Here is a 144179-nt window from a genome sequence, read left to right on the forward strand (position 1 = left end):
CATCCTCATCCTCATCCTCACCTTCACCTTCATCCTCACGGAAATGGTTCATTTGTTCTTATATAAGAACTAGCTAATCCATACTTGGATGACGTTTTTGTTGCCTTGATGTGGGGATTTGTTCACCTTCCCGTTGGAGTTCTTGAAGTAAAAGTAGCTCATCCTCTTCAATTTGCATCTCGTCCCCTATTCCATTCACTAACAACCAGAACTCAAATGCTTCATCCATTAAATTGTGAAGTGTGTGCAAGTGTACTAATTTTCTAATGTGAACTATAAGCTAATGGTAGTGAATAGTATAATAGAACTTATATTGGAATTTTTGTGAAAATGTGAAATTCTAATGGTTCACTAGTAGAATAAATGCTATTTGCTGCGCTGATATTGCTGCGGTTTGACCTATACGCAGCAATATAACACGCAAAAAGAAAAAAAAAATTGAAAATGACAATATTGCTGCGGTTTCCCGCCAAAAACCGCAGCAATATTATTCAACGGACAAATTTTGAAAAACATGTGGGGGCCCATAGCAGCAAATATTGCTGCGGTTTCCACGTGGAAACCGCAGCAATATATTAAAAAATAATTTTTTAATATATTGCTGGCAAGCAAAAAAAAAAAAAGGAGGCGGGTTTTGTTAAATTAGGGTTTCACTTTTCCTCTACCCAATATCACGCCTCTCTTACCCAACATCTTCTCTCTCTCCTCTTCCAGTATTACGCCTCTCCATCTTCTCTCTTCCTCTCTCTCCTCTCGCTTCCTCTCTCTTCCTCTCTCTTTTTTCTCCTCGTTTTCGCCCAGCAGTATCACGCCTCTCGTTTTCCTTCTCTCTCTCCTCTCGTTTTCGATCACATTTTGCCGGAAAAACCGACGTCCAAAAACCCTCCATAAGTTACGATTTCTCCGTCGTTCGTCTGGAGTCTATCGTCGGCGTCGTTAGTCTGCACCAGATCGTTCGTCGTCGTTCGTCTCTCCACCGCCAGCGTTCGTCTCCACCACCGGCCCGTCGTTCGAATCATTCCTCTCGTGATTTCTCCGTCGTTCAAGATCTACTGATTTTTTCGGTTTCTTCTTTAATTTTTAATTTTTTTTTAATTCTCTGTATTTTCGTTCAAGATCTAATTTTGTATTCTAGTTCAAGATCTTTGTATATCTATTTTTTCCTTTTAGTTTTTAAATTTTTCCTTATTAATATTCTGTTTTCATTTTTTATATATTTTGTACCTTAGGGTTTGTAAAATTATTATTTTTGTTAAATATATGACAGTTTAGATTAATTAATTTTGTGTTGTTATTGTACTATAATAGTCTTCTTAGATTTAAAAATGTTTATAGTATAACTACCAAAAATTTAACTTTGAGTAATGAAAAAAAATTTTTTTTTACCTGCCTGGTATATTGCTGCGGTTTTGAGAAAAAACCGCAGCAATATACCTGTATTTTAATATTAAAAAAAACCTGTTGTACAAAAAAAATTAAAATATTGCTGCGGTTTGGCCTAAAAAACCGCAGCAATATTGGTATATATTGTTGCGGTTTAAAACCGCAGCAATATAATTAATACATATTGCTGCGCCCTTAATTGCTGCGCGCCCCAAACTGCAGCAATAGGGCACTTTTTAACCGCAGCAAGTAGCATTTATTCTACTAGTGGTTCTCTCAAGTCCCTTTTGCTTAAATAGTGGCTTGAAAAAAAGGGAGCCACATGTTTGGATGATTTTTTTTCTAAAGTGTGTGGTTGTGTGCTAATGGTAGCGAAAAGTATACTATTGATACTAGTTTAAAATATTAAATTATCAATTATATAATTTTAAAAAACTAATATGAACCCGGTGCACACTAATTAGTGTGCACCCGATCCATATCACGTGAGTTTATTATAGTGTATATTGATATGATATAGTGTATGTTAAAATGATATAGTGTATGTTAAAATGATATAGTGTATATTAAAATGATATAGTGTATGTTACAGTGATATAGTGTATGTTAAAATGATATAGTGTATATTAAAATGATATAGTGTATGTTACCGTGATATAGTGTATGTTAAAGTGATATAGTGTATGTTAAAGTGATATAGTGTATGTTATAATGATATAGTGTATGTTAAAATGATGTAGTGTATGTTAAAGTGATATAATGTGTGTTAAAATGATATAGTGTATGTTACAATGATATAGTGTATGTTAAAGTGATATAGTGTATATTAAAGTGATATAGGGTGTGTCAAAGTGATATAGTGTGTGTTAAAATGATATAGTGTATGTTACAATGATATAGTGTATGTTAAAATGATATAGTGTATGTTAAAGTGATATAGGGTGTGTTAAAGTGATATAGTGTATGTTATAATGATATACTGTTTGTTAAAATGATATAGTGTATGTTAAAGTGATATAACGGGTCACGTGCCTGGGCCTGGTCCACACTATTTTTAGTGTGAACCGGGTCCACGCAAGTCGGATTGTATATAATTTTATTTAACTCAGTATTTACTGTTTAAATTATTAATTTTTCATAATATAATGTTATTTAAAACTTTAAAAAAATAAAAAAGAATGCATAAAATAATATTAAAGTAATATGGAGTGAGTTTAGAGATAAACTAAGTAATATAGTATAAAATTGAAATAAGTACGAGGTGGATGTGTAGAATTAAAAAGTAGTGAAAAGTTGATGTTGCATAATTTTGGAACTTAGAGAATGAAGGAACACACCCTAAACTCATATCAAACTTGAAACTTTTTTTTTTTTTGCGAGCTATTTTATATTAGAAATGCCTCCTCTCTCCTTCTTTTTCTCTCTTCTCTCTCCTCTTCCACAAAATCATAATTTTCAACCTAGGGGCTACCACCACCCTTTTAGGCGATGGTAAGCCCCCTTTCTCCTTTTACTAGTTTCTTATGTTTATATTTCTAATAAACTTCAGTCTCTATTTAATTGAGAGTTTTTCTGTAATACTCCGTATTTTAGGAGTTATTTCGTATTAATTAAGAAAATATAAAGAGGTTAAAAAAAAGGTATTTGAGTATCATTTACGAAATAATAGGAATAAAAAAATGATAATATGAGTTGGTTTAGTAAATTTCAGAGTTTCTAAAAGGTTAAACCGAATTTACATGACCTAAGGTTGAAGGGGTGTATAAAAGGGAAAAGAAGAAGGGGAAAAAATCAGAAAAACAAAATAAACCCTAACTTTCACTCTCTTCCCTTCTCAGCCGTCATCTTCTCTATCTCAATTTCTCTCTCCTCTCTCAATCTCTCGCTGTTCTTCCTCTCCCAGCTTTTCTCTCTCTCTCGTCGCCTCCCCTGAACTCCTTCAACGGTTCGAGGCTGTGCGAGCCACGAGAGTGTCGTGTGCGAAGGAGTTGGTGCGAGCAAGGGTGATTTTGGGCGTGAGTGTTCGAGGGTTGTGCGAGACGGTGCTGCGAACGAGGGTGTCGAAGGTTCGTGCGAGCAGTTTAGAGTTATGCGAGAGGGCTGGTGCGAGTGTATACGGTGGTGCGAAGCAGCGACGCGAGTGCTGGGTGTCGGTGTAGGCGCGAGGCTGCTGTTGTTGCGCGACGAATCGGGGGTCGTGCGAGTGTGGTTGCACGACGAATCTGGGTCGTGCGAGTGGGGTTGTGCGACGAAACTCAAAAGGGTGAACGAGGGAGTCGAGCGTGCGAAGTCGCGAGGTTGGTGCGACGAATTCGGTACTGCGCGCGGGAGTGGTGCGCGTCTGTGGTGTGGTGTTTCGGTTCCGGAGGTCGGTCGCCGGAGTTCTTTTGCCGGCGAGATTTAGCGTTATAACCTATTATGTACTTAACATATTATATCAGTTTTATTAGTTTAGTATTATATTTACTGTTTTCGTAATTACATTAAGTTGTAATTAGTTAATTAGTAAGTAAAGTTGTTTAGTACTTAATTAGGCTGTTTAATTAGTTAATTTAGTATTCTGTTTTTAAGTTAAGAATCTGGTTTAGGCTTGTAATTGAATAAGATGGGACGTAGAAAAAGTGTAATACTGTTATTGGTTAAAGTTACTATCTTATTATGCGTGATCTGATTTGTGGGACATACAACTTTTGGACATAAGACCTAACTTTTGGACATAAGACCTAACTTTTGGACGTAAGACTTGACTTTTTGGACTAAGACGTGGTTGGACTTATGACTTAATCGGTTTGGTAAAATAGTGGACTAATGACACTAACTAAGTTTAGTTTGCTCACTATCTTTGACTCTTAAAAGACGCTAAATCCACTAGAATAGAAAAGTAACGAAAGTTCATGAACAAGGTGTTAGCTATCGTTCAATTCGAATCATTAGATCGTTATAGTCTTAGTACGTAGTAGTTGTTAGTGTTATCAAGGACGTAGCACTAAACCTTTTATTTAACGCTTTAGGTCCCAATTTCATAAGCGGCACGTTCAATTAAGGCAGCGAAAATTCTCCGCTACAAGGTACGTACGCCTACCAGTTTAATTCCAAGTTTTAGTATCATGATTAGGTTGCAATTCATTTTATTGGAACCTAGAAGCATGATAGGGAACATTTGATTGTGATTGTTTGGTTAGACTTTGTAACGTGAAATCGATTATGTTGCATTGAGATGCGAAGTTCTATCGTAGTGTAAATATAGCATTATTAATCTGATCATAGTGTAACAAGAGTGTTACAAGAGATAAGATTGACATTGTAATTAAGAGAACTGTAAATGACTCTTTGGGTTATGAAAAGAATAACAGTAGTAAAAGGAATTATGGCAATAACTTGTAGTGGACTCCCTACAAGTGATGAACAATGGGGGGAGTGTGGGACTTGTCCTACACTCCTACGCAGGCCTACTGTGACGACAGTAGTGTCCTTATATTTTGATAACTCAAGTAGGCGGAAGGTTCCGTTCGATCTTGGGGGTATGCATACTAAGGTGATGGGTGTGAGACGGAACAAAACCGTATTTGCATTTCATCTAATAGACCAAGTTGTCTATTAAGGATTCAGTAGCCCGTATGATTCTAGTAAGATGACGGTGCCCGTTCGATGCCAAATAAATAAAGAAAGTTAAAGGATGTAATAATGTAGTATCATGCTAAGATTGTTAATGTGTGCATCATTTATGTTCATATATTCAATGGTTCATTACGTACTCAGCATAGCTGATCTGTGTGTTATTATGTGTTTGTTGACCTGTGATGAACCATTGACTTCAATGGGGAGCAGACTAGGTGCTGGTGCTGCTGCATGATATCAAGCATACGGGGGCTAGTCTGTAGTTTGAAGTTAAGCATTTTGGATTAAGTATTATGAATTTTATAGAACTTTTAATGGTTTGAGTTTGAATAAAAGGGGTCATCTATGATTCCCGAGTTGTATTTACATTTTCTATTCCGCTGCAATTTGTTTTGAGACAATAATTTGAGTTACCTTTTCTAATTATGCCTTGCGTTCCATCGCGGCGGTAACACTCCCAAAGTCGATGCGACGTAGCTGTAGACGTGTATGGATTTTGGCGGTGTTACAAAACTGGTATCAGAGCCAGAAGCTCCTATTTTCAAAGACGTTTTAAAACGATTTCAAAACGGGTAGTATGGTATAGGAGCATATAGATCATGTTCATGTGCATTAAGTCATAGGAATGATTTCAGTTGCAATTTCGTTTAGTGTCTTGAACTCGTATGTGTTGTTATGTAATTGAAATTGTGAAAGATTCTTGAAATCTTCAAATATGACTAGATTAAGAGAGTGTACAAGGATAGGTCTAAATTGATGTTAGACTCAAAACTTATTTTAGTATAAAATTATTTTATTGATCGAAAGATCTTGATCTTACATGTGAATTTCAAAGTTAAAAATAGCTCCTAAACATGTTATATAAATATTTTAAACCCTATTATATACAAAAGCTTAGACTATTTATTTTTTTATTTTCGCAGATGGTTCACGACATAGGTTGTAGAGATTATTTGATGAAACAACAGTAGGCGAGGATTGGGATGTTTAGGTTTTTAAGATGAAGGCTGCCATGGATTATAGAATCATGCAAGGGGAGCAGTGGTTACGGTCTGAGTGCTCTATGATACACTGCTTCGATATGTCCCAGACATAGAGCCTTATAGATTCGTTCATCGTAGGTATGGAGATATGTGGACGCAGAGGGGAATTTCAATAGGAGAAAGCATACCTACGGATACCAAAACCTTCCTTCTAAAAAACATTTCCTAACTGACCTCAAATACTGCGAGAATGAGTGAAGGATTCGTGAAACGAGAGGTCAAAACCCTTCTACTTCATCTGTGGGGGAAGGTTCGGGAACTAGGGCCGTAGATGGGAGTTCTGAGAACCCAAGGGTCAAACCTGAACCACCATCGTCACCTGTTGCAAAGAGGCCAAGATACCAACCGTTTGAGGACGAGTTAGTACCTGATGCCTATCAAAACCTTAGAACCGTCACCTACGTCTCTGATGATGAGAGGAACAATAGGACCTTTATTGTAGTAGTTGACGGGGATCAGGCTGCACCAGTGTTAGGTGGGGAAAATGAGGATGATGAACCACCCCCACTAGAAGATATACCTGTTGAGGAAGAAGAACCTGCTGAGAACGAAGACCCTGTTGAGGAAAAGGAACCTGTTGAGGAAGAAGAACCTGTTGAGGAAGAAAATCCTGTTGAGGAAGAGGATCCCATTGAGGAAGAGGGTCCTATCGAGGAAGAAGACCCCATGGAAGACCAAGGACCCCTACTGGATGATATACCCATTGAGGACGACGAGCCTAATGCAGAAGAGATTGACATTGATGAGGTGATAGAGGATTCTGAATCAGAGGATGAAGCTCGCCGCCATAGTCCATTTCCTTTGTCATATATTTAGGATTAGGATTTTGTTTTATTTCGTCTTTATTCATTTGTTTATTCAGTTTAATAAGGCTTGCATGCCGATTAGTGAGTAGCATTACTTGGTATTTATTATATATATGGTATTTCTTTACAAACATTACATTTCCATTTTCAATAATAGTACATGTGTTATCTTTTTTTGATTGTGGCATCTTATTTAAGATGATTGTAGTGCAAGTCAGTACAGACTTAGTAAGTGTTCGCAATAAATGGTTATATGACAATGTGTAATCGTTAAATGAGTTAAAAATTATGTGTAAGTCACTGAAATAGCTATTATGTTAATTTCAGCGCAGAATGGTTCGATCGGGAGGCACCTCTGAAACCTCTCTCAATATCGAGCAATCGATACGTGACTTGGTACAAATCACTGCCAACCTAGCCCAAGGTCACAACCGTGATGGGGATCTATCTGAGAAGTTCCCGTAGAAACCCGCATGTACTGAACAGGAAAGGGGGACCTGAGGAATTAGAGAACTGGATTGGGGAATTCGACAAACTTTTCTTCACCCTATCCTTCCCTGATGAGAAAATCGTGCCCTTTGCTAGCTACTACTGCAGGGAGATGCTCATTTCTGGTGGACCCAAGCTAAGGACAACCTCCTGAGTCAACCTGGTTTTGGGTGGGAGACCTTCAAAAAGGCCTGAGAGACAAATATTACCCTCCATATCTTAAGAAACAAAAGCTCAGGAATTTATGATGCTAGAGCGGGACCATGTCTGTGGAGGAGTATTACCGGAAGTTCATTGAGTGATGAGATTTGCCCGGAGATTTCCCCTACTGAGGAGCCTAAAGCCTCACGTTTCGAGCTAGGACTTACCCTTGACCTGCAAGGAAGACTGGGGGAGATACATTTACCTCTCTAGATCACGTGTTTGGCAAAGCTGCTCATCTTTATGCCATCAGGAAGAGGGAGGAAGGGGGTAAGCTTGGTGAGAAACGCAAAGATAATCCAAACCCCGAGGGCCAGAAGTTCGAGAAAAAGCATAATGGGAACCAAAACCATCAAAACCCTCAAAGGAATTTTGGTAAGGGACCCAATAACAACTCTAATCCCAACAACAATAACCGCAATAACAACACCAATAACCGCAGACCTGAGCGTGTGTATAGGTGTAGAAAGTGCCCTAACAACCATCCTGGTAAAGACTGTGAGGGTAACAAGGTCGAATGTCGAGAATGCGGGAAAATGGGACATAGAGCATATGAGTGCTATTCAAAGAACAAACTGAACCCCAATGGCCAAAAGAAGGGGAATTATGGGGACAAGCCCCGAAATGGGAACGGAAACGGGAATGGAAATGGGGGAAGTGCTTACAATGGGAATTCTAACTATTCCAAGCCTGCGACCAACACCAACAATCAGATCTCTAATGGGAACAATGCAACCAATTCCCAAGATAAGGGTAAAGGGAAGCTGTACATGATGACGACTAGAGAAGAAGAGGCTCGTAGAGATGTTGTCACGGGTACATTTTCTATCAACTCCACTCCTGTTAAAGTATTATTTGATTCTGGAGCATCATTGTCATTTATTGCCCATGCAACTGTTAGAACTTTAGCATTGGTCGAGTCTGAGTCGATTTCTATGCCTATAGTCATTCCATCCGGGGAGACTGTTAACTGCTCTAAAAGATTTCTAAAAGTGCCATTGAAAATAGGTGAGGGTTTCTTTCCTTCTGATCTGATAGAGTTTAACTTATCGAACCTAGACATTATTTTGGGGATGGATTGGCTTGGGAAGTACATGGCTAAGATAGATTGCGATGCGCAGAAAGTGGAATTGAGGGACCCTTCGGGAAAAAGAGTGTCATATAGGAGAATACCTCGAGAACCCGGGATTAAGGTGATCAATGATTTACAACTTAAAAACTATGTAGAGGATGGCCCCTATTTATGTGTTCGGTGAGAAGAGTTGAGGATGATCCGTTGAGGCCTGAAGATGTGCCCATAGTCCGAGAGTTCCAGGATGTTTTTCCTGAAGAAATACCTGGTATGCCTCCAAGGAGAGATGTAGAGTTCACCTTGACCTAGTACCTGGGACTGGACCAATTTCGAAAGCCCATATCGAATGGCTCCAGCAGAAATGAATGAGTTGAAGAACCAGTTGGAGGAACTATCGACAAAGGGTATATTAGACCTAGCATGTCACCATGGGGAGCACCCTCTTGTTTGTGAAAAAGAAGGATGGTAGTTTGAGGTTGTGTATAGACTATCGAGAGTTGAACAATGTCACTGTGAAAAACAAGTACCCATTACCTAGGATTGATGACTTGTTTGACCAACTTCAGGGTGCGGGGATGTTCTCCAAAATAGACTTAAGGTCTGGTTACCATCAGTTGAGGATTGTTGATCATGATATACCTAAGACTGCCTTTCGGACCAGATATGGTCACTATGAGTTTACGGTCATGCCTTTTGGGTTAACTAATGCACCAAATATGGCCATTATGAGTTTAAGGTAATGCCTTTCGGGTTGTCTAATGCACCTGCAGTTTTCATAGATCTTATGAATAGGATTTTCCGACCCTACCTCGATAAATTCGTCGTTGTGTTCATAGACGATATACTGATCTATTCTAAGAATAAGGAGGAACATGAGGGTCATTTGAGAGTCATTTTACAGGCACTCAGGGACAACCAACTCTATGCGAAGTTTTCGAAGTGTGAATTTTGGTTGGAAAGGGTGTCATTTTTGGGTCACTTTGTCTCCAAGGACAGTGTGTCAGTAGATCCTGCAAAGATCAAGGCCGTGAATGAATGGCCTATAGCTACCCCAAAGAATGTCACGGATATAAGAAGTTTCTTAGGTTTAGCCGGTTACTATAGGAGATTTGTGAAAGACTTCTCCAAAATAGCAAAGCCTATGACCAACTTGATGAAGAAGGATTATAGGTTTAACTGGAATGAGGACAGTGAGAAGGCCTTTCAAACGCTCAAAGAGAGGTTAACATCAGCCCCTGTCCTAACCTTGCCTAACGGGAATGAAGGATATGATGTGTATAGTGATGCGTCCAAAAATGGGTTGGGTTGTGTTTTGATGCAAAATGGGAAGGTCATAGCTTATGCGTCCCGGCAGTTGAAGCCATATTAAGTCAATTACCCAACACACGACCTAGAATTGGCCGCCATAGTATTTGCCCTCAAAATCTGGAGACACTACTTTTACGGGGTGACTTGTCGAATCTTCACTGATCACAAAAGCCTCAAATACATCTTCACCCAGAAAGACCTTAATATGAGACAGCGCAGATGGTTAGAGCTCATCAAGAACTATGACTTACACATCCAATACCATGAGGGTAAAGCCAACGTCGTTGCTGTTGCGTTAAGTCGCAAGTCTAGCCATAGCCTGAATACATTAGTCGTTGCCGACAAACTTTGTGAGGAATTTTCTAGACTCCAGATAGAAGTTGTTCATGAAGGGGAGGTAGAAAGATTGCTAAGTGCCCTCACCATTGAGCCCAACTTTCTAGACGAGATAAAAGAGAGTCAACCTGGGGATGTGAAGCTTGAGCGAGTCAAAGCAAAGCTTAAGGAAGGCAAAGCAGAGGGGTTTGCGATCTATGAGGATGGAAGCATATGATATAAGGGTAGGTGGTGTGTACCACAAAAGTGTGAAGAGTTGAAACAGAAGCTAATGAGTGAGGGTCATAGCACGACTTATTCCATCCACCCAGGGGGAGGTAAGTTGTATAAGGACCTCAAGAAGATGTTCTGGTGGCCTGGGATGAAGAGAGCAGTAGCTGAGTTTGTTTCCCAATGCCTAACATGCCAGAAAGTCAAAAGTGAAAACAAGAGACCTCAAGGAATGTAATCCCCCACAATTTTAAAGAATTTTCATAAATATATTAAAGTATTTATGTAGTTATATTTAAATCCAAATGAATTTGGAAAATGATTTGACTTTTAAAAAGGGTTGACTATTTTAAAAGTCAACTGAAATGATTTTTCATAGCTTAATAAAATTTGAAATATTTTAATTAAGCATGTTTTAAAAAGAGTTTTAAATATTAAAACTATATTGAATAAGGTAGTTAATGGAATCGAAAGCCCAAAAGTGATAAAAAGGAAAAGAGTCATTTGATGACTAAAGTTTTAAATAGCCCATCTTATTAGTCATCAAGTTTCATTAATTAAAATCTCTTTTCCTAAGCCCACAAGTACAAGCCTTTATATAAATGTCCTAAAAACCCAAAATAATTTTACCCTACACTTATTTCTCTCCTCTTCTCACGTCATTCTCTCTCTCACTCGGCATTCCATCTCTCTCCTCCTTGTGCGTCGTTTTCATCAAGTTTTCTCTCAAAGATTTGTTTCTTCTTCTCCAAGTAACGTTTCTTGTTGAACAAGAAACGTCACGTTTGCTTCTAGAGAACCGAATCTTGACCGCCGGCTTTTCTCCTCCGTGGCTGCTGCTGTCCGGTTTCTTCCTCATCATTGTTGTGGTTGTTTTTTCTTTCTTCCTCTCTAAGATTCCATTAAAGTACTAGTTTTTATGTTATTTTATTAATAATTAGCATGTTTATGATTTAAATTACTGTTTTATATGCATATATATATTTCGGCTATTATGTTTATTATTATAATAAATTTTAGATTTTATATGTTAAGTTTATTTTAGTTTTTATCATGAAATTTATAGTTTTTAGGGTTTTTAATTACTAGAAACTATATATATAAAGTATAAATCATGAGATTTGATTAGTATATAATTTTATATGTATCGAATATATTTTCAGAAGATTTATGAAATATTATAAGTGCTGTAATTTCGAAAAATAAGTATTTTAAGAGTTTTAAATGATTTTTAATCACTAGAATAGTTGTACTATATATACTAGGGATTAAAAATAACGAAAGTTTGGTACGTAAAAACGATTTTAAAACACGTTTAAGGGGGGTTTTGATCGTTTTAAAGTTGCTGTAAATTTTTAGTTCGAGATATTTATTTCATTACTTTATTTTCTAGGCGGAGATTTCGTAGTAGGAGACTTTTAGCGAGTAAAAGTGGCCTACCGGTTTGTTTATACAAGGTACGTACATCGTCTACGTGCTATGTGATTTAGAAGCATGCTCTAAGAGTATTTTATTTATTAGTATCATATATAGGACTATATTTGTTCATATATATGATTACTAGAATTGTTTTTACATGTTATTTGCCTGTGTGCTACATGTAAACTAGAAGTGATTATGATTACAAATGTTTGTATGGAAGATTGATGTAAGCAGGATAAGTCAAGTTTATTTATTAATTCGTGAGTGAATTAATATAAGTTAGAGTGAATCATGTCTTACATGTATTCTTTGAGTATTATTTATTATCTTATAAGGATCGTGGACCTCATTTGATAAGTTACAAGTTCTACCTATATAAAGGTAAAGTTTATTGTTGGCTAGGTTCAACAAGCAAGTTAGTAAAGCATAAAAAGGAGTTAAAGGAGTCTTGATTGATGAGTTGTGATCAGTTGTTAATCCAAAGATAAAAAGAGTTTCTGTTATGACTGTTTGAGTATTAGTTATGTGTTGCTTGTTTGTTGTGTCAACACAAGTAATAAAATATATTCAACGTAAAGTGAAACGAGAATAGGTTATAGACTTTAGACTGGTGCACGTCTAGAGTTGGACACTAAGGGTTGGAATGCATGATGAGCGTGCCATGGGTTCTTCTAGGAATGGTTTGATCACCATCCCTCTTTCAGTTCAAAGGTTCCTCGATATCGCAGGTCATTTTGGAATACGTGGTAGCTCCCGTATTTCCTATTTTAGCTAGTCAACTCGTCCAATAACTATTCCATTTAAAGAAAGAAATAAAGTTTAGAGTCTAGTTCAGTAGAAGTTGTCTGCAGATTATTATATGTTTATATTATTATTTATCCCTGCAAGTTATCTTTGTAGTATCATGTTTAGGATTATTTATGCCTGATATGTAGTACTCAGCTTTGCTGATTACGTGCTTGTTGTGTGTGTGATCATGGCTTTGCTTATTGATCCTGTGGTGATCCTTCGGGGGAGCAGAGTCAAGAAAGCATTGGCATTACAGGTTCGCAGATGCATCTCTCTGGGAATCTGGAATGGAGAGACTCTTTGTATCACTAGTACCATTTAAGCTGTTTTCGTAGGAACTTATGTTTTCAGACAATAGTTTTAAGTTGGTGTGTTTTAGTTTCTGACATTGTTATTGGTTTCATAAGTTTTAATAAAGTTGTTTTTAGTAAGTTGTTTTCCGCTGCAAAATTCTGAGTAAGCTGAAACGTTATCACACGGGCGATAATGCCCGGGTAATTCTCTAAGGTTTATTATAAAAGTATTTTCTAGAAAAGAGAATTATCGGGGTGTTACAAAGTGGTATCAGAGCTTTAGGTTAGTTTAAGAGTTATAGGGGCCTAACTAACTAGCTTATTAAGTTACCTAACTTATTGGTTATTTGAAGGAAACCTTAGTATAGCTCCTACGTTTTCATTTCGAAAGTTGGACATAAAATTTTTTTTTTAGAACCATAAATTTTTTTTTAGACACCAAAATTTTTTTTTTCCGAGAAAAATTTGAGTGTTCGAAAATTTTTTTTTTTCGGAAAACCCGAGCTTCGAAATTTTTTTTCGAATAAATACTGAGTCCGAAATTTTTTTTTTTTGAATTGACCAAGTCGAATTTATTTTTTTTTCGGAAATTGATAGGTTCGAAAAATTTTATTATTCAAAATTTTTTTTTTAGACACTTAAGTAATGTTATTTATAAAAGTGTCTGCATTATTTTTCATGCCTTTAAGATTTATAGTATTGCGTTGTGAGAATGGGTAGTATAGGAAGGGCATACAGGATAGAAATATTATATGCCTGCATCAGGAAGTTAGTTCAGCATCATTATTATTTTTCTTCCCTACAACTATGAATATTATCATTTCTTTCTGTAATGATGCATTATATTATTAGACTCTCCTGCTAATGATGCATGAATATTTTTCTTCCCTGCTAACTGTTATATCCTTCTTGCCTGCTAAGGTGTTAATATTTTTCATGCCTTTGTCTTTGTTTACCCTTATGATTTCTTGTGGGAACACGTTAGAGAGAGTGCTAAACCATTATGGTATTTGTTGTAGATCCCTAACCATGTCTGCCAGACAAGTTAATAGAATTGTCAGGCAAGTTAATAGAGTAGGAAGCCATCATAACCCAATTATATTGAGTGATGATGAGAATGTTCGATGTCATGAGCCTCGAAGTTATTGTTACATTAGCCTGGAGATTATTATGCATTATGGGTTAAAAGTAGGTATCCCTGTTAGCGATATATGAAGTAATTCAAGAGTTTGATTGTACTAGAGTGCAAACCTGAAAGGACATCTATAATATTATTTGGAGACCTATTGAGCGATGTGAATGTTTTAGAGATGGATGAAAATGGACATCAACCAAAAGGATTTGAAGATACTAGATCTAGGATTCGAGTTATTATTACTATTACTAATTATTATAGTGAAGACTTTGGAGACTTTGAAGATGAAATGTTTACTCCATAAAGTATAAAGGAAATAAGGATGAGAATGATGGTGTAATTCCATAGAGTATTTATTTATGCTTTAAGATTAGTTGTTGGAAAGTAGTCAAGCTATAATGGTTTAAATTTCCTTCTTTAGCATCTTATTATTGTTGAGGAATAAGTTGGTTATTTTAGATTGGGAAAATATTCTTATTATCGATTGAGGAATAAAAGCTATTATTTATTTATATGAGAGAGTAGAATTTATTCTGGGCACGTGATGGGAATATTTTTTTTTTATTATTCTTTTCATCATGTGATTATATTCTTGCTTGCTTGTTTCTACTTGCACGTTGATGTGAATATATTTTACATGAACGATTATGTGATTATTAGAGAACATTTCATGTTGGAACTTAGTGAAATTTGTTGTTGACGATCTTTATGATCAAATCAAAGTTGCCTTCTAGAAATGGCAAGTAAGCTGATCGAAACCAAAGTAGAGTTACGTTAAGTTTCAGTTGCGAAGTAGAGTGTCATCAACAATGATGCCTTAGCTTCTGCTATTCGCCTATTGGTAGAGAATTTGACTCAAGAAAGACCTGAGAGTCCCGATTTCAATAGGGACATGTTTGAGAGACTAGCTAAGATTAAACCGTCGTACCTTAAGGGGTAAGCTGACCCTATCCTCTTAAAGAGTCGGATTAGGGGTTTGAAAAGATTTTTGGGGCTGTGAACTGTCCTGAGAGTGTGAAAGTAGGTCAAGTTATACTGTATCTGAAAGATGAGACTGACTTATAGTAGAAAGAGAATGAGACTAGACTCAGTATTATGAAAGAGTTTATTTGGGAATCCTTTATTGCTGCTTTAAGAGAAAATTTTACCCTGCTTTTATGAGGAAACTAAAGCCAAGAGTTTATCAACTTAGGATGGAGAGCATGACATCTCTAAGTATTATAGAAAGTTCATAGCTTAGTTTGCCATTTGAGGTAATAGCCACTGAGGAGTTAAAGGCTCAATGATTTGAGCAAGCTTTGATTGAGGAAATTCAATTGGGTTTAGTAGATTTTGAAGTGTTTGAGTTTCCTATTAGCATACCTATTGGAGAAATCATAAGGTATACCAAGCTGTTTAAAAACCTGCCTTTGAAGATAGGAGGCTGTGTCTTTCCGTCTGACTTAATAGAATTTAATTTGGGAGACCTAGATGTGATTCTTGGGATGAACTGGTTGAGTCTTTACAAGGCTAACATTGATTGTGAAGTTCAAAAGGTAGTGTTGAGAAACCCTTCGGGAAAATTGACCTCATATAGACGATTTGGGAAACCCAAGAAGTTTGGAGTGATCTCTGCTATGCAAGTGCAGAAGTTGATGAGAAAGGGGTGTGAGCTTATTTTCTGTAGCGTGCAAGATGTAGTAAGGAAGCTGAGTTAAAACTTGAGGATGTTCCAATAGTGAATGAGTTTATGGAGTATTTCCGAGTGAAATTTCAGGTATGCCGCCTGCAAGAGCGTTGAGTTTACCATAGACTTAGTTCCTGGAACTGCACCTATATCTAAGGCACCTTATAGAATGGCACCTCCTGAGATGAGTGAGTTAAAGACGCAATTGCAAGAACTTTTGGTAAGGGTTATATCAGACCTAGTGCATCGCCTTGGGGAGCTCCTGTTTGTTCGTGAAGAAAAAGGATGGGAGTATGAGGTTATGTATGACTATAGGGAGTTGAACAATGTTACCATCAGAACAAGTACCCTTTGCCTAGAATAGATGACCTATTCGATCAACTGAATGGAGCGAGTGTGTTCTCGAAGATTGACTTACGTTCAGGATATCATCAATTGAGGGTAGCGATAAGGATGTACCTAAGACTGCCTTTAGAACGCGTTATGGTCACTACGAGTTCACTGTAATGCCATTTGGGTTAACCAATGCTCCTGCTATATTTATGGACTTGATGAATAGATCTTTCATGAGTTTTTGGATAAGTTCGTAGTGGTTTTCATTGATGACATTTTGATATATTCGAGGAATGAAACCGAGCATGATGAACATTTGAGGATTATTTTGGAGACTTTGAGAAAGAACCAATTATATGCCAAGTTCTCTAAGTGTGAGTTTCGTTTGGAGAAAGTAGCATTTTTGGGTCATTTTGTGTCTAAGGAAGGAGTCTCAGTAGATCCTGCTAAGATTCAAGCTGTGAGTGAGTGGCCAACTCCAAAGAGTGTGTCAATTAGGAGTTTCTTGGGTTTAGCTGGCTATTATAGGAGATTTGTGAGAGATTTCTCGAAGATAGCAAACCTATGACAATTTGATGAAAAAGGAGTCCAAGTTTGAGTGGAATGAGAAGTGTGAGGAAGCTTTCAGATCTTGAAGGATCGTTTAACCACTGCACCTGTTTAACCCTACCTGATGGAATGAGGGTTTGAGGTCTATAGTGATGCTTCGAAAAATGGTTTGGGTTTGTGTTACAACAGAATGGTAAGGTAATAGCTTATGCATCGCGTCAATTGAAACCTTATGAGGCTAATTACCCTACCCATGATCTAGAGTTAGCTGCCATAGTGTTTGCATTGAAAATTTGGAGACATTATCTTTATGGAGCAACTTGTAAGATATTTACAGACCATAAGAGTTTGAAGTACATTTTCACCCAAAAAGACCTGAAATGAGGCAAGAAGATGGCTAGAGTTGATTAAGGATTATGACTAGACATCCAGTATCATGAGGGGAAAGCAAATGTGGTGGCTGAGCCTAAGTAGAAAATCGAGTCATAGTTTGAGTACTTTGATAGTCCCTGAGGAGTTGTGTCGAGATATGCAAAGGTTGAGCCTAGAAATTTTAAATCCTGGGGAAAGTGAGGCTAGACTTAGTAATCTTTCTTTGGGAGTGTCAGTTTTCGACGAGATTATTAGGGTCAAGTCGGGGATGAGCACCTAGACAAGATCAAGGAGAAAATGAAGCAAGGAAAGGAAGTAGACTTCAAGATTCATGATGATGGGAGTCTAAGGTTTAAAGGGAGGTGGTGTGTACCACAAAAGTGCAATGACCTTAAGAAACGTTTTATGGACGAAGGGCATAATACTCCATATTCTGTGCACCCTGGAGGTGACAAGTTGTATAAAGACTTTAAGGTGATCTATTGGTGGCCAAACATGAAGCGAGAGGTAGCCGAATATGTGTCTAAGTGCCTAACTTGTAAGAAGGTGAAGATAGACCATAAGAGACCCATGGGGAAAGTTTGATGATTCATATTAATATAGGTATTTCATGATGCATTTAGGTTGCATTTTAGGATCATTTAGTTGCATTCTTAGCCAATAATTGCATATAGTTACTTAAGTTGAGAAGATATCACTCTTGTGTGTGTTTTCGGTGTTTTTGATAGTTTTCAGGTATTGAGAACACAATTGGAGTATTATTGGACAAGGTTAAGCATGAGAAGCATCTAGGAAGGAGCTAAGTCAAATGAGAAGTCCAAAGGGCATCTTCGAGTCAGATTGAACCCAAACATAGCGGAAACATATTAAAAGAAGTATGGAAATTGAGTCATGTGCACTCTTTTGATCATAACTCATTATACAGAGATCGGAATTTAGTGATTTCAGTGGGGTTGAAAACTAGACTTGAAGAGCTTTCCAACGGTGTATCACACGCCCCGATACGACTTCTAGTTTGCGAGATATGGTCTTTACAAGTTGACGCTGTTTTGCAGGACGAAAACCCGCGCCCGCGGGTTATTCCGTGTTGCCTAGTCGAATAGGGCTTTATCTTTTGACGAATTAGACTCTATTTTTCTAGTTGTTTTAGGAAATAGAAAGGTATAAAGACTCAAGGGAATATTATTATTTCCTATCTTATTTTCTATTTTTTTTTCCATCATTAATTCATTGGAGATGAGGACTCTTTTTTTCTCTCAGTTAGTGAAGAACCCTAGTTTTGCTTTTTTCCCAATTACATTAAATTTTCAATAGAAGTTTTGATTTTTGCAAGATTGGTTCTACAATTGGTATTATTTCTTTCCTCTTCTCATTCCTATTCAATCCTTGATTATTAATTCATGTTTGCTTATTTAATTATGAATATGTTTTCCCCAATTATGATTAAGTAGTCTATTTCTAGGATTTAAGGGGATCCATGATCAATTAGGAAGGGATGTTTATTAAAGTATTGATTTTTATTGATGCATGTTGATTCCTATTGAATGTTTTTATGTCTATTCAATCCAATTTGGCCAGATTTGATTATTATAGTGTTGCAATATTAGGTTATGCGCTGAGAGGTATAAACTTGATATTAGGGCTAGTTTCAATAGGTAGAGTTGGTATTAATAAATTGCGAGAGCCTGTTAATACCGTTCTATGGTTGATTTAGACTTGAGAGAGCGAATCAACCTATTTAACTGCATATATAATTATTGATTTTTGTGTTTCATCTCGAAATATTGATCATTGGTGAACCTATGCCCTAGACTTTTCATTATTGATAATTCTTGATATAGTTATAGTCTAGTTTAGTATAATTATTCACAAACACTCGTTTCTATACTCTAGATTTGACTGATAATTAGGAAAAGAACACTATTTCTCTGTGGATTCGACCCTACTTCCCTGACTACTATTTGTCAGAGGACTTTAGGATTATTTTTGATAAGGTGATACGACTTTAGCCTGTCAAAGTTCAATCGTTAGAGGTCCCTGGATGGAAGTGGGATTCTATTTCTATGGATTTTGTGACTGCCTTACCCAAAACGAGGAGTGGAAATGATACCATTTGGGTTATTGTGGATAGACTGACCAAGTCCGCCGTGTTCGTACCTATTAAGGAGACATGGAAAAAGAAGCAACTCGCTAAGACCTATATCAAGCATGTAGTGAGATTGCATGGAGTTCCAAAGGACATTATCTCGGATCGTAACTCTAGATTTCTATCTAAGTTCTGGGAAAAGGTCCAATTAAACCTTGAGACAACATTGAAAATGAGTACTGCCTTTCACCCTGCGACCGATGGTCAGACTGAGAGGACTAATCAGACTATGGAAGATATGTTGAGAGCTTGTGCAATCGATTTTCAAGGAAGTTGGGAGGACCAATGAGATTTGATTGAGTTTTCTTACAACAATAGTTACCATGCAAGTATAAAGATGGCACCATTTGAGGCATTATATGGACGGAAATGTAGAAATCCCATTTGCTGGAGTGACTTTAGCGAAAATATAGTCTTGGGGACTAAATTTATTGAGGATACCGTCAAGAATGTCAAATTGATTCAGGCTCGAATTCAAGCTGCGCAAGATAGGCAGAAAAGTTATGCAGATTTAAAACGTCGCGAAGATGAGTTTGCTGTAGGTGATAAAGTATTCCTAAAAGTATCACCCACTAAAGGCGTTATGAGATTTGGGAAAAAGGGCAAGCTAAGTGCTAAATATGTAGGCCCATATGAGATTTTGGAGCGCATTGGGAAAGTAACTTATAGATTGGCATTGCCAATGGAGTTTGAAAAGATGCATGATATATTCCACATCTCCCAACTTAAGCGTTATATCCTGGATGAGCGTCATGTGTTAGAGCCTGAAAGAGTTCAGATAGATAGTAGCCTCACATATGAGGAAAGACCCGTCAAGATTCTCGACAAGAAAGTGCGTATTACTCGCAACAAGGATGTTCATATTGTCAAAGTTCTTTGGTCTAACCACGAGTCAGAAGAGGCCACGTGGGAAGCCGAAAACGATATGAGGAAAAAGTATCCAGATCTATTCCTTGAGGTGAGTTACGAGGGCGTAACTCGTTTTCTTTAAGGGGGGTAGAATGCGATAAATTTCGCGCTTTTGTCTATTTTTATGACATTTTCATGCATATGTATGCCTATGTCGGGCAATTTGCACATGTTAGTGCAAAAGAAGTAGAGTCTCCGCATAAGAAAAGTGTTCATAAGTAACACAAGTGTTTTAAAAATGGAAAGGAAGTTTTCAAAATGTTGAGTTCAAACTTTTGAAAGTACGAGGATTTTGTGTCAAGTTTCGGGACGAAACTTCTTTTAAGGGGGATAGACTGTAATCCCCCACAATTTTAAAGAATTTTCATAAATATATTAAAGTATTTATGTAGTTATATTTAAATCCAAATGAATTTGGAAAATGATTTGACTTTTAAAAAGGGTTGACTATTTTAAAAGTCAACTGAAATTATTTTTCATAGCTTAATAAAATTTGAAATATTTTAATTAAGCATGCATGTTTTAATAAGAGTTTTAAATATTAAAACTATATTGAAAAAGGTAGTTAATGGAATCGAAAGCCCAAAAGTGATACAAAGGGAAAGAGTCATTTGATGACTAAAGTTTTAAATAGCCCATCTTATTAGTCATCAAGTTTCATTAATTAAAATCTCTTTTCCTAAGCCCACAAGTACAAGCCTTTATATAAATATCCTAAAAACCCAAAATAATTTTACCCTACACTTATTTCTCTCCTCTTCTCATGTCATTCTCTCTCTCACTCGGCATTCCCTCTCTCTCCTCCTTATGCGTCGTTTTCATCAAGTTTTCTCTCAAAGATTTGTTTCTTCTTCTCCAAGTAACAACAAGAAACGTCACGTTTGCTTCTTGAGAACCGAATCTTGACCGCCGGCTTTTCTCCTCCGTGGCTGCTGTTGTCCGGTTTCTTCCTCATCATTGTTGTGGTTGTTTTTTCTTTCTTCCTGTCTAAGATTCCATTAAAGTACTAGTTTTTATGTTATTTTATTAATAATTAGCATGTTTATGATTTAAATTACTGTTTTATATGCATATATATATTTCGGTTATTATGTTTATTATTATAATAAATTTTAGATTTTATATGTTAAGTTTATTTTAGTTTTCATCATGAAATTTATAGTTTTTAGGGTTTTTAATTACTAGAAACTATATATAAAAAGTATAAATCATGAGATTTGGTTAGTATATAATTTTATATGTATCGAATATATTTTCAGAAGATTTATGAAATTTTATAAGTGCTGTAATTTTAAAAAAATTAGTATTTTAAGAGTTTTAAATGATTTTTAATCACTAGAATAGCTGTACTATATATACTAGGGATTAAAAATAACGAAAGTTTGGTACGTAAAAACGATTTTAAAACACGTTTAAGGGGGATTTTGATCGTTTTAAAGTTGTTGTAAATTTTTAGTTCGAGATATTTATTTCATTACTTTATTTTCTAGGCGGAGATTTCGTAGTAGGAGACTTTTAGCGAGTAAAAGTGGCCTACCGGTTTGTTTATACAAGCTACGTACATCGTCTACGTGCTATGTGATTTAGAAGCATGCTCTAAGAGTATTTTATTTATTAGTATCATATATAGGACTCTATTTGTTCATATATATGATTACTAGAATTGTTTTTACATGTTATTTGCCTGTGTGCTACATGTAAACTAGAAGTGATTATGATTATAAATGTTTGTATGGAAGATTGATGCAAGCAGGATAAGTCAAGTTTATTTATTAATTTGTGAGCAATGTTATCAGGATCAGGATCCTACTTTGGATCGTAGGGGTTGGTAGAATCGAATCGGTGGGATCGAATCGTAGGATCGTAAGATCCTACAATTTGGTGAAATAGAGATAATTATAATAAAATATGGTGAGAACCTTATGTTAAAAATTTACACATATTAATAATGAATTTTTTAATTAGCAAATGATATTAATAATGAATTTTTTAATTAGCAAATGATGATAGTTTTTCAATACTATAAGATTAAAGCAACATGCGACCAAAATCTAATAAGAGAAATATTATATGTGAAATTACTTTATAATATTTACACGGTAGAATCGGATCGTAGAATCGTAGGATCGTAGAATCGTGTTAAGATCCTACCACGTGATTTTTTGTGGGTGGGTAGGATCGAAAGATCCTACAAAATTAAGATCCTACGTAGGATCAGGATCGGTGAGGTCCTCCAGGATCGTAAAATCGTAGAATCGTAAGATCCGGATCGGGATTTTAACAACAATGTTTGTGAGTGAATTAATATAAGTTAGAGTGAATCATGTCTTACATGTATTCTTTGAGTATTATTTATTATCTTATAAGGACCGTGGACCTCATTTCGTAAGTTACAAGTTCTACCTATATAAAGGTAAAGTTTATTGTTGGCTAGGTTCAACAAGCAAGTTAGTAAAGCATAAAAATGAGTTAAAGGAGTCTTGATTGATGAGTTGTGATCACTTGTTAATCCAAAGATAAAAAGAGTTTCTGTTATGACTGTTTGAGTATTAGTTATGTGTTGCTTGTTTGTTGTGTCAACACAAGTAATAAAATATATTCAACGTAAAGTGAAACGAGAATAGGTTATAGACTTTAGACTGGTGCACGTCTAGAGTTGGACACTAAGGGTTGGAATGCATGGTGAGCGTGCCATGGGTTCTTCTAGGAATGGGTTGATCACCATCCCTCTTTCAGTTCAAAGGTTCCTCGATATCGCAGGTCATTTTGGAATACGTGGTAGCTCCCGTATTTCCTATTTTAGCTAGTCAACTCATCCAATAACTATTCCATTTAAAGAAAGAAATAAAGTTTAGAGTCTAGTTCAGTAGAAGTTGACTGCAGATTATTATATGTTTATATTATTATTTATCCCTGCAAGTTATCTTTGTAGTATCATGTTTAGGATTATTTATGCCTGATATGTAGTACTCAGCTTTGCTGATTACGTGCTTGTTGTGTGTGTGATCATGGCTTTGCTTATTGATCCTGTGGTGATCCTTCGGGGGAGCAGAGTCAAGAAAGCATTGGCATTACAGGTTCGCAGATGCATCTCATTGGGAATCTGGAATGGAGAGACTCTTTGTATTACTAGTACCATTTAAGCTGTTTTCGTAGGAACTTATGTTTTCAGACAATAGTTTTAAGTTGGTGTGTTTTAGTTTCTGACATTGTTATTGGTATCATAAGTTTTAATGAAGTTGTTTTTATTAAGTTGTTTTCCGCTGCGAAATTCTTAGTAAGTCGAAACGTTATCACACGGGCGATAAATCCCGGGTAATTCTCTAAGGTTTATTATAAAAGTATTTTCTAGAAAAGAGAATTATCGGGGTGTTACAAGGAAAGATTCAACCCTTAGACATTCCGACATGGAAATGGGATTCGATATCCATGGACTTCGTTGTCGCCTTACCTAGGAGTCGGGGAGGCAATATTACCATATGGGTGATTGTGGACAGACTAACCAAGATAGCAAGGTTTATACCTATGAAGGATACGTGGAGTATGGAAGCCTTAGCCAAGGCTTATGTGAAAAATGTCATTCGATTGCATGGAGTACCCACGAGTATAGTATCAGATAGAGATTCGCGATTTCTTTCGAATTTCTAGAAAAAGGTCCAGGAAGCATTTGGAAGTGAGCTATTGATGAGTACATCCTTTCACCTAGCTACCGACGGTCAAACTGAAAGAACTATTCAAACCTTAGAGGATATGTTGCGAGCATGTGCCTTAGAATACCAAGGATCATGGGAAGACCATTTGGACCTCATAGAATTCTCATGCAACAACAGCTACCATGCTAGTATTAAGATGGCACCATTCGAAGCACTGTATGGGAGAAAGTGTTGTAGCCCTTTGTGTTGGAACGACATTATTGTGGTGTTAGGACCTGAGATGATTCAGGAGACAGTGGATTAAGTGCCAGTCATTCAAGAAAAGATTAAGGCTGCACAGGATAGGCAAAAATCCTATGCGGATCAGAAGCGAAGGGATGAGAATTACGAAGTCGGGGAAAAAGTATTGCTTAAGGTGTCCCCAATGAAAGGAGTGATGCGATTTGGGAAAAAGGGGAAGTTAAGCCCTAAGTTCATAGGACCATATGAGATACTGGCGAGAGTAGGGAAAGTCGCTTATCGCCTACTGTAACACCCCAAAAACTTTGGTTCTAAAACTTTATAAAACATTCACTTTTCATTAAAATAGCTGACCAAACCTTTAGGGTGTTACCGCCGCATCTATTGTTAAAAATAAATGCAAGGCTAATTATTACGAATAAAAAATTTAACTCACAAACCAAAGTATCAAAATAAACCAAACTAAGTTGTCTAATTTATACCAAATCAAAACTAAACAATCTCAAATGACAGTACTGTAGTGTTTATTAAACTAGGTGAACTTAAAAACTATAAATTCACTCATTCCTGCAACATAGTCCCTTTCACCAACCTGCACAATGTAAATATGGAACAGAACAAAGAAAACAAAAATACAAAAATTAGCGAAAGCTAAGTAATTACAATTCCATCCCGTAAAATAATAATAATAATAATAATAGTTATATTTTGAAAATAATTTTTATAGCATAATACAGACAAATATAACGTAATACAGACAAGTATAACATAATACAAACAAGTATATAATATGATTAACCATTTCAATTATCCAAGTTTATATGAGTCATACACAACAATTTTAATTGTTAGAAGGGAATTGAACGTCAGTAGGCCGGGACTAATCCCAGTAACCACCTACTTCAACATGGGTCGTCACCCAGATAAATTAAGAGTAATGGCCAATATCGTTTTGCAGAACGTCCCTAGTGTGCACACCCCTCACTAATCTAATGGGTATCCGCAATGCGCACAATAGTATTAGGAGGAAGACAATAAAGAGTTGTAACATAATAAAATCAAGTACTGTTCATCACCTATGGAGGATCCAAATCCACGGGATAATTCCCTCAATAATGTTTCCACTTTACGTGATTAATAGATTTTTAAAAGTTGCGACACATCAAACATCACATTAACATTAGCAGGAACATCTTCAGTTCAATAAATAATTTTCACAACTTAACCACTTAATATAATTATGATAATAACGTCCATAATTCGTAGTAACCAATACATCCATCATTAGAGCCTCAAAGAGTCACCATATCAACTTATACCGTTCGAAACATCATTAACTCACTAATTTTACCCATTAAGTTACATTACCAACGTTAATATAATTTTCTTAAACATGGTGATTACATATGTACACTATATCCCAAAAGTAATAATAACAAAACACTTGTAGATACATATGTGTATTATACGTAGGAATAATAGGTACTATAAATATAATAATAATAATTTTAGTCATAACACATACTAATACTATTTATGCCACATATATACCTCTAATATAAACATAGAATCATATAATCACATGTATTACGCATACCACATACAATTTCTAACGGGATTCTAGTTATTGATGGACATTGTGAATTACCTCAAACGCGTCACAAATATAGCAATATCAACTAAAAGTCACCTTCTACGAAGATTCCGTCTACAACAAATAATATCACCTCAAGTTAGTCACTTAATATAATATCCCGAAAAAATAATTATTCAAAATTACAAAATTAATAGTAACTGACAAAGTCAAATAACCAAGGTTGCAAAGAACAAATTTAAAAGCTTTGAAAAAAACGTGACAGCACCGTCACAATTTGAAAGGAAATTTTTTTTTTCTTGAAAATTGTTTCAACTCTCATGTGACAGCAAGTCACAAATCTCTCGTGGACTTTGCTGCACATGTAATCTTTTCCTTTTTCTCTTTTTTTTTTGTATTAAAACTTTTAAAGCTTGACAAACAAATTTTCAAAGAACTGGTGCACGCTGCACGCAGCACGCAGCAGCGAGAAGCAGGAGGAAGAAAGGAAAGAAGAAAGAAGAAGAAGACCGACGTCGGACTCCGGCCAAGTCGTCGGAGTCGCGATGTCTGGTAAAAAATATATTATTATTTTTTTTTCTGGTTGAAACCTTCGAAATTTAACAATGGTGATTCTAAATCTGAAATTTAGAACTTACCAAAAGATGAAGAAAGTGAATTACGTGAGCATTTTTGGGTGTTTGGGGATATATATATGTATGTAACTCTAGGTTTCACTAAAAGATAAGTATTTGAAAAAATTTCAGAATTTTCTTTTCTCTCTATCTTTCTTTTTTTGAACGGAAAAAAAATCTGACTTTTCCTAAAAATTTCAAAACTTTATTTTTATTTTATTTATTTATTTTTAAATGATAAAAAAAATCTGGTATTATAAAAAATAATTTCTAAAAAAATCTGATTTACTATATTTATAATTTATTTTTCAGAATTTTATATTTATAAAATCTTATTTAACAAAATAAATTTTATAAAATAGTTACAAAAATTTGGGATATTACACCTAGATTTTCCCAACGACTTAGAAAGGGTCCATAACGTGTTTCACGTATCCCAACTCCGGAAATACGTACCTGATGTATAACATGTCCTTGAACCGGAAAACGTCGAGATAGACGAAACCTTGTCCTATGAGGAGAAACCTGTCGAGATCCTAGATCGCAAAGTGCGGAGTACAAGGAATAAGGACGTCAAAATTGTCAAAGTGTTGTGGAGAAATTAAAATACCGAGGAAGCCACATGGGAAGCCGAAGATGCAATGCGTCTGAAGTACCCTGAGCTTTTCAAGAGGTACGTGAGTTACGGGGACGTAACTTTTCTTTTAAGGGGGGAAGAATGCGATAGAATTTCGCGCTTTCACCCTAAAGTATGTTAATTATGTTAGTTATGTGTAAACACTGCTTATCTGCTTATCTGTTGTGCGAACGTTAGCAAACGCTTGTGAAATTTTGGGACTTAGAAGTGAAAAAGATCGTCGTTAAGTCGGGCTACCTCCGTATTTTTGGAGTTATTTCGTATTAATTAAGAAAATATAAAGAGGTTAATCAAAAGGTATTTGAGTATTATTTACAAAATAATAGGAATAAAATAATGATAATATGAGTTGGTTTAGTAAATTTCGGAGTTTATAAAAGGTTAAACCGAATTTACATGACCTAGGGTTGAAGAGGAGTATAAAAGGGAAACGAAGAAGGGAAAAAAAATCAGAAAAACAAAATAAACCTTAACTTTCACTCTCTTCCCTTCTCAACCGTCATCTTCTCTGTCTCAATTTCTCTCTCCTCTCTCAATCTCTCGATGTTCTTCCTCTCTCAGCTTTTCTCTCTCTCTCATTGCCTCCCCTGAACTCCTTCGATGGTTCGAGGCTGTGCGAGCGACGAGAGTGTCGTGTGCGAAGGAGTTGGTGCGAGCGAGGGTGATTTTGTGTGTGAGTGTTCGAGGGTTGTGCGAGACGGTGCTGCGAACGAGGGTGTCGAAGGTTCGTGCGAGCTGTTTAGAGTTGTGCGAGAGGGCTGGTGCGAGTGTGTGCGGTGGTGCGAAGTAGCGACGCGAGTGCTGGGCGTCGGTGTAAGCGCGAGGCTGCTGTTGTTGCGCGACGAATTGGGGTCGTGCGAGTGTGGTTGCGCGCGACGAATCTGGGTCGTGCGAGTGGGGTTGTGCGACGAAACTCAAAAGGGTGAGCGAGGGAGTCGAGCGTGCAAAGTCGCGAGGTTGGTGCGGCGGATTCGGTTGTGCGCGCGGGAGTGGTGCGCGTGTGTGGTGTGGTGTTTCGGTTCCGGAGGTCGGTCGTCGGAATTCTTTTGCCGGCGAGATTTAGCGGTATAACCTATTATGTACTTAACATATTATATCAGTTTTATTAGTTTGATATTATATTTACTGTTTTCGTAATTACGTTAAGTTGTAATTAGTTAATTAGTAAGTAAAGTTGTTTAGTAATTAATTAGGCTGTTTAATTAGTTAATTTAGTATTTGATAAGGGCGTTCCTAACGCACTTTATGACTTTCTTTTGGCTTGTTTTGGCTCTCCTTTTCCCCTTTTCTTCCCTCTTTCCCCATACTTTTCCCTTCTATTTCATTCACTTGATCATGCTCGATCATAGTGACATTTTGCTAGATTTTCGATCTATTTTGATCGAATTTCTAGCACATATGCTTTCACCATGTTTGCTCGTGTTTTTATTGCAGGTATGACCCTTTTCAGGGTCGAGTAATGCGAGACATGGCACAAGGGAACGAGCTAGAGGATGAGAGGGAGCATGAGGTGCGCCTATAGCTCCCCCGCACACGATGTTGCGCCCGCACATTCTGCTGGTGCGCCCGCACCATCGACTTATTATGAGACACATTACAGACGACTTCGGTGCGCCCGCACCAAACACAAGGTGCGCCATCACCAACCAATGGTACGCCCGCACCTGAGGTATGGTGCGCCCGCACCTCTTTATGGTGCGCCCGCACCATGCGTTCCGGAATGAAAAATTCGATCATTAAACCCTTTTTCTTTTAGTTTTAGACTTACGCTTTATTCTAGTTTTACACAATATTTTAGGGTTTTGTATTAGAGAGAAAAACTTAGTTTCATTGATAATTGAGATTAGTGATCATAGTTTGTGATTCGATTTACATTCAAGGTACTTTTCATTCAATTCAATTCAAAGTTTTAGTTTTTATTTCATTCTCTTTGTTTGTTTATGTTATTATTTAGATCTTTATTCTCTTAGTTTATAATTGCGATTTTACATTAGTTTAATCATTATTAATCATGTTTAGCCTTAGAATAGTCATAGATTCATTGTTTAATTGCTTTAACTCCATGATTAGTGAGTAGTTTCATAATCTAGGGTTAGGGTGAAAGTATGAATTAGGGTTTTAAATATGATGTTGATGTGATTGTGATGTATGGAGAAGTTTATGCATTGATCTTGGTGTTTTGAGACCTTAGGATAGATATTGATCACATTTATACTTTGGTATTTTGATTTCAAAGTTCTTAAATCGGATTTTGAACTCTTTTATCATCCCCAAGAATCAACTTAATTTCTAACCAAGATATTGGATGGAAATTAAGGGGATCCTTCATTAGGGGTTTTCCAAACTTATTGAATCTCTTAATCAATTAACTAAAGACCATTCGAGAGAGGATTTAGTTGATTGATTAAGTGATTACTCTTGAGGACCATTCGAGAGAGGACTCAAGTAATTTAGAGGAGAACTAAACCTTGCATAATCGTCTTTGTTCTTCACAATCGCATTAACAATCATCATCCGTTCTTATTCATACTAGTAACCTTAACTCTAGTGTCTTTTATTTGATATTTAAACTCGTGATATTTGCTTGTTCTAGTTGTTAGTTAGTCTTAATTGTTACCAAAATCTTTCAAACCCCAAATACCTTTCAATTAGGTAGTCATGACTTGATAGACTTTAATCAATCCCATTTTCCCTGTGGATCGACCCTTGACTTGCCCTTACTATTCTCTTAGTAATTGCTTGTTAGGACTTATAAATATTGTTTGGAAAGCGGTTCTTAGTGCCTTAACGACACACTAAAAACCTCTTATCAAAATGGCGCCGTTGCCGGGGAATTGTGCTATTGATTGAAGTATATTTTAGTTTAGTTTGCTTAGTTGATTTTTCTTTTATTTTCTTTTTAACTGTGGTTGTTATTTGCTAATCCTCTGCTTAGCTTTGTTGTGTTACATGAGAAGAAGAACTCACGGTTCACCCACATTGCCTCTAGATCTGAAATCGACCGTACTTGCGAAAGCTTCGGAAGAATTTGGAAAATTTGACTTTGGGTTCCGAGCCTTCTTCACCAATCTCAAGTACATCAAGTGAAGTTGAATCAGAAATGGGTGAAGCAAATCCACAACTGTTTAGGGATTTCGGAAATCCGGGTTCCTATGTTCTTCAAGGTGGAATTCGACTCCCACCACCACTACAAATTTCAGCATTCACCCTCAGTATACTCGGATGGTGAAAGCAGAGCAGTTTTGTGGGGGGTCAGATGAAGATCCTCTAGACCATCTCGACAGGTTTCTTGAGATCTGTGCCATGATAACAACTAATGATGTCTCTCCTGACTACATCAAGATGCACTTGTTCCGGTCCTCTCTTACCGGAAAAGCAAAGTCATGGCTCAAGAGCTTGCCTGCTAATTCCCTCACTACATGGGAAGAAGTCACAATGGCCTTCTTGAAGAAATACTTCCCGGAGTGGAAGACTGCGGACATAAGGAGGAAGATCTCCTCTTTGAGCAAGAGAACGATGAGACACTTGCCGAAGCTTGGGAGCGGTTCAAGGAGATGATCCGTTCATGCCCACACCATGAGTTCAACAAGAATCTACTCATGCGATTTTTCTATGATGGTCTTGATCCGATTTCACGGGCCAACCTTGATGCTGGAGCGGGAGGTCAACTATCTAAGATCCCGCAAGAACAACTTGAGTCCACAATTGAGGAAGTGATCAAGAACTACTCATGGGGTGGAAGACGAAGAGGTGCTCAACCTAAGAAGAGCGGAAAGTTTGAAATTGACCCCATGGATCAAATTCAAGCCAAGATGGACCAACTCGACAAGAAGCTCTCCAAGATCAATCTTGCATCGTCTACTCCTTCACAGGTAAACTCTTTTTCTTGTGATATTTGTGGTGGTACTAACCATGATACTTCTTATTGTGGAGGTACCCATTCGGAGCATGTGGCGGCAATAATTCAAGAGGAGATGGATATCAAGGAAACCAAGGGTATAGGAACAATCAACAAGGAGGTTGGAGACAACCTCAACAAAACTACACCCAAGGATTCAACCAACCTCAACAAGGATGGAATCAACCTCAACAAGGGTACAACCAAGCTCACAACCAAGGGTTTGCGCAAGGGTATAACCAAAACCAAAACTATAACCAAGGTGGTTCCTCCTCACAAGGGTCCAACACTTACCAAGCTCCACATCAAAGGACCAACAACCCAAAACCTCCCTCCAATCTTCCATTCCCCAAACAAAATCCCGAACCTACACCATCTCCGATCCAACCTCTCTCCAAATTCTCCAACAACTCCAATCCATGAACCAAATTCTCCAAAACCATGAGCAAAGGTTTCAAGAGCTACAAGCCCACAACAAAATGCTTGAAACCCAAATTGCCCAAGTAGCTGAGAAAACCCTCACCCCCACAAATCAACTTCCAGGCCAACCCATCCTAACCCCAACCTCCATCAAGCCAAAGCCATTCATTTGAGGTCGGCAACAAGCTATGCGGGTCCTAAGATGCCAATGGGGAGTTAGAGACGGATAAAGAAGTTGAGGTTGTTGAGAAGGAGGATGAAGCTGAGGAAACTGAGAAAGAGGAGTTGAGGAGAAAGATGAGTCACATGTTCAAGTTGGTGACAAAAACCATTGCCATCACCTCCACCAACCAAATCTTATGTGCCTCCGGTTCCCTATCCTCATAGGTTGGTAGAGAGAAAGTTGAGTGACAAGTTCACTAAATTTCTCAATGTGATGAAGAGCCTGCAAATCAACATCCCATTCCTTGAGGCTATGTCTCAAATGCCAGCTTATGCTAAGTTCTTGAAAGAGATCCTCTCCAATAAGCGAAAACTTGAAGATGAGCTTATCTCCCTACCTTACCAAGTGAGTGCTCTTGTGCAACGAACTATGCCCAAGAAGCAAAGAGATCCCGGGAGTTTCACCTTGCCGGTGAAGATAGGTGACTTAGAGCCTAAGGGTGCACTGGCCGATCTGGAGCAAGTGTCAATTTGATGCCCTTTCTATTGCAAAGACCTGAAATTTCCTCTTCATCCTACGCGCAAAACGATTCAATTGGCGGACCGCACTGTGAGAGTTCCCTGTGGTGAGTTGGAGGATATACCGATTCAAGTTGGGCATGTGTTTGTACCATGCGACTTTGTGGTGATGGATATGGAGGAAGATCCTGAGACTCCTCTTATTCTGGGAAGAGAAGCTCTAAAGACTTTGGGTGCCGTGATAAACTGCAAAAACGACACAATCACGGTTGAGGTAGCTAATGAGCGGGTGGTGTTTGAGTTCTCTAAGACATTTAAGAGACCTATGATGGAGAGAATTTGCCGGGTAAGCCTAGTGGAAGATGAGGTAGAGGACGCCATGAGTGTGGATAATTCTGGGGACGAGTTGTATGCTACTCTTCCCGACACCCTTAGCTTGGACATGGAAGAGGAAACACAAGATGAGGCGTTTGAGGTTCTAGCTACATCATCCACTGATAAAGAGGAGTGTTCTAAGCCTCCTCCCAAGGTAGAGTTCAAACCCCTTCCCTCCTCTCTTAGATATGTTTTTCTTGATGATGCATGTACTTATCCTGTTATTGTCAATTCGAGTCTTGATGACATTTCTATATCAAACTGATTGGAATTTTGCAAAAATATAAAGATGTCATTGGGTATTCGATTGATGACCTTAAGGGGATAAGCCCTTCTCTTGCTATGCATCGTATCCATCTCATCGATAGTAATGCCTCCTCCATCGAGCATCAGAGAAGGCTCAATCCCAACCTCAAAGAGGTTGTGAAAAAGGAGATCTTGAAACTACGTGACGCGGGAATCATCTATGCTATCTCAGATAGCAAGTGGGTGAGCCCGATTCACGTGGTTCCAAAAAAGGAGGCATGACTATAGTTGAGAATGAGAAAGGAGAAACAATCTCAACTAGGACTGTCACTGGGTGGAGAGTCTGTATTGATTACAGAAAACTGAACAAATCCACCCGGAAAGATCATTTCCCCCTTCCCTTCATTGACCAAATGTTGGAGAGGCTTGCTCGTCATTCACACTTCTGTTTTCTCGATGGTTATTCCGGATTCTTTCAAATCCCCATTCATCCGGATGACCAAGAGAAAACCACCTTTACTTGTCCGTATGGGACATTTGCATATCGAAGGATGCCCTTTGGTTTGTGTAATGCCCCATCCACTTTTCAAAGGTGTATGACAGCAATCTTCTCTGACATGCTAGAAGATTCCATTGAAGTGTTCATGGACGACTTTAGTGTGTGTGGTTCGTCTTTTGACACATGTCTGGTTAATCTTGAATGTGTGTTAAAAAGGTGTCAAGAGACGAACCTCGTCCTGAATTGGGAGAAGTGTCACTTTATGGTCGAGGAAGGCATTGTCTTGGGCATAAAGTGTCGAAAAAGGGTATTGAGTAGATCCGGCAAAGGTTTCGGTTATTGAGAAGCTTCCGCCACCGAACTCGGTGACGGGAGTTCGTGCTTTCCTTGGACATGCTGGTTTTTACCGGCGTTTCATCAAGGATTTCTCTCAAATAGCCAAACCATTGACGAATCTACTTCAAAAAGATGTTGATTTTGAGTTTGATGAGTCTTGTACTAAGGCTTTTGAAACTCTTAAAAAGCCCTTACTTCTGCCCCCATTGTGCAAGCTCCGGATTGGAGCTTGCCTTTTGAACTAATGTGCGATGCTAGTGACTTTTCAGTGGGAGTTGTTCTTGGGCAACGCAAGGAAGGGAGGCTTCATGTGATAGCCTATGCAAGTAGGACTCTGGATGATGCTCAACGGAACTATGCAACTACGGAGAAGGAAATGTTGGCCGTGGTCTTTGCTTTTGACAAGTTCCGTTCCTACTTGACATGTAATAAGGCGGTGGTGTATACGGATCATTCTGCGGTCCGGTATTTGATGAGTAAGAAGGATGCCAAGCCTAGGCTCATTAGGTGGGTGTTGCTTCTTCAGGAGTTTGATTTTGAGATGAAAGAGAAGAAGGGGACGGAGAATGTGGTAGCTGACCATCTTTCTCGCCTCCCTCTTGAAATCTGGAGGAGATTCCTATCGAGGAAGATTTGAGAGAAGAAGCATTGTTCGCCATTCTGAAAATGAGGTTCCATGGTTCGCGATTATGCAATTATTTGGCTTGTGGGATTGAGCCTCATGGTTTTACTTCCCAACAAAGGAAGCGGTTCAAAGAAGTTTCAGGTTCTACTGGGATGACCCGCTCCTTTTTAAGAAGTGTGTGATGGAGTGTTTAGGGGTGTGTTCCTAATCATGAGATGACCTCTGTTTTGATCATTGCCATACTTTGGCATGTGGAGGAACGGTGGAGCAAGCAAAATGTTGCTAAGGTGCTCCAATGTGGTATGTTCTGGCCAACATTGCAAAAGGATGCCCGGGAATTTGTGGTGGCTTGTGATAGATGTCAAAGGAGTGGTGGCATCACAAAGCGACACGAGATGCCTCAACAGAACATTCTTGAGGTTGAGCCGTTTGATGTCTGGGGAGTCGACTTTATGGGTCCATTCGTTCCTTCCTGTGGGAATGTTACATTCTTGTTGCGGTCGACTACGTGACAAATGGGTTGAAGCCATTGCCTCTCCTACCAATGACCATAAGGTAGTCACCAAGCTTTGAAGAAGATCATCTTCCCTCGATTTGGGGTGCCCCGTGTGTTGATCAGTGATGGCGGTTCACACTTCGCCAAAAAGCAATTAGAAGCACTATTGAAGAAATACGGGGTGAATCACAAAGTAGGTCTTCCTTATCACCCCCAAAACCAAGGCCAAGTTGAGGTCTCGAATCGAGAGGTTAAGAATCCTTGAGAGAGTGGTCAATAGGACACGAAAGGATTGGTCTTTGAAGCTTGATGAGCTCTTTGGGCTCTTCGCACGGCTTTCAAGACCCATAGGCACCACTCCCTATCGCCTTGTGTATGGCAGGCATGTCATTTGCCGGTTGAGCTAGAGCACAAGGCTTGGTGGGCAGTTAAGGAGCTCAACATGGATCTTCACTTGGCGGGAGAAGCTCGAAAAGAAAGGCTAGTAGAGCTGGAAGAACTTCGTTTTGACGCTTATGAGAGTTCTAGACTATACAAAGAGCAAACGAAGAAATGGCACGATCACCGGATTCAACAACGAGAATTCCGGGTTGGGGACAAGTCTTGTTGTTCAACTCAAGACTAAAGCTTTTCCCCGGAAAGTTAAAGTCCAAGTGGTCGGGTCCTTTCTCGTGTTGAAGACTACTCCATATGGAGCTTATGAAGTTATGGGTGAGAAGGTCCATTTTGGGTAACGGTCAAAGGTTGAAGTTCTATCATGATTCTCATGCGTTGGTTCAATTGGTTGCTTGATTCTTCGCTCACCTGAGCGACTCTTATGATGGGATATCCTTTTTAGTCAAGCTAAGACTTAAAACAAGCGCTACACGGGAGGCAACCCGTTTCTTTTCTTCCTTTTTATTTTAGTTTATTTTTCTTTTGTTTGTTAGTTAGAATTTTGATTTATCAGTTAGCCATGAGAGCTACATTGGGACATCTGAGTTATTGTGAAAAGTTAAGTGAAATGAGTGATTCGAAAAAGAAAGAGTGAGAAAACAGAAGGTTAGGTTCTCCCGCACCGAGTGGACGTGCGCCCGCACCATTCTAAATTTTTTCGAAAGTTTAGTTTGGTGCGCCCGCACATCTCGTAGGTGCGCCCGCACCTTTCTCTAAAACGTTTTTCAAAACAAAACAGAAGATTTTGTGCTCCCGCACCAAGAAAAAAAAAATTCGAAAAAAAACTCTGGTGGGGCCGCACATTTACATGGTGCGCCCGCACCAAATTCTCCGGAGTTTTTGAGAAAAAAACAGAAGGTTTGGTGCGCCCGCACCAAAAAAAAAAAATTTCGAAAAAAAAACTCTGGTGCGCACATCTACATGGTGCACCCGCACCTAATTCTCCGGAGCTTTTGAGAAAAAAACAGAAGGTTTGGTGCGCCCGTACCTCTAGATGGTGCGCCCGCACCAAACGTTTCTGAAATTTTTTTTTCGATCGGTGCGCCCGCACCAACTCGGCTGGGCAACAAAAATCGCGGGTTTAAACTATTTTCTCGGCCCTCATTCCTCTTCTCCTCATAATTTTCGAAACTTTCTTTCACACTCACTCACTTTCTCTCTCTTGCCCCTCTCTAGATCCGGCCACCACCATCTTTTCCGGCGACTTTCAACGGCAAATCTCACCGGAATTTTCATCATCTTCCTCTCTACACCATTCAAGAGCACAAAAATTGGGATTTTGCAAGGATTTGATTTCTAGGGTTTCGAAATTGGGGATTTTCATCTCCATGCATGTTGGTAACTCTCTTCTAATCCTTGATTTTTCATCAATAATCTAGTAATTTGGAGTTCTAGTGTGTTTTCTTTTAGATTGCATGCTTGTTTTCCATAAATTTTTGATTATTCATGAACTTTGCTCCTATTTGTGTTTGATGTGGTGGTGAACAAGTGTATTTCATGTTGTTTGTGGTATTTTTCATGATTCTCTGAATTTTTGTGAACTACATTGCATGAATTTCTAGTGTTGTTGATTCTTGTGTACCAATTGTGGTTGATTTGGTGAATTTGTCTTGAAAGTATCTTGTAAGTGGTGATACTCTTGATTGTTAGCAACTTGGTTGCTACTAATTGTGGATTGACTAGCTGGTAGATCTTAGAATTAGTTTTTGATTTTCTTTCTTTTTGTGTGTTTCTTTGTGTGGTTTGATTTTTCTTTTGTGTGTTTCTTTGTGTCGAGAGTCCGTTTTGTGGTGTGTCATTGCAGCAGATCATCACTTCTCCTTCCCCTTTTTGCAAAACAAAAATTTTTACCACCATGGGAAGAAGTAGTGGTGAAGGCTCCTCTAGGTCTAAGAGAGCAAAGACCGGGTCCTCTTCACAAGGACCCTCGTCCAGCTCTAATCCCCCTCCCCTCTATGATGTGAAACTTCCCAATGCCGCTCTTAAACAAATTTTTCAACAACTTTCTGAGCGCACGTTTCGTCCCACAAAGTTCTATGACTACACTACCTGCAACTACCTTAACATTGAATCGATGATAAGGGAGATGGCAGGTAATGTCAGGTTATCGGACTTTCTTGACGTCCATGCACCTACTTATGAAACAACCCGAATCTACAACCAACCTAATTAGGAACTAAACACAGCAGAAATCCTAATCCGGGTCATTACCATCACACTCACCACGAGTATGGACCTCAAAAACCTTGGCTTATTAAAACTTTCAGACGGTAATAAATATATTGAAACCTTTAACCTCTAATAAACTATTTAGTGATCCTCAAATATTTTAAAGAACTAGATATGTTACTAAGATTCTACAGAAAATTCGGCAGAGTTCCGTTTGTAATACGGACCGCCTAAAACTTAATTTAGGACTCGCGTCCGATTCGTAATCCTGTATCCTCAAAATCCAGCAACCCAAACAAGTCTAGACTTTACAAACTCAAACCTTTTTAATTCAATTACAAATTAACTATTAACTATAATATTACAAAGTTGATCGTCCTCGCCGCGATACAAATAGTATAAAGCATATAACAAACTTCCAACATCGAACCTTCTTCATTATACATTACCTTCATGTACCTGCATATATCGGGCATGTAGTATCAGCCAAACTGGCTGAGCAAGATTTCATACTAAAAAGCCAAACATATATGCAAGTAAGATAATATTAATCATATCCTACAAATCATTTTTCTTTCAAAACATATAAGTAAAATAACCAACTTTATAAAATCATTTCTTTCTTTCTTTTCCAAAACAAATCCTTTCTTTTCTATTTCTAAATCAAATCCTTTCTATTTCCTTCTTTAAATCAAATCCTTTTTTTTTCTTTTTCTTTTTCTTTCACGAAGAAAGAATCATAAACATAGGGAATGGAACGAACTTTTCTTGCCTTTGGGCTAGCTAGGCCCTCCGGATAACTATAGACAAAGACCCTAGTGTGCACACCCTACATACGGCCAAACCGCAGCAGAAGATCTAAGTCTGAGGTACTGATCAACGTACCCCCCAACTATTCTGTATCTGTAAAGTCGAGACAAACCCGACGAAGTTCCAATTCCTTGAGATACCACTTAAGGTAATCCCCACAACTTTGAAAAACTATTCTTAGAGATACCACATAGGCAATCCAATAACTTTGCAAACATAAAAAGACTATTCGAAATATCTTTCTATAATCTTTCCTTCATTTACGGTTCGGAAACCAAACTTTCTATCTTTGGAGGAGCATCCTCCCATTCAAACCAATCTCAACAAATATTAGATAAAAACCCTTTTAAAACTCTTTTTGTAAACTATAAAAGATACTTTTAAAACTAACCTCCCATCTTTTAAAAGGAACTCAATCAAAATGAGTTTAAAACTTTTATAAAACTCTTCTCGTAACTATAAACGTCTTAATAAGAAATATTACCTTTTAACCTTACCAAACGTATAGGTAAGAAATCGTACCTCTTTGGACTTATAATGTAAACTATAAAAGTTCTGAATATGAAACCTTACCTTTTCGAATCACAGTTAAACAACTATCTCGGTCTAAACGACTCTTTAGTGTAACCGAAAGCTACAATATAAATATATGTACTTCGTAAGTAATAAAAGACTTGGATACAACTAACTTAGTTCACAAAGCAATCAACCTTTCCTAAATTCATATAAAACATCCAACAAACATATCATGTTCTAAAGTCTAACTAAAACCGTCTAACTAAAACCCTTACCAAATTAATTGAAATCATCTTACTTTATATAAAATCAACATTACATAATCATATGTACATATGGTAACTCAAAAGTTCATTATGAAGCAATTATATGAAAAGTAGAGTTTTTAAATCAACTATATAAAATATGAAATTTGGGCAGAAACTTAATATGAGCATAACTTTCTCCTACGAAGTCCAAATCAAGAGTTTCTTGAGCCTATCTTGAGTAAAATTTCAATACGAACAACTTTTGTGAAATAGTACTTTTGCTAAAAATGCCCGTAAATTGCCTTAAAACACAAAAAACGAACCTGAACTAGTAATTCTACGAATTACAGCACACTATATTCAATTCACTTGAACATTAACAAGCTTCCTACTATTCTAAACTAACTACTAAACTCATGAATGAACATTCAACTCAATAAATTCCACACCCAAACTCTGAAAATCGGAAACCCCAATTCAATTTCAATCTTAAAACCCTAACTTTATAAACTTGAGAAAAACTGAAATTAAACCATGAATTCAACTTACCCACAAACAAGGAAGATTAAGGATGAAGGATGAGACACACGAGCAACAACAACAGCGACGAAAAAGAGGAGGAGAGAGAAAACAGAGCAGCAGCAGCAGCAGCAACAACAACGTCACCGGCAGCAACGACCGAAAAAAGGGAAAGGAGGACTCCGGCGAGCTGAAAACGGCCGACAGCACCGCCGGCCTGTAGCCACCGGCACCGACGCGCGAGAAGAGAGAGGAGTAACTGGGTTTTGGTTTTTTTGGGGTTTCTTGAGTGAGGAATCACAAGTGAAAGAAAAAGGAATGGTTTTGTATCATTAAACCGATAACATAATGAAACCAAGGGAAAACCGACTTTGACTTCCTAATTGGGCCAAATTATCTTAAACTTCTCTCCTTATACATATATATATATCTAAAAGAAAACATCTATTTTCCTTTTCAAAATATTAGTTACTATATACTACTATTAAGAGTTTACATTAAAAGTAATTCCACTAAAATATTACCATACGATTAACTAAATAAAGAATATTAGCTATTCACTAATTGCATGGTCAAACTCAATTTCTTTTAAATACGCTCGAGAAATATTATTATATAATAAGGCTAGTAATCATACTTAGCACTTAATAAAATACACTTTAAAATAGGGGTATTACAATATACCACCCTCGCAAAAAATTTCGTCCTCGAAACTTAAAAATAAAACAATGATAAAAAATCCAAATATTTAAAACCAAGAGCCCTAAACTTCGGAATTAAGAGTCAAGCCTACATTTTGCCATCATTTTTGTGTCTCGCTTCAACTCAATGCCTAGGTTCATCGAGGAGCAAAAACTACAAAGGGGCAAACTTGTTGGCATTGAACTCTAATCATTCCATTTCGAGAGATCTCGTTTCAAAACACATCAATTCATTTCTAAACCAAATCAAACTCTTTAATACACAACTTTGAGGCAAATAACTCCACTTTCTCATCATTTTATAACTACCATTTAATCATTTCAAAGATATAACAAACTTTCAAACTTTAATCGGATGAATTCTCCTTCTTTAAACCCAAACAATTAATAATAATATAATAGAGCTTTAATCTAAATCAGAGCTATTAAACTATCCCCTCCTCGAAATGAGTTTTGTCCCAAAACTCTTACCATGCTTACACCGCACACTCTAACTAATCCTTAAAGAAACAGTCACATATTTTCACATAAACACATTGTTACATGGATGAATAGAAAGCCATGTAATCACACAAAGCTCAAAGCATAACAAAACATACTTAAAACAGCGTAACTAATCTCGAGGCGTTTCACGCTTTACTCTCAAAGTAGATCATTTCAAATTCCTACGATGATAAGCGAATCTTTCTCTAACTTCACTAAAAGAAATTCTTCTTACATGAAATCCAAAGAGCGATAATGTAACATTATTATAATAACTATAATATAATAACAGTCACAACTCCATTACAACCAAAACTATTAGACTATTTACCCTTTAAGTAAGTCTTGTCCTCAAATCTTTATCTTACTTCTTTTAAATAAGGAACCAATCATTTACGAATTTCCCATGAAGTAGTTTCCACTTTCCACGTTGGCAAAACAATTCACCTAATTAATACAATAATAGGGGTTATAGACCCACAAACACGCTTCTTATGCGCACTCTTTCATATAATTACCTAAGCATATGGTTTCATGTATATATATAATTACATATATACACATATTTGAATACACGTCAATCACATTAAACAACAACTTCAAATGATTCACATATCATTCATACACAACGTAAAGGCAAGCGCGAACTCTCGACGGCTTGATTTATTTTACTCCTAACTTTTACTCAACTCATTTCTCAACTTATTTAACTCCTATACATGGATATGAAGATCCGTGCGTACCTAAAAACAAACTCCGCTCTGATACCATTTGAAACAACCCGAATCTACAACCAACCTAATTATGAACTAAACACAGCAGAAATCCTAATCCGGGTCATTACCATCACACTCACCACGAGTATGGACCTCAAAAACCTTGCTTATTAAAACTTTAGACGTAATAAATATATTGAAGACCTTAACTCTAATAAACTATTTAAGTGATCCTCAAATATTTTAAACAACTAGATATGTTACTAAGATTCTACAGAAAATTCGGCAGAGTTCCATTTGTAATACGGACCGCCTAAAACTTAATTTAGGACTCGCGTCCGATTCGTAATCCTGTATCCTCAAAATCAGCAACCCAAACAAGTCTAGACTTTACAAACTCAAACCTTTTTAATTCAATTACAAATTAACTATTAACTATAATATTACAAAGTTGATCGTCCTCGCCGCGATACAAATAGTATAAAGCATAAACAAACTTCCAACATCGAACCTTCTTCATTATACATTACCTTCATGTACCTGCATATATCGGCATGTAGTATCAGCCAAACTGGCTGAGCAAGATTTCATACTAAAAGCCAAACATATATGCAGGTAAGAATATTAATCATATCCTACAAATCATTTTTCTTTCAAAACATATAATAAAATACCAACTTTATAAAATCATTTCTTTCTTTCTTTTCCAAAACAAATCCTTTCTTTTCTATTTCTAAATCAAATCCTTTCTATTTCCTTCTTTAAATCAAATCCTTTCTTTTTCTTTTTCTTTTTCTTTCACGAAGAAAGAATCATAAACCTAGGGAATGGAACGAACTTTTCTTGCCTTTGGGCTAGCTAGGCCCTCCGGATAACTATAGACAAAGACCCCTAGTGTGCACACCCTACATACGGCCAAACCGCAGCAGAAGATCTAAGTCTGAGGTACTGATCAACGTACCCCCAACTATTTTGTATCTGTAAAGTCGAGACAAACCCGACGAAGTTCCAATTCCTTGAGATACCACTTAAGGTAATCCCCACAACTTTGAAAACACAAAACTATTCTTAGAGATACCACATAGGCAATCCAATAACTTTGCAAACATAAAAAAACTATTCGAAATATCTTTCTATAATCTTTCCTTCATTTACGGTTCGGAAACCAAACTTTCTATCTTTGGAGGAGCATCCTCCCATTCAAACCAATCTCAACAAATATTAGATAAAAACCCTTTTAAAACTCTTTTTGTAAACTATAAAAGATACTTTTAAAACTAACTCCCTCTTTTAAAAGGAACTCAATCAAAATGAGTTTAAAACTTTTATAAAACTCTTCTCGTAACTATAAACGTCTTAATAAGAAATATTACCTTTTAACCTTACCAAACGTATAGGTAAGAAATCGTACCTCTTTGGACTTATAATGTAAACTATAAAAGTTCTGAATATGAAACCTTACCTTTTCGAATCACAGTTAAACAACTATCTCGGTCTAAACGACTCTTTAGTGTAACCGAAAGCTACAATATAAATATATGTACTTCGTAAGTAATAAAAGACTTGGATACAACTAACTTAGTTCACAAAGCAATCAACCTTTCCTAAATTCATATAAAACATCCAACAAACATATCATGTTCTAACGTCTAACTAAAACCGTCTAACTAAAACCCTTACCAAATTAATTGAAATCATCTTACTTTATATAAAATCAACATTACATAATCATATGTACATATGGTAACTCAAAAGTTCATTATGAAGCAATTATATGAAAAGTAGAGTTTTTAAATCAACTATATAAAATATGAAATTTGGGCAGAAACTTAATATGAGCATAACTTTCTCCTACGAAGTCCAAATCAAGAGTTTCTTGAGCCTATCTTGAGTAAAATTTCAATACGAACAACTTTTGTGAAATAGTACTTTTGCTAAAAATGCCCGTAAATTGCCTAAAAACACAAAAAAAACTGAACTGAACTAAATTCTACGAATTACAGCACACTATATTCAATTCACTTGAACATTAACAAGCTTCCTACTATTCTAAACTAACTATTAAACTCATGAATGAACATTCAACTCAATAAATTCCACACCCAAACTTTGAAAATCAGAAACCCCAATTCAATTTCAATCTTAAAACCCTAACTTTATAAACTTGAGAAAAACTGAAATTAAACCATGAATTCAACTTACCCACAAACAAGGAAGATTAAGGATGAAGGATGAGACACACGAGCAACAACAACAGCGACGAAAAAGAGGAGGAGAGAGAAAACAGAGCAGCAGCAGCAGCAACAACAACGTCACCGGCAGCAACGACCGAACAAAGGGAAAGGAGGACTCCGGCGAGCTGAAAACGGCCGACAGCACCGCCGGCCTGTAGCCACCGGCACCGACGCGCGAGAAGAGAGAGGAGTAACTGGGTTTTGGTTTTTTTGGGGTTTCTTGAGTGAGGAATCACAAGTGAAAGAAAAAGGAATGGTTTTGTATCATTAAACCGACAACATAATGAAACCAAGGGAAAACCGACTTTGACTTCCTAATTGGGCCAAATTATCTTAAACTTCTCTCCTTATACATATATATATATATATATATATATATATATATATATATATATATATATATATATATATATATATATATATATATATATATATATATATTATATATATATATATATATATCTAAAGAAAACATCTATTTTCCTTTTCAAAATATTAGTTACTATATACTTACTATTAAGAGTTTACATTAAAAGTAATTCCACTAAAATATTACCATACGATTAACTAAATAAAGAATATTAGCTATTCACTAATTGCATGGTCAAACTCAATTTCTTTTAAATACGCTCGAGAAATATTATTATATAATAAGGCTAGTAATCATACTTAGCACTTAATAAAATACACTTTAAAATAGGGGTATTACAGCTCATTTGAAACAACCCGAATCTACAACCAACCTAATTAGGAACTAAACACAGCGGAAATCCTAATCCGGGTCATTACCATCACACTCACCACGAGTATGGACCTCAAAAACCTTGATTTATTAAAACTTTCAGACGGTATTAAATATATTGAAACCTTTAACCTCTAATAAACTATTTAGAGATCCTCAAATATTTTAAACAACTAGATATGTTACTAAGATTCTACAGAAAATTCGGCAGAGTTCCGTTTGTAATACGGACCGCCTAAAACTTAATTTAGGACTCGCGTCCGATTCGTAATCCTGTATCCTCAAAATCCAGCAACCCAAACAAGTCTAGACTTTACAAAATCAAACCTTTTTAATTCAATTACAAATTAACTATTAACTATAATATTACAATGTTGATCGTCCTCGCCGCGATACAAATAGTATAAAGCATATAACAAACTTCCAACATCGAACCTTCTTCATTATACATTACCTTCATGTACCTGCATATATCAGGCATGTAGTATCAGCCAAACTGGCTGAGCAAGATTTCATACTGAAAAGCCAACATATATGCAGGTAGGATAATATTAATCATATCCTACAAATCATTTTTCTTTCAAAACATATAAGTAAAATAACCAACTTTATAAAATCATTTCTTTCTTTCTTTTCCAAAACAAATCCTTTCTTTTCTCTTTCTAAATCAAATCCTTTCTATTTCCTTCTTTAAATCAAATCCTTTCTTTTTCTTTTTCTTTCACGAAGAAAGAATCATAAACCTAGGGAATGGAACGAACTTTTCTTGCCTTTGGGCTAGCTAGGCCCTCCGGATAACTATAGACAAAGACCCCTAGTGTGCACACCCTACATACGGCCAAACCGCAGCAGAAGATCTAAGTCTGAGTTACTGATCAACGTACCCCCCAACTATTCTGTATCTGTAAAGTCGAGACAAACCCGACGAAGTTCCAATTCCTTGAGATACCACTTAAGGTAATCCCCACAACTTTGAAAACACAAAACTATTCTTAGAGATACCACGTAGGCAATCCAATAACTTTGCAAACATAAAAAAACTATTCGAAATATCTTTCTATAATCTTTCCTTCATTTACGGTTCGGAAACCAAACTTTCTATCTTTGGAGGAGCATCCTCCCATTCAAACCAATCTCAACAAATATTAGATAAAAACCCTTTTAAAACTCTTTTTGTAAACTATAAAAGATACTTTTAAAACTAACCTCCCATCTTTTAAAAGGAACTCAATCAAAATGAGTTTTAAAACTTTTATAAAACTCTTCTCGTAACTATAAACGTCTTAATAAGAAATATTACCTTTTAACCTTACCAAACGTATAGGTAAGAAATCGTACCTCTTTGGACTTATAATGTAAACTATAAAAGTTCTGAATATGAAACCTTACCTTTTTGAATCACAGTTAAAAAACTATCTCGGTCTAAACGACTCTTTAGTGTAACCGAAAGCTACAATATAAATATATGTACTTCGTAAGTAATAAAAGACTTGGATACAACTAACTTAGTTCACAAAGCAATCAACCTTTCCTAAATTCATATAAAACATCCAACAAACATATCATGTTCTAATGTCTAACTAAAACCGTCTAACTAAAACCCTTACCAAATTAATTGATGTTGAACCCTAGTTTTGATAATGACAAAGAAACAAAGGAACAAACTAAGTAGTGAACTAATGAATTATTTAAGTGTATGGTGTCTAAGGTATCAATGCAAGGAACTGAGAGAATACAAAGTCAATGAAGAAGTCAAGAGAGGATTTCAAAGGCTAAGTAAAGAAGTTTCTATGTTGATACTGGAGCAAGCATTGGATCAAGAATAATAGAAGCTAGGCGTTTTATTTTCTAGTTCCAATGTAAAGGAACAAAGAAAGAATGGTAAGGAACTGTGGCAGAATATTTGAGAATGAAGCGTTTGTTCCTCTGTAAGGAAAAACTCAGTGGCACTTGTAAATATGTTAAAGGAACTGAACTATATATAAGGAACTATACTTAGGCGTTGTACTTTAGTTGTAACGGTTAAAAAGATAATGGAGTAAGTCATGCATAGATTATAGGAAATTAGTTATTTCTAATTTCAAATGATAAATCAGTTTTAAAAAAGAAAATCTGTTTTGGAAAGATATTATTTTTCGGAAAATAAGAAATAAATATCCGGTTGTTAGAAAGATTTTATTTCAAAGATATTATTTTCTTAAAGATTAGAAATTCAGATTTAAAGATAAAAAGAGTTTAATAAAACTGATTTTCGAATAATGTTGAAGGAACTCCTATTATTTAGGAGTAATGGCTGCATTTTATCCACGTTCATTTATGTTCATGGGATCATGGGACATGATGTAAAACGTGTTCCTTAGGGGAAGGACATCATGGGTAAATGGATTAAAACGTGTACTCTAACATTACCTACGTTCTTCATGATTACCACTATAAATATAGAAGTCTAGATAAGTTCCAAAGTGTGTCTGACTAAGTAATTAAGTGAGTTTAACTTATTAAGTGTCAGTGCCTTCATTCTCTCATAATAGCCATTTGTTCTTTGCCTTCTTACTCTAATTCCACTAAGCTTATTTCGATCAATTGTATTTTGGTTTTTGGGGTAAGGGAACTTTGAGTGAAGTTCTGTAAGAGAAAGGCTTTGAGTGAAGCTTGTATGTGTGAGAAAACTTCGAGTGAAGTTGAGAGGAACTGCTGTTAAGGGAACAGTGGTTCAGGAACTTGAGTTTAGGAACTCAAGGTAGGGCTCGAGTTAGAATTAGGTTGTAACAGAGTTGTTTGGCCTAATTAGTGAAAGTGTTGAGTTTAAAATCCCTAGTGGTCGAGGTTGTTTCTTCTTGTTGGGCCCAAGAAGTTTTTCCTCGTAAAAATCCCTTGTGTTCCTTTAGCTTGTTTATTCGTTTAAGTTTTAATTTCCGCAAAAAGTTACGTTTATTTCTACACCTACAATTCACCCCCCCTCTTGTAGTGTTCCTAGGGAAATAACAATTGAAATCATCTTACTTTATATAAAGTCAACATTACATAATCATATGTACATATGGTAACTCAAAAGTTCATTATGAAGCAATTATATGAAAAGTAGAGTTTTTAAATCTGTATAAAATATGAAATTTGGGCAGAAACTTAATATGAGCATAACTTTCTCCTACGAAGTCCAAATCAAGAGTTTCTTGAGCCTATCTTGAGTAAAATTTCAATACGAACAACTTTTGTGAAATAGTACTTTTGCTAAAAATGCCCGTAAATTGCCTAAAAACACAAAATACGAACCTGAACTAGTAATTCTACGAATTACAGCACACTATATTCAATTCACTTGAACATTAACAAGCTTCCTACTATTCTAAACTAACTATTAAACTCATGAATGAACATTCAACTCAATAAATTCCACACCCAACTCTGAAAATCGGAAACCCCAATTCAATTTCAATCTAAAAACCCTAACTTTATAAACTTGAGAAAAACTGAAATTAAACCATGAATTCAACTTACCCACAAACAAGGAAGATTAAGGATGAAGGATGAGACACACGAGCAACAACAACAGCGACGAAAAAGAGGGGGATAGAGAAAACAGAGCAGCAGCAACAACAACGTCACCGGCAGCAACGACCGAACAAAGGGAAAGGAGGACTCCGGCGAGCTGAAAACGGCCGACAGCACCGCCGGCCTGTAGCCACTGGCACCGACGCGCGAGAAGAGAGAGGAGTAACTGGGTTTTGGTTTTTTTGGGGTTTCTTGAGGTAGGAATCACAAGTGAAAGAAAAAGGAATGGTTTTGTATCATTAAACCGACAACATAATGAAACCAAGGGAAAACCGACTTTGACTTCTTAATTGGGCCAAATTATCTTAAACTTCTCCCCTTATATATATATATATATATATATATATATAATATATATATATATATATATATATATATATATATATATTATTATATAATATATATATATAAATATATATATAATATAAGAAAACATCTATTTTCCTTTTCAAAATATTAGTTACTATATACTACTATTAAGAGTTTACATTAAAAGTAATTCCACTAAAATATTACCATACGATTAACTAAATAAAGAATATTAGCTATTAACTAATTGCATGGTCAAACTCAATTTCTTTTAAATACGCTCGAGAAATATTATTATATAATAAGGCTAGTAATCATACTTAGCACTTAATAAAATACACTTTAAAATAGGGGTATTACAGCTCATTTGAAACAACCCGAATCTACAACCAACCTAATTAGGAACTAAACACAACGGAAATCCTAATCCGGGTCATTACCATCACACTCACCACGAGTATCGACCTCAAAAACCTTGATTTATTAAAACTTTCAGACGGTAATAAATATATTGAAACCTTTAACCTCTAATAAACTATTTAGTGATCCTCAAATATTTTAAACAACTAGATATGTTACTAAGATTCTACAGAAAATTCGGCAGAGTTCCGTTTGTAATACGGACCGCCTAAAACTTAATTTAGGACTCGCGTCCGATTCGTAATCCTGTATCCTCAAAATCCAGCAACCCAAACAAGTCTAGACTTTACAAACTCAAACCTTTTTAATTCAATTACAAATTAACTATTAACTATAATATTACAAAGTTGATCGTCCTCGCCGCGATACAAATAGTATAAAGCATATAACAAACTTCCAACATCGAACCTTCTTCATTATACATTACCTTCATGTACCTGCATATATCAGGCATGTAATATCAGCCAAACTGGCTGAGCAAGATTTCATACTAAAAAGCCAAACATATATGCAGGTAGGATAATATTAATCATATCCTACAAATCATTTTTCTTTCAAAACATATAAGTAAAATAACCAACTTTATAAAATCATTTCTTTCTTTCTTTTCCAAAACAAATCCTTTCCTTTCTATTTCTAAATCAAATCCTTTCTATTTCCTTCTTTAAATCAAATCCTTTCTTTTTCTTTTTCTTTCACGAAGAAAGAATCATAAACCTAGGGAATGGAACGAACTTTCCTTGCCTTTGGGCTAGCTAGGCCCTCCGGATAACTATAGACAAAGACCCCTAGTGTGCACACCCTATATACGGCCAAACCGCAGCAGAAGATCTAAGTCTGAGGTACTGATCAACGTACCCCCAACTATTCTGTATCTGTAAAGTCGAGACAAACCCGACGAAGTTCCAATTCCTTGAGATACCACTTAAGGTAATCCCCACAACTTTGAAAACACAAAACTATTCTTAGAGATACCACGTAGGCAATCCAATAACTTTGCAAACATAAAAAAAACTATTCGAAATATCTTTCTATAATCTTTCCTTCATTTACGGTTCGGAAGCCAAACTTTCTATCTTTGGAGGAGCATCCTCCCATTCAAACCAATCTCAACAAATATTAGATAAAAACCCTTTTAAAACTCTTTTTGTAAACTATAAAAGATACTTTTAAAACTAACCTCCCATCTTTTAAAAGGAACTCAATCAAAATGAGTTTAAAACTTTTATAAAACTCTTCTCGTAACTATAAACGTCTTAATAAGAAATATTACCTTTTAACCTTACCAAACGTATAGGTAAGAAATCGTACCTCTTTGGACTTATAATGTAAACTATAAAAGTTCTGAATATGAAACCTTACCTTTTCGAATCACAGTTAAACAACTATCTCGTCTAAACGACTCTTTAGTGTAACCGAAAGCTACAATATAAATATATGTACTTCGTAAGTAATAAAAGACTTGGATACAACTAACTTAGTTCACAAAGCAATCAACCTTTCCTAAATTCATATAAAACATCCAACAAACATATCATGTTCTAACGTCTAACTAAAACCGTCTAACTAAAACCCTTACCAAATTAATTGAATAAAATCAACATTACATAATCATATGTACATATGGTAACTCAAAAGTTCATTATGAAGCAATTATATGAAAAGTAGAGTTTTTAAATCAACTATATAAAATATGAAATTTGGGCAGAAACTTAATATGAGCATAACTTTCTCCTACGAAGTCCAAATCAAGAGTTTCTTGAGCCTATCTTGAGTAAAATTTCAATACGAACAACTTTTGTGAAATAGTACTTTTGCTAAAAATGCCCGTAAATTGCCTAAAAACACAAAAATACGAACCTGAACTAGTAATTCTACGAATTACAGCACACAATATTCAATTCACTTGAACATTAACAAGCTTCCTACTATTCTAAACTAACTATTAAACTCATGAATGAACATTCAACTCAATAAATTCCACACCCAAACTCTGAAAATCGGAAACCCCAATTCAATTTCAATCTAAAAACCCTAACTTTATAAACTTGAGAAAAACTGAAATTAAACCTGAATTCAACTTACCCACAAACAAGGAAGATTAAGGATGAAGGATGAGACACACGAGCAACAACAACAGCGACGAAAAAGAGGGGGATAGAGAAAACAGAGCAGCAGCAACAACAACGTCACCGGCAGCAATGACCGAACAAAGGGAAAGGAGGACTCCGGCGAGCTGAAAACGGCCGACAGCACGGCCGGCCTGTAGCCACCGGCACCGACGCGCGAGAAGAGAGAGGAGTAACTGGGTTTTGGTTTTTTTTGGGGTTTCTTGAGTGAGGAATCACAAGTGAAAGAAAAAGGAATGGTTTTGTATCATTAAACCGACAACATAATGAAACCAAGGGAAAACCGACTTTGACTTCCTAATTGGGCGAAATTATCTTAAACTTCTCTCCTTATACATATATATATATATATATATATATCCAAAAGAAAACATCTATTTTCCTTTTCAAAATATTAGTTACTATATACTACTATTAAGAGTTTACATTAAAAGTAATTCCACTAAAATATTACCATAACGATTAACTAAATAAAGAATATTAGCTATTCACTAATTGCATGGTCAAACTCAATTTCTTTTAAATACGCTCGAGAAATATTATTATATAATAAAGCTAGTAATCATACTTAGCACTTAATAAAATACACTTTAAAATAGGGGTATTACAACTTATGATCAACTTACTCTCGAATTCTTGAGTACGTTGAACATAAGTAAGGAGGCGGGCACGGGTGTTCTAGCTATTCAATTTCGTATGTTTAATCAAGCTAGAGCACTCTCCTTCGACGAATTCTGTAAGGCATTTGGGATGGATTCTCGAGCTCCCTGTGATGCTCCTTTGGGCACCATCTGGCAGGGATACAATGAGCAAGAATGGTGGGATAAAATCACCAACGACACGACTCCGTTTCGGACGAATTCGTCCAAAGCGTCGGAGATCATCTATCTTGCTCTCCGTTACTTCCATAGGATGTTGGTTTACACCATCTTTCCTAAATAGGAAGTAGGACAGTTGAGGAAGGACGAGCTGCTGGTTCTTTGGTTGGCCACTGACGGGGTCCACCATAGAGCCCGAATTAACTTTGTTGCGCTCCTCCTTCACCGACTGCAGGAGATTCGGGGGGGAACTATGGTGACTGGGGAGATCCTTTGTGGTGGATTGGTCACCCAGCTAGCGTCCTACCTCGAGTTGGACGATGACCTGGCTCGCTTGGAAGCTAGTGTGCCTACTGTTGGTCAGTCCAACATATTGGATGGTACCAGTCTGCAGCAGATGAAATTTCTGCGCAATTACCAGAAGGAAAACTGCATTTGGCTTGTGGGGGGGCGACCTTACTGTTTTATAGGGCCCGACTTCATCTGGGACCTCCCCGCTAACTGCGAAAATCGTTGGCGGGTTCCCCCTTCCCATGACATCCCACGGGCTTCCCTGAGCCCATCCTACGGAGCGCATTCCACGCGTTCCGAGAGGTCCGAGGCCCGACCACCGCATTCCTGAGAGTGAGGTGGCCGAAGCTTCCTCCTCTCAATCCTTCGACATGGGCTCTCATGGCGCCATAGCCCAGATGCAGGCCTCTCAGGAGGCCAATCACCGTGCGGTTACTGCTACTCTTGCCGGTATCCGCACCGACCTCGACCATGTGTCTAGGGTGGCTTGGCGCACTCACCTCGCCAATGTCCACTCCGGACATGAGCCTCCCTTCCCTAACCATCCCCACTATCCTCCTTCTTTCGACCCTCAGAAGGGCCGTTTGAGGAGCCTTCTTTCCGTCCTTATCCCCACTACCCATCCTACTATCCTGATGGGTACTCTGGTGGGTATTTCCTCCTTACCCCCTCCCGATGGGGGTAATGGTGGAATATTAGGAGCTTTTCATACCCCCCTCCCTCTCCTCCTTTTGCAACTCCGAGCGCGGAGTTTTGCTTAAGCTTGGGGGACTTGCATGTATGTCTATATCTTTGGGAGTTTTGGGGTCATGATGGTTAGAATTAGGGGTCTCATTGGTTTTCGGTATTAGTTGGTGATTGTTCCTGTCTGTTGGTTTTGACTTCCCCCACCCCTGCTGACTTCTCTTCACCTGTATAGCTTTGCTTTGGTAGTTTTGTTTTTGCTTTGCATATATTTATAACAAAAAAAAAAAAATTCCTCTTTTATTCTTTTTATTCTTTTTTCTGCATTTAGGATAGCTTGGTTGCATGCATGATTTGTGGCTAAAAGTGTTCATGACTTGATTGGAAGACCTTCCTTATATTAGACTTGATGATTTTGGAAGCCCTGTTGTGACTTTAGCGTCTCTTGAAACGATAACTTTTGGTAGAGTCTCTTTGAAATTAGGCGAGTTGGATGAATGGATTGCCTTGCCCTTGTGCGATAACCCAAGGAGGGCCAAGAACCTCGTAAGACTCACTCACAACCCTCACCATTGATCGCCTAACTTGTGACTTGCATTTTAGCTCCCCAAGATTACATAAGACGAGCCTCTAGGAGAATGATTTAGGGCGTTTCTTTTGCTAGTAATAGGAGCTACAAACCAAAAGCTTGAATACCTGCATAATATTGCTTCTCAACCCATCTGAGCCTTTCTATCCTATTTTTGCTTAACCCACATAATGAGTCATGGCCAAACTTTCCCCAAAGTGGAGTCATGTGTAGTTTTGTTGAGTTAAGTTGTTTTGATATTAAGTCTTGGTTGAAAGGAGTTAATGTGCTTGTATGATGCAAAAGTTGAAAAAATTTGTGAAAAAGAAAGACAAAAGAAATAAAAAAAAAAAGTTCTTATTGTTTGATTTGGTTTATTATTGAAAATGAAAAGAAAGAAAGATCAAATTGATGAGAAAAATGAAAAAGTTCACAAAGTGAAAAAGAAACAAGTGAAATTCAAGGTATGTGTGAGATTTCTTTAATTGAGAATAGTGTTAGGACTAGCTTGGGGGAGTATTTACCCCTAGTTTGTACTCCACTTACCCTTTTTGCACCACATTCCTAGAATATAATCCACACCCCTAACCTAGCCCCGTTACAACCTTAACAAAGTCCCTTTTGACTTCTAGATTGGACTTGATCTATTTAGTAGTGGCGGGGGGATTTTGTGCAAGTCATGATGAGGGTCATCAAAAACTGGTAGAGGCGAGCAATTATGGTTGAGCATCCCTAGGGAGGAGTCAAACTTGGGTCTTGGAAGTGGAGAAGAGTGAGAAATCATTCTTGGAAAGCTTTCTTTCAAAAAGACTCGGTTGATCGGTGGATTGAGACCTTAGAGTCACTCTTGTGCTTCCTAATCATCTTCCCTCTTGTGTTTGGTTGGTCTCCTAAATCTTGTATGAACTCATTTAGCTTGCATGTCATGCTTGTAACCTTGCATTTAGAGCATATAGGTTAGTTTGTTACATGTTTCCCTTTTCTTTTCTTTCTTCTTTCCTTCATTCTCATTCTTGGTTTACTTGAGGACAAGCAAAACGCTAAGCTTGGGGGAGTTTGATAAGTGCGTTTCTAACGCACTTTATGACTTTCTTTTGGCTTGTTTTGGCTCTCCTTTTCCCCTTTTCTTCCTTCTTTCTCCCACTTTTCCCTTCTATTTCATTCACTTGATCATACTTGATCATAGTGACATTTTGCTAGATTTTCGATCTATTTTGATCGAATTTCTAGCACATATGCTTTCACCATGTTTGCTCGTGTTTTATTGCAGGTATGACCCTTTTCGGGGTCGAGTAATGCGAGACATGGCACAAGGGAACGAGCTAGAGGATGAGAGGGAGCATGAGGTGCGCCTAGAGCTCCCCCGCACACGATGGTGCGCCCGCACATTCTGCTGGTGCGCCCGCACCATCGACTTATTATGAGACACATTACAGACGACTTTGGTGCGCCCGCACCAAACACAAGGTGCGCCCGCACCTGAGGTCAGGTGAGCCCGCACCTCTTTATGGTGCGCCCGCACCATGCATTCCGGAATGAAAAATTCGATCATTAAACCCTTTTTTCTCTTTTAGTTTTAGACTTACGCTTTCATTCTAGTTTTTACAGAATATTTTAGGGTTTTGTATTAGAGAGAAAACACTTTAGTTTCCATTGATAATTGAGATTAGTGATCATAGTTTTTGATTCGATTGACATTCAAGGTACTTTTCATTCAATTCAATTCAAAGTTTTAGTTTTTATTTCATTCTTTCCGTCTTTGTTCTTACTTTTGATTATTCTAGATCTTTATTCTCTTAGTCCCATAATTGCGATTTACATTAGTTTAACCATTACTTAATCATGTTTAGCCTTAGAATAGTCATAGATTCATTTTTTAATTGCTTTAACTCCATGATTAGTGAGTAGTTTCATAATCTAGGGTTAGGGTGAAAGTATGAATTAGGGTTTTAAATATGATGTTGATGTGATTGTGATGTATGGAGAAGCTTATGCATTGATCTTGGTGTTTTGAGACCTTAGGATAGATATTGATCACATTTATACTTTGGTATTTTGATTTCAAATGTTCTTAAATCGGATTTTGAACTCTTTTATCATCCCCAAGAATCAACTTAATTTCTAACCAAGATATTGGATGAAATTAAGGGGATCCTTCATTAGGGGTTTTCCAAACTTATTGAATCTCTTAATCAATTAACTAAAGACCATTTGAGAGAGGATTTAGTTGATTGATTAAGTGATTACTCTTGAGGACCATTCGAGAGAGGACTCGAGTATTTTAGAGGAGAACTAAACCTTGCATAATCGTCTTTGTTACTTCACAATCGCATTAACAATCATCATCCGTTCTTATTCATACTAGTAACCTTAACTCTAGTGTCTTTTATTTGATATTTAAACTCTTGATATTTGCTTGTTCTAGTTATTAGTTAGTCTTAATTGTTACCAAACATCTTTCAAACCCCCAAATCCTTTCAATTAGGTAGTCTGGACTTGATAGACTTTAATCAATCCCATTTTCCCTGTGGATCGACCCTCGACTTGCCCTTACTATTCTCTTAGTAATTGCTTGTTAGGACTTATAAATATTGTTTGGAAAGTGGTTCTTAGTGCCTTAACGACACACTAAAAACCTCTTATCAGTATTCTGTTTTTAAGTTAAGAATCTGGTTTAGGCTTGTAATTGAATAAGATGGGACTTAGAAAAAGTGTATTACTGTTATTGGTTAAAGTTACCATCTTATTATGCGTGACCTGATTTGTGGGACATACAACTTTTGGACATAAGACCTAACTTTTGGACATAAGACCTAACTTTTGGACGTAAGACTTGACTTTTGGACATAAGACGTGGTTGGACTTATGACTTAATCGGTTTGGTAAAATAGTGGACTAATGACACTAACTAAGTTTAGTTTGCTCACTATCTTTGACTCTTAAAAGACGCTAAATCCACTAGAATAGAAAAGTAACGAAAGTTCATGAACAAGGTGTTAGCTATCGTTTAATTCGAATCATTAGATCGTTATAGTCTTAGTATGTAGTAGTTGTTAGTGTTATTAAGGACGTAGCACTAAACCTTTTATTTAACGGTTTAGGTCCCAATTTCATAAGCGGCACGTTCAATTAAGACAGCGAAAATTCTCCGGTATAAGGTACGTACGCGTACCAGTTTAATTCCAAGTTTTAGTATCATGATTAGGTTGCAATTCATTTTATTGGAACCTAGAAGCATGATAGAGAACGTTTGATTGTGATTGTTTGGTTAAACATTTGTGACGTGAAATCGATATGTTGCATTGAGATGCGTAATTCTATCGTAGTCTAAATATGAGCATTATTATCTGATCCATAGTGTAACAAGAGTGTTACAAGAGATGAGATTTGAACATTGTATTAAGAGAACCTGTAAATGACTCTTTGGGGTTATGAAAAGAATAAACAGTAGTAAAAGTGAATTATGGCAATAACTTGTAGCTGGACTCCCTACAAGTAATGAACAATGGGGGGAGTGTGGGACTTGTCCTACACTCCTACGCAGGCCTACTGTGACGGCAGTAGTGTCCTTATATTTTTGATAACTCAAGTAGGCGGAAGCTTCCGTTCGATCTTGGGGGTATGCATACTAAGGTGATGGGTGTGAGACGGAACAAACACGTATTTGCATTTCATCTAATAGACCAAGTTGTCTATTAAGGATTCAGTAGCCCGTATGATTCTAGTAAGATGACGGTCCCGTTCGATGCCAAATAAAGAAAGATTAAAGGATGTAACATAATGTAATATCATGCTTAAGATTTGTTCATGTGTGCATCATTTATGTTTATATGTATTCAATGGTTCATTACGTACTCAGCATAGTTGATTCTGTGTGTTATTATGTGTTTGTTGACCTGTGATGAACCATTGACGCTTCAATGGGGAGCAGACTAGGTGTGCTGGTGCTGCTGCATGATATCAAGCATACAGGGGCTAGTCTTTAGTTTTAAAGTTAAGCATGTTGGATTAAGTATTATTGGATTTTCTAGAACTTTCTTAGATGGTTTGAGGTTTGAATAAAAGGGGTCATCGATGATTCCCGAGTTGTATTTACATTTTTAATTCCGCTGCATTTTAGTTTTTGAGACAATGATTTGAGTTACCATTTTTCTATTTATGCCTTGCGTTCCATCGCCGCGGTAACACTCCAAAAGTCGATGCGACGTAACTGTAGACGTGTATGGATTTTGGGGGTGTTACATTTTCTACCCATATATTGGGTTGTGTCTACTAATATATTAGGTTTTATTTCTCTCCATGTGAGAGTCGAGTCCACAAAATTTGTTTTTGGGTTTTTGTGTTATTCAAGATGTCGATTTGTTGATCAAAATTTGTGCGGAGTTGCAACAAATGTCAATACCTCATTTACAATTACTTGAATTGAATTCGATTCTACTTCAAAACTACAAAAGATCGACAAACCCCCTTGCAGAAGGCTGTATCATACATCGATGTGAAAGACGAGGATTTTCAAAAGTGTTAGATCTACTAACGATCGTGATTTTGTTATATTAAAATTGTATTTATTTTATTTTAGTATGTATTTGTTTAATTTTGATTTCTATTATAGATGTTTTTTTTTTGGGTTTTTCTACGTTATACCCTTGTATTTTTTCAATTTCTACGTTGTACCCCAAGCTTTTCAAAATTCCACACAGTACCCTTAAACTTACCTTTTTCAACGGACAATGCCCCTACCGCTGATTATACATCATTAATTTCGTCTATTTTTGATATCCCGATGGAACGAATCTAATTAGTGAATAACCTTCTAAGGGTTGAACTATGTATAAGTCCAATTAGTTCCAATAAATTTAAAAAAATTAATGAAACTAATGACATTTAATAAGCGGTTTGGGCATCGTGCATTAAAATAGGTAAGTTTGAGGGTACCGTGTGGAATTTTTAAAAAGTTGGGGTAAAACGTAGAAATTGAAGAAACACAAGGGTATAACGTAGAAATTTTTTTTATTTTTTTTATTTTTTTTATTTTTTTTAAGGATATCAAACTTGAAACTTATAACTTTTTATATGAATGGGAAGCATAAACCCTCAGGAATTTCTCTCCGCTTTCATTTCAACTTGGTCTTCAACCCCCACTTTCATCAATAATAACCTCAATTTATACTTAAATTACTTCTTTCTCTCTGATTTTATGCTTAAACAAACTCGTCGATGCTAACCTTTAATTCTCATCACCTCTAATTCTCATCAACATTTCCACACATTTCCTTCTTCAATTATACGTGGATTTTTGTAGGATTTGTTGGCTACTTGGAGGAGGAAGTACACATGCTCTGACGAATTCTACTTTTGCAATGGCCTCCTTCGAGTGTTTGTTACTGCTCATATGTTTTTTTGCGCAACTTTCTTTCTCTTTCTCGGGTGAGTAAATTTGTTCAGTTTGTTTAAACAAATAAGATCTTCTACATGAATTGATTGTTTTGTCCTAGTTACTAATGGTTTGTTATCATTACTTCTCCAAATCTTTACTTTCGAGTTATTTGGTTCATTTCTATGTCAATTTTGCTTATTAATTTTCACAAGATAACACTAAAATTCATTACGATATTCGCCATTTATTATCGTTTACCAAACAGGCCGTTAGGGTAATGGTCTAATGTATATTGTTTCAATCGGGTGGGCAGACATGAGAGGGATTGCGACAGGGCTGTCGTAAAATTTTTGGAGGTTCTGTACTAAATTATATAAATTATGCATTCATTTAAAATATAGAAATATATATTTCCATGAAATTACAATGTTAAAGTTGAATATTACGAAATTAAGCATCCAAATTGTCGGGACTATAGACAATGGGTCTAATATTAATAATGAACTTCTGATATTTGGGTCCTCTGAAATAAGGGCCTTGTGGTGTAGATCGCTTTGTACATTCTATCCGAGCTTTGCGATCACTTGGCTTATGATGCGACTTTACTGTGCGACTGGTGGGAACTTTTACATGGTGCATAACAAGTAAGGGTGGGCTGGTTAGAGAATATGGTTAGAGATAATAAAGTGGGGCGGGGATGATTGGTCTATTTTGTGGCAAAAAGATTTTGTTTGAACTTTGAGTGTATAACCGTTTCGCCTAGATAGAAGAATGATTCTACATTTTATGTTTTTGTTGGTTGAGCTGGTTCTCCTTTCCTAGCTAGTTGGTTCAATATTAGTTGATAAGGTTTTGTTTGGTTTGGATGCCTGTGTAGTTTTACCTGCTGTAACTGAGCAATTGATAGCTAAGAAAAGGTTGAATTTCTTTGCTCGTTTGTTACAAAGCAGTGTATTACTTTGTATGGTGACAAAAGATTATGCTCAAATTCAGGAGGCTAACCTAGACAAAACATTAACATAAGTATCGTGGGTAATGAAAAAATCCTGTTGATTTGTTGTATTCCATATATTATATTTAGCAATCAGGCAACGTTTTAACTGAAGGGGGAGTAAAACCTAAGAGTTGTAGTTTGATGGTGTGGAACCACTCACTTGAATCTTAAAATAAAGTTGATTCTTGAACTTGTACTAAATGAAAGAGGCTTTTGTATCAACAAACAAAAAAGGGTAATGCAAGCACAAGTGGCAATGGTTAATTGAACCAATTCATGTAACATGAACCGAGGTAAAGTATGCAAGGGCTTTATACAACTTATTTGCTTACCTAATTCCTAAATAAGAATCCTAGTAGGCACTTTCCAATCTATGCTAATATATTAAAAGGCGTGCCTAAGCCAGAAACGGTGCCACGTGGCGCTCTCCCTAAAAGAGTTTTACTCCATGTAATCCATAACAATAAAAAAAATTAGAAATTGCATAATGTAAGGTTTGATCCCAGAACCTCAAGAACATACACTAAAGTCATAACCACTAGACCAAATAATAATTAGTGTTATCATCTTAAATTATAATATTAATAAATGAAAATTTTCCTTACCCGGGGCATCGCCCGGGCCTAATAACTAGTTCTTACCTATATTGCGATCAGGACAAAGCTATTCTACTTCTTGCTGCGCAAGGGTTACACATGCTATATGTATTTGCTGGAGCCAATAGTTAATTATTCGCTAGGAGATGAACCCCCAAACTTTTTTTTTTATATCTGAAACAACACTTAAGACTTGGACACTTATCAAATCAAATGAAATCAGACACCTGATTGAAGTAGCTGCATAATCATATCAAGTAGCTACTGTGCGAACTCCAAAATGCTGTGTAGAGGTTATGAGAAGATTGCTGCACCAAGCCATGTAGATAACTAAAACACCGAGCTCCACTTAAGTTGCCATGTTAGTTTTTCAAGCAACATAGCTTTTAAATTACATACTCTCCTTGTGGTGAGCTACAACACCTTTTAGCTTGCATTGGTCCAATATGTCAATCAATATATGATGAATTCCCATCCAAAAGTATGTGCTAAATCAACTTTTTCTTGATTGAGTTGCACACCTCATAGAAATTGGGATGTGGACTTCGCCTCCACTTTTTCACCCAAGCTTGCGTATTGCATTTTTGAAGCCAAGCCACCTGTTAGAGCAAGTACTGCTTGAAAGCACACAATATTTTAAACTCCAACAATGAGCAACCTCATAGATAATTTACAAAAATTGCAAGCTACTCCTGAACTCCTACCACTACAGTTGCTCTAAGTGATACCAAATTTTAAATTATTACTCAGATTTATGCCAAATGCTTCTATATCTTCTAGTTCAATGCTTAATTATATTATGGAGGGTGGTAGGGAGTACTGAGTAGCGCTTCTGAATGTCGATTTTAAATTATTGGTTACATAATGGAACCTTGAAGCTGGGATTTGTCGTGAAGTATTGCTACATGTTATATTATAGTTACACTTGATATTCTGGCACTATTCACATACTTCATTTTGACATTGTTGTGATTTATACGTAAGGAAAACTAGTCATGTGGCTTCTTGTTAGATTCGTGAAACTGTCAAATGGAAAGATCATAAATACTTTTCATCTCAAACTGTCAAGTGTAACTATTTTAGTGAACTGGAGAGAATATAATGAAATATGATAGTTTCCGGAAACAAAAATATATGTTAGCATTGCAAAGAAGCTGGAAGCATAAGAATGCACTGTTTATGCGCATAGCCAAGGAAGAGATCTCACACCTACCAACATTAATAAGACTTGGGCTTTCTATTTACTTAGAAATAAGAATGGAGGGGAGTAGAGAGCATAAAGAAATGGGTATCTATTTGCACTTTTTGGCAGTTTTAACAACTATATTTATGTTTTTAAGTGCCTATGCTCCTGCATTTATATTTTAATTTTGTCATGAATAACTAAAAGTTACTGTATAGCTTTTTCCCTCTTACATTGCTTACTTAATTAATGGTGCACTTTAAATTTTTGTAAATAAGTTGTCATACTTCTTTTACTAACTTTTGGAAATTTGAATGCAACTCAACAACATGAAGGGAATATCAATTCACTAGATTCGGTTCCTGATCTTGAGAGGTCAATGTATAAAGTAGTTGATGGATATCCATGTGTGAGACTTTTGAATCTTTCTGGAGAGATTGGCTGTGCTAGTAAGTTTTCTTTGTCCTAATTTTTTTGCTGACTTTTTGAGATCGGCTGTGCTAGTATGCCTTTGTGTGCCCCAGTGAACAAGAAAAGAGAAGGAAAGGGATTGTAAGAAGGAAAAAGCATAGGGAAAGGGATAAAACTTCAGTTGTTTATATTGCATGGGTTTTTTTTTTTCATTTCTTATATAATAGTGTACTGTCAAATGTCCAGATCCTGGACGGGAAAAAGTTGTTGCTCCTGTTGTAAGGTATCGTGATGCTGGCATGATAAATCACTTGTCTACTGTTCTACTTTCGGTGGATGAAGTGCGGAGCTTCTTCAATCGGTATATGCTTATCTTCTATAGCGTACTGTTAAATTTTCTTTTTGTGCTTGGTTGATTAGTGCAAATTAGTGCAAATGCAAAAACACAATTATGAGTAATTAACTAATTATCAAAAGTAACATATAAGAAACTTAAATAAAAAAAAAATTCATAAATAAATAAAAGACATCTAATTAGATAATATTATACCGAATTATGATGAACACACGGAGTAATATTTAATTGTGTCAAAAGCAATAAATAGCGTACTTAAATTTAATTATTTCTAGTAGTTTCATTTGAATAAACTCTAGAAATCTCTTCGTCTTCCATTTTATCAAACTACTCACCACCCAAATTTGACATAATAGTTTTCTCATATTTGTTTCGATTTATCTTTCTTGATAAAAGACGATGATGGCTTTCGATAAAAACCAAATTTTCAGCTCGTTGTGGAGTCGGCCTATTTTTTGAGTGAATAAGTTTGTAAGTACCCTTTGGCTTTCGTCATCAACCTTCTCGGAGGGAGATTTTGTGGTTTCAGGTTCCTTACTACCCATTATAAGCAATCAATTGACCCTGCTAGACATTAATTTTTTTTATCAACCAACAACTTTAGTAGCACTAAAATAATTGAAATTGCAACAAATTATTCTATTAAAGCAAATCATATTGTGTTAAAGCAAAACATATTTTGTAATGAAGTAATTAAAAGAAGTATCTACACATTCACACAAGTTTTCAACCAATGTATCTTTTGAGCAATTAATCATGTATAAAAATAAATCAAACTCCAAAAGGCAATAACAAAAACTCAAACTAGTTAGTTTTTTATCTGAAGTTCTTTGTAGGCAAAGAGAAAGAAGGACTTGCAATACAAAGGATGGCTACCGTATAGTACTATAAACTTCAAAGATAATTATTGAACATATATAGAGAAAAAGATAAGGGAAGAGCAAAGGGTACTTTGGTCTTTAATAATTAGGTATGTATAATATGTGAGAAGAAATAATTTTAAAATTGCAAAAAAATCTTTAGATGATAACATATCAGATGACAACTCATAGAAAGAGAAAGATGATAAAGCTCCTTGGCCCACCTATTTTTTTAATTAAAAAAGTAAAAACATGTGAGTTGAAAGAAACCCACATTTTCTCTCACCAAGTTGGCCCACCAATTCTGGTCATCTTCTTCCTTTTCACTTCAACTTTTCGACCGGTTCCTCTTTCTCCTTCAACCTGTGTCCGTTGCAACTCCATTCCCTCCTACCATCAACAACCATCGAAAATGGATGAAAACAATACCAATGGGGAGGATGCAAAAAGCCCTAACATAATTCACCATTTTGTCATGAATCAACAACAAATTTTGGGATCTAGCAACTAGGGTTCAAAGCCGCGTCCAACTGCAATTTGAAGGATCCGACACGTATTTCATACCCGAGTCGGTGTCTTGTCGTACTGACGCGGGTATTTGGCAAAAAATGCCGAGTCTAGTAATAGAGATTATAGTGATGGCAACTGGTCGGATCTGGAGTGAATCCTTAAGGACCCAAATCCCTTTTCAAAGACTAGATCTGGCTCCGGATCCGACGGGTCTGGAAAAGTAGGACCCGAATCTAGATAGTACAATTCGGGTCCAAACGGATCCATCCATAAAATAATGTTTTTGACCTATATGGCTATATCTCCTAAGTCAATATATAACTTACAATCTCAAGCCCTATTTTGAGAGCCGAATCATAATTCAACAACACTTACTCAAAAATTACGTATAATTAAGCAAAAATCGAAAAGAAAAAGTGAACTTTTTAGATTACAGATTTACAGAAATCAAAGCAAATAGTAAGAAATCAAAACTTAAATAACAAATTATAGACCTTAAAATTCAGGAAAAAACGGAAATTCAAAGATCTATCATAGAAGTTCAGCCCATCGCAGAAGCCACACCTTGCACACTACCAGTCCACCACAACCACACCTTTGATTTTAGCATGGTATCGCTGTCAGAAGGAGTAGAAGACGATAAAAGAGGAGAAGATTGAATTAGTTGGCAAGAGGTCGTTGAATTGAGGGGAAGCAAAGCCGTCGTCTTCATCTCTCCTCCTTATATGGTTGCTTGCATTTGAATCATCGACGTTTTGTGGAAGAAGTTTTTTAGGGTTTGAAATTGTCCCTTTCTTCTTGTTCATGGAGGAAAGAGAGAGACATGGTTATGTGATATGATTTTTGAAGGCTATTTTAAGTCTCTCGAATTAAAGGTGGGTTCTTTAGCGTTTATGATGGCGTAGTTTGAATTTGATAAGTTTTGAGCTACTCTAAACTGATTAGTAACAATGGATATGGAGTTATTAATTTCTAACCAAGGATTAACAACAACTAGGGTTTGAAGAAGTTCAACTAATCCAAGTTGAAAATCAACTAAGGGTTTGCGTTCACTGCTAAGACTTTGGATTCACTTCGAAAACTTTAATTCATAAGGAATAGGTTAAACTCAAATCACAATAGCCTTTAAGGACTAGGCGTGTGCTTTTATTTATAGGAGCAACAAAAAAACCTTGCTCTCCAAGCTTACACAAATACACGGCCAACTAGAAGTATTTAAGGAAAGTTCCCTTAGTTCAAGCCTAAAATCTAGCTAGAACTTAAGGAAACACATGCTTTAAGGAAAGCTGTGCAAATCTTTCCTTGAATGCACAAAACCACACGGCTGCAAGGACACTCCCTTTGCACGCCACATACAACCCATGTTAAAGGAAACTTTCCTAAATTACGACTCATGACAACTAGGACTTTTATGAACCGAAACAAGCTAACATTTTCGGACCTTATTACAATCGAACTTAAATAAAAACAACTGATTAACTAACTTAACTAACAAACATAGTAAAAGACATATTTTTAGTTACATGGAAAACCTCTACTTTAAGAGTAAAGTAAAACCATGCAACAACCTAAGAAAGCAGTAAGTATAGTTTGGTGGAGTCATCCATGGAGGCATCACCATGGTGGAAGGGAGAAGAAGTTGTGTGACAGGAGAGAGAAAATAATGCGAGTTAGGGTTTGGTGGAAATGGGAAATTTGGGGAAGAAGAAAGTGAGCGAAGGGGGGTGAGGGTAGGACGGTAGTATGATGAGGGATTGAACACCGAGTGAAGGGTGAGGGAATATTAGGGTTTTAAAACTAGCCTCTTAAATAACGGATCCAAAAGATCCGAGTCGGCATCTTCGGCTCATATTTAGATCCGCATTATGACCACAAGATTCAGACCCAACCTGGATCCGTTGGTTCTAATTTTTTAGGATCCAAATCCTAACGATATGGATCCACGAATGCGGGCTGGATCTAGGATCCATTGCCATCATGCTTTCACATCAATTTTGACCAAATTGAAAATTCCTAAACCAATTTCATAAATTTGTCAAAATTAATTTCTAATTGATGATCTCTAAAGGTTAAATACTAGGTTGTAGATTGAAGAAGCCTCATTTCTTGCCTTTTATTGACCTATCAGAGTTCATATCACTTTCTTTTAACATCCTTGTATATTTTGAGCTGATTCTGCTATTAGAATGAAGCATTCTTTGCGTAGAAGAGCTTGTGATTGTCACAATATGGAATTCGTCCTGTCCTTAGGTTTGAGTGGTATCTTTTTTTTGTACAGGACTGCCAGGTGCTCTTTTATTCTTTAGGAGAAATTCTCCTATAGAATCTTGACATTCTCTTCTTACTAAGGCCTGAATGATCTAACATAACTATGTTGCCTTTGTACATATATCTCCTTTTATTGTTAAAATGTCATGGGATTTTAGTTTACACGCTACATAACTTTTAGTTATCTACTATATAGCCACTTTTTCATTGAGTCACTTTTTGATTGTTTCTTTTGCCTAATATGTATTCTTGTTCTCTGCTCATTACTGTATTTGTTTCCTGTTTATGTTTCATGGAGCATTCTTATCAGCATGACTACCATAAAAAGTTATTTGGAATTTGTGTTATAACTATATTGAACTAATTTCCATCAGCATATATACAGTTGGCTATGGCTTTCTGATGAACTCCTATGATTCCCTTTTGTAGAACGTTAATATACCAATTGTCCCTTTTTTCTTGGGACAACTTGATACTATCTCCAACTATGGTCATTTTGCTCAAAGAAGTCTTGGGTTTTGGTTATCTCAGAGTGATCCTATTTTTTGGGGGTCTTTTCCCAAAATAGTCTTTCACCTCAAGTAACTAGCTAATTCTGTTAATAATGACACATCAAACTATTCCATAAGCCCTTTTTCAAAATTAACTCAAGCCAATTGAAGGGTTCAATGTGTCATAAACTCATAATTAACTGATTTAGCAGGTTAGGACCATCTTGGGAAGACCCCAAAGTTGGGACCGCTTTGTGATAATCAAAAGTTAGGACTTTTTAAAGCCAACCAGCCATAGTTGGGAATGGTAGCGTCAATATGTCCCATCATAAACAATCTGGGATCTTGTATGGCTGTACATTCTAATGCGATCTCCCTTGACTGGAAATCCTTAATCTTTTCAGAACCTTTTGTGTTTGATTTGCCTGATTAAAGTGATGCTTCTTAGGAACTTTCTCTCAATGCTGGTAATGTTTTTGATATCTTGGAAGAACGAAGGCAATTATTTTCCTGATATCTTTTTTATCCATGAGTTGTATTCGTGGAATAAAACAAAGGGACCGAAATGGGAACTTATACATACAGTAGAAGCAGTTGGCATAGTCAATCGATTATATACAGGATGCAATTTTTTGCTAGATTTCTGTGACTCCTGCAGCTTGTGGCTTCTTTCGCTGCAAGTTGGTGTTTTTTCGTTTGTCGTGGAAGTTGGAACTCTATGCTATTTGATATTAATAACTTCCAGATTATGAAGACTCCTGCTACTTTGTGGTTTATGTCTTATATAGTTAATGTCATCAGGTTTTTCTCAAAGAGAGAATCTGACAATGCTGTATATGCTGTTTTTTGTGGTACTGAATGTGATTTCTTGCTTTTAGAGTAGCAACAGATCCTGATTTTGGAAGGTATATTGGTGGTGTTTTGATTGGGGCAGAAAACAATCAAGATAAGTTAAAAGGTTCATATTGCCAAGACCTCGTGGGCACTGACTTTATGAGAAGATATATTGTGTATTTTGATATAGTAAACTTACACGCAATTTAATTTTTGCAGGATTTTCTCCAGACGAGAAATTTCCTCAATCAAAATTTTCCCCTTATGAAAATATTACTTATGAATGGAATCCTAATGTACGTTTTAATCTGTCGTCTCTAGTTTTGCTCTTGCATTTGTAGTTTGACGCTTGTACATGGGACAGTAAACTATTTTGAGCAGTTTTATGCAGCCAATGGCATGAATGTCATTAAAGCTTTGATCTCTAATGACTAAGTGATGTGGCAAGAATCTCATTATCTTTTCATTGATATATTCATTTAAAAACACTATCAATACCCCAGAAAAACTGGAACACCCCCCCAAACAAAAAAAATCATGCCCCAACTATCTGTCTCTTCAGAACCATGGAAACATTTACGATTTATGTTTGTAAAATACCCTAGAACTCTGTTTAAGTGTGAATCGGGAATGTTTCCTTTCTCTTACAGAAAGAAGTAGTTGGGTGAACTGTGAAGTACTGATGGGGAGGACAAGTTTAATATTTAAGGGATTTCTACCTTTGTTTTTTTTTGGGTTGTAATAGTAATATTAAATGAATAAACAATTATAAAGATACTCTCTCCATTCCCTTTAATTGTTCCTAGTTTTGACTTTTTTTTTGTGTCTAAAAAAAATAATTTCCAACTAGAACCGTAAAAAAGAAACGGAGAGAGTAACAAGATTCGTCCATGTTACTTTGCCGGTGGATTTCTATAGTTCTAATGACGTTCATGCTATGGGTCACAGAAAGTGCCAAGTTTGTTGTTTTGATTTTTTTTGGTTTCAGTTTTATTTTTCTTTTGTATCGATTTAACTTCATATCGATGTCTATGGTTGCAGACAAGCTGATGAACCAAAGTATATGGTGATTGAGATAACAAAATATTTTTAAAAGGTGGTTAGGTAATTTTATTAATTAAAATATGGTTACTTACAGAACTTATATGAAAATTATTTGAGGAAATGGAGAGTAATTCAAAATGTACACAGTATCATGAGCAAATAGCTAGGACTATAGCAGTTAAGTCCAGTGATATTCAGGCAAATCTTCATTTGCAAGACACTTTTAAAAGGTGGTTTGTGTTAAAGAATCTAATTTATAAGCAGTGTCTCAGAAACAAAAAGTAAATTATTAGTTGATCTATTTTCTCATTATATGCATGATATCTTTATGGAGTGTGTGTATGTATGTAAAGAAAGGGGTATCGTGACAATGTATGAACACTTTGGCTGGTTCAGTTGAGGCCTCTTTTGCCCCCATTTCTCACTCATCTATTTTGTCCAAGAAAGTTACGCTATACTGCTTTTTTCAGGGATCAGGCATCATGTGGCAGCGCTACAATTTCCCTGTATTTTTACTGTCCAATAACAGTACGTTATTTTTAAACGAGGTGATTTACTTTCCTGTACTTTTGCATCTGCTGTGCGGGAATTATAGTATTATAAATGTGTATTTCTTAAATCATTAAATGTCGTTTGACGCATTTGTTATCAACATTTGTATATTTGAACAACAAAATTTCCCGTAAATGTGCATGTATGCTGTCAAGCTTGTGTGGAATTATGGATAATAAGAATAGAGCTTTCATGTGAAACTTTATATTGTGATTTGTAAAATTATCTTTTCTAATAGGTGATATGGAAATGGAATTTGAGGGATATTATTCTTGAGTTATATCAACTCAAGAAGATGGACATTTTTTCTTGAGTTTCTCGAGCCCTATTTATGGAAGATTGGAGTTGATAGAAATCGTTTCTTGAGTTAGCCCAGTTTGAGTTTTATATTTAGAAGATGGAAATCAATGGATAGTCTCCTTTTGGTTCACCAACAACCAAAAAAATCTAATACAAGACCGTGTGTCTTGATCCACTTGTTTTCTCCTATTACACTCGATGTTAGACGATGAATTTAAGTATTAACCTTTACATTATGTAACTCATTTAAACAATTTGTAACGAACTAGGGAGTTGGTCATAACAACTTCCAATGTTTAGCATAAATGGAAAAACAATCAATTAATAATCCTACCATTTTATAACTTAAACAATTTGGAATAAACTTGGGAGTTGATCAATAAGAAATTCCAATGTTAGCAAATAAGGAAAAGAAATTCTAAATACTACATTGCACATGTAAAATATTTGAGGGTTGATACATACTCTATCCGTGCCAAAATATTGTAAAATAAAAAATTAACATGATGTTAAATAACTAACTGGAATATGAGTTTTGAAATATCCAATTCATTAATAATGCAACATTGGGAGCCCAAGCGCCAAAACTAATGACTTAACAGCTAAACAACTCCCAAGACATAAACTTGATGCTTTAGGAGCCGTAGTAGGTCTATGCTGTTTCCTGTAAAGCAAAGTAAATATAAGAAAACCCATATTATTGAGTTGTAGTTCTTTGTGGATCAATAGGTGCATTGATTCTTAAGTTGTTGGTTGCCTTTTCCCATTTTGCTGTTCCAGATATGATGTATAAGAGCCCTGGATGGCTGGGGTTAGACTCCAAGTGTATAGGAGCTTATCAATGTAATATTATCTCTTGACTCTTGAGATATTCAAGTCTTTGTTTTCCATCTATTCTCGATTAGGTTGTTGAAAATGAATGTCTTTTTCCATTATTTTGTACTGTACAAATCATTTGATTTTGTAATTGTTTCCCCCATAAGGGGTAGTGAGAAGAATATAACAACGGATTAACACCTATGCCTAGATTGCGGATATAAATTTTGAAGAATTCGCCCTGATATATCTGATATCTGCATAATATCATGAAGAATATATAAAATAACTTGGCTGCCTCTGTTGATGTTGTACGAACAGAACATGAGTCCAAAGGCAGGGTAAATTACCATTTAGAAGCCATTATTAATTTGAGATATTGAGAGGGTGACACGTTGGGATTATTTATCTACTATTTCTCACAGGAGCAATCGCTGAAATCTTTTCTGTAATGTCCATGATATATTGCTCCCCAGTATCAAATTGAAGCTGCACTATATGTTTTCCTTCTTGACAAAAATATTCAGATCTTTTCTTTTCTAAATCACTCCATGTGAAGCCCTAATCAGTTACCTTTGCTGATACGAGGCCCTTAGTAACTCTATGTAAAGAGTCATTTAACTATATACATATTTATGTATATGTATGTGTTTATATTATATATTTCTCTCTTAACTACGTTCAAAAAATTGATTAATGAAAACGAACCTGCTGATGTATCAGGGATACTTGAGCTGAAATGTAGAGTATGATCATCATAGAAAATGAGTTTTACTGTCCACTTAGATTTTTTGTAAGTCCTGAAGTATCCTGGGCCATTATCCTTTTGAACTTTTCTCAATCTTTGCTTCTTGTATGTTTAATATTATTCAAATAACAATTAATTTTGACAAGTTGCAGTCAAATTAGGGGATCACAGAGCGTTTAGCTGATGGTGTCTTATTTTATGCTATCTTGTGACCTTGCTTTGTTAGCCTGTGCGTATCTTTAGCTCAATACCATGTGTTGATCGACATGATTTCAGGTTTCAAATTGATATATGCAGGTTGCTGCTAAGAACGAAAAGATTACTAGGTCATACAGTCAGGATGTTGCTGAGATTGAGCTTGTTATGCAGGTAACATATCTTGCTATCAATATTAGTTTTGACTTTTTGTGTATACGAGTATACGACTCTTACAAAATCAGTCATTCAGAAGGTATGAGAATCACATTTTGGTATTGGTTACATGATAGTTCAACTATCAATAACAACAATGTTTCTTTTTTGGTTTAGACAACAAAGTCTGGCACTCATGATTCAGAATCTTGTTTGAAAGCAGGAACGTGCCTCCCCTTAGGTGGATATAGGTGAGGGTTCTTCTAAAATTATCAATTCATGTAAGCTACTCTTTAAATTATTAATTATTTAGTGGGAGCTTGTTTTGCATGTGAGCTGAACTTCTATTATCTTTGATGTCTTTATTTTATTTTGTGATATCCCATTTGCTTGAGACAGGGTTTTGGGGTGGTCTACATCAATGTATACAAAAGCTCAAGGTGCATTCAGGCGATAAGGATTCTAGTGTGCCTAGGTGCACCTCGTTAATGAGGCACAACTAAGGAAGATTGAATATATTTGATAAATAAAAAACGTGTGCCTTGGGTGCCCTTTTTGCACCTCTTTCAAATTGCCTTACCTAGCACAAAATAAGCGCTTGAGTCTTGACCCCAATCGTCTTGTGCCTCAGCGCCTAGGAGGAACCCTTTTTTATACACTAGCCTACATGCAAGTAGAATGTAAGTTGTCAGAATTCATGTAGATTAAATTTCGTAATTGTCCATCCCTTTACTGATATAAGTTATCGAAATTCGTGTAGAATAAACAACTTTATGCACTTGCAGCAATTTTCTCTCTTCTACAGTCGTGCATGTAATTTCCCTAGTCAAGGTGTATGTATTATTCCTCCTTTTTACCAATTTTGATAGAATGGATGGAAAGTAAGTTATAAAGTGGCGAGTCATTGTTATGTGTGGATGATTCAACATTCTGTAACAGGGTTTCTCGAAATGGCAACTCCAAAATCTAATGTAACTCTGTTATTCTATGATAAGATGACCAAGTTTTATTCCATGCTGCATAATAGCATGTAAATTGGCTAAATTTTTTTGACAAGCTCAATAAGATATGCTACATAATACGAATTGTGGTATTTGCTCTTGACTCCATCAACTTTGAAGGCACTTATGCCAAATAATAGAAGGCTATTTGTTGATATTACTTTAGCATATTTTGTTGGTAAATTACCAAATTACAAAAGGTCCATCATTGTCAGTATCATTGCCACCCCATTTTCTTTTCTTTTCCAAAATGATTCAAATAGATTTTTCGTTTTATGGAAAGTTTTTCTCTAGAACATTTTGTTGCACAACTACTGAACTACGTCAAAAGATGGTGAAGTGGGAGCAACCACCTGACTTTGTAGTATGTTGCACATCTTGGTGACCACCATATTAGGCTTTTGAGTGGATGTGCAACCCTTGCTCGAGCAAGATTGGGTTGATATGAGGTTGTCTCGATGATTGCTCGAGCATGCGATGCTCAAGCAACAATGAACTATGGTGTCTCATTGATTTTTGAACATGGCGGGAGCAATCAATAACCGTATAACTAGGTCTGCACATGAGGAGCGTGCACGAGCGACTATGAAGAATACGCTCCAAAAAGTGTATGTGAACATCTCCGTGTACAAAAGCTCATCGTATGATCAAATAAATCATGCTATGTTTGGATTGTATTGCATCAAAATCATATGAAAAGATCTAGAAACGCCAAAACATGCAAACAAAGAGTAGTAGAGCTCAATTTAAACAAATCATGCCAACACAGCCTAAACGGATGTAGATATGCAACGTAAATGCACCTTAGAACTCTATGCAAATGTGATACATCACTACAATCTTGTTGTGGTGGTTCTTTGTCGTTATTGTCAGAAAAGGAGTGGCAAGGGCTGTAAAGTAGCTTGCTGCATTGTGATGGAGCAGTTGTAGTGGTTGAGTTTCGGTGGAAAGGAACCTGGTAGTTGCTTGGTTGTTGATGATAACTAATAGAGATTGAGGTGCTTCTGAAACTAAACGCAAACAAAAGGGTATTGTAAATCTTTCTCTAATTTCCATTCCTTTACCTGTTCATGAAGGTTTTCAGAATCTCCAAAGTGGGGAGCGAGAAAAAAATTATGGTATGACCGTATCAAAAAAAGGGATATAGGGTGATTATGCTCGTTTGATCTTCTGATTTCTCAAAACGAAAAAGCTCCTAAGTTCTATTATGGTGTGAACTCATTAATCTTTTGTCTATTGAATATTTGGTTTCCATGAGTGCAAAAAGTTTATGAAAAAAAATTGTTCTTTGTAAATTGCTTATGCCAAAGCAATCTGCTGCTAGCTTCTTGTTGTTTCTTTTCTTATTCTTTGTTAATATTTAAATGGCTAAGATTACGAAAATTTTGTTGCTCTTTTCTTCTGAGCTTAATTCTACACTTATGTTTGTTAATCTGAAGGGCAGTGTTTGGTCGTCTCTTCCTCCCAATAGTGAGTCATCCGCGGATATAACCAAGCCTATTATACTGGCAATTGCGTCTATGGATTCTGCTTCTTTTTTCCGTGACAAAAGCCTCGGTGCAGATTCACCATTATCTGTAAGCTCAAGCTGAATGATCTTTTTTATTATTTTGTGGAAAAATCTGAAGTAAGAAATCCTTTCTTGGAAAATTCAAGCTTAGTGATTGATGTTTTACTAGAGACAAACAGAAATCTTTACTAATAAAAAGAGGAGGACCATGTATAATAAAACTAGAGACTAACAGAAATCTTTACATGATTCTGCTTGGATACATGATTCTGCTCTTGGAAAATCGTCGAACTAGACCATTGCTGACTGAGGTGATGCTTTTCTCTTCTGTATCTTTGTAGGGATTGGTTGCTCTACTTGCAGCTGCTGATGCTCTTTCGCGTTCAGATTATTCAAAGAGCTTTAAGAAGCAGGTGACTATGAATTCCAGTATAAAGGAGCCATATGTTATGTGATAGATTATTCTGCTTGAGTTTATTGGGTGTATAAAGTGGTTTTTGGTGGATTACATTAAACTTCTTAAGTTATGATGTATCTATTTGTAAATTATCTATTTTCTTAATATTGTTTTCTATGGTGGATGTTACATGTTATATTCTTTGTATCTAGGTAACGATCTAGTTTGCCTAGTTTAGAGCATTACAATATGGTGCAACACCAACTATAATGTTCAGTGGTGCTCAATGACACATCATCTGTATTCTGCTTGATTGTGGTGAATCATTATATTTCTTTCTTATTTTTTTCTATTGCATCGGCCCTTAAAAAGGGGAAAAAAGAATTCAGAAATTAGGAAGATTACCAGAATTTGTGGAATTTATGGCCACGTGTGTTACACCCAGCATAAAGTTGTTGCTGGTGTCTACGAGGAGGTTAATCTAAGATGCAGAGATCATGTTTGTCTATTATTCTATATCAGTTTCTTGCCATTTGCCTTACTGACTACTCACTTATTCTGCAGCTTGTTTTCCTGGTTCTTACTGGAGAGGCCTGGGGTTTCCTTGGTAGCCGCAGATTCTTACATGAACTTGACTTGCAATCAGAGGTTGTCGCAGGTCTCAATAGCACATTGATCGAAACGGTAATATTTCACATATGAAAATGTTTGAAAGGTGCTGGACAGTGTTGTTGGGGGGGGGGGTGAGATAATTATATGAGGGAGAGAGTTCGGCAGATATAATCCATTTTGGTTACAAGTGAGTAGTATGTCGGGTTTCCTCTCTCTTTCTTGCAATTAGTAAAACTCTAAAGGCCCCTTTTTGTTCAACAGTTGCTACCAATTAGGTAAGGTTAATCCATGGATTGTGCTCCCAGGAGAAATGTGCTCCCACAATGCAAAATAGAACATTTATGAAAACGAAAAGAAACATTTTACCGTTGAAGTGAAATATTACAAGAATTCACATATGAAAACGAACATTTTACTGCTGAAGTGGAACATTACAAGAGTTTACTAATGATAACCGAAATTTTTACTGTTATAGTGGAATATTACCAGAATTCAATTACGAAAATGAACATTTTAGTGTTTAAGTGGAACATTAACAGAATACAATTACTTTTGATAGAACATTTGCTCATCAAACATAGGACATAAAAAATAGAACATATTTTTTTGCTGAAAAATAAGATGTAAACGAACATTTTTTAAAATAGAACATTTGCTTATCGAAAATCGTCTACGTAAAATAGAAAATAAGCTTAAAACAAACATTTATTGAAATAGAACATTTGCTTATTGAAAATAGAACAATTTTCACGAAAAATATAACTTAAACTGGCATTCTCTAAATGAATCATGTCATGGTCTTGAACTCTCGATATATCATATGTAATGAATGATCGAGGTTGTCTTTTCGGTCCAATGCTTAGCAACAACAAACAATAGCTACACAGTGTTAGCTACATTCAGAGTGGTGGATTGGTAGAAGCAACGGGTGAGCGAGCGCTTTCAGCTATAGCTCACGTCACGCGCTATAGTTTGATTGTTAGCTCTATAGTTGCTTTTATGCTTGTTAGGCCTACCAGGTACCATTGGAGATGGCTATGATTGTTAACAGACAATGTCCTAGGTGTAGAGGAGATTGGAGCAACACAGAACGCCTAGACGATGTTTTTCTTCCCGGGGTTGCAATAAGTAGATCGAGAGGTCGTTCAGCCCCTTGTCCTTGAATATTGGCGTAGTACTATTTACTTACTCGATCATAGACATTACTTGGCCACTGGAGAAGGCTGAGGGCTCGGCAAGATACTGCCATGCCATGGTTGAAGCTTTAATATTCTATAGACGGAACTCTTTTTTAGGTATTAGAGGAGAGAGAGGACACCACTCAGCACCTAAGGTAAGGTTCAATGCCTAACAAAAACAAACCTAGAAAGAACCCCACGGAGTGGTCTGAAAAATATGCTTAAAATGAACATTATTGAAATAGAATATTTGCTTATTGAATTAGAAAAATGTTAACGGAACATAGAACAAATTTTTCGCTATGCTTAAAACGAAATTTTTGTTGAAATAAAACATATACTCATCGAAAATGGAACAAATTTACTTGGTGCACCATGTGCATTGTGCTCTTGGGAGCACAATAGAATTTCAAGGTAAGGTATCAAATCATATCCTTGGGATGGCCCATAGAATCAATTAAACCAATACCTAATTTTTGTAACCAAAAATGGAACCCTAGAACCCATACCTCAAACCCATCCCATAATCAACATTACGGATGGGATGGGTTTGACAAGATCCCCATCCTTGAAATCAAGACTAAAAAGAGATCCATACCCATCACGACTTCCACCACTGTAACCATCACAACTAGATCAACCACCACAATTCCCGTAAGATCAAATATGGCTAATCAATATCCAATAACGTCACTAACAACAATATTTATCATTGTCATTAACAACCTTAAATACGAATTTCAAAAAAAAATCCTTCCAGCTATTTGTCTTAATCAATTTAAGGCTATCAAGTATCAACATTGGCATTCAATTCATAAGCTATAAGATAGTGCAATGAGGAGGAGAAGAGATGCAGCGGAGGATGAAGAGGTGGAAAAGGAAAGAGGACGTAATGGTGGAGAATCATATGTGCAAGAGGAGGCCAGAAGGTGGAGAGAAAATAAAGTACAGATGGAATAATGGGATTTATTCTATCAACTAAACAACTAAAGGAGTGTTTAGGTATGATGAGGTATTGGGTGTGATACTTGAAACTTAGACCTATAATTTATTGTTTGGTTGCTAAAGGGTTTGTTCTTTCACTGCATCTTGCACCCTCCCCACCCTCTGGAATCTCTCCTTTTCTCTTCTCCTCCTCCCTTTCTCTTTATTCTGATTTTTCCTTAACTTTTTTTTAACACTGCCCCTTTTAAAGCAGGTGATGCTCTCTTGCATAATTTCTACGCCTGATATATAGTTGGAACAATAGCTTGTCAAAGTGGAGTAAAAACTTGATTCTAGTGTTGGGGGTTATGGTTAGACCCTCATCTCGAACTGAGGTATGTGTCTTCAGGGGGTTTGAGGTATGGGTTCCAGAGTGCCATTTTTAGTTACCAAACAACATGTAGGAGTTTTGTTTAGTCTAAATCCAAACCAGATTTCGAAAAGATAGTGAAGCAAATGCCCATAAACCTTTACATATGATCTGATTGAGTTAATGAAGTGCCTTGTAAAACATCAATTATATAAATTGGAATGGAGAGGGAGTAACTTTGTGCCCTCTCAATATTCTATATTTTCTCTCTTATGACTCATGGCTCAAAATTGTGATGTGGTCGATTGAAAATTGAAGTGCAATATCTTTTATATTATGTTAGTTTCCATACAAGAGAGATTCCATCCAGAATCAAGGAGCCATATTCTACCTTGGGGGTATATGAAGGGCCTTTATGATCGAGTCTAAGGTGAGGTGTAATAACTAATAAACTTATGCTTAAATACCGTATGGCACCAGCCTCTCCTCTATCAATCCTATAGTTGAGCATGGCGGCCATCAATAATGAAACCCAATCTGAAGTCACATCCAGTTTAAATCAATCTCTTCCAGACCATCATGGAAACTCTAGAATTTTCTTCGCATCAGAGCCATAAAGTAAATGGCCACAATTTCCTTGTTTGGTCACAGTTTGTGATGGCATAGCTGATTAAGTCCTTGACCAGAAGATTTTGGAAAATTTTCTCGTATACTCAGTTACAAAAAAATTTGGGATGTTGCTGAGATATCTATACTAGCAATGTAGTATTGCAAGATTTTCCTCCGTGATCATGTCCAAGCAAATCTTCTGTCACATCCTACTACAATTTACTAACTCGGTGCTAGCAGGAGATAGATCTTTACGACGTTCATGAGTGGAAACCTCTGAAGACCAGGATCCATCTCAGAAAACTATGGAGACAAAGTTCCTTATGGGACAAAACAAGGATTTATATGAAGTCTGAGGAGAACTCTGGACATAACCGGGGCCGCCAATCAGGGAACTTCTCTTCTCCGAACAGAAGAAAGCCAAAAGAAAGTCATGTGGGGACATCCCCTTCATATCCGGAGGATGGCAGATCCGCGCTTTGCTTTGCAGCACAAATACTCTCAAATCATAACCCAAATTCACCGCTGGGGGATCACACATCATTAAATGAAATTAGGTCCAAAAGTGGAAAACCTTAGTGCGACCTCTACAGAAAAAATGGCCATGTCTGGCAAACCTGTTGGAAACTAACTGGGAAGCCTCCCTATTAGAAACAAAAACACATGGTTAACGACTACCTTCTGAGACCGAGATGAGACCATTTAGAAAAGAGCAGATCCAAATGTTCGGAAAGATGCTTAACACAGCACAACCGTCCTCTTCCCATATGTTTATATGTATAGTCATTAGCAGCCTTTCCAATCTCAAATGAACATCCTCTTGGATAGTGGATTCCAGTGCGTCAGATTACACATGACAGGAGACTCACAACTGTTTGATGATCTAAAACCATGGTCTACAAATTTATTTGTTTGTATTGCTGATGGAAGCAGCTCCAAACTGACAGGCCTTGATTCCTTAACAATGTCGCAGAAAATCACACTCAAATATGTCCTTTTTGTTCCAATTCTCACTTACAATCTATTATCTGTTGTTAACATACACTAGACAGTAATTCCATAGCTTATTTTCTTGCCAATACTTCTTTTTTCATGATTTATACTCGAGGAAGATGATTGTCAATGCCAATATTTTTGGAGGCTTGTACCGCTACCGCCTTCAAATACAATCAGGTGCAAGTCACTCGACCAACCATAATGCCTTGAGTCACCCAGCTACATAACCGATTCATGTTCAATCTTCATCCCTATTCATAATGTGGGAGTGACAAAGTGCATGGCATGAGTAATAAATGTACAATGTCGTTTCGGGGTGGCACCATTTCTTTGGTACAAGCAAGATCGTGTGAGCTTAGGTTCATCTAAGTTGCTTCCTCTTAAAGGGGACTTACTCATAATTTGTTCTTAATGATGTTCTCCTTTTTTTGTATCAAAGCAAAAAGAACAAAAAAAAAAAAAAAATTAGTTAGTTTATGGTATTTCTTTCCACTTCTTGTGGGTTTCTGGTTTGTGTTTGAATGAACTTTATGCTGCCCATGGTGGTTCGTAAATCCTTAGGTTTAGAAGAGTGTAGAGCAAAGTTGTTAAAGTCGAGATTCTAGTTTGAATAGGAAACGACCTTTAGAATCGAATCATAAAATCGAATCAAGATTCTAAAGGTCTTTTCCTATTCAAGATATTGCACTCAATCTTTCATTGAATGTGCTAAAATTATAAGTTAAAAAACCTAAAAATTGGAAAAAATAGTTGTTTGGCCACTATATGACAATGACAATATATATCTATTATTTGCTTTGTTAGCATGATTAAATTTGCGAAGTTTTCGCTAACAAAAAGAAATGTATAGAATCGTCTAGAATCGTGAATCGAATCATCTACCATATTTGAATCGTAAAACCGTAAGATTTTAAGATTTGATCGCGATTTTAGTAACTTTGGTGTAGAGAGTAAACTATGTTTTTGTGAATATAATGTCAACATAGAGTTAGCCCGATGCTTACAAAATCAATACCTCCTATGTTGAATTTGTAAGCATCTAGCTAACTCTCTTCGGAAATCTTGATTTATAATTTTGGAAGTCTTTTATTGGATCCTAGTCTGTACCTTCTTTTGGTTCAACGGGTGGCATTTTGGGGTGAGGTCAAAGGTGCTCTAGTCTTCAGGAAGAAGGCGACAATAGAAGAATGAACTATCTGAGTTCTGAACATGCTCCTTTGGAGTTGATTGACCACTTTGTGATGAGGAGACTGACGCTCTTTTATATATGCCTCATTGTTGATGGATGATTCAGCCTTTAATGTGTAGTAAAATGTAGTTAACGTTGATGGGATTTTAAATTAAATAACGCTTATTGTTATTAGAAGAAATCAAATATCAGATGTTTCTGCATTGAGTATGGTCATGCATAGATATGTCTTCAATGTATCTTCAACATTCTGTATATTGTTGTTTTCTACCGTCGAACTTTTAGATGCATGCACAGTAAGTTGGTTCTTTTTGGCCATTACTCTGGAGTGAAAGCTTGGTGAAGTGTTATAGTGGAGTTTATAATGTACACATTCATTAGAAACGCAGCACTCGTGCAAAATCTTGTATGCTGCACTCTTTGTTGCCTTATATGGTATCATAACAAGAATTGTTCACTTCTGAATCCTATGAATTTTGTTCAGGTTTTGGAGATTGGGTCCGTTGGAAAGGGGTTAAATGGTGGAGTGAAGAGTTTTTTCGTCCATTCATCCAGCGTAAGAACTCATCTTTACTCAGAGATATAATTTTCTATGTCACATCTCATATGAAATGTTGTGTAGTAGTTAGTTAGTTGACAAATGGGCAATACAAATCCTTTAGCTAGTCCAACTATGTTAATAGGAATGTGACCATAATATGCTCATTGATGAACTTCTCGTGTGTATGCTATTTGTTATGATAGATGCAATTAAGAAACAAACAATTAATGAACAATTGACACAAGAAATAATGTGGTTCACTAACAATGTGTTAGCTACGTCCATAGAGATGAAATGATTTTTTTAGTTTTAGTAGAGAGTACAGATTACAGAATATTAAGACAGAAGTTATTTATAGGGTTTATATAGTACCCGACTAATTAACCTAAACAGGTGGGCCTAAACCTGAAACTAAATTAGACTCAATATATTAAACAGTAAGACCTTCGTGCATGGTTAATCCTAGCGCCATATATTAATTCAATTCATAGTTAACACTATTAATGATTGGACTCTTCTTTCTATGTTCTATCCCTCTTTTTATTAGTAAAGATTTCTGTTTGTCTCTAGTTTTATTCAAGGCAACACTAATAATAAGTGCCTCTAGTTTTACTAGAGAAACTATATTTTCTCTCTTATTAAGTTGTTGTCTGGTTATCAATTGTTATTTTATTGAAAGTAAATGTGATAGGAGTTAGTAGTTAGTAGTCCGTAAAACTAGTATTATTTTATTTTAAGGAGAGAGAATGTGGGGCATGGTTAGAGTTGGTAGGTAATAAGAGTGATATTATTTTATTTGGAGGAGAGAGAGTATGGGCCAATAGTTAAAAGGTACAATGATTAAAATAATAGTGGGTCATATCCCAAAGTAGAAGTGTAAAGAGTAATCTGGGACAAATAAAAAAGGAAAATGTAAAGAGTATTCTGGGATGGAGGGAGTAACTTTTTAGAAAATGTGAAACACTTCTTTGAACATATGCAAACACGTTTTAGAACAATATACTTAACCTTCTTTTAGGAAATATACTTAAACTTTTTAAAACATATGCAACACTTATTAGAACAACATATTTAATTTTTTTTAAGGAAACATACATAATTTTTTTTAAGGAAACAAATTTAAATTTTTAGAACATACACAATACTTCTTAGAACATACTTATAATTTTTTTTTTTTTGAGGATACATACTTAAGTTTTTTTTAAAGAAGTGTATACTTAAATTCTTAGAGCATCTATTTTCATAACATATTTTTCTCCCATGTTAATTATGTAATTATTTTGTTAATAATAAAAAAAAGGATGTTCTTCGTGGTTGTTCTTATGCTCTAAATATAGTAAAATATATGTTCTTAATAGTTGTTCCAGTGTTTAAAATAGTTCTTCTAATGTTCTAAATAGTCCTTGTTGTGTTCTAAATAGTTTTTATTATGTTCTAAATAGTTCTTGTTATGTTTTAAGTATTCCTTGTGTTCTAAATATTACTTGGTGTGTTCTATATAGTTCTTGTCGTGTTCTAAATAGTTGCACTAGAGTTTTGATGTTCCTAATGTATAAACTTTTGAAAAATATAAATATGAATAGTATTGTATCCTTTATTTCTGCATTTTTGGAATTAAGAAAAAAACAAAAATCAATTGAAAATAACCAAAAAGACACTGAAATTTCTCGGAATTATTTGACAATTACTTACTTTGTTCTTTGGAACATGTTAAATATAATTTGGAACATACTTGAAATAATTTGGAGCACACTTAAAATATTTTAAGAACATACTTGAAATAATTTAGGACATAAGCTTCAAAATTTTAAACATGTAAATATTAATATAAGATTTTTTGATTTCAATAATGCAACCTTTTAGCCATTCACTACGAATAAGATAACCTTTTAATTATTCCTAAATAATGCAAGCTTTATACCAAAAGTCCTATAACAAGTCAAATTGACTGAAAGAGGTTAAAAGTGTTTTTGGTAGAAAAATACAAAAGCTAATTCTCTCACTCCCTCCCCCCTCCCCCTCCTCCCTCGCCTGCTGCCCACCCCATCTCCTTCCCCTTCCCCAGGCCCCAAAACAACCCTCACCACCCTCACCACTGAAACAACCCACCCCATCTCTTAAACCAGCGAAAACCCGCCCACCCCACCCCTTGAACCACCAAAACCCACCCACCCAATCCCTTAAACCACCAAAACCACCCACCCGACCGTTAAACCAACGAACATGCCAGGAAGATCTTCCGGTGGCAAAAACCACGTAATCGGTCAAATCGCATAATCTTCACATCATCTGCCCCAACTTTGGTGAGAACTTTTTCGATTTGTTCAAGCTTCAAAATCTCAGTTTTCCATGTTTATCGAGGGTTAAAGTGGTGAAGAAGCTACTGTGAGGTTCCATAGCCATGGTTGCCGGAGAGAGGAAGAGGGGAGAGAATTTGAGTGGGATCTCAGAGCTGACAACATCAGAAATTGAGAGTTTTGGGAATTTGAGAGTATTTTCTGGGGAAACGATAGAAAAGATCGAATGACAAATGAAGTGAGCTTTTCGGTGAAAGAGAGAGAAGAAGGCGGTGATGGTGGTTCGTAAAAGAGGGAGAAGCTAAGAAGGTGGTGATGGTGGGGATTGTGGAGGGGGGTGGAAGTGAGAAGAGGAAAGTTTGGGTTTGCTCATTCCATGAACTCCAATTTTTGGGGGTGGGGGAGGGAAAAGGTGGTGATTTTGGGGTTGGGGACTAAGGGTAAGGGTTTTTTCCAGTGGCTAAGGTCGTAGGGGTGGGGTTGGGGAACAGGTGGAGGGAGATAAGGAAGAGAGAGAAAAAATGAATGTTGTTTTTTTTAATTCAACAAAAATTAAAAACTAACCAATGAAATTGTGACATGTGTCCCGGGCAACCTGTTTATGAGGTTGCATCCGGTTTTTACCCATTCGGAGAATTTTTTGTTAAAAGTTGCATTATTTAGGAATAACTTAAAGGTTAGCTTATTCGTTGCGAATGGCTAAAATGTTGCATTATTAAAATAAAAAAATCCATTAATATATGTATATGTGTTGATTAGGTTTTTACGTAAAAAAATGTGTTAATGTTTTAGAAATCATAGCATATGTTCTATAACTTATTGTTCTAAAAATCATAGCATACGCTCTAAAAAGTGTTTAATATGTTATAAAAACAAAAATTTAAGTAGGAAAAATTGCACTTTTAGTCCGAACTATCGATTACTCCGAAGCAATCCTAATTTTGGGGTATGTTTTCTAGAAACAGTTCCATTTGACTGGTTATAATTTTTTTACGCTAATTTATTCTTCCTCTTTTTCTCTCTCCACCTCCCCTGCCACCCTTTTGCCTCCCAATCCCCTATCTCCTCCTCGATGCCAGCCACCATTCAGCCTGGCTCTTCTTCTTCCTCCTTTTCTCTATCCCCTTCCACTACCTTCTCCCTCCCTTGCCACCATAGGTTATTTTGATGAATTTTTCTCAGCCGCACCATCAACCCAGCCTCGACACACACCACTACTGTCCATGGTGTCAAAACAAGGCCGTATCGTATTGCCTGTGTCGTAAAGGTTTTCAGGGCTACTGAACCAATATTACCCGCATCGTAAATGTGTAAAAAAACCTGCATTTTAGGCGGGTTTTAGGGATATTTCATGGTTTAAGTGGATATTCTGCTGTACGACAACGACATCATCCCGTTTACCGCGTTATCGCAACCGTGACCGAAACGGTATTTTCGAACTATGATACTGTCAAGACCCCGTCTCAACCACTCCACCAGCCTAATCCAACCAGTCGAATATCTTCTTTTCTTTCCAATTTCACCCACCTTTTTCAGTTTTTCTAGTAGGTGAAAACCGAAGAACAACAAGGAAAATAGAATTATGAGTTGAATTGAAGTTTCAAGATCAAAAGAAATGTTTATCATTCTCCTAACTAAAACTCTCGTCTTTATTTTTCTATCTTGGTAAGCCATAGATCAAAAGAAAGACTGGGATTCGATCTCTCCCCTCCTTTTCTCTTTTTCTTTGATAGCTATCAATGATGGTGGTGCACAAGTAATCTTGATGAATTATTCTGTTAAAACCTTCAATTTTCCTTCCCCATTGTTTACAATTGATGTTCTTAATTACATTCATAATTTTTGTCCACACATGTACTATTTTTCTCAGTAAAATTTTACTGGCCACCAATCTAGAGGATTTTTACTGATCTCCCTTCCTTTTGGTGTTTTTTTCCCTTTCTCAAAGAATTCTTTGACTCCTGAATTTCTTAAATTTCCCTTTTTAAGGGGGTGGCAGAGGAGGGGGTGGTAGGTGGGGTGGCATGGGAGGGGGTGGGGAGGGTTGACAGGTTTGGGGTTGGGGAGGGGTGGTAGCATGGCAGTTAGAGGCGAGTGTGGCAGTCTTGAGGGTGCGGGAAGGGCGGTTGGGATGGTGATTTTATAGAGTTTAGCTACTGTAAAAAATCACTTACCTACTGGGACTGTTATTAGAAAACATATCTTAAAGTTGGGACTGTTCAGAAATTATCCTTAGGTGAGACTGAAAATGGCGAAACGCCATAGTTGGGACCGTTCCTGTCAATTTTTCCGTTTAAGTATGTTCTAAAAAATATTGCATATGTTCTAAAAAGTGGTGGGTATGTTTTAAACATAAATCTGTTCTCACATATGATATATGTTCTCACATAAGGACCCATTCTCACCGGATCCTTTATATATATACACGTATAGGGTTAGGTTCCCAAAAGAGCAATCCTTATATGAGAACGTGAGTACGCTTTGTTATAGTCCTTTTTAACCAATATGTAAGCAATTTTGGCTATTTGCAAGGCCAATCTTCCAAAAGGATTATTATGTAAAATCTTAAAAATGGATTATATATGCACTAAAATGGATTGTAATTCCAGTGTTCTCACATTCTCTTACTTCCTCCATTCTGAAATAAGTGAAACACTTAATCTCTTTTATGTGAGAGTTTTTTCAGATAAGTGTTACTTAACACTTATCTGAGAACAGAGGAAGTATAAGAAGTGTTTTCATGTGAACTTTATTCTAATATATCAAATTATGTTAGATTTGTGTCTATTTATTTTCAAAGATATTTATGGTTAGACTTGTCTTCTGACATGCAACAATGAAAAGAAAGCATTAGATGGATTATTATTAGGAGTCTTTCGCTTATATAAGCTAAGTCTATATTATGGTTTAGGCATAGTGTATGAGAGAAATTTAAGGAATAGCGTCTTGGATAAGGTCACATTTTTCAGCAATAGCTGTGATGTTGCAGAAGCGCCTATAACGAATTAATGGAACAGTTCGCAGCTTACGTGGCCTGAATTTTCACATTAATGGATTTCTAACCTGAAATAGTTTAGGGAGTTTTGTTTCTATCTTTATATGACCAAGCCTATCATATGATTGGGCTATTTGGTGAATAAGCAAGCAAAACGTGAATTCCCCATCCTATTAGTAATTCAAAGGGAGAAAACTTATATACATTACCCAACATGAAAGCTAGCCCACATCTTCTCCCTTCTTTGTTTGTGCGTGTTGTTTTTTGTGTTGCAACTCATTTCCCTTTAATAGGCTAATTTTGACAAGGAAATCACGTAGAGGAGAAAAGAACATCCTAATGCAGATTAGCGTATGTGGTTCTAGAAGGGTGTGATTCTTAACAACAATATAGCTTAACGTCAAGTTCAAGATCCATTGCACAATGATCGTTTATTAATAGAATATCGGACTTCTAATTCCATGGTTTGAATACTTTGAGTACTTTGTGTGTGATTGGATTTCTTAGTTAGATTCAACCCAAATCTTATCTACTTAGTGATATTGATAAATGGTGCTTCTTAGTCTTTGTAGGAACCGTAGTGAGCCTCGAACTTCTGGAATTTCCTAGTAATTGTTAACAGAGTGTTCCTTGATTATAATCTAGTCTTGGTTGTTTCTCTTAGAAAACATAAACTTCGCATCCTTGTTTTTAAGATTGTGTTTCTTTTTTGGGGTTGGAAAAGTTCGATCAAAGGGTCAAATTTAAGATTGTAGGTCCTCACCATGTTAGTATCACTTCAAGCTAAGAAAGTAGAAGAAAAGACTCAATTTGATGATAAATTCACACAAGTGATAGGTCTGAATTATGCACATGTAATGTGTCACAGAATTGATTACTGCTACTGTCAAGTTGCTAGACTATGGGTGTTTGTTTGGCAACAGGATGGGAAGGATAAGGAGGAATGGGACAAGTATTCTGATGATGCCCGTCTCACTTCTTGTGGGTGGGTATCACTTCTATCCTCATACTCGCTCCATTAACCCCCTGGTATGCAAATACTAGCCTATATGGAACGGGTGTTAAACGGTATTCACTTGTAAAATGTGCTGCCTGCGACTCTTATGCTTTTGAATGAAGAACATAATAAGTCTGGATTCGCTTGTATAACAGTTTGGATATCCTGTTTCAAGGACCTTACTGATGAGATTGATTTACTGCTTCCTCTTTCCACTCTCCTATTTGCACATATGCTTGTTTGTTGATGGTTTGCATCACTATTGCAGGGAACCATGGTGACAAATGAGATATTTGATGCTTTGCGACATGCACAAGTTTCACTGGAATCACATGACGTCAAAATTTCCGCAGCAAATATTTTGAATCCGGGAGTTCCTCCTTCTTCTATGATGTCATTTCTGAATAAGGTTCGAATAATGTCCCACATGTTTTTTTAATTTTTTTGTTTTTCTACTTTTATTTTTAATTTGAGGTGTGACCCAGCTGCTCAAGTGATTCATATTTGGTTAGTGGCACTTATTCACTCTTTCAGCCTTTTCTATACAGTATAGAGATCTAGCTTGTAGCACTGTCATGCTAGAAATTTAGAGTTTAACATAGCTCAATTGGCTATTGTGGCCAATGGTACCCGGTACGAAATGCGATTCAATTCGGGGAACAGAACGGGGAACACTACCTCTGGTGAATCGGGTACGACGGGTACGATAGGTTTTTATTTATCCTAAATATTTTTAAAGAAATAATAAAATTGAAGTGATGATTTGAGTTTTTCAGAATTGCAAAACATATTTTATGTTCAATGAGTACATAACCCTAAGAATGCATTTTGGAAATGAAAAAGATAAATAAAAGCCAAACGTTCATTTGAAAGCAATAAACTTTCCAATGTCTCTAGTCTACCGTTATGCCTTAGAAATACACACTTTGCTTTTTCAAAAAATAAAATACAAAGAAAAAAGAAGAGGGTGCAAGGTGACTTTACTAAGGGGGAAGTGGGGTCCATATTCCAAGAATCTAGCTAGTATATTATCAAATTATAAAGATGGGTATTAATAAACAAAAGAAAAAACAACAAAAAGGCTAAAGTTTCCGAGGCATGGTCTCCCTCCCTCTACTGTCTTTCTTTTCCTCTTTTCACCATTGAAGTAGATGGAAGCTTGAAAGTTCAAGGTACCACCTAAAAAAATTTAAAAGTAAACACACCCATAGCTTCGTAAGTGTAGGACAATCAAAATCCCACTACTTTTAAGATCAAATATCGCTAAGATGTGGTAAAAGTGCAGCGTCAGGGTTTTGAATCTGTCCTCTAAATCTTAATTTTCCTTTACTTTTTTGGGACACTTATATTTCCGAAATGGTCTGCAACGTGCAGTGATCTGGATCGCGTTTGCCCCATGTTCGGAACGTTTGATCTGGATCGCCGGTCAGAGCTCGATCCAGCAATCTAGGTAACACTGATTGTGGCTTTGGACATTAATACTATTGCTCTAATGACTCTGTTACGGGCCGTTATTTATGGGATATCGGGAAGGGTGGTTATCATTGTATAATAGCCAAGTCGCACTTTTAGCCATATTCGTACAATCTATGTAGCATCGAGGTGGACACACGAATAGTTATGGTTGGATATGAAAAAATCATAATATCAATGAATGGGTATGACATGGATTTGGATAAAAGAATCAAAATTGCAGAAGATTAAAATCCACGCATAAGTCAATGTAATTTATTGTCTTAAGAAAATAACGGTAAATTGAAGTAACGAAGATCGAAATGAAAGAAGGAAAAAGGAATCATATATGAAAAGAAAAATACCAATCACATTTCGGAAGCAGATTAGCACAATTGATGAAATAGAAAAAGAAAGTATGACGCTCATTCATTGCTTGGTCTCACATAAAGAAGGAAAAGAGAGAAAAAAAAGGAAGAACTGAAAGAAAGAGATGGAGATTGAAAAGAAAATCGAAATGTGAAAAGTCCTCACCACTCTAGCCACTAGAGAAGGAGAGCCACAAGCAGAGACACCGACACCGGCACCACACACTAATCAAGGTGTGAGGAGAGGAGATTTGGCAAGGTTATCCCCTAGTTTTCTTCGCCTTCGAGTGGGTGGTGAGTGGTGAATGGTGCTCAGTGGTCATGACCCCATATAGTCATTACCGCGGCTGGTCACGTTGTGCAAGAGAGAGAGAGAAAAGCGGAGAGAAGAGTAGCTAATGAGAGGAAAATCGAAATGTGAAAAGTCCAAACTTAAACTCACCACTTTAGCCATAAGGAAGGAGAGCCACCAAACACGGAGTGATGCACAGGAATTGTGAGGAGAGGAGATTTGACAAGGTTGTCCCCTAGTTGTCTTCGCCTCCCAATGAGTGGTGAGTGGGGATCAAATGTCCGTTCCTTTACAGAACGGCCGTTCTGTAACGGATTTTAAACCCACCGTTTCGAGAAACACCGTTATAATGCCGGGACTTGGAATTCACACCAAACTTGCCGCGACACCGTTCCGTAACGGTGGAACGTCGTTCTGTAACGGGTTTTATATGAGAATGTCCGTTATTTATGAAAAAAGTTAAAAGGAAGAAGCGAAAGAGGGAGAAGGAGAAACCTTAGATCTAGAAATTGACGACAAGATCCATCACAAAGAGAAATTAATTGATGGGGCTTTTACTCGTGGGATGGAGGCGAGCAGAATGACGTTGAATCTTATGCTGGTTGTCTTCTCCAGCGACGGCAATCGGAGATGTGACGTGGGGCTTTTCTCTCATCTAAGACTTGCTGACTTTTTATATGGTACCCGACTACCCGTATTTCTCGTCTACCACGTGGACCAAAAATTCAAGCAATGCTTTATTTAAAAAGTAGCAGTACAACTGTACCACAATACACAGACTAGTACACCTCCTCTCCTTTCTCTCTCAAACAAGTGAACTAAACCATTGCTTTTTTTTCTTTTTACTTCTTGTTAGTACTAAACCTTTGAATTCAAACTATATAAATAAATTAATTTAAAATATATTTGTAAATATCCTAAACACTGCATTTATAATACTATTAGACACAATATAAAGAAAAAACATAAAACAAAATGAAAAATTGCCACTCATGTGAATTTTTCCAAAAAATTCACGTCGCGACGACCGCGAAATGTTCTATTTGTCCGTCACGGGACGTTCCCGCAAAAACGCGACTGTAACTGGACCACGTTTTTCTATGGTGCTGAGTGGTGTTCATTGGTCATGGCCCCATATAGTCATTAACGCGGCTGGTCGCGTCGCTCGAGAGAGAGAGAGAGAAGCGAAGAGAAGAGAGTAACTAATGATCCCTCAGTCTAAAATTCAAGGGTTTATTTTTGCAATTTGCATTAAATGTTTCTACTACTGAGATACACTTCTCAATGAACTCTTGCGAGAACTTACAATATGCAACTTCAGACTTCTTTGAACCAATGGAATTGAAACCACCCAACAATTCCAAATAACCAAGTCATAATAAGTTTCCAATCGCTCCATAGTTCCCGAAAACAGACCAGTTTAAAAGATCAATTTCGATAAAATAGCGAACAATTTTAAATATTATGTTAAGTTTCCGGTCTGAAACTAGAAAAAAGTAATGCAATTTCAAGCCAAGAAAATCCCCAAAAGTTACTCAAATTTCACCTTAAAAGTGCTCGAATCTGCCAGAAATATTTGTTGGAAGTTTGCTACTATTGCCTTAGTTTTATAAGGCGCGAGGCGCACCAAGGCACAAAGCGCAAGAAGGGAGGCCCAAGGCACGCGCATCTGGTAGACGAGGCGTGTACCTTTGGTGCCAAATATCTTAGGAATCAAATAGAAGAGAAAGACATTAGTTGTTGCAAAGAAAAAATAAAAGGGTAAATTGACATTACCTTTAAATAAAAGGATAAAATAAACTACTCAAAAGTTTAGAATTCAATGAGTAAAGAAAGGGAATATGGGGTAGTGGATGGGGCGCATGAACCTTAGTCATAGCTCATAAGTCAAAGCAGATGTGCTGTAAAAAATATGAAATAAAGAGTTGAAGCGAGAAGACAGAAAGAGACAAAGAAGACGGAGAAGAGAAAGAGAGAAGACGGAAGAAAGAGAGAGTAAAAGAAATCGAGGAGATACTTGCCTTAGACACTTAACCGGCGAAGTCCACCAGAGATTGTTGAACAATCTCTGCCACATGTGGCGAGTTTGTGCCCCCAAAAGTACAATTATTTATGAGATTAAAAAATGAGGGCCTTTTCTTTTCCAGATCCGGGTTTTGATTTAGGGACGAAATTCAAGCATATTCATGAAATTCCTTGAGCGATATTATTCGAATTTGAGTTTTAAATCTTGGGTAAGTTTTTGTTTTTAAGAAATATTGCTTTTTTAGAGGTTTTTAGCTCAAATCTTTTCTTCCGAAAAAGCGGCCTCAGGCAGCACCTACCTGCACCCATCATAGGTCGCGTTGCCTAGGACTGCCAAGGTGATTTTTCTTGCAATTGGGCGCGATTTTTAAAACTAAGATATGTTTGTTTCTTGTTCAAAACTTGAGAAATTTGATCTAGTGGAATCCGAGGGTGTCTATCTTCTTTTTGACGAACCAAAAAACACTTGAATTGGACACTCCATTCCCCCACACGCTCCTATAGGATCTTGTCGCTTTGATTCAAATTTGATACAAAACTAAGCAGGGCGGCTCTATCATTATCAGGCCAGCTTAAATTCTCAAATTTGGGGCCCTTGACTCATATTTAAGATAAATGCACAAAAGTGTTTAACCAAAAACTCACAAGTTAAGGTTTTGAGGGTGTTCTTGAGGTCTCAATCACAAAAAATAAAAGCACAATACTGGAACTATGCAATCAATTCCAGAAATCACACCCAAACAGGCGGACTCTCAATCTTTGAACTCAAACAATCTCTAATTCTAATTCATGTTGAACGAACCCTTAAATAGAAATTACAAAGGAATCTTAATCCTAAACTATGATTAAACGACTCCTAATGATCTTAGATCAAGTAAAATCCTCTTTGAAGTGGAATAGAAAAACCCCGCAAGCAAAAGATTTCTAAGGTAACTAGACTCCTAACAACTTAAGAGATCTAATAGACTTCTAACATCATTAGAATTCTTACAAGTTTAGACTTCTAACAAGATCAAAATCCTAACAAGATTAGAGTCTAATCATACTAGGCTTCCATGTTTCTAAGAGCTCCATTATAAGTTGGACTTTTAACAAAAAATCTAACAAGAATAAAGAATAATATATGTAGAGTTCTAACAAACCTAAAACTCTACTGGAAGTCCTAACAAAACTAGGACTCCACAAAAGAGATGGGATCATGATTGATCTCACATCATCTACCAAGACTATATGCATGCACACTCAAACATGGAGGGGTTACGGTGCAGAATCCACCAGATAATACCGCATGTCATCCCCAGCTTTGGCCATCAATAAGATTGAGCTCGTGTTACTCTAATTAGAGCATATTAGGATAGAGAATACTAGGAACTAGGAACTAGGAACTGATAAAGCACAAAACCATAGAGGGGCTAAGGCCTGATAGACATTTACTGTTATGACTTAGGCATGTGACAATTTTTTAAGCCCACTGCCCACACGACATGAAGTGTAGTATTCGTTTTAACTTCATAATCTGTTGTTTGATGTTTTAGATTATTTCTCAAAATATACAACACTAAGGACTAATATCCAGTAGAAATGAGGAAAATAATTAAAGAGCTTACTGAAAGAACTTTCTTTTTTTGATAACTAAAGAGCTTATTGAAGATGTAATTTTCACCTTGTTCAAAATAGTAGTTAAAATGATGATAAAATGACATATTGCTTATATACTTATTAGTTTTGGTATAATCATAGTGGATGCATTTGGGTGTCATCGATTTTAAGGTTTTTCTTCAACAATTCATCAGTTTATGTATCCAGAACAAGATGAACGCTGGGGGTCAGATGATTGAAAAAGGTAGATATGAGATTGAGAACCACATTGTTAAGGAATGGAAGTCTGTTACTTCTGTTTAGTTGTTTGGCACGCTCAAGTATGTATTTAGAACTTATGACTGAAGAGGAGCTATGAGATCTCTACCATGGGGGGTGGTGAGTATGTGATTTAGGAGGTTTAAAAGGGATGAGTAACTTCTGGATATTAGATTTCATACTATGGTTACCTTTGCCAAATTTTAGTGTTAATGACATGCATTTCAAATAAATGTCCAATCCAACACCCCAATAAAGAAAGTGAAGGGAGTGTAGCAGTTCATTAGATAATAATTTTGACTTCTGCTAATGTATAATTTTTTTAAGGAATATTATAACTCTCGAGGAAAGTGATTTTATAATTACCAAAACCCTCGCATAAGATCAGATTAAGAGCAACTAAGTTAATAGTTTGAATTGGAAGTAGAAGATTAGCTCTTACACACCCACAATAAAAAAATTAGTATGATTTACTAGGTAAAGATCTCAAGTTTAGCAAACAAAGATTAATCACTTCTAGTGAAAACTCCAAAGTATTCACACAATAATAAATTATTAACTCACATTAATTTTTAGCTGTAAAACATTTATTATTATTGATTCAGAAGTTTTTAGAAAAACCAACCTAAGACTCTATATAACGTATGACTTCCTAAGGAGTTATAAGTTATCCCAACTTCCTAACTTCCTAATATGACTATATGAAGGAATAAAACCAGCTACTAACAACTAATTAAATCGTTTAGATTGAGGTTAGCGAAAACACGTTTTCCTAACCACCTTAGGAAAACATTACTTGTCCCTCAATTCACGAAACCAGCTCTTAATTCGATTATTACAAAATTAAAAGAAGTTTTAACCTTATTTGGGATTCCCAATCAATCCTAACAGTCATAGTATTAGGATAACATACTTACTTACTTGAATGATAAGTGAAACAAATATTTTGTTCACATGTAAAACACAACTAGCTTGGTAAAATTGGACTCATGCGTACTACTTAGTATAAAGAATTAAAACAATGGAACAATAATAACTTGGATGTTACTCAAGATTCCCACTTGGATACGGAGCTTTGCCTTTTCTTTCTATGGTTTATCCCTTCCGCTAATGGCTTACAAACCAGGAGGGTGCTGAGGAAGGATAAGACTTCCTCAAGAATCAATTGCTTGCTCTTCATAAAAAGTAATGCAACAATGTCCTTGAGCTAAACGAAAGCCATATAAATTAAATGAATTGATCTCTATTAATTCTTGCTTGCTTCGGACGTACTCTTTCGCAACATCAGTTATATCATCAGTGGATTGCTTCTAATTCCTAGCGGATCCTTAAGAAGCTTTAGGGTGCATCAACGTATTCTATCCCCCAAATAGAGTGTTATGAATGAGATTGGATTTTGTCGGTCAAAGGTTGCTTACCTTAATGTTCTATGAACATTATATTCTTTTTTCGGGTATCACCAGTTTGACCTTTTGAACACTAGGTTTAAATCTTGCAGTTGAGTCTACTTCCTGGCGTAAGGGAAAACTACAGATCGACATCCGTATGCAAAATTTCTGGTTGCTAATTATTTATTTTCATCTTTGCAGAATTCTCAAATATCTGGTGTCATCTTAGAAGATTTTGATGCCACGTTTGAAAATGAATTTTATCACAGTCACCTTGATGATATCTGTGAGTTAATATATATTCCTGGAGTTTGCTTTGTGTTAATTAGAAAGGAAACATAAACCAAGAATTGTTTCTCTGAAATTGTCTTTCCATGTTACTGCAGCAAACATAAACTCCACATCCGTTGTAGCTGCTGCTTCTCTTGTTGCCCGTTCTCTCTACATTCTTGCCACTGACATGAAGGACTCTGATATCTCAGATCTGGATGTTATCCATGCAAATGCCTCTTTGATAGAAGAACTTTTGGATTGTCTATTGAAATGTGATCCTGGTTTGACTTGTGGGCTGGTGAAGGGTTATATATTGCCAACGGATACCTGCCCCAGCAGTTATGTTGGAGTTATGGTGACAGATCCTTCATCTCCTCCATACCGTGGATATTCCAGCGATATATCGAGGTTTATTTGGAACTTCTTAGCTGAGAAGACGGCTACAAAGATGGAGAACACCAGTTTGAGTTGTCAACAAGGTTGTAGCAGTCAAAATGAATTGTGCATTAAAGCAGAGACTGACGAGAAAGGTGTCTGTGTTAGATCCACCACCAGGTAGCAGCATTACCAATATTTCTTTCCTCTTCCGAGTTTACTAGTATTTCAGTAGATGGGATATAATTCATTTATGAGCACTAACTGACATGTAAAGTGTGCCCTTTTGTACATATGCGGCCACTGCCAGTTACCGAGTGTTTGATTAACTCGTGATAGAAAATGTACGACCCTTTATTTAAGAGTTCACCCTTGTCTCCCTGATTGGCAATATCTAATGGGAATTATGTGTTATTTATTTTTCTCATAAAAAGTGATTCTGAATTCTGATGTTTCCTGCATATTTGCTGTTACAATGACTGACTGCCCGGTTTTGCTCATTTCCAGCGTGATCTTTTGTTTCTTCCATCCTACCTTGTTACTGTCTCTATCCATTAAATCTATGTCACAAGTCACATGTAATAAATCCATGACATGTGATCACAAAATGAATGATGTTGCATTTGTGTGACCCCAAATACTTCTCCCTCCTGCCTGATATTAGTCGCATATACTATATTGAGATTTCCAAAACTAAGGCCACAGTTCCTTGAAATAGTTACGAGTCATGTTTGAATTTCCTGTTATCATCCCTATTTTGATTGAATGAGTGAGAACAGCTTTTAAGGACATAACTATCAATTTAGTTGTTTAGTTCAGCATTGAAATATCTTTTGGTATATAACACATTGTAATGAAAAAAGAAATCAATGAGTTGCGACAATGTAGCGAGGTTAGTTTTATCTATCAATCATTCTGTAAGTTGTCATACTAATTGACGCATTTTCCGATCTTTTCAGGTACGTACCTGCATTTTCAACCCGTCTTCAGTATGAGTCTGGATCGTGGAAGTTACTGCCTGTGAATTCTTCAGATCCTATGAGCATGGCGGACCCTGTTTGGACTGAGAGCAATTGGGATGTCATTGGACTTCGAGTATATACACGTCAAGATTCAGCATATGACCACCTTATCTTGCTGGCGGGTGTAGGTATTACTGGCTTCTCTTATCTTGCCATTGAAATCATCAAGTCAATCGTGACTAAAACTTTGAAGAGAGATTAGGCTGAAAGGGAGACTTTTGCTTGTATATCTGAAATTTATATGAAGTGTGGAATATGGATTCTTAAATATGAGCTACTCTTGTGACATGGCCTTCTGAAGCTGCATTAACACATACTCTGTAGGTAGTGAAAGTGCAATTTCTGAATATAAGTTTCAATTTGAACAGTTCCTCCGGATGATAATGAGTACAATTTTGTATTATTTTATTGCAAAAGTGAAGTCAGCATGTGCTCTGACATTTCTCCAAAAGATATACAACTCGTCCGAATCTGGATGTTTCTCGGCATGAGAGAGGACTATTCTTAATAATTTGCATATCAATCATGATAGCAGGTTTAAGTCATGCTAATTCATTCACAAACTAAACAATAAAAAGTGTTGACAATCCTATGAGTATTTTTTTTGAGAAGCAAGAAAGTAGTATATTGCACTCAAACAGGCCATATTACATCAAGCAGTCTAAGAACAAACTTAGCTGCACCCCAACAGAGGTAAAAACCTCAAAACCAATCTATAACAAATCAAACCACCTATGGGTCATTTTCCTATACACTTGAATGATTTTATGTTTCACATTGAATTGAATCTGCTGGATAGCAGATTGGATAGAAGGAACCTTATTGTTCCACAGTGCATCATTCCTAGCTCTCCACACCTGATATACAAGAGCAGCCAGTGATGTCATGATGACTTTCCTATGGAAGCTTCCAGTCCTGTGACTCTTAAGCAACCAAGTCATGTGTTGGTAGAGATTGACATATTGTCTTCTGACTCCAAGCCATAAGTGAATCTAGTGCAAACATCTCATACTGAAAGCACACTCAAAAAATAGATGTGCATGAGTCTTCCTGGCAACACCACATAAGCAGCAGTCTGTACACTAAGTGATGCCCATCTTAGCTAATCTCTCCCTAGTCATCAGCCTTTGCATCAAAGCAAGCCAGAGAATAAAACAATGCTTAGGAATATATAACCTATTCCAGATGCCCTTACTATATCTCCAATTTTGCCCAATGGGAAGGAGGGCCATGTAAGTTTTTGCAATACTGAACTGAGAGGCATCATTTAAAGCAATCATAGGCCACAACCGATCTTTTACATGGCAAATACACTTCCAAACCCAACTGGCCGTAGAAGGAGGTTTGTAGCCTTCCCAGTTTGCCTCTTTAAGGTACACAGAATGAACCCACCTCACCCATAAGTTATCCTTTTTATGTGAAATTGCCCACACATGCTTAGCCACAATCCTTTGAGTGTTACGGTACATTACCCCCCCCCCCCCTTAATATTGAGACAAATGCAGGAAAGCTACGTGTAACAGCAAGCTTATAATAGCTTCTGTTATTAAGAATTGACAAGGGAGGTAACCTCCAATAATAGGATATAGAGATAGAGGCAACCTCAACAATCTCTTTATTGAGTGTAAAATAGAGAGTGTTATATTTTTGAATGAATTTACAGCTCAATTAACAAATCTCTATTTATACACAACTAAACTACATTAGCTAATCTTAGGTAGTTAACAAATTTTCCCGTCAAAACTCTATTTAACAGAACTAACATAATTCTAAAGTTAACAGAACTAACATAATTCTAACAACTTTAACAGAATTCTAACAACTTGTTCTTATTAATAAGATATAACTACCTCATATTACAATCCTTCGCCCCTAAGAAAAAACTTGCCCTCAAGTTTATACAACAAAAGCACGAAATTTGTATTCAAAATCTCCAGCTTATTCCCTTGAATTTTCAGAATCATTGCCCATTTAACCAGTTATTGGACAACAACCGCATTATGGTGTTTAACTATTCTTTTGTCAAGAATAGCCTCGGGAGTAGGAGCTTCTTCATCAGTTCTGCAATGAAACCAAGCTGGAATATGAGTGATGGAAGGAAGAACTCCCCTAAACTTCTTCAACTGAGAAACATGAAATGTATGATGAAATCAGTTTATATGCCACTTGACCAATTTTCTTCTGTTCTTGAAAAGGTCGAAAATACCTAGCTGTAAGCTTTTCATTAGTGACCCTTCTCAAAGATTGCTGTTTGTAAGGTTGAAGTTTGAGCCATACCCACCTTCCTATCTCAAACTGTCTCTCACTTCTATGTTTATCAGCCTGAACTTTCATCCTGTCTTGAACCCTTCTTAAATGAAAATGTAAGAGCTTAATCATGGCCTCTCTCTTTTGTAATGACCTATCAACATCTTTCACTTTGAATTCTCCAAGTAAATAAGGTTAATGAAGAGGGGGTGTTTTGTAGTAAACAATTTCATAAGGAATAGTATTAGTTGCACCGTGGAAATTGGTCTTATACCACCATTCTGCCAAGGATAACCAAGGACACCACTGCTTAGGCTATTCTCCAGTCATACACCTTAAAAATGTTTCTAGGCATATTTACTCAATCTGTCCACTACTAAAAAAATAACATCCTTCCCCATTTGACTTAGGTAAGCTAGAGATAAAGTCCATGGAAATGTCCACCCAAAACTCTTCTAGAACATAAAAAGGTTGTAGGAGACCATGGCTTGCAACATTTTCTGGTTCGCTAGCTTGACAAGTAGTACAATTCTTGACAAAGTGAGTGACATAAGAAGTAAGTCCCCTCCAATAGAACATGTCTTTCACCCTGACTAAGGTAGCACCCCTCCCAGAATGACCCCATTGAGAAGAGCTGTGAAGCCACTACATTATATCCATTTTCAAACCATCGGGCCGTACAATAATTTTACCCTTCTGTCTCATCAACCCATCTTGAATAGAATAATTTACCATGTGTTGACCCTGTTGTAAGGCTAAAAATAGAGCATGAGTATTCAAATTCATATTATAACTTGGTTGGATTAGTTGAGACTATAAGCATGATTTCAGCCCCTTTCACTCCAGATAAAGCATCTGCAGCTAAGTTATCACTACCACTTTTACATTGAATGTCATAGCTAAAGCCCATTAGCTTAGATAACCAGAATTGCTGAAAAAGGGGTGGAGATTTTCTGTTGCAATAACCACTTAAGGATCTTCTGATCAGTCCTTATAGTGAAGTGTTTGCCTGTTAGGTATTGCTCCCACTTTTGCACAGCAGTCACAACATCAATAAGCTCTTTTTCATAGACACTTGCTCCATCTCGACCCTAGTGCCTTGCTAAGGAAAACAAGTGGGTGGCCATCTTGTATAAGCACTACTCAGAAGTGGTTTAAAGATGTGATTCATCCACCCTTAAAAAGAGGGTGGTGCATTTGTCAGCCCAAATGGCATCACAAGAAATTCATAAAGCCCATTATGAGTCTTAAAGGCTGTTTTATAGACATCCTCATCATGTACCCTGATTAGACATCACTTAGCTTGCCAGAATGATACAAAATCATAAGAGAGCCTCCCCAAAAGCTAGCCTGAAGGGAGGAGAGCCCATAATCTCTATGTAAATTCCACATGAGCCCCATAAGACGATGTGGAACTCAAGTCCATACCTTGCAAAGGTACCGTAACATACCACCCCTCTTTAGAACCACATGCCCTCATGTGGCTCGCTTTGCGCTAGGCAAGATAGAGAAGGTTCCTAGCCTCGGACGAGCACCAACGTCACATCCATCAGTCACATGTGGCACAATCGAGGGATGGACGGCTCTGATACCATTGATACAAGATCATAGGAGAGCCTTCCCAAAAGTTATCCCAAAGGGAGGAGAGCCCATAATCCTATATAAATACCACATGATCCCCCATAAGACCGATGTGGGACTCAAGTCCCATACCTTGCAAAGGTACCGTAACACTACGAGAGAAGCTGATGCCTAGACGACGAAGTTTTGGTAACAATATGTTGGGAGTTTTTTTAAAAGGCTTCAACAAGGGAATTTGGCAATTCCACGTAGTGGAGAGGTAAGTTAATACCGAATTAGAGTTAAGTTTGTATTAAGTTAGAATGTGGTACTAAAGTAACAGTTAATTTCATATCGAATTTAACCTTAGTATCAAAATGTAAACTTTGTACCAAATTCTACTTGGTATCAACTTGACTTTATTTTGGTATTAACTTAACTCTCCAGCGCATAAAATATGTCGTGCCGTTGTTGGATACTATAAAGACTCTAATCATTAGACGTATAGATTATCTCCTCTCATGCCTAATAGCTCATAGCTCTCTCATAAATCCTACCATCCCTATTTCTTTGACATTCACAAAGTTAGAAAAATCTGGGAGATGTAAGAAAATGAAAGTCAGTGGACTTACCGACATATCATGCCTATATAAGCATGTATTGAGTTGGGAGTATGAAAAGAGAAATAATGAAAGATACCATTTGTTAACTAGCCAATTAAAAATGAAGCCTCCATATTTCTTTCTTCCCAACAACAACTTCATCAACTAACTAACCAGAACCAAGGGTTCTCAAAAATTACCACTAAACTTCTGCCAAATAAATCCAATAATATTTACACAAAAAATATTTTGTTTACACAAAAATAAAGTTTGTTATATAAATAAATTTCATTATATGTCTCCAATTGTTTGGTGTTTATCAATCCTCTAAGGAGAACTCTTAGTAGGAAGATAGAAAAGGGGGAGAATCAAGGTCCAGATCAAGTAATGGAAATGTGCAAGATGGCGTGCCACTCCTATGACCATTCGTCCAAATGGCTAGATACGTGAGGTGGAGGTGATTGGCGTAGAGTGAGAAGGTGGCGAAGAAGTAATAAGACAATTTGATGAGATGTGATTGACCACAACTCAATAAGGTGTCGGTTCGAGAAAATTCTAAACCCCATAATGTCTCCCCCATTCCATTGTATCTACTATGTACCGTTGTTAGTAATTGCATGTCACTAGTATAGAACAACATCAATAAAAAATTATTAGTTAAAAGTCATTAACACATCTAATATGTATAGATATTTATCCTCTCTTTTTCTTGGCAACAAGTACATGCATTGAAATAAAAACATTAAAGTACAAGTAAGCCCATTTTTCTAGCATCTATGGCTAGGTTATGGGCATCGTTTATTTGAGGACGCCTAATACATAGACTTACAAGGTCCTTCTTAGAATTACTACTAAACAACTTCATACAAGGAATTGAGATATTATTATTATTTGACTTAATGCTAGCACTAGGAGCAAAGCTACCAATATAATAACCTGAAGCAGGTTTTTCCTTGGGCTTTGGGTATTATTTGTACTATAACCAACTTTCCTCTTCATTTGGCACGGAACCTGCCACTCGAAAAAAATTTAGGAAGAAAATAGGAATTTTTCTTGCGACAAGCCTTTAGAACTCTCCTGGAATTCACTTTTCGAGGTTGGGCTTTTTATATTTGCTACATTTATGAGACGTCAGCTATGATTTTCCTTAGAGGCTAATGAGGTACATCCACTATTTGGAAGACTGAATGAATCAACCGAGCTCTTCTGGACCATTTAGGGTCCACTAGCTTCTTCCTCCACAATATCGCCTTTAGGCTTGGACTCCGTATTCTCCAGCAATGGATCTTCATTTTTATGGTAAGGTATGGTATGATCAATGACTTCATCCACTCCGTTAGGGCGATTATGCTCGCACACAGGAATTGAAAAATATTATTTGCACCCGACTATTGTGCATTTTGGTTTTTCCATTAGTTCCCTTTTTTGCCAATTAGGCAACTCGAACCATCATATATGACCCTGTTTTTGGATTAAACACTTGGATATATTTCCATTTCTTTAAGATTCGAATATCCTTTTTTGGCATCAGTAGTGAGGATCCCGACAGTTTCGTTTAATAAACCGATATTTGGACTCCGCTTGATTTGGTTTTTCGATGTTGGGATTACTCACACTCTCATTCACACACTCCATTTTAGTATCTTTTCCTTTACATAAGGCTTGATCCTTATCCTCTCTTTTTTCCGGTAAGTATAGAACCTCACTAATTACCCCTCCTATCACCTTAGTAGAACATTCTCCTTCTTCATGATATTGTTTCTTCATCTTTGTTCTTTGTAGAAGTGGTTCCACCCCTAATTCAATTGGATAATCCTGTGAGCTCTACTTGACAAATGAACTCTTTACTTCATTATATTTCTTAGCAATTTCTTTATTTGATGCGGGTCAATCTCAGAGGCTTGTAGCAAATCCAAATAAGCTAAATCACACCTTCCTATCCCCACCGATGCTTTAGCTCTTCTAAATAAGGCTTTGACATTGCACGGGTCGAAGCTTTAAACAACAGAGCAAAGAAGACCTACTTGATTAAACTCATTGTTCTTCAGAAAGCATGCAGCTAAATTTAGCAAGATACAAAAAGATAATGCATATAAGCTTCTAATACCCTCCTCCTCCAAGAAAAATAGGTGGAGCAATACACAAGCAAACCCATAAGACTCCAAGGCATCATCAATTTCCCCATGATTGAATAGGGAAATTTTTGTCTTCCTTCCATGACTTAACTAGATCCAATAAAGCCTTGGGATTATCCAAATTAGAGACATAATTCATGAAATCATTCTTATTCGTGCCTAGGTTACATTCATCATCAAGGAGCTTATGTAGCTCATCCTTCAAGCTCTCACAAACTTGTAGTGAAAATGTAGCTAAAATACTTGCTCAAACAGATATAAAAAACAAAGAAGTGGATAAATAGAGAACAAGACCACTTCACTACCAAGATTTACGACGGCCTAAAGCATAATTCTTTATTAGTTGATAACAAACTAACAAGGTTAGGGAACGATGTCGTCACGCCTGTGATCGGCACAATGATTAAATTAAACTAAAATTAGGAGAAAGACGTCGTCGCTAATGCTAATTACTGATTGAATGATCCTGATGAGAGCTTGTAATCCCCCGTAAATTTATAGTTTTTATAAATATATTTTCGTATATATATATTTATATTTAAGTATAATTTAATTTTAAAATAATTTATTTCTTTAAAGGTTGACTATTTGAAAGTCAAAGGAATTATTTTAAGGATTTAAGGAAGTTAAAATATTTTGTTAAGCCATGCTTTGAAAAACATTTAAATACTTTTTGGATTTGAAAAAGGAGTTTAAATGGGCTTGAGGAACCCAAATACCACTAGTGGAAAAAACCTTATATGTGACTTAGTAACATATGCGGTTTTTATAAATCCGCAACCAAAAACTAAGAGGGAAAGTTGGCAAAAAAATCTGATGCGGTCCTCAAAAAACCGCATCAGACTAAAAAAACCGCTGCGGTTTTAAAAAATTCTGATACGGTTCTTGGACCGCATCAGAAAATCTGTCCACAAAATGATGAAACAACCCAATATCCACGGCCCAAGTCCCATATCACTTGCTTAAACCTAACCACCTCATCTCTAACCTAAATCCCATATCTCATTTCTCTCTCTTCACTCCATGCCCCTACGCCTAGGGCTGGCAATGATGCGAGTCGAGCTGGAGTTTGACTAAACTCGACTCGAACTCAATAACTCATACCTAAACTCGACTCGACTCGAAAACTCGCGAGCTTCAAATTTTCAAGCTCGAACTCGAACTCGAAAACTAAGCTCGAGCTCGAGCTCGAACTCGAACTCGAGCTCGAGCTCGAACTCGAACTCAGTTAAAGCTCGAACTCGAACTTTGTTCCAACTCGAACTCGATTCCAGCAACCTATATGCATTCTTTGAAGATTTTTTATGAATATGAAACAGCAAACTCAAAATAAATCCCCTAAAAGTACTTAAGCATACATCAAGCATCAAACATCTAACATGAAAAGTTTTTCCAAATCAATCCCAAACAAACAACTAATACACTTTCATTATCATCATATCAGAACAAATCCACAACAACTAATACAATTTGCACATCACATGATGGCCACATTTTAGGTTCCGCAACCTTAACACCAAATCATACACCTAGCTCAAATTTTTCCCACAAAAACCTGGCAAGAAATAAAACGAAACTTTGTTAATAGAAGTTTTCATAACAACACTATTTTAAAAGTTTGTTGACATAATTAACTTCCAAAAATGAAAACAAACTCTACTCATTGATTTTACAAACTAAACTTGCAAACTGAACTCGAAAACTGAACTTAAGAACTGAACATACAAATTGAACTTGCAAACTGAATTTGACAAACTGAAATTAACAAAGAATGCCATCACAAATCACACCAGCTACAACCAATCTGATTTATCTAACATTCTAAATTGAAATAGTGTAATTTATAATCAGCTTCTAACATTCTAATTCCATAATTCAGATTTCACAACATTCCTTATTGAATTCCACAATTCACAATACCCACAACAACAACAACAACAACAACAAAAAAAACATTAAAGCTAGCGTCGAGTTTACCTTAGAATGAGCGGCGCCAAGGTGAGGTGGTGGTGTGCGGCGAATTTATTTGAGTGTCGCTTGGAGTAGCGTCGTTGTCGTGGTGTGTGCTTGTGCGGGAGCGTGGTGGGCTGAAGCTAGCGTCGGCTGAACTCCCTGATTCAGCGTGGAGATGAAGATGGTCGAATGTCAATGGAGATTGGAGAGAGAATGGAGAATGAAGAGGCAAGAGGGAGGCGTGTGCAGCGTGCTATTGTTGTTTAGGGCTAGGGCTTGCTGAGTTTGTGTCTTTTGTTTTTACTCTTTTTTTACAATGGACGGTTAAGATTAGATTGTTGGGTTTCTTTGAATCTCATCCATTGACATAGTTCTATTTTTATAGGAGAAATCCTTCATTTTGCCTTTTGAATTTTGATCATTTTTTATATACTTTTTTTTAAAGAAAAGTCCAAGTATTTTTATAGAAAAAATAAGTTAAACTTTCTTTAAAAAATAATATATATATATATTATATATATATATATATATATATATATATATATATATATATATATATATATATATATATAATTTTTTCGAGTATCTCACGAGCTTTTCGAGTCGAGTATTGAGTTGCTCGACTCGACTCGTTAACATGTCGAGTCGAGTTCGAGCTCGAGTCGAGCTCACTCGAGTCGAGCTTTGACCGAGTTTTGACCGAGTCGAGTTCGAGTAGCTCGCGAGCTATCTCAACTCATTGCCAGCCCTACCCACGCCATCCTCCTCCTTCCTCCCTCCCCTCTCCTCTCCTCTCTCAAACCACGGCACTCCCTCCTTTCTCTCAAACCATGACGCCCTCCTCTCTCTCTCCTCACTCAAACACTCAATCGTAATCGTTAGCAGCAACATACACCTCCTCTCCCTTCTTGTCGAATTCAAACCACGACGCAACAACGAACACTGCAGCAACGAACACCTTCTCTCGTCGTCGTTCTCGTCGAATTCATCATTCTCGTCGTTCGAAGACATCATCTTCACCAGACATTATCCGAGATCTGGATTTTGTTTGCATCATCGAAGATATCATCGAAGTTCATTTTTAATTTGTATAATCTAGTTTATTTTTTGTTCGTATAATTTTTGTTCTTTAATTTAGTTCGTAAATCTGGGTTTTTTTCGAATTTTATTTAATTGCTATTGATAGCAGCTTGTTGATAGCAACGGGTTTTTAATGTTTAATGTTGATAGCAGCTTGCCCAATATCGTCATGCTGGGTTTAATGTTTAATCTGGTTCAAATCTAGGTTTTTTTTAGTACTGTTGTTGTTGTTGATAGCAGCTTGTTGTTGTCTTTTGAAAAACAAAAACCATATCCGTACTTTATGATGCGGTCCTATTCAAAATCGCATCAGATTCTAACGAAACCGATGCGGTTTTGAACATCATCAGATTATTTCTCAAAGCTGCTGCAAGCCCATATGATGCGGACCAAAACTGCATCCGTAAGTCCGATTTGACCGCATCAGATGAGCTTTTTCCACTAGTGTACTAATCAGATTAGGAAAATGAATTCTAGTGGTGTTAGGAGTTCAATCATCAATCTTATTCATCATTAAACTCTATTTAAAACCCAATTGTCTTTTCCTAAGCCCAAAAGAAAAAAAACACATATAAATACATTAGACACAAATTTTACCCACAGACCCAAAGTATTTTAAAGTTGTTGGAATTATATTGGGTATTGATTATAAATTTTTATTGGTTGTTTTAGGTTGAGAATTCTCTCTAGGCGACTTTTAAAGTTGTTAAAGTGGCCTATCAATTTGTCTACACAAGCTATGTACATACTTATGTGCTGATTGATGTAGTATCATGATATTAGGAATGGAAGTTATGTAGTATCATGCGTAGGAACTTTGTGAGTTCATATATGATTGCTATTATGTTGGATTTTTCATGTTTTATACCTGCGTGCAAAAATGTTAAGTATGAGATTTAATTATGAGATTTATACCATGTTTGTGTGGAAGATTGATGCAAGCATGTTGGTTGGGAACTTTATTTTATTAATTCATATGGGGGAATTAATATATTTATTGGTATGGATCATGATTGAATCATGTTGTTCCCTTTTATTATTATTTCACTATTCTGTGAGGATCGAGGGCCTTCTTTGGTAAGTTGTATTTTATACCTTTGAAAGGTAAGTTGTTTATTGGATAGGTTTAACAAATAAGAAAGATTGGATTAAACAATTAATTAATATTGGGCCGTAAGTTGTATGATCACTTATTTAATCATATGATAAAAGTAAAGTTGTGAATGTTGATTATATATTATCTGTGTTGCTTCTGTGTCATAACAAGTAATAAATGGTAAATCATGTAAAGTGAAACTTGGATAGTATTAAACTTTAGACTGGTGCACGTCTGATGTTGGACAATCAGGAGTTGGGGTACATGGTGAGCGGGCCATGACTTTTTCTGGATTTGGATTGATCACCGTTCCTATTTTAATTTAAACAGTTCCTCGATATTGTAGGTCATGGGAATACGGGAGTCACACTCGTATTTCGTCTTCCAAAGGGAAAGCTTGTTTTTAGTTGGACAACTCGGTCCGATGACTATTCTATTAAAGTAATAAAAGTGTTGAAAAAGTTTAGTTCAGTAAAAGTTATCTGCTGATTGTTATGTCGTTATTCATCCCTGCTTAATATTTATTACTATCATGTTAGAAATGTTTATTTATTATTATGCCTCAAAATCTGCCATCTTAATGCTCGCATGATAGCTATTGTTGTACGAAAATTCAATTAGGTCTAATTGGTCCTCCTAACTACCTTGAAAATCAATATCACACGCTCTCAACATGTCCTCCATAGTTTGGTTAGTCCTCTTAGTCCGACCACCGGTCGACGGGTGAAAGGTTCTACTCATCTTCAATGTTGTCCCAAGATTTAATTGGATCTTTTTTCCAAAATTTCAAAAGAAACCTCGAATCAAGATCAGAAATGATATCCTTTGGAACTCCATGTAGTCTCACCACATGCCTAATGTACGTCTTAGCAAGTCGATTCTTTTTCCATGTCTCCTTAATGGGCATAACCACAACGGATTTGGTCAATCTATCCACAATAACCCAAATAGTATCATTACTACTCCTCGTTCTAGGCAAAGCAGTCACAAAGTCCATAGAAATAGAATCTCACTTCCATCCAGGAACCTCTAAGGATTGAACCTTCCCCCATGGATCTCTTATAATCTATCTTCACCTTCTGATAGGTTAGGCACTTAGACACATATTTCATGTGATCCCCCATAATTTTAAAGGATTTTAGAAATATATTTTAGTATTTATATATTTATATTTAAACATAATTTAGTTTTAAAATGATTTGACTATTTAAGAAGGTTGACTATTTCAAAAGTCAAATGAAATTATTTTAAGGATTTAAGGAAGTTAAAAATATTTTAATTAAGCATGCTTTGATAAATGTTTTAAATACTAATTTGATCTGGAAAAGAAGTCTGATTGGACTTGAGGAACTTAAATTCTAAGTATATTAGGAAAGGGGGGTCATATTGATGATAAGAGTTCTAATTTATTTATTTTAATTGAGCTCAATCTCCTTTTTCTAAGCCCAAAAAGGAAGCCTCCTTATAAATATTCTAATACCTAATTATTTTACCCCACACAAGAATTACTTTCTCTCTCCTCACCTTCAAATCTCACGACATTCTCTCTCCTCTTCCACGGTTTTTCTCCTCCTTTCTCTCTTTCAAGTTATTTCTTTCTTTCTTCTTCTTCAAGTAACGTTTCTTCCTGAACAAGAAACGTCACAAAGCTTTTCAAAAATCACCAAGTTCGTGTATTGTGCTGCTGCCGTGAGCCCTTGTTTTCGGCGTGTTCTTGCTTCTTCTTGGTGTTGGTTAATTTCTTTTCTTCTTCCTCAAGATTCCATTAAAGAATATGTTTTTATGCTTTCTTTTAATGTTAATCATGATTATTGGTTTTAATTTACTGTTTTAATAAATAATCTTGATTCATATATATATTATATATTATAAGAATAAAAATTCAGATTTGTTTATTATGGTTAGATTGAAGTTTTAATCATTAAAGCATGGATTTTTAGGGTTTTAATTACTAGAAAACCATAGTAGCATGTTGTATACTATGAGATTGGTTTAGATTATGAATTTAAACATGTTTACATACCTTTAAAGAAGGTTTTATGATTTTTAAAGTTGCTGGAATTTCATAAAGGATTTTATTTATGGAGTTTAAGAATTTTAATTATTAGTATGGTGGTACTATGATAGGAATTAAAATTAATTAAAGTTTTGATGGGAAAATCAACTTTTGAATATGTTTAAAGGGAATTTTAAATATTTTAGAGTTGCTTTATTTTTATTTAAGAGTATTGATTTAAATTTCTATTAATTTCTAGGCGGGGAATACTCTGTAGGAGACTTTTAAAGAATTAAAAGTGGCCTGCCGACTAACTTACACAAGGTACGTACATACCTGTGTGCTATGTGATTAGTATCCTGATTTAAGGAGAAAGAATTTTAGTATCATGTATAAGAACTTATTAAGTTCATATGTGATTTCTAGCATGATTGATTGTTACATGTTTTATGCATGTGTGCAAGCATGTGATTTTGAGATTTATTATGAGTAAAGATTTCCATGTTTGTATGCAATAATTGATGCAAGCATGTGGAAGAGAATTTTATTTATTAATTCACATGAGGAATTAATATTTGTTATAGGGATTGGATCATGTTATTCATATGTTCTTTTATATTATTATTTTCACTACTTTATGAGGACCGTGAGTCTTATTTGGTAAGTTGATAAATTATGCCTTTTTAAAGGTAAGTTGGATTGTTGGCTAGGTTCAACAAATAAGAAGAATTAAGATTAAAGGAAAATAATCTTGGGTTGTAAGTTGTGATCACTTATTAAATCCTAAGATAAAAGCAGTTCAGTTGTGAATGTTTGAGTTGTTAATTATGTGTTGCTTGTATGTGTGTGTCATAACAAGTAATAATTGGTAATTAACGTAAAGTGTAACGAGGATACTTGTAGACTTTAGACTTGTGCACGTCTAGAGTTGGACATCGGGAGTTGGAGTACATGGTGGCAGCCCATGACTTTTTTCTGGGAGATGGATTGATCACCATCCCTATTATTATTTTCAAAGGTTCGTCGATATCGCAGGTCATTCTGGAATACGGATTCACGCTCGTATTTTGTCTTCTTAGTGAAGGCATTGGTGGTAGGACAACTAAGGTCCAATACTATTCCATTTGAGTAATAAAAAGATGTTTAGAGTTAGTTCAGTAAAAGTTGTCTGCAGAATGTTATATGATTATATTATTATTTATCCCTACATGTTATTTTTGTAGTATCATGTTAGGAATGCTTATGTTTTAGTACGTAGTACTCAGCTTTGCTGATTACGTGCTTTGATTGTGACTGTGATCATGGCTTTGCCTGCTTGATCATGTGATGACCCATTTTCGTGAGCAGATTTCGTAAAGCATTGACATTACAGGTTCGCAGATGTGCATCATTGAGAATCTGGAATGGAGAGAATGTGTAACTAGTTTATTTTATTTTTCTGCATTAGTAGGAATATACATTATTAAGCTGGTTTTAATAAGACTCATTTAGATTTGTTAATTTTTAAATACTTGTCTATTTATTTATTTATAATAAAAGGTTAAAGTTTAGTTATATGTTTTCCGCTGAAAAATTCTTAATAAGCCGATACATTATCACACGGGCGATAATATTTGGGTAATTCCCTACTTTTATATTGTAAAGGTATTTCTGAAAAGGGAGAATTATCGGGGTGATACTTTTCAGCTACTTCTCGCTTCATATTTGGCCACCAATAGATACCCTTAAGGTCTTTGCACAAGTTGTCACCCCCAGGGTGCACATAATATGGAGTGATATGCCCCTCATCCATAAGACCTCTCTTAAGGTCGTTGCATTTTTGTGGTACACACCACCTCCCTTTAAACCTTAGACTTCCATCATCATGGATCTTAAAGTTGGCTTCCTTACCTTGCTTCATTTTCTCCTTAATCTTATCTAGGTGCTCATCCCTAACTTAACCCTCTTTGATCTCGTCGAAAACTGACAAACCCAAAGATAAAGCACTCAATCTTGCCTCACTTTTCCCAGGATTTAAGATTTCTAGGGTAAGCCTTTGCATATCTCGACACAACTCCTCAAGGACTATCAAGGCACTCACGCTATGACTCGACTTTCTACTCAACGCATCGGCAACCACATTTGCTTTTCTCTCATGATACTCGATGTCTAGGTCATAATCCTTAATCAACTCCAGCCATCTGCTTTGCCTCATATTCAGGTCTTTTTGGGTGAAAATGTACTTCAAGCTCTTATGGTCAGTGAATATCTTAGAAGTTGCTCCATAGAGGTAATGTCTCTAAATTTTCAATGCAAACACTATGGCAGCTAACTCTAGATCATGGGTAGGATAATTAGCCTCATAAGGTTGCAATTGACGCAACGCATACGCAATTACCTTCCCATTCTGCTATAGCACACATCCCAAGCCATTCTTCGAAGCATCACTATACACCTCAAATCCCTCATTTCCATCTGGCAGGGTCAAAACAGGTGCGGAGGTCAAACGTTCTTCCAAAATTTGAAAGGCTTCTTCGCACTTCTTACTCTACTCAAATTTCAACTCTTTCTTCATCAAGTTGGTCATAGTCGTCGTTATCTTCGAGAAATCTCTCACAAGTCTCCTATAATAGCGAGCTAGATCTAGGAAGCTTCTGATATCTAACACGTTCTTTGGAGTTGGCTACCCACTCATAGCTTGAATCTTAGCAGGATCTACTGAGAGTCCTTCTTTAGACACATAGTGTCCCAAAAATGCTACTTTTCCAAACGGAACTCACACATAGTAGAGAACTTGGCATACAATTGGTTTTTCCTAAGCGTCTCCAAAATGATCTCCAAGTGCTCATCATGCTCAACCTCATTCCTCGAATATATCAGTATGTCATCAATGAAAACCACCACAAACTTATCTAGATACTCATGAAAGATCCTATTCATCAAGTCCATCAATATAGTAGGGGCATTGGTTAACCCAATTGGCATTACAGTGAACTCATAGTGACCATAACGCATTCCAAAGGTAGTCATAGGTACAACATTATTAGCTACCCTCAATTGGTGATATCCTGAACGCAAGTCAATTTTGAGAACACACTCACTCCATTTAATTGATCGAATAGGTCATCTATTCTAGGCAAAAGATAGTTGTTCTTGATGGTTACATTGTTCAATTCCCTATAATCAATATACAGCCTCATGTTTCCATCCTTTTTCTTCACAAACAACACAGGAGCTCCCCAAGGTGATGCACTAGGCCTAATATAACCTTTATCTAGTAATTCTTGCAATTGCGTCTTCAGTTCACTCATCTCAATAGGTGCCATTCTATAGGGTGCCTTAGATATAGGTGCAGTTTTAGGAACTAAGTCTATGGTGAACTCAACAGCTCTGCAGGTGGCATACTTGAAATCTCACTTGGTAACACATCCATAAACTCGTTCTCAATTAGAACATCCTCAAGCTTCACTCTAACTTCCTTACTCACATCCTGCACACAATAGAAGAATAATTCACACCCTTTTTTCATCAACTTCCTTACTTGCACCACATAGATAAGGCTTCCCAAAACGTCTATAGGAGGTCAATTTTCCCAAAGGGTTTCTCAACACTACCTTCTGAACCTCACAGTCGATATTAGCCTTGTAAAGACTTAACCGGTTCATCCCAAGAATCACATCCTGACATCCATGTCTCCCAAATTGAATTCTATTAAGTCAGATGGAAATACACAGTCTCCTATCTTTAAAGGCAAATTTCTAAACAACTTGGTACACCTTATGATCTCCCAAGTAGGAATACTGATAAAGAAGTCAATTTCTTCATAATCTACTAACCCAAGGCTCTTTAGGACAGATGATGACACAAAAGAATAATTAAGTTGCCCCCGAATTAAACAATATTTTGACAATAATAGAAAAATTACCAGAAAATACGTTAGCAGATTTCTCAGCTTCATTCCAACTCATCACGTACAGTTTACTTGCAGGCTTATTCTGGTTGGGGTTCTCATTTGCAGGCTTACTATAGTTCCCCTGGTTGGTCTGTTGTCCTACAAACTGAAGACCTTGATTTCCTGACTAGTTGAACCCTGATCAGACCTGATTTCCAATCCCATTGCCATTCTGCTCCTTACTCTACTTAGAGTAGCACTCGTACTCCCTATGACCCTTCTTTTGGCAGTAGTTACAAGTCAGTAGTTCTCCCTTACAGTCTTTCCTAGGGTGGCTTTTCTCACAGCTCTTGCAGTGATGAACTCTTTCAGGTCGACCCCTATTGCGGTTATCCTGGTTGTTTCTCCCTTGGAAATTCTCATTATCATTCCATTTTCTCTTGAAATTCCCTTGGTTTCCCCCAACATTAAAGTCTTTTCTTTTTTCACCTACCACAATATTCTTCTTATCCCTCCTCGAATGTAGTCCATAAATTTGGGATGCTCTCCCATACACAATTTCTAGGGATGTAAAGGTCTCACCTCCCAACCCCAATTGTATCTCATTAGTCAACCCTTGCTCAAACCGTTGAGCCTTCAGCTCCTCAGTGGCTACAACCTCAGGTGCAAATCTCGATAGTGCTATGAACTTGCTGTAATACTCATAGATGGTCATACTTCCATCCTAAGGTTAATGAATTCTTCGGCCTTTTGCTTCCTCATAAACGTAGGGTAAAACTTCCCTCTCAAGGCAATCACAAAAGCATCTCGATCTAATCAATTCCGCAACACTTAGTCTAGCTCCACTCTCCCTCCATCATGAATCAGCCTCATCCTTAAGGTACAACACCGCCTGACCCACTCTTATTTTCAGGACAGTTTCACAGCCTAAAAAAGTTTCTCAAACTCCCTAATCCAGTTTTCTAGGAAGGTTGGGTCAGCTTCCCCCTTATAATATGGTGGCTTAACCTTAGCTAGGCTTTCAAACATATCATCAGCAGTCTCAGGACGCTTGACTCTCTTCCGAGTCAATTTTTCCACCAAGAGGCGAATTGCAGCAGCTAGGTTGTTGTTGTTAATCATCCTACTTCGTGACCTGAAAGTAATATAACTCTACTTTAGGTTCTAGTATAACTTATATGTCAATTTAAGAAGGCAACATTTGATTTGATTAATCAAGATCGCATCAACAAACAATTTCTCAAACAGTTCCAAGTACAATATACAATGTTCTCTAGTACCCACATAATCATCCATGAAGAAAATATTCACATCAAAACACACAAGTAGAAACAAACAAGAATTTAGTCACATAATAAAATTTTAAATAATAAAAAAGTTTCCATCACGTGCCCAGAATAAATTCTTGCTCACTCATATAAAAAAATAATTAACTTTTATTCCTTCAAGAGGATATTATTAAATAATTATTACTATAACATTATATTTTCCTAAAACAATGGTACTATAAAATAACTATAATCATTGTTGGCTAACTATCCAACGTTATTCTATAAATAACTATATTGTTTCTCTAATCAGAAATACATAAATAATAACCTAAGGTACCACATTATCAACTTTGTCCTTAGATTCCTGGTATCGTTCAGGCATGAAGATCTCATCTTCAGTCTTATCTATGTCCTCATCATAATATTCGACATATCTCCTTTGTCGTTTTGATCTCCTCGTGGGTTGAGGCTCCTCTTTCTTCATATTCTGACTCAGTTTCATACTTGGAGGATGCATGGTAAATGTCTAGTCTGGTCTGACCCCTAGCACGGTCGAACTCCACAATGAGCTCATCATCGCTGGTTATACCCGATTTCATATCTTACGCATAATCCAATCTAAACTGGTATAATCGTTATCATTAACAGGTATAAAATCATCCTCAACTTCATCATCACTTAACACAATGGGATTGTAGTAACTTCCGACTCTAGCAGACATGGTTAATGATCTACAACAAATTAATATATTCAATAATACATTTAGTACTCTCCCTGTACGCAATTCCCAACAATAATAATAAATGTTGCCAATAACATCATAGGCACAAGAATGTAACACTTAACAGGGAAGAAAAGTATAAACAGTTAGCAGGGAAGGAAAAAAAATTATAAATAGTTAGCAGGGAAGAAAAATAATAATATGTTGAACTAACTAATCAATGCAAACATTTAATATTTCTATCCTATATGCCCTTCCTATACTATTCATTCTCACAATACAACAAATAAAACTTTAAAGGCAATAAAGTAATGCAGACACTCCTTATAATTTCAAATAAAATAATAGTTTTAAGTGTCGAACATTTTTTTTTTCAAAAAAATTCGACTAATGTAAAAACTTCGGACATATTAAAAAAAATTTGAACCATCCTCTAATTCGAAAAAATATTTCCGACTTGTGTTTTTTTTTTAAAAAAATTTTGGATAGTAATAAAAAAAAAAATTCGGACCCTCATGAAAAAAAAATTTTCGAACCTCTAAAAAAATTCCAAACAATATATTCCTATTCCTAATTTAAGGTAATAACGTTTTTCAAAACGAATAAGTAGGAGTAATTCTAAGAGTTTATTCAAATAACTAGTAAGTTAGTTAGGTGCCTAAAAGTTTTAAAAATAACCTAAAGCTCCCAGATACCACTTTGTAACACCCCGATAATTTTCTCTTTTCAAAAATACATTTTCAATATAAAACATAGAGAATCACCAAAGCATTATCGCCCGCGTGATAATGTATCGGCTTATTCAGAATTTTGCAGCGGAAAACATCTAACTAAACTTCATACTTTAATATAATAAATAAATAAGTACTTAAAACGAAACACACTATAAATGTCTACTTCAAACCAGCTTAATATAATATGTTCCTACTAAAATAATAGATAACAATGCTCTAAAGATTCTGCAAACCTGTAGATGTCAATGCTCTAAAGAATCTGCTCACCAAAGTGGGTTATCACATGATCAATAAGGCAAAGCCGTGATCAACAATCACAAACAAAGCATGTAATCAGCAAAGCTGAGTACTACACAATATTACATAAACATGCCTAACATGATATTAATAAGCAGAGATAAATAATAGGGAAATTCTACATGGTAGCCTCTTATTTTGGGTTTTTCTACTTGGTGGCAGCAAAAAAAAAATTTTTATATCAAGTGACCTCCTACTTTGACTAATTATACTTAGTGGCCTTAATTTACTTAAAACATAATTAACCCATCATTTAATGTAAATTTACTAACTTACCCCCTAGTTAATTACTCTAATTCCAACAATATCAAACAATCAAATGTCCAACTATAAGACCCTAAACAATTATCATCATCACAACTTCACAAGTATAAGCAATATACTCAGTAGCAAGGCTTCATCTCCCTCCTTCACACTTGACAACATCATCAAGATCAAGTCTTGCCGTCGGATTATCATCAGTGATTGACGCAAATAAAATCAGGCATCAGGCCCTCCCCACTCCCCAATATCCCCTGTTATTGATACAACCATGCGATTGTCCTATGAATAAACAGTAAAACAAAAAGAATAAGTACTTTCTCTGTAAACATAACCAAAATTCATACAAGGTGTTGTCTAAATAAAATTATTCACTTGTAATTAAAGATTTATGAGAAATGCAGCACCTTATAAGAAGGGTTAGACCCATTTTCTTTACTGAGACATAACAGACTGAATTTTCTGGCCTCAAAAGCATGTAAAAATTTGACAAAATTAAAACAAGAAAAGGCTTGAAATTGTATGAATTTCAGAGAGAGTAAAAAAAAAATTAAACTTGAGAATTGAAAGGAAAGGGGGCTTAGAGATGGAAGTAGTCCAAGACAAAGGATTAATTAGTTGCTCTAAAAACCTCCATTGATGAATCTTGAACAACGAAGAAAGCTTGAAATTTTTTAGGTTCATTATAGAATTCGTGGGATTATCAAAACGATACATGTTTTTTGTTTGAATCTTTGTTACTCGTGTAAGAATTTGAGCCACAACAGCTTTTGCTAGTTCTATCTTTATGTTGTCTTCCCTTTTTTGCACTCAGAATTAAAAACAAAACAGTTGATCGGGTAAGGCTGGAGTTTTAAGAGAAAATGGGGGGATTTTATTAAAAATTATAATTAATTAGAGGGGTAGGTTAGTAAATTTAATTACAGGGGAAGGTTTTATGTACATTAAGGCCACTAGGTATAATTAGCTAAAGTAGGAGGTCACTTGATATAATTTTTTTTTTGACCTGCCACCAAGTAGAAAAACCCAAAGTAAGAGGCCACCATGTAGAATTTCCCTAAATAATAATATAACAACATAACATTCTGCAAATAACTTTTACTGAACTAAACTTTAAACATCTTTGTATTACTTTAATGGAATATTTATTGGACCGAGTTGTCTAACTAAACTTTCCTTCACCTAGGAAGACGAAATACGGGCGCGACTCCGTATTCCAAAATGACCTGCGATATCGAGGAACCTTTGAAAAATAGGAATGGTGATCAATCCATTTCCCAAAAAAAGCCATGGGCTACCACCATGTACTACAACTCCTGATTGTCCAACTCTAGACGTACACCATTCTATAGTTTATTACTATCCAAGTTACACTTCACGTGATTTACAATTTATTACTTGTTATGACACACACAAGTAACACAGAAATATCAAATCGAACATTCACAACCGAACTTCTCTTTTATCTTAGGATTTATTAAGTCATCACACAACTTACAATCCAAGATTACTTCCTTTGATTCCAATTTTTCTTATTTGTTGAACCTATCCAACAATCAATCTTACCTTTCAAAGGCATAACTTATCAACTTACCAAATAAGGCCCACAGTCCTTATAAAGTAGTGAAAATAATACTGTAAGGGAACACATGATTCAATCTCAATAATATATTAATAGCAAAAGTTCCAATCCACATGCTTGCATCAGTATTCCATACAAACATGATAATCTTTAACTCATAATCAAATCTCATAATCAACATGTTTGCACACAGGCATAAAACATGTAAAATCCAATCAACTAGAAATCACATACGAACTTACAAAATTCCTATACATGATACTACTACTTTTCCATCTTAAATCATGATACTATATCACATAGCACATAGGTATGTACGTACCTTGTGTAAACAAACTGATAGACCACCTTTAATCATTTAAAAGTCACCTAATGAATAATCTCTGCCTAAAACAATCAATATAAATCAAAGTCAATACTCTAAATAAAATCTAGTAACTTTAAAAATACTTTAAATCCTCTTTAAAAATATTTAAAAAAGTTGTTTTTACCATTAAAACTTCAATTACTTTTTTAATATCTAGCATAGTACTACCATACTAGTAATTAAAATCCTTAAAACTCCATCATTAAAGCCCTTTCTAAAATTCCAGCAACTTATAAAATTATAAAACTCTCTTTAAACTTACTTAAACATGCTTAAATTCATAATTTAAATTAATCTCATAGTTCATAACATGCTATTATGATTTTCTAATATTTAACACCCTAAAAATCCATGCTTTGATAACTAAAAACTCAATCTAAAAATAATGATTAAATCTGAAAATTTATTCTTTTAATACATAATATATATAATCCAAGATTAATCATTCAAACAGTAAATTAAAGTTATTAATCATGAATGTACTATAATAAAACATAAAAAATATGATCTTTAATTAAAACATGAGGAGGAAGAAAAGAATTTAACCAACGAATCAAAGAACCAAGAAGAGGAAGGGGCCGGAACAGCTACAGTAGCACCGACAACAATGGCGCACAAGGGAAAACGGTGGTTGAAGAGTTGTGCTTAAACAAAATATTTTAACTTCCTTCAATCCTTAAAATAATTCATTTGATTTTCAAAATAGTCAACCTTCTTTAACTAAATAAAGCATTTCAATGAAAATTATGTTTAAATATAAATATATAAATACTAAAATATATTTATAAAATCCATAAAATTACGGGGGATGACATCAATTCTATGCCAAATTCTCTAAGTGTGAGTTGCGTTTGTAGAAAGTACCATTTTTTGGGTCACTATGTGTCTAAGGAAGGAGCCTCTGTATATCCTGCTAAGATTCAAGCTGTGAGTGAGGGGCCAACTCCAAATAACGTGTAGATATTAGAAGTGTCATGGGTCTAGCTAACTATTATAGGTGATCTGGGAGAGATTTCTTGAAGATAGCAAGGCCAATGACAAGTTTGATGAAGAAAGAGTCAAAATTTGAGTGGAGAGAAAAGTGTGAAGAAGCCTTTCAGATTTTGAAGGAAGGTTTAACCTTCGCACCTGTTTTGACCTTGCTTGATGGGAAATGAGGGATATGAGGTGTATAATGATGCTTCAAAGAATGGTTTGGGATGTGTATTATAGCAGAATGGGAAGGTAATCACGTATGCGTGGCGCTAGTTGAAACTTTGTGAGCCTAATTACCCTACCCACGATCTAAAGTTAGCCGCCATAGTGTTTGCATTGAAAATTTGGAGACATTGGCTTTATGGGGCAAACTGTAAGATATTTACGACCATAATAGTTGGAAGTACATTTTCACCCAGAAATACCTTAGTATCAGGCACAGAATATGGTTGGAGTTGATTAAGGACTATGACTTAGACATCCAGTATCATGAGGAGAAAGCAAATGTAGTTGCTGATGCCTTGAGTTTGGAAGTCCAGCCATAGAGTGAGTGCCTTGGTTGTCCCTAAGAAATTGTGTCGATATATGCAACGACTGAGCCTAGAAATTTTAAATCCTGGGGAAAGTGAGGCAAGACTGAGCGCCTTATCATTGGGGTTGTCAGTTTTCAATGAGATTAAAGAGGGTCAAGTTGGAGATGAACACCTAGATAAGATTAAGGAGAAGATGAAGCAAGGTAAGGAAGCCGACTTTAAGATCCATGATGATAGAAGTTTGAGGTTTAAGGGGAGGTGGTGTTTACCAGAAAAATGTGATGAGTTTAAGAGACGTCTTATGGATGAGGGGCATAACACTCCATATTCAGTGCACCCTGGGGGTGACAAGTTGTACAAAGACATTAAGGGTATCTATTGGTGGCCAAACGTGAAGTGTGAGGTAGTCAAATATGTGTCCAAGTGCCTAACCTGTCATAAAGTGACAATAGATCATAAGAGACCCATGGAGAAGGATCAATCCTTATAGATTTCTGGATGGAAGTGGGATTTCATTTCAATGGATTTTGTGTCTGCTTTGCTTAGGGCGAGGAGTGGCAATGATACTATGTGGGTTATTGTGGACCGACTAATGAAGTTCGCCGTGCTCATACCTATAAAGGAGACAAAGAAAAAGAAACAACTTGCGAAGATGTACATTAGGCATGGAGTTCCAAAGGATATTATTTTTTATCGTGATTCAAGATTTCTCTCGAAATTTTGGGAAAAGGTCCAAGTGAATCTTGGGACAACATTCAAGATGAGTACAACCTTTCACCCTGTGACTGATGGTCAGACTGAGAGGACTAATCAAACCATGAAAGATATATTGAGAGTGTGCGCTATTGATTTCCAAGGTAGTTGGGAAGACAAATAAGACCTGATTGAATTTTCATATAACAATAGCTATCATCCGAGTATTAAGATGGCACCTTCTGAGGCACTACATGGATGGAACTGTAGAAATCCATTTGCTAGAATGATTTTAGTGAAAATGTAGTCTTTGGACAGGGTTTATTGAGGAGACCGTCAAAATGTCAAACTAATTCAAGCTAGAATAATTTAAGTTGCTCAAGACAGAGAAAGGAGTTATGCCGATTTAAAGTGATGAAAAGATGAGTTCGACGGTAGGTGATAAAGTATTTTTGAAAGTATCACCAAGTAAGGGCATCATGAGATTTTGGAAAAAGGGCAAGTTAAGTGCCAAATATGTAGGCCCATATGAGATTTTGGAGAGGATTGGGAAAGTAGCCTATAGGTTGGCGTTGCCAATGGAGTTTGAGAAGATGCATGATGAGTTTCACATTTACCAACTCAAGCGTTATATCCCTGATGAGCGTCATGTTCTGGAGCCTGAGAGGATCCAGATTGATAGTAGCCTCACATATGAGGAAAGGCATGTGAAGATTCTTGACAAAAAGGCGTGTAGTACACGCAATAAGGATGTCCATATCGTGAAAGTACTTTAGTCTAACCACGAGTCTGAAGAGGCAACGTGGGAAGCCGAAGATGAAATGAAGAAGAAGTATCCAGAGTTGTTGCTTGAGGTGTGTTACCAGGGCATAATTCGTTTTCTTTAAGGGGGTTAGAATGCGATTGAATTTCGCACTTTTTACCTATTTTTATGATATTTTTATGCATTTGTATGCTTATTTTGTCGATTTTGTACATGTTGGTGCAAGATGAATAGATTCTCTGCATGAAAAATGTGTTCAAGAATAACGCAAGTGAGTTTTTAAATTGTTAAAGTGTGCACATGAGTAGCACAAGCATTTATCAAATGAAAATTTGGATCAAATTTTTCGAACTATTGGAGTTTTTGTGTCAAGTTTCGAGACGAAACTTCTTTTAAGAGGGGTAGACTGTTATTCCCCTGTAAATTTATGGATTATATATATATATATATATATAAGTATAATTTAGTTTTTAAAAAATTATTTTTTAAAAGGTTGACTATTTGAAAGTCAAAGGAATTATTTTAAAGATTTAAGGAAGTTAAAATATTTTGTTAAGGCATACTTTGAAGAACATTTAGAAACTTTTTGGATTTGAAAAGGGAGTTTAAATGGGCATGAGGAATCCAAATACTAATTAGATTAGGAAAAAAAAATTCTAGTGATGTTAGGAGTTCAATCATCAATCTTATTCTTTGTCTCAGCCCAAAAGGAAAAAGCACATATAAATACATTACACCCAAATTTTACCCACACATAAAACCTTCTTTCTCATCCCTCTCACCAAAACCGACGGCCTTTCTCTCTCTTGCTCTTTCACGTTTTTTTTCTCTCTCTGACGTTTTCTTCCTTTCTTTCTTTCTTCTCTTCCAAAAAACGATTTCTTCTTCAACAAGAAACCTTCCTCCCTCAATTCAAACCACCGCCGCAACCGGGCGTGCTGTTGCCCTGCTGCCATGTCTCGTAGCCGGCGCCCCTTTGCCTTTTCTTCCTTTGTTTTGGTTTGATTACCTTTCTTCCTCCTCATTAAAGATTATGTTTTAAGATTTCTTTTTAGTTTAACTATGTTTGGACGCTTTAATATGATGATTTAATGATGAATCTATGATTATATAATTTATGTATTGAAGAAATAAAAATTCAGAGTTAATTATTATGTTTAAATTGGATTTTTAATTATCAAAGCATGGATTTAGGGTGTTAAAGATTGAAAAATCATAGTAGTATGTTAGAAACTATGAAATTGATTATATATGTTTAAAGGGGGTTTTAATAAATTATATGTTGCTGGAATTTTAAAAAGGATGTTATTTATGACGTTTTATGGATTTTAATGATTAGTATACTAGTACTATACTAGGAAGTATTAGTAGTTGAAGGTTTTAATGATGGAAATAACTTTTTAATATTTTTAAAAGATGTTAAAGTATTTTAAAGTTGCTGGAATTTATTTGGGTATTGATTATAAATTTTATTGGCTGTTTTAAGCAAAGAATTCTGTCTAGGCGACTTCTAAAGTTGTTAAAGTGACCTATCAATTTGTCTACACAAGGTACGAACTTACCTATGTATGTTGATTGATATAGTATCATGATTTTAGGAAGAAATGTTATGTAGTATCATGTATAGAAACTTTGTGAGTTCATATATGATTGTTATTATGTTGGATTTTTTTTATGTTTTATACCTGTGCGCGAACATGTTAAGTATGAGATTTATTTATGAGATTCATATCATGTTTGTATGGAAAATTGATGCAAGCATGTTGGTTGGGAACCTTATTTTATTAATTCACATGGGAAAATTCATATATTTATTGGTATGGATCATAATTGAATCATGTTGTTCCCTTTTATTATTATTCCACAACTCTATGAGGCTCGAGGGCCTTATTTGGTCAGTTGATATTTTATACCTTTAAAAGGAAACTTGGTTGTTGGCTAGGTTCAACAAATAAGAAAGATTGGATTAAATGATGAATTAATCTTGGGTTGTAAGTTGTATGACCACTTATTTAATCCTATGATAAAAGTAAAGTTGTGAATGTTGATTATATATTATTTGTGTTGCTTGTGTGTCATAACAAGTAATAAATGGTAAATCATGTAAAGTGAAACTTGGATAGTAATAAACTTTAGGCTGGTGCCGTCTGAAGTTGGACAATCAGGAGTTGGAGTACATGACGAGCGAGCTATGACTTTTTCTGGGTTTAGATTGATCACCGTTCCTATTTTATTTAAAAGGTTTTTCGATATAGTAGCTCATGGGAATACGGAGTCGCGCCTGTATTTCCTCTTCATAAGGGAAGACTGGTTTTTAGTTAGACAACTCGGTCCAAGGACTATTTCATTGATGATTGAAAAAAAAGATCATCCAACTCTCATTCTAACTTTCTCTCTCTAAAAAAATTACATCCCATAATCTTTTCCCACTTTCTTCTTAATAATGAACAAAAAAATATCATCCCAACTACTTTTACCTACCCAACTACTTTTTTACCCCACCCAACTATTTTTTTTGCTCTCTCATCACCCCACCACCACTATACAATACATAATTAGCGTTTTTAGCATTAAATAAATTAAATGCACAAAAATATTGTTTATTTTTTTTTCAGAAAGTAAAAGTGGAAGGTATAAAATTAGCAAAATTGCAGAAAATTAGTAAATAGCTAGAAAAAAAATTGTACAAAATATTACAAAATGGATCTCTATTTGTAGATCTCTGAAAAATAGAGGCATTGGTAATTTTTTTTTTATTTTTTTACCTTTGTATTTTTTAAGATATTGCATTTTTAATATTTGTAATTATATTATTTCTCTCACCTGTCAGAATTGTCAGAAAATATGACACATGCGTCAGAAATCTGACGAAAGTTAATTCTTTTTTGGCTTTCCCCCAACCAAAACGACGAGTTTTGCCTGGGGGAAAGCCAAAAAAAAATTATTTTTGGAGAGATCAGGCGGTGGGTCCCACTCCCATGCCTGATCAAGTTTTCTATCGTCCGATACCAAAATTTCATGCCAATCATTCCACAACCTTTGTTTCATTCATTGTTAAGGGCTTTTCTTGAAGATCAACCACTTGATCATGGCTTTGTTTTATTGATGCTTTAATGATCCATTCTTGGTGAGCATATTCCTATTGCATTGTCATCTACAGGTGTGAAGATGATGCATCATGGGGGTTCGAAAATGGAGAGCTTGTGTAGCATGTTGATTTGTTTATCGTATTTTATTTAATACATTATATTTAAGTTTGGTTTGAAGTTAACGTTAACGTTGTTGGTTGGTTTCAAAGTTGACTTTGTTAGTTATTAAATTTCAATTCTAAAGTTAGTTATATGTTTTCCGCTGCGAAGTTCTGAATAAGCCGATACGTTATCACACGGGCGATAATGCTTTGATGATTCTCTAGTTTTATATTTGAAAAATATTTTTGGAAAAAAGAGAAATTATCGAGGTGTTACAGAGCTCAACCCTCTTGGATCAAGTTAGGGTTTTCCTGAACTAAGCGAATAGCGCAATGGTAGATAACAATCAAAATCAGCTATAAGAAAACCTCTTTGTCACCAGAAATAGACTCGTCAATGACCTTGAGACCTGAAACTGGTCACCAACGAGCATGGTAACGGGGATGACGAGCTAGGTATCAAGGGAGGTTGAGGAGCTTTCTCGAGAGGAGATTTTTTAGGTGGAGTTTCTCTCTCCTAACCGATTTTTGTTATCAACAGGGGATATTTTTTTCTCTATGTATAGATATTGTAATAGCCCTGTTTTTAAGAACCTTTATTCAAAAGCTAAAAGTGGATAAGCATTATCATTCTTAATGGTTAAGAAAGTTTGTGGATAAGCATTATCATTCTTAATGGTTAAGAAAGCTTGTGGATAAGCATCATCATTCTTAATGGTTAAGAAAGCTTGTGGATAAGCATTATCATTCTTAATGATTAAGAAAGCTTGTGGATAAGCATTATCATTCTTAATGGTTAAGAAAGCTTGTGGATAAGTACTATCATTCTTAGTGGTTAAGAAAGGTTGTGGATAAGTACTATCATTCTTAGTGGTTAAGAAAGGCTTTGGAAACCAATAGATAAGTTAGAAAGTCCTTGAGAGCCTTAAACATTAAGATTATGAAAATCGTTTGGAGATTGTTTTATCGGGTAACAATGAACTTCCAGTTAAAGAGCCTTTCGGGGTTGAATCTGAGCTCAGCACCTAACCAAACTTGATATATGACATTCTTGGGATGTGTTAAGGTTAAAATAGTCATTTATGCCCAAGAAGTACGTGGCTCAATAAGGTAAATTGCTTACATAGTAAAAATGGCCAGCTGAAATTACAGCTCAGACCTATGTTCAAAGAAAGCTGCTTAGCAACTACTTAAGTGTCGGTCTCTAAAATCCCTTTGTATGCATGAAAGCCAACACCTAAGGCTAACACCTTAAGTAAGAATCACCCAAAAACTCCAAGAAACCGACCTTGCCCAGAAGAGGTTTCCCTCCCCTGGGGGTACCGCCAGAACAGACTATAAAAGCCTGTTCTGGATTTTCGTCTCCTTTCTATTCTTTCTTCCTCTTGGACACCCACTTTTCTTTATATAGAACTCTTCTAGACATCCATACAAAGTAGTTCAAGCTTTGGTTCCAACCTTTAGACCATAAAATCATATAGAAAACCTTGCTGAAAGATCACATAAGTTGCTGTAAGTTCAACAGTTTACACCTCTTGTATTTAAGTTTAGTTTTTCATATCTATAAGCTTGTTGAAACTAATCTTTAGCATTTTATACATTCAGGGGAAGCTGTAGGAGTAGTTAACCAAGTGGATTAAGGAATTTCGTGGCTTTAAGCATCCTTAGTTAAGGTACACACTTAGTTTGGTTTTACCCTAGAGATTTCCATACCTATAGTTAGGTGATTGTTTCTTTCTAGTGTAAAGCATGTTTACGAAATGAATTTACTTGTGATGTGTATTTTATTATGTGTATATTGAGTATGTAACATGGATATAGCATGCTAAGGTTCATTAGAGATGTTTTATTTGACCTAAACAACACTCACTACAAGAAAAACAAACATTGGCGACCAAAATTTACGACCAGACGGAATTCTCGTTGTAAAAGGTACAAATCAACGACCAGGTCTTACATTTGGTCGTTATAACTAAATATTAGTTGCGACCTGGCTAAAATCTCGTCGTAGATATCAAATTCTCGTCGCAGAAACAACTGAAATGTCACCAAAATGAAAGCGGGATTTTTTTCGCGGGTGGAAATATTCTAAACTTTATTTACAATGACACAAATATTCTGAATCTCGTCGTTATTCTTGAGTCACCCAACTAGTTTTAGAAGACTTTTTCCAAAAAAAAAAAAAAACCTAGTTTTAGAAGACTAAAATATTATTAAAACCTAATTAAAAAAACTTGAGAGCTCGCAAAAAACCCTTCGTCTTTCCATACATCTTTGCACAGTAATATTACACATCTTACTGACTATGGCGGTTTCGGATATTCTCAAACAATCTGAATCTTGATGCCAAATTCATAAAAATTCTGTTTTTATCTCACAGTTCAATTAGCTTTAGTCCAAATTCTCAATGTCGAAATCACATATTGCGGTTCAGTAGGAGTTCGAAAGCGTAATTTTTTTGTCGACTTCCGGTTCATCAGTAGTTCAAAAGCATCAAAATTCTGGGCCGAATTGCCACTTGCGGTTCATCAGGAGTTCGAAAGCTTCCAATTTACCCCAAGAATCTGATAATTTCAGCATCTTCTCGAGTTTAGAGGTTTGATATTTCTGATTTCTCATTGATTAATTTTTTTTTTTTTTGCAAATTGTGGATGTTTTGGATTTTTGGCTATGCAATTGAAATTTATGAAATCCCTCTGTTTCTGGTTGTCCGGTAACACGACATTGTATATATCTTAACACGGAAGAATCGTTTCGTTAAATTTGTTTTAGTTTCCATCGAAGATAGTTAAATCAAGAAGATTGGGTTTGAGCGTAAAATTTTTGGGTCGAATTCCCAATATTGTTGGGTTGCTGCTTGTTTATGGGTTTGAGCAGTTTGCTTCTTAATATCACTTGCCATTGAGAGTCAACTGGAGAGGGAGGAAGAGAGAGTATAGTCTTATTTCTAACGTTTTAGAAATTTGGTTGTATACTTAATTGTCTTGGATTTGAGTTTGCAAAATAGCTAAGTTGATATAAATACCCATTACTTAATGGGAGCCTGGGCAACCCAATCGCAATCTGTTTTGGGGGTTGCCACATTATAAATACCCCATTTGTTTCTATTAGGGAGTAAGAGGTACAAGAAAAACTTCAAAGTTCAAACCAACCAAAGAATCCCTGAATTTTAGAGTGGGACTAATCAGACCATTGAATGTTGATGTCTTTAGTAAACTATCTTCAGTCTTGTGCACTAAGCTTCATTTTATTTTATTTGATAACTCCATTGATTTGATTTTCATGTTAAGTTCCTTCAAAGAAAAGGAAAAAATGAAACGGAAAAAACTTCACCAATGTTAATTTCCTCCATTGATAGTTGGCCTGCAATAATTTTGTCCGGTGCCTCTGCTTTGGGACTAACTACATCATTAACCATACATCATTATTTTTCTATTTCACAAGCACTAAGCATCCATTAATGGAATTTATTTAAGTTGCTTGCTTTTGTCAAAGTACAAAATGTGTTGCTGTGTTAATAAAGTTTATTTTATCCAGGTTGAGTTGTTTAGAATCTAATGGCACCTTGTAAGGAATGGATGAAATTTGCTGAAGGTGATCGTTTAAACACTGAATATGAAATACGTGTTGAAAGTTTTATAAAATATGCTTTTGAGAAGACGGGGGAAAAGCATAACATTAAATGCCCATGTGTAAAATGTAAAAATTCGTCCTTTGGATCTCCACATATGGTTAAGGATCATTTGTTAGCTTATGGAATCATTCAAAGCTATACATTTTGGTATCATCATGGGGAAAGGGTAGGTGAGGATAATTCTGAATCACATTCTAAAGAAGTCGATGAGTCCTTAGAATATGATAGTGAAGATGAGATGCAGACAATACTAAGAGATTTTTTTCCTGGTCATGGTGGTTTTGGGGAAAATGACACACAAAGTGCTTCATCGAGTCATGATAAGCCATGTGAAGATCCTAATGATGATGCACAAAAATTTTATAGATTGTTCGGAGATTTACATACGCCATTATTTGAAGGATCTAACTCTTCAAAGTTATCTGCAATTATAAACTTGCTTCATATTAAAACTCTTGGAAGGTGGAGCAATGAGTCGTTTACTATGCTTTTGCAATTTTTAAAAACTCAATTGTAACCAAAAGAGTCAACCCTTCCCGATTGTTATTATGATGCCAAAAAGACCGTTAAAGATTTGGGTCTTTCATATGAAAAGATTGATGCATGTGTTAATGATTGTATGTTGTTTTGGAAAGATGATGAACACTTAGAGTACTGTAAAATATGCAATGCTGCAAGGTGGAAGCAAAGTAAGCATAGTGGAGAAACTCGAATAAAAGGAAATGGTAAGAGAATACCTTATAAGGTACTTCGATATTTTCCACTCAAGCCAAGACTTCAACGTTTGTTCATGTGCTCTAAAACAGCTTCTGACATGAGATGGCATTCTGAAAGGAATGTCAAAGCTGGGGTGATTCAGCACCCTGCTGATGGAAATTCCTGGAGAACATTTGACGAGCAACATGTAGATTTTGGTTCAGAATCACGGAATGTTAGGTTGGGGCTTATAAGTGATGGATTTCAACCATTTTCTAATGTTGCAATCCCATACAACATTTGGCCTGTTATGTTAGTTCCATACAATTTGCCTCCTTGGATGTGTATGAAACCATCTAGTATGATGTTGTCAATGCTTATACCGGGTCCGAAAGGTCCCGGTGATGCTATTGATGTATATTTACAACCTTTAATAGAAGAGTTGAAAGAGTTATGGGAAGTAGGCGTGGAGACTTATGATGCATCCAAAAGAGAAAATTTTAAACTTCGTGCAGCTTTGTTTTCCACTATTAATGACTTTCCTGCGTATGGAATTTTATCTGGTTGGAGTACAAAGGGGAAATTGGCTTGTCCTCGTTGTCATAAACAAACCTCAAGCTTAAGGCTAAAAAATTATTATAAGCATGTGTATATGCGTCATCGACGTTTTCTTCCTATTAAGCACTCTTGGAGAAGGAAGAAAGATGTCTTTGGTAAAAAGGAGAAAGAAAATCCACCACAGCCATTATCCGGGGATGAAGTCCTTGAGCAAGTGAAAGATCTTGAAGGTGTTTGTTTATCTAAAGATCCTACTGTAAGGACTAAAATATCACATAAGGTTAGAGGGGATAATTGGAATAAGAAGAGTATTTTTTTTGAATTGCCTTATTGGAAAACACTTCTGTTACGACACAACTTAGATGTAATGCACATTGAAAAAGACATTTGTGATATTATTTTGGGGACTATCATGAACATCAAAGGAAAGACGAAAGACACTGCCAATTCTCGACTTGATATGGAGGCGTTAGGTATAATGAAAAAACTGCATCCTATCAAAAAGGGTGACAAGATTGAAATTCCTCATGCACCATATACATTAACTAGGACTCAAAAGGAGTTATTTTGTAGATTTCTAAAAGAATTGAAAGTTCCAGATGGGTTTTCTTCTAATATTTCTCGATGTGTTAATATGAAGGAGTGTAAGATTTCTGGATTAAAGAGTCATGATTGTCATGTTTTATTGCAAAGCATACTCCCCTTTTTGATACGTGGCCTTCTTGTGAAAGATGTTGCAGAGCCTTTGATTGAGTTGTGTCAGTTTTTTAGTGTGCTGTGTGCTAGATCAGTTCATGTGGAACATCTAAATAAGATTAAAGCCCAAATTCCTTTGACTCTTTCCAAGTTAGAAGCATGGATGCCTCCTTCTTGTTTTGATATAATGTTGCATTTGAGTATCCACTTACCTGATGAGGTAATGCTTGGTGGACCCGTTCATTGTCGTTGGATGTATCCTGGTGAACGATATCTTCATACACTTAAGCAATATGTACGTAATAAACCTCGCCCAGAAGGTTCCATAGCAGAGGGTTATATTGTGGATGAGTGTATGACTTTGTGCTCAAGGTACTTAGTTGATATCGAAACAAAATTTAATCGCATCGAACGAAATTATGATGGTGATGATTGTTACAAAAAACTTTCAATTTTTTCTCACCTGGGAAGACCATTAGGGGCTATAAAGAACATCGATTTGGATGTGTATGAAAGAGAGCAAGCTCACATTTACGCATTGAAGAACTGCCGTGAAGTCGAACCATTCTTTGAGTAAGTAATTGAGATTAATACTTTTATTTTCTTTTAGCCTAATCTTTTCTCTAATAACTCTTTTCTTGTGCAACATAGAGAGTATAGTCAAATAATGGCAAACGAGGAAGTTCAATTCTCACAGCTTGATTGGGATGTGAACTTTATACATTGGTTTAAAAAAAAAGTAAGTGCACATTTGTAGAACTTCATAGTTAGACATTTATATATTGGAGATTTTACGCTTTTATAGGTCTTTTCTTCTACATTATGCAGGTTGAAAAGTTGCATGAAGAAGACAATTGTCCTTATGGCGAAGAGTTTCTATCTTTAGCACGTGGTCCTATTCAATATGTGACTTCTTTAGTGGCTATGTGACTAATGGATTTTAGATTTCAGACATTGGAGCGCGATAAAAACTTAAGAACGCAGAATAGTGGAGTAGTGGTGCTTGGTGACACATGTGATGGGCATGGGGCTTTAGACTTTTATGGGGTCTTGAAGGAAGTGCTCAAGTTAGAGTATTTGGGGGGAAATTATATCGTGCTTTTCCGTTGTGATTGGTATGATGTGCTTGATTATAGGAGAGGAAAACAGGTGGACAAATTTGGTTATATTAGTGTTGATACACAACGATTCTTAAAAACAAATGAACCGTTTGTGCTAGCTAGCCAAGTATCGCAAGTGTTCTATGCAACAGATATTGTAAACAAAGGTAGTTGGCGTGTTGCAATGAAGACAAAACCTCGATCAATGTATGAAATGTCAATGCAACATGATAGTGATTCTCAAAACAAGGAGAATAACTTGGATGTCTCTGAGGATGCGTATCAAGAACTGGAGTCATTTGGTTTACATGCTGGTGCATCGACATCAACATACACACATAATGAAATGAACGATGAAGATAGGGTTGACATTGAACTTGAGATCATTGATGCTTCTACCTTAGTGAGGAAACGGAAAAGAAAATTTTAAGAAACTATAACATTTTCTAATAGGAACGTTGTTTGCATTTTATTATTGCGTGGTGATTGTGTTTCTAATTGGATACTTGAACTTTTTTTGGATTAAAACATTGATGAAGGTGCTTTTGTTGCATTGTGTTGCTAACTTATTCATTGTGATTTGAATGCTTTTATTTCATAATTTTAATTCCTACGTACTTCTCACTAACTAATAATAAGTTGTATTTTTTTAAGTTCTCACTTCATAAATGGCACCATTACTGAAGAAGCCTTCCTATCTAGCACCTGGAATACTTGGTTTACGACGTGATCAAGGCAAGAAACCTACCTTCTTTCCAGGACTTTTGGCTAAAGCCACCTCTCCAATTACTTCAGGTGATCAAATGATTTCTTCATCTCCACATCTTACTCATCAAGTAAACAAATTGAACCAAGTGCCTACTAATGTTTCTACTTTGAGCAAAGAGAATCAAGTGTCAAATGTAATTGTTGCTCCTGGAAGCAAACAAAAACAGCAGCTGGATGTTAATAGGAATGAAGGTGCTGGGGAAAAGGAGGGTAATCCCTCACATTTGAGCCTCATAGATGATCTTCATGAGGATATCCATGTTGAAGATTTTTTGCAGAGATCTATCAATAATGAGGCCATTAGCACTTTACTAGAGCAAAATGTGACGGAAACTAGTGCTCAAATACATGAAGAAGGTAACTTTATTTTTTTTAGCATGCAAATTACATTGTCTAATTATTATGAGCATTTTGTAGTCTTAATGAAATTCTTATTTGATTATTTTGAAGTGTCTAACCCTGTGATAGAGAAGAGAAAGAGAAAATCTAATGCTAAACCAAGAGGTGGCAACAAGTGTAAGAAAGTGGCAAATTTGAGAGGAAGTGAAAAATTAGGGGTTGATTTTATAATAATGGTCCAGTTGGAGATAACCATAGGGATATGACGAGGCACATGGGTAAACTTGTTCGAGATCGTACGATCTGCCCTATTAGAGTGCATTCATGGGATGAGATCGATGATAACGCAAAGGAGCATATGTGGCAATCGGTGTTGGTAATGTTAAGATAACTAGTATATGAAGAATTTATATATAGCTTAGTATTTCGTACTCTTAATAAAATTTTTTTCTTTACATAAACTAGAACAAATTTGTCGGGAATGGCTTTGAATTGGATCGTAAGACAACGATTGACCATATGAAAAGATTGTGGCAAAATTGGAGAGGAATATTGAAGCAATTTGCAATAAATAAAAAAGGTGGTCTGGAAAATGCATTGAAAGAAACACCTAGAGATTTAACACCTGATGATTGGAAATGGCTAGTGAAAGAGCATTTTTCAAGTGATGCTTTTAAGGTATGTATGACTTGTTAGTGTTTAGTATTTGTTTTAAAAGTATTACTAATATAGTACCTTTGCTTTACAAGTGCTATTACTAATATATTGCGTGCTACTTCACAGAAAATAAGCTCTAAAAATTCTTGCAATAGAGAAAATCTGACAATGCCTCATCGCACAGGTAGCATGCCATTCAGACAAGTAATATGGGAGGAAATGGTAAGTTACTGCATTAGATATAACCTCTGATTTTATCTTATTCTATGTTCTTTGTCCTCTCTTGTTTAGTGTTATGTTATTCTATGTTCTTTGTCCTCTCTTGTTTTTTCACTTTTCCATGCACGTAGTTAGACACGCACATAGAAGAAAAAGGCAAACAGATTTCAATGTGGACCAGGACAAATGTAAGTGTTAGGTATTCCACCACATCATACAACTCTGCCATGTTTCATGTTTCATATTTGAGTTATTTCATTGGGTTCTCTGACTGGATTTTTTCTGCCTGTATGAATTGGGAGAAGAATATAACCGGATGTCTTCGAATATGTATTTACATTGAAAGGCTAAAGGTATTATCTAAACAGGTACCAAACAATAAATACAAATCAGTTTGGACAAGTTGTTTACAGGTACCAAACAACAGAAAGTGTATCCCGGATTCTAGGTACCTGCAACTATCTCAGCTAACCATGAAACAGACAAGGCCTTAGTTATAACATCTATTGTGCTCTTCTTCTGTGCTCTCTCTCAAACATCTAAAACATCTAAAACAAAAGAACAGAGAGTAGCACCTGCAGAAGAATTACCTTTTTACTAGCAGATTCGAGGAACTCAACACCTTCAGAAGCTAATATCTCCTGGAACTTGATTTGGAATATTAAACCTGTCATATCAAACGCTATAAACCTCTTCCTAATGTCAATTAAGTGAAGAACAGAATGGGAGGTTCACAAATCTTGACAGCCCAAGCTTTTAAGATTTTGAATTACCAAAATGACTGCGCTTAAGACTTTGAGTCAATGACATGAAAAATACTATTGCTCATTATTCATTAACTATGTTAAGAGATAGTAATTTATATAGCTTACATTTGACTTGCTTGGGACTAATAATTTGTGTGCTTCAAGCTGCATCGCAGCTCTTTCTGGTGCTCAGGTTACTTTAACAGATCTACCTGATAGGCTGAGGCTTCTGAAAAAGAATGTTGATGCCAATCTAGAATCTAGTGATATTATGGGTTCAGGAACAGTCATGGATTTTTAAGACAATCATGGATTTTTAAGGAAATCAGAGGATATTGTGAATGGGATTGATTATGTAGTGTGTATTGTGTATTGTGTACTAATATGATAATATCTATGAATTTCTGTAGGTACTAGAAGCTCAGCACTAGAACCACTTTTGTTCAAGGCTCACATGCAGGACATCATATTTTTTGTAAATCTTCGTTCGATATTTTGGATGCAAAGCTTAAATATACTACTTAGAAGCACTATGGGGCACTTTGGATGCAATTTTTTTGTATAGACAATCTATAATACTTTGGATGCAAAGTTAGGGATGGATGAGATCTACTTTTATGACATTTTGCAATGCTTTTTTGTATATCTGACTCTTTTTAAAGAGAAGTAATATATATACATGTTTTTTCATTTATCTTTTTAGACATTTTCTTTTGTAACGCAAATTCAATGTTGTTATTACATTATTATAAGGATCATATAGAGTAACATGTTGCTTAAAGGTGAATAAAAAAATTACTTTTTATATATAAAAGAAATAATGATGTGGGTATAGATTTACGACGAGATTAATTCTATTGCGATGAGATGTCATTCAATTACGACAAGAAGAATGGTCGCAATTACAACTTTTTAATATTTCAATAACCATAATTACGACCCTAATCTGGTCGTAAAAAACAATGATTAACGACGAGGTTTGATCTGGTTGTAACTAAGTATTTACGACGAGGAGCAAAATCTGGTTGTAAAGTTTTTAACGACGAAGCCTTTTACGACGAGCGACGACCAGGCGCGTTTCTCGTCGTAAAAGGGCTTTTACGACAAGATTGGGCGTTTCAACAACGGGAAATCTCGTTGTAGATGCTTGTTTTTCTTGTAGTGACTTATACACTAAGTAATTACGATTATGCTTCTTAATGAAATGTTTTTGGTACATGGACTTGTGGAGTGATTGTGATGATTGAGGTGGAGTTGTTATGTTATTGTTGTCGTGCAGTTGTTGTGGTGGTTGTGGTGAAGTTGTTGTGGAGTTGCTATTGTTGTTGTTGCTCTGTTGTAGTAGTGTTGTTGGGTTATTGTTGTTCTGTCATTGTGGTTGTGGTGGAGTTGCTGTGAAGTTGTTGCCTATTGTTGTTGTTGCGTCGTTGTTATGGTTGTTGTTGTAGTTGTGGTGGCTATTGTGGAATAGTTGTGATGGTTGTGGTAGATTTATTATGTTGTTGTTCTGTTGTTGTGGTGATGTTGTGGTGGGTTATAGTTAAAATAGTTTACTAGTTTGGAAGATGAATTAGTGTGGATATGATTAAAAAGGTTACGATGATGTATCCTGAGCTAGTATCATGTGGTTTATAGTTTAAGTATGTATATCCAAAGTATTCAGTAGAACAATATGGTTCATCTTGTTATTATGTTTCAAGAAGTTGGAGTGATAAATTTGGGAATATGATTTACTTAGGTTTGTTATGAACATAGTAGGTGGTGACTTCTGTTGTTGGTTGTGCTGATGTATTGTGGTTGTGTTGTTCTGCTATTGCGCTTAATGTTGTGTTATTGGGGTTTGGTGTTATTGTTGGTGGTGGAGGTGGTATTATTGTTGTTTGTGTTGTTGTTATTATGTTGTTGTTGTATAGTTCTTATTGGATAGTCGTTGTTGATGATGCGAGGGAAGTCATAATCTTAGAATTGGGAGACTGTTATAATTATTGTAGTTGGAGTTGATATGTATGAAGTCGAGTTATGAGTTATGGGAATGACTTCATTAATTTCTATTTGCGGGATTCAGTTTGATTAGCATAATGGTTGCGTTAGAAGAAGATAATTAGAATATTAGTAAAGATTGGTTGTTGATTATTGTTATTGTTATGAGGTAATCATTGGAGGATGACTAGGAATGGAGTATCATTCGGAATTATGAAGGAGATTGTATTATTGGAATTTTTCGAAAATACTATGTTCTAAAATATGATTTGGTATGATAATGAGGAAATGATTCGGATATGAGTTAAGACCAGATAAGGTCGAGTATGGTATTATGTTATGAGTATTAAGGATTCAAGTATGAATCATTAAATATCTTATTTTATAAATATGAAAGTAGCATGAACATGCACCCGAGTTAGGGCGGTAGATCCTAACTGTTGCCTTCCAGGAAGGGCGAATTCCTGCGTTATAGACATGTCCGTTAAGTCTTGCAAGCAGAACAATAAAAGGCGGGGTGACGACCTCAATAGTTTGGAGACAGCTGGTACTGCGTGGTACCCCTCTCCACTCGCGTTCATGCCAAATGTTTGAATTTTGTGAAACTATAATAACTGAGTTAAATGTGATTATCTGTTATTATAACTATGTGTTAGTTTTCAAAATACACCTAAACTGTATTTTCTATTACACAGTGTGTACTCAGCTTTGCTGATAGCGTTGTCATTTCTGTGGCCTGTCACTTGGTGTGCAGAGTCAAACATTGTTGCAGTTTGGTGTTGTTGAGCTCAGAATTTTGAAGTGAAGCAAATAAAGATGTCGTCGTGGATTATGGATTGAGTTTCATTTAGATAGTCAATTAAGGAATAGTTCTGATATTTTTCGTTGTATAAATATTGGGAATATTAGTCGAGATATTGGTGTAATTGAAGTCTTATATAAAGGATTTTGTTTTATGGGCCAATGACCCACAGGTCCAAGATCGTTTTCTAGGTTATGTTTCCGCTACGAGTAAATATTTTATTCGGGGCTTATTAAGCATTAATTGTGATTAGTGAATCTTAAGTGTATTTATCTAGCAGCTCGGGAATCAGGCTGTTACAGATATATATCCATGAATTGGAAGAAAAATGGTCTTAGAGTAATAGCGTTACTAGGAAATGGTTGGCTAATAATGAGTACACCTCATAAAAGGGTGCGGTTGTGATGGAATAATAATGAGATTTCTTAAGATTCGTCAATTGCAACATCCCATTTATTTTGTTGTGCCCTTGTGCTATTGACTTTTCCATATGGTAACATGAAAAGTTTTTGCATTTCACGTGGTACCCCTATATTAATGATATTTCTATTTGGTACCAATTTAAATAATTATACTCCCTCCTACCACTATATTATCAGCCGACCACCAACCTAGAGGTTTGGCCACCACTATTGCCACATACTACACCCACTGGACCTTTTTTTTTAACAATGCATTGACTATCTATTATTCCCCCCGTTTACGAAAGTTCTTCCTACTTTGATCAATTTTCTCTAAGAAAAAAATTTCAAATCAGAACAACAAAAGAAAATAGAGGGAGTATTACTTTTGCCAACTTATTACGATAATCATCAATGGAGTAAGTGGTTGCAAAAAATGGGGGCATTGAAAGTCTACTTAATGATGATACTGTGGTGGAGATGTTGGGAGGGTAGCTAACTTGTAGTTCAGGTGGTAGGAGTTAGTATAGTTATTTGAGACGGTACCACACAAATATATCAATAAGTAAGGAGTACCGTGTAAAAATTTAAAAGCTCTCGATGTTATCATATAGACTAGTCATTTAGTTAATAGTACAATGGCTCCATATAATATTTTTGAAACAAAAAAATTGTTAAATTGAAGGTAAAACCCGAAGGAAAATAACGATTAATAGAACATCTTATTAATATTAAAGGTTCAAGTATAGGGTCTAGAGAGAGAAACTCCTCTCCCTCTCTAGAATCATGGTTTCATTGATTACTGTTCATCGTTTTGAAAGTTTGATTCTCGGCTGATTGCTGAAGCTATGGCAAAAGGATCGAAAAAAAGAAATGGTGGAAAAAAAAATATCAAAGCAACCTGTGAGGCTAGTAAAGAAGCCCTAATCTGATGATGCGAAGAAGAAAAGGAATTAAATGAAATTAATGAGGTTACTGCTCTGAGCTAGACTTTTCAGGAAGATGATGATGAAGGATCTAATGCTTCTGCTAACATGAATGCTTTGAAGATGGATCGCGCTCATTTTGAAGCTGCAAGGAATTAGGTCTCAAACTGGCTAGCTTCAATTTGCACTGCCCTGTCTTAATCTGGACTGAACACTAGTGGAAAAAATCCCACCTGATGCGGTCAAAACTGGCCTTTCATATGCGGTTTTGGTCCGCATCAGGTGGGGGTGCAGCAGGTCTGCATCAGATAGGTGATAATCTGATGTGGTTTTCCCTATGATCCCCATCAGATTATGGTCTTGGTGCCAAGTTTCCTTCCTCCTTTGGGAAAAAATTGATGCGGTTTTCCATATATATATATATATATATATATATATATATATATATATATATATAATATATATATATATATATATATATATATATATATATATATATATATATATATATATATAAAGCTTGTATCTAAATCTGCCATAATTGGAAGACGTCTCACGCATGCGTCGTATAAAGTACTTAAAATGGTATTATATATATAATATTTTGAGAATGTACTACAAATGAAGTTTTAGATAAGTGCTAAAATAAAAAATAAATATATATAGTATAAGTAGCTAGTAATATAATCGTAACAAAGAAGCTGAAAGTCGCGACATCATCCTCACATGCAAATGTCGGTAAGTTAGCGTACTAGCAAATCCCGAACCTTGTCTATCTCGGAGGTGGTGAAAGAATCCTCCCTTGGCTTGCCCTTGATGAATACCTTATAAAAAAAAACATAAGGAAACACACATATGAAGTCAATAATGAGACAAAGTGCGGGAGGTTAATGAAAGTTGAGCTAAGAAGTCAAAAATCGGCCCGAAATGGCCTTCACTTACCCAAATTGGATTTTAAAGCATGAAAAATAATTTAACTTGACTCTAATAGTTGAATATATTGTTATTATAGCTATATATGTCCTAACATGTGACTAAATGTGGGAAGTAAGGAAAACGAACATGAAAGTTTAATATCGAGGGATTTTTGGCTTCTTAGAAACGAGGGTGAAGGCTGTGAATTTTGATAAAGTCTTCCCTAGAGTATGTCCTGATTGGTCTATTGTGAGTAACTATTGTGCGCATTCCGGTGGGAGAATTTGGATGGTTTGGAGTCCTAGTATTAGTGTGGATGTGAAAATGGTGACTGAACAGATGATATATGGTGTAGTTGTTCATAAGTCCTCTGGAGTGAGGTTTTGTTTGAGTTTGGTGTATGGTCACAATGATAAGGACAAAAGAAGTGCCTTATGGAATGATTTGAGTAAGTGTAGTAGTGATGTCAGGGATATTCCTTGGGTAGTGATGGGTGATTTTAACAATGTTTTGAACATGAATGAAACAATAGGTCAGCCTATTCTGTTCAATGAAATTGAAAATTTCAAGAAGTGTGTGGAGAATTGTGGGTTAGCTGATGCTAAAATGACAGGCCCCTTGTATACCTGGTCCAATAAACAACATGAGAGTGATTATATGGCTACAAAGATAGAAAGAGTGTTAATAAATGATCAATGGGAGTTAAGTTTTCCTGCTACTGAAGCAACTTTTTTACCTGAGGGAAGCTATGATCATTGTCCTTGTATTGTGAAAATTCATCCTGACTTGAATAAAAGGATAAAACCTTTCAGATTCTATAATATGTGGTGTGATGCTGAAAGATTTTTACGTGTTGTGGAGGAGGTCTGGAATGAAGTTATTGCTGGCACAAGGATGTTTCAAGTTGTCACTAAAATGAAAAAGTTGAAAAAACCTCTCAAAGCTCTCAACAGGCAGTGTTTCTCAAATATTGAGAATCAGACTGATGATGCTAAGTCACATCTTGATTCAATGCAGCTGAAGCTCAAGAGAGGGGAGGTGTCTACTGCTGAATAAATGGGAGCTCGCAAAAATTTTGGTAGATTGAATAAAGCCAAAATGAGTTTCTTAGCTCAAAAGGCTAAAGCTCATTGGATTAAAGAAGGAGATTGCAACTCTGCCTTTTTTCATGCTCAATTGAGAAAAAGAAGAATCATGAATAGAATATTCAGTATTGAAAACATGCATGGTAATATTGTTTAGGGAGAAGAAGATATTGATGGAGCTTTTGTTGAGTATTATTAGAGCCTATTGGGGAATGAAAGTGCAGATAGACTAAAGGTCAGAAGGAAAGTGATGAATTTGGGTGAATCTATAACTCAAGCTCAGAAAGATTTACTGTGTCTGACTTTTCTGAAGGAGGAAGTGAAAAATGCTTTGTTTGAGATTGGGAATAATAAGGCTCCTGGGCCTGATGGGTTGACTAGCCTTTTCTTTAAACAAGCATGGAGTATAGTGGGAGATGATATTGTGGAGGCAGTGTTAGATTTCTTCAGGTCTGGTACGCTACTAAAGCAAATTAACTGCACTACTTTATCACCTATTCCCAAGATTGATCAGCCAACAAGTGTGAAGCACTTTAGACCTATAGCTTGCTGCAATGTTATATATAAGATTATTTCAAAATTGTTATGTAGTAGGATCAAACTGGTTCTACCTGGGTTGATAAATGAAGCTCAAAGTGCCTTTGTTAGTGGGAGAGTGATCATTCAGAACATTTCAATATGTCAGGATATCCTGAGAGGTTATAATTGGAGAAATCTACCTCCTAGATGCACAATAAAGTTGGATCTTCATAAAGCATATGATTCCATAGACTGGGGTTTCATACAAGATATGATGAAAGGTTTAGGTTTCCCAGGGCAGTTTGTTAGGTGGGTGAAAGAATGTATAACTACTCCTAGCTATACTTTGCATGTGAATGGTGGAAATCATGTTTTTTTAAAAGGAGCCTCTGGAATCAGGCAAGGGACCCTATTTCACCTTTAATATTTGTGATAGGGATGGAATACTTGTCAAGACTTATGAAGAAGATTGCAGGGAAGGAGGATTTCCAGCACCATTATAGATGCAAGAGACCTCAGGTTAATCATTTAATTTTTGCTGATGACCTGATGCTATTCTGCAAGGGTAATCTCAACTTACTTAAAAGATTAACTCAAGCTCTGCAGCATTTTGGCCATGTTTATGGTTTAGTTGTTAATCTAGAAAAAACTGCAATTTATTATGGTAATGTGGAGGCAAATATGCAACAGGAGATTATGGAGGCGACAGGATTTAAAAAAGGAAGTCTACCAGTGAGATACTTGGGGATTCCTCTCAACTCGAAAAAATTAAACAAGCATGATTGTGAAGTGCTAATAGATAAAATGCTGATGAAGATTAGATGTTGGAGCTTAAGACATCTGTCATATGCTGGGAGAGTTGTGTTAATCAACTCAGTCCTTATAAGTTTGCATACTTATTGGGCTCAGATGGTGTTACTTCCTAAGAGTGTGTTACAGAAAATAACACAGTTATGTAGAGCCTACTTATGGGAAGGGAAGGGGGATTTGTCAAAGGCCCCTATGGTGGCTTGGGATTGGGTTTGTAAAACCAAGAGTCAAGGAGGCTTGGGGATCAGGAATTGTGTAACTTGGAATGTAGCAGCCCTTGGTAAATATGTTTGGTTTGTTGCAAATAGACCAGAAATGATGTGGGTCAAATGGGTTCATCATGTGTATCTGAAGAATAATGATTGGCGGGAGTATAAGCCTCCCAAGGATGTAGGATGGGGATGGAAACAGATATGCAATGTTAAAGACCAGCTGAAGACAGGTTTCATTACAAGATGGCAGGCACCTTATTCCATAAAAGAGGGATACAAATGGCTACAAGGTGAATCAAGGAATGTGCAATGGAGTAAATGGGTGTGGAATAGATATAACATACCTAAACATTCTATTATTGCTTGGATGGTAGCATTAGGGAAACTAAAAACCAAAAGCCATCTGTTTAGAATTGGAGTGACTCAAGACAAGTTGTGTATGATGTGTGGAATCCAAGAGGAAAGTATAGAGCATTGTTTTTTTTAATGCCAATACAGCCAGCAATGTTATAGGATGATTTGCAGGAGATTGGGGATATTAACTCATCTAGGAGACAACATCAACTTCTGCTGGAAGAAATGGTCAAGAAAATTTGCAAATAAGAGGAAAAAGAGCACTTGTCTTGCTCTTCTAGCTGCTTTGGTCTATCAGATCTGGCGTGCTAGAAACTGTGCCTTTTGGGAGAAATGCATTCCAAGACCTGAGGTTGCTGTTAATACTGTAATGCAGAATGTTTGTAATAGAGTTAGACAACTTTATAATGAAAAATGGAATCAGGGAGAGAAGAATTGGATAGATGAGCTAGCTAGAAGTAGTATAGCTAGGTAATTCTTGTTGTAGGCTGAGTTGAGGATTGCTGTTGTTTAGCAATATGTTGGTCTATGGTTGGTTTTTTTTGGTAATTATTAATGCAACTACTTACATTTTACCAAAAAAAAAAGTCTAATATCGACACTAAATGACCTTCATTTGCCCAAATTAGGTTTCAAAGCATGAAAAATGGTTTTTCTTGACTCTAATGGTTAAATATGTTGCTATTAGTACTATATATATATGTCCTAACATGCGACTAGATGTGGGAATTAAGGAAAATAGACAAGAAAATCTAATATCGCCCCTAAATGACCTTCATTTACCCATATTGGGTTTTAAAGCATGAGAAATGATTTTTATTGACTCTAATGATTATATATGTTACTATTAGTACTATATATGTCCTAACATGTGACTAAATGCCGAAAATAAGGAAAATAGACAAGAAAATCTAATATCGGTCCTAAATTACCTTCATTTACCCATATTAGGTTTCAAAGCATGAGAAATAGTTTTTCTTGACTCTAATGGTTATATATGTTGCTATTAGTACTATATATGTTCTAACATGTGAATAAATGTGGAAAAGTATGTAAATTGAACTTGAAAGGCCAAAATAGGTCCAAAAAGGCGAAAATGGGTTGTTATGTATAATACCTTCTCAATATCCCCGACTTCCTTGCAACTTGAGGCTATATCGAACATGAACCTCAACACATAGTATCCACACTCAGTTCTCCCGGGATGTTGAGCACACTAATTATAGAATTACATTAAAAAATCATGTAAGAAACAAACATGTTTGTTTTTGGTAAAAGTAAGAATATGGATTACCTTCATTGTTTTTCACTGATGAACTTTTCCTATTCTCCCAATCTTCTTCAAACAGCTGTAGTCATGTTAATTTCATGTGAGAAGTGGACAAAGGAAGAAATTAGTGAAAAGTGTTATGCTAATAATAATAAGCATTTTAATTAAGTAATAAACATACCTATTTATGTATGATTTGAGGAGTAAGGATCGTGGTGGATCTTGAGCTGTAGAAACAAATTGATATATTGTGTTGTTTGAAGGAGAAATCACAAGAAGCGACCAATGGGCACTAAAATCACAAAATAAAGTTAGGAAGTAATCATGTGAGTACATACTTGTATTGTATAATAATTATTAAGTGCTAAAAATGGATACAAAGGTTTAGAACTATACTTTTCAAAACAAGGGGCAAATATGAACTTATGTTGTGCACGTTTAGCTGTTTGGACACATACCCAAATATACTCCTTAACCTCAGCTGTGTTTTCAAACAATTGTCAGCTCGGAGGAAATCTGGCCATAACCACCCAAACTAATCACGTCCACAAGGAGACTCTTGGAGTAATCTTCAATTCAAATCACAACCATATACATAACATAGATATATTATTAGATATTGGAAAGAAAGTTCATATATTTCATAAATACAAATGCTATACCTCATGAATGCTTGAAATAATGAAACATTCAACATTTCTCCACAAAGGAACTCCTTCACATCATCCTTGGACACCCATGTCGATGCTTCCTCGTGGTAGTTCAATTCTTTGGTACCCAACTTAACCTCCACAGGTATATCATCCGGCATTATCACGCATATTTGCATGTAGCCATGAGCATGCCTTAGTGAGGCATTGAAGCGTTGATGACTCAATCCAAGTATCTTTAGGAGGGTTTTGTTGGCGACTAGAACCTTTGGAGACTTGTGTTCCTTTCCCCGAAATCGCCTTCTTTGGCTTGCTTGAACCCTCCTTTTCCTTCGCCTTTTCTAGAGGAGGTGAGTCCGCCTTGCTTTCCTTAGGCTTCTTTATTCTCTCCAAAACCTATTGATTGAAACGCAAAAACATTCAACTTACTTAGTTATTACTTAATATATATGAATTAAATAAATCAATATGAGTGAATACTTTACCTCATCTGAAAATCTCACCCATGCCGATTGTGCACAGATTGATGATGGACTATTGCTCGTTCACTTCGTGGTTGTGCATTTCCTTCAGCCACCACAATCAAACCCTCATCTTTTACATCTAGTAAAAGATGGCAAGTCGTTTCTTCCTTCAAAAGTATATGAATTGAGGTTAGTTTATATAATTACTTAGTTTTTGAAGTTATAAGAATAATAGTAGATAACTCACTTCCAATAAACCAAATGACTCTCAAGCAAACATCACAAAAAACCATTTTCCTAATCATAAACCTTCATTTGCTATTAATGCCATATGCTATGTTTTGAACGAATGCGATCCAGTCCAGCTAATGCTTAAGACAATTCCTCAAATGTACGAAATGCTAATACATACAGGTTTCAAGTGCCTGGTTTATGACTATGCCACTCAAAAAAAAGTCAAAATGATGCCTTGTAAAGAACCCAAATTCACTCTCAACAAGGATCCATCCTCTGATGTGTGGAACCTTGGATTATTATGGTGCTTTTTTCATCTTGGACTCTAATGCTCGATGAAGATGCTTCTTCAGTCTTGACAATTGTAGAGAGAAGCACTGAAGTCATTTCACGACTCCAAATACCTACTGACGTCCCCATCTGCCTCGATGACATTAGTGATGAAGAGTACACATATATATATCTCATTTAATTAACTAGAGTAGGTCTAGCATTTTTACCCATCTATTTGGAGGATGAAAATTCTTTTAGAGGTATTGAGAAGGAAATAAAAGGGCAAAGAGCCTAGACAGAGGATAATAATAAAGAAGATGACGCTATGAAGTGCATAAAACAAGTAAATGCTAACACTAGTAGAATAAATGCTCATTGTTGCGTCATTAAGTGGCCTATTGTGGCGGTTTTGGCCACACAACAATTAAGGGGGCAGCAATAGGTAATTAATATATTGCTGCGGTTTTAAACCGCATCAATATTTGAACATATTGCTGCGATTTCTGGGAAAAACCGCAACAATATTAGTATTTTATATCAGAATAGTACAACATATTGCTGCGGTTTCTAGGGAAAACTGCAGCAATATGTTGTATTTAATAATAAATAATATGCATATTGTTGCGGTTTCTACCTAAAACCGCAGCAATAGACGCTAGGCATGTAAATTATTTTTTTTTTTTTTTTTTTTGCATTTTGTAATTAAATTTGAAAGAGTACAACCATACTCAATGCCCAAATGTATAGCAAATGAATATTGATAATAATACTGGAAAGCAAAAATACTCAATCACAAATTTTCAAAAAGCAAATAATATTATAAAGTGTAAATCATACTCAACCCCCAA

At 36.1% G+C, this 144179-nt stretch overlaps 2 protein-coding genes, 3 long non-coding RNA genes and 1 other non-coding gene across 7 annotated transcripts; 2 read left to right on the forward strand and 4 right to left on the reverse strand.

Annotated features, from left to right (window-relative positions):
- Nucleotides 1-30295: 30295 nt before the first annotated feature.
- Nucleotides 30296-30401, reverse strand: LOC125495317 (small nucleolar RNA R71). The gene has a single exon (XR_007271958.2). It is a non-coding gene; the product is annotated as a small nucleolar RNA R71 (small nucleolar RNA).
- A 6828-nt stretch (nt 30402-37229) lies between these two features.
- Nucleotides 37230-39379, reverse strand: LOC125495172 (uncharacterized). Of its 2 annotated transcripts, none has more exons than XR_007271858.2 (2): nt 39122-39379; nt 37230-37457 (listed from the first exon to the last, which is right to left on the reverse strand). It is a non-coding gene; the product is annotated as an uncharacterized LOC125495172 (long non-coding RNA). The 2 variants fall into 2 exon arrangements; XR_007271857.2 differs by lacking the exon at nt 39122-39379 and adding an exon at nt 38382-38554.
- A 2001-nt stretch (nt 39380-41380) lies between these two features.
- On the reverse strand, nt 41381-42954 carry LOC130590596 (uncharacterized). Its single transcript, XR_008968443.1, has 2 exons — nt 42454-42954; nt 41381-41531 (listed from the first exon to the last, which is right to left on the reverse strand). It is a non-coding gene; the product is annotated as an uncharacterized LOC130590596 (long non-coding RNA).
- A 5503-nt stretch (nt 42955-48457) lies between these two features.
- Nucleotides 48458-50565, reverse strand: LOC125495174 (uncharacterized). Its single transcript, XR_007271861.2, has 2 exons — nt 50334-50565; nt 48458-48685 (listed from the first exon to the last, which is right to left on the reverse strand). It is a non-coding gene; the product is annotated as an uncharacterized LOC125495174 (long non-coding RNA).
- Nucleotides 50566-57691: 7126 nt separating this feature from the next.
- On the forward strand, nt 57692-95584 carry LOC104906346 (nicastrin). The gene is made up of 16 exons (XM_010695086.3): nt 57692-58165; nt 61224-61337; nt 61546-61660; nt 66662-66741; nt 66837-66913; nt 68132-68209; nt 70375-70446; nt 70606-70679; nt 72874-73006; nt 73281-73352; nt 73901-74020; nt 79699-79770; nt 86313-86453; nt 93628-93712; nt 93813-94254; nt 95034-95584. Exons 1-16 carry the CDS (start codon nt 58099-58101, stop codon nt 95296-95298), a joined length of 2007 nt encoding a protein of 668 aa, XP_010693388.1. The 5' UTR covers nt 57692-58098; the 3' UTR covers nt 95299-95584.
- A 42200-nt stretch (nt 95585-137784) lies between these two features.
- LOC104885189 (uncharacterized) lies at nt 137785-138516 on the forward strand. The gene has a single exon (XM_010669892.1). It carries the CDS (start codon nt 137785-137787, stop codon nt 138514-138516), a length of 732 nt encoding a protein of 243 aa, XP_010668194.1.
- Nucleotides 138517-144179: the final 5663 nt, after the last annotated feature.

The sequence above is a fragment of the Beta vulgaris genome, chromosome 2 (assembly GCF_026745355.1).
Source record: "Beta vulgaris subsp. vulgaris cultivar EL10 chromosome 2, EL10.2, whole genome shotgun sequence".
Classification (NCBI taxonomy): domain Eukaryota; kingdom Viridiplantae; phylum Streptophyta; class Magnoliopsida; order Caryophyllales; family Amaranthaceae; genus Beta; species Beta vulgaris.

What these genes read in the sequence shown, in the direction of transcription:
- LOC104906346 (XM_010695086.3), top strand. Translation starts at nt 58,099, where the DNA reads ATGGCCTCCTTCGAGTGTTTGTTACTGCTCATATGTTTTTTTGCGCAA. An exon ending in CAATCAAGATAAGTTAAAAG is followed by an intron (nt 66,742 to 66,836) that starts GTTCATATTGCC and finishes TAATTTTTGCAG; the next exon opens with GATTTTCTCCAGACGAGAAA. An exon ending in CAGTCACCTTGATGATATCT is followed by an intron (nt 93,713 to 93,812) that starts GTGAGTTAATAT and finishes ATGTTACTGCAG; the next exon opens with CAAACATAAACTCCACATCC.
- LOC104885189 (XM_010669892.1), top strand. Translation starts at nt 137,785, where the DNA reads ATGGTGACTGAACAGATGATATATGGTGTAGTTGTTCATAAGTCCTCT.